We start from the raw sequence: 144179 nt of genomic DNA, 5'->3' as shown, positions 1-144179 counted from the left end.
AGATGATATATAATTCTATTCTATTTTATTCTATTGCAGTCACTCAACCTGGTTAGAATGCCCTTCCACAGGAGTTCACATTATTAATATGATGTCTCACGTCTGTTTTTGAAAGACGTTGCGTTGGTCCACTGCACTGATACCTGATGTTGCTGGGACGGCTGTATGTAGTTGTACAGGAGAATGGAAAAAAGAGCAGGATGCAGAGAGACAGCTGAAAGAGTATCTGCATCTTGATAATTCCCCAAGGTGCTGCATTATTCAGCACGTGTGGAATTACCCGTGAAACAAAGGCTACTTACGTCCCGTTTTAAAAGTTGTAAAATGGACCTTGCAAGAATATTTAATGGCTTTTTGTGTTCTATTGATTTTCTTTTGTGTCTTAACGTACCACAAAGTGCCTCTGTGTTGGTAATGTTTAGTATGGAGAGTCACATGGTGCAGCTTAATCCATAATCCGCTCCCTGTGAGTAGAGTTCATCGTACAATCATTCTTAATGAATAGTATACTTCTTTCAGTGAAGGACTGCTTTGAAGAATGGCTGCAATTTACAGTTCCCTCCTTTGATTGGACCACATGCATTTCACTGAGAAGATTTGCTCTAGGAGAGCACATTCCATGCAGTTGTAGCGGTAGGTCCAGGGAAACAAAAGTTCATTGGGTTATTCCGTGTAATCGCTGAATGCTCCTGTGTGTTTCCCTCATTCTTCTGAGATAACATGTGCTGATTCTCTCAGCTGTTTAGAGCATCACATGCCATGTGAATGGTGAAATGGCAAAGCAGCGTAAAATTCTTTGCATGCCCTCTGGGCACAGGATTATGGAATCTTTCCTAAGGCATTTTTTTGGATTGTCTTATTGTTCATGAGCAGTCATTAGTTTAAGATGGACAATGCATAATGCTCTTGGTGTTATGAAATGAGAAATAAGCTTTGCATTGAGTAAAAATAGGACTGACCAATTAATCAGAATTTATTTGCTATTATGATTTTTAGCTTTCAAACGATCTAGAAAACAAGACATTGGGGATATAATTATTAATATTAATTTTGTGCCACATTCCTTTTTTATTGTATATTTCCTTTCCTTTAAAGCAGTGTGATTTGGGTCTGACCTTAATGCTTAGTAGTTGGTGTATTACAACATAGTTGGACTTATTTTAGGCTGGTTATATCTATCCCGCTTTATGTGTAATTATTATTAATATATACATGCATGTGTTTGTATTTATATATACATAATAAACATACACAGTGTACACACAAATTATGTAAACAAAAACATTAATTTTAGATGCGATTAATCATATGATAACAACAATAATAATAACTGCACTAATAAGTACATTATAAGTTATATTTAAAAGATAGAACACTGTATAAAATATAATTGAGCTTCCTTAGTTTGCAGTTGGTTTTTCATAGCTTTTGATCTGTAATCCAAAAGCAAGCTTCTTGTATAACACTGCTGTCAGATAACCATTACATTTTAAAACCTTGAAAACAGAACATTCATATGATTCTCATGACTTGTAAACTACCAGCCATGACGAATGAAGCTCAGCTCACTGTCACAGAGCATTTATCGGTGGCATTGTCATCTTGCTGGACTGTGAGCATAACAGAATTTGCACAGAATCCGTAAACTGATCGAATTGGTGAAGTTAAAAATGCTGACGTGCTGTTTAAAGGGCGGCCTTCCTTCCTTTCGGTTGAACAATCAACGTGGCTACTGTACTTGGCGTCAAACAGAAATATTGCTGTTTATTTGAATCCTTTTGTATTTATATTGTTATCATTTGTGTTTTCTTCCCCTTCCACAGACATTCTCCCCTTAGTGCATTGGGTAGAGAGCAGTGCATTATGGGGGAGCTGTTTCGCAGTGAGGAGATGACCCTGGCCCAGCTCTTTCTCCAGTCTGAGTCTGCCTACTGCTGTGTCAGCGAACTGGGGGAGATTGGCATGGTGCAGTTCAGAGATGTAAGTGTAGGCCACGTCATAATTTACTGGATCTTTATTCCTGGAACGTTCACTGTTCATTGTAAAACTTATTCCAAACAACAGAGGGTGGGGCTTCATTCATAGTGACTCATGACAGTGACACTGATGTAACTGTCAACAAATGTCAGCGTAACTGAAGGAAAAAGCATCAAACCATATACACATTCAGACTTTCTTGTGTAGGCACGTTCAGTGTCTATAATAAAATGGTTAGTAAAAAGATACTTTAGGTAAGCATTTGATGCCTTATTTAAAGATCCAGTATTAGTGCTACATTTATGTTCATTTTCATATCATGTTTGTTCTGTTTTAGCTGCACTCTAAGAGCTTGCACTACTCAGTTTTTTGGTTATGAAAATGCCACTACCTCAAATGCTTCAAGACCAGACATGTACAGTGGTGTTGTAATTCCTTCCTTTAATGCAGTCCCTGCAGCACTGACGATTATGTGGTAGTACAGATGTGTTGCACATAGGATTTTGAGCATTGCTTTACCGTGCAAACTTGATTTTTACTGCTGCTGGCACTGGAAAAATAGAGAGTAAGGAATATTCCAGTGTGAGACTAAGTTCAGATGGATTGAATCAGGGAAGATTGAAATGGCTATCAGGTACACAACAGTGCAGCTTCTCGACTGGCAGAGAGCACTCGGAGCAAAAATTAGATTTTAATTATGATTCTACTCATTCCTGCAGGTTCTGTGCTAATAATGCGAGTCTTGCTTATTAAAATGAAAGAGAACTCACTCGTGCGCTCTCTGTGTCCACAGCTCACTAAGGACGGTGAGGGTTTTTAGAGGGGGCCTTTTAAAAATGATTAAGCTAGTTTGCAAATGTGATATTGACATTGTTTAATAACAGTTTAATAAACATGAAGTCAATAGCCTATTAAGTGGCTTACGTTGCCTCACTATAACACTTCTGCCTGACTTTGCTCTATTTCATCAACGAAAAGTAACTGTAACAGCTCAGACACTGCACATCTCTAAAGGCAAACACAGCAGTCATAAAAATAGTTTAAACAAATCTAAGTCATGATAGACATAAAGACAGCCACTTAATTAATTCACAAAGGAATTTAGCTGTTCGAATGAATCATTTAAATGAATGATTTAAGGATAAAATCAGTGTCTTGCCTCCACCTGCTGGTGGATAAAGTTTCATTTTTATAATTTTTATAATTTTAGTTAAGCCATTTAATATTTCTAATATTTCTAAATGTTATATTTAAAACATTAATATTAAGATTAATTTATGAGTTTAATTGCACTCATTTCCCCTCTGAGCCTCATTGAATGTCAGAATATGTACCTATAAGCCACTTTTGTGTTCTTCTAAATGCCATTACAATGGTAAAAAGTATATTGATTTTCATTGTGCTATTGATTGTCATTAATGTATTTGTTCTTATTTTATTATTTATTTGTCTTTTTTAGTCAAATTTAATTCTGAGAGCATGTGATTCTTGGGTGGGGAGGGGCGTGGTCATAGTTTTGTCTCTACAGCTAAAAAAAAATCTTAAAGGAAACACTGCACAAACACTGTGACCTCGTATGGGAAGTGAATGTGAAACATTGCTCAAAGTGATCTAAGAGCACTTTCTCAATCTTGAACCCTCATCTAGCTATTCACAGTGTTGTTTTTATTTCATTGTTCTGTTGTTAATGACGTCTTTGCAGTTTCTCCTTACGCCCGGGGGGGTGAATGTGTCTTTTATGTCTTTAAAAGAATGGTAATTGTATATTTATAGGTCAGTGACCTTTTCTCTTTCTATGAATTGCAGTTGAATCCCGATGTCAACGTTTTCCAAAGGAAGTTTGTAAATGAAGTCCGTCGGTGTGAGGAGATGGACCGCAAACTAAGTGAGTTATTGAGTGAGCATTGCTGACGTAGTCAGCTGAAAATCATTGCTGACACAGCATCATGGGTTCTGGTTCAATTCAGTGGAAAGATGTTCTAAGAACACTCTGTTTCTCTCCCTTTCTGTTTTCTCTGCTTGATCATGTTTTTTCTTTTTCTTTTCAAGGATTTGTTGAGAAGGAAATCAAAAAGGCCAATATACCTGTTGTAGATACAGGGGAGAATCCAGAGGTCCCTTTTCCACGAGACATGATTGATTTGGAGGTATAAAAACTTTCATGGAGAACTCAAAATAAGGCTGAAAATGAGAATGAGAGGAAAAAGAGCACATAATTAAAACATTAAAATCGCTTAGTTTAGAAGCATTATGAGCTGCCTACAGAGGCACTGTATCAAGGGATGATGAAAGGTTTGTTCCTACATTTTAAAGCAGAATTGTATGCTTTATTGAGAAGGCAATTCATAATACACTCATAATAGCACAGTGCTAAAACAGAGATGGTGCATGAGGAAAGAGGTTGTTGATTATTAGTCTGTTGATTGAAGTCTTTTGTTGCTTTACATAAATGCGTCTGCTGAATGATTAAATGTTAATGTGAACTATTCCTATGTCATTTAATGCTGAACATTTTGAATAATTAGAATAGTTTAGTAAATTAGAATAGTTTATTATGTTTAAACATAAATATACAATTCATGTTCTGTTAAACTTTCTATGCATCAAAGCATCTTGAAAAAAATATGTAATTGCTTCCATCTAAAATATTAAGCACAACATTGATAATAACAGAAAATGTTTCTTAAGGACCAAATCAGCATATTAGAATGATTTTTGAAGGTTCATGTGATTCTGAAGAGAGGAGTAATGACTTCTAAACAATTCATCTTTGCCATTACAGAATAAACAAACAAACATTTAAATTAAATAATTTCTGGTTTGATTATCTTGCCTTTATTTGTGGTTATTAGAGACAAGTTCGAGAGTACTTAAGCTCCTCTTTTCTCTTTTTGTAGGCCACCTTTGAAAAGCTGGAGAATGAGCTGAAGGAGATCAACACCAACCAGGAAGCCCTGAAGAAAAACTTCCTGGAGCTGACTGAGCTTAAGCACATCCTCAGACGAACACAGCAGTTCTTTGATGAGGTCTGTAATACCTCAGCTCTTACAAAACCCAAAGCCTTTAGAGTTTCCTGTGGTATTTGCTGAGGCATTTTACACGGTACATGATAGGCTGCAAGCTTTGCTTGCAGTCTTGCAGTCTTAGTTGTCTTCTTCCATGTCACACACTCTTACGCTCTGAAGAGGCGGTGTGAAACGTGCTTGTGCAGCCACAGTAATATCTGCAGCTACTTCAGCTTGAACAAAAACAAGAATAGGGTGATTTACTCTTATGTTGTTCATTATTAAAGTGATGCCTAATGAAGCCATAAAATACTACAATAAGTCTTAGCTAGTCCGCTTCAGACATTCTGCTAACTATAAGTAACTTTTTAACTACATATCAACTACATGTCAATTAATCTTTGTTAATTTGTGACTGCATGTCTACTAACTCTCAGAGTAGACTGTTAGGGTAGGTTTAGTGTTAGTAGAATAAGTTGACATATAGTTGCAAATTTTCTGATAGTCGACTTATTGCATGTTGTCAACCCATCCAAAGCTTTATAATCCAAAGCAAGATATTAAACAGACAGTCTTCTAAGACTGTAATGAATGCTAGCTGATATGTAGTTGCAAAATTTCTTACTGTTAGTAGAATATCTAAAGTGTTACGTAAACCTCTCCTCAGCATTGTTCTTTGACCAAGTTAAAAGTTAAATACTATTTCAGTGGTTGTGAGTTAAATCACCTTGGATTGGTCGATGGCATGTAACATTTAAGAAATCTACTGAAAACTGCTTACTGTGGTGCCGCTTTCTGTGTTGTTTTTCATGATGCCAAGTTCTGCTTCTTTTCCATTTAGCCTGAACTGGGAACTCGCTGTTCCCCTTTTACCGTGTAAAATGGCCTTTCTTAGATGTCATCCAGTGGTTGTATTTGAATACAACCATCAGATCAAAATAAATGAGACCATCGAGTAGTCAAATCAACAGACGCTCTAACACAAACAGAGGAACCATGTTTTTCCCCATGTCTTTGATAATGTTCAAGCTGACAAAGACAGATGCATGTCTAACAGATTGACAGGCCATTCTCTGAATTCCTGGGCACATCTCAGCCGCTGGTGATGATGTCACACTGCCCTTCCCAAGACCAGTTCTGCAAGGTTTTCGACTCCTTATTCACACGTTTCTTGTCCCGTGATAATTAGCTACTACCAGGGTGTTTCCTTTCTATCCTTCAGCCTGTTGGAGATCTTTGACCATACATTTCTGTGCTTCCTGGACACTGATCTGAACTTTAACATTTTATTGTGATGTGTTCCTTTTTACGAGTTATAAAAGATCATTTGAGAGCAAGCAGTTAAGTTGTTAGCTGTCTTGTAATCATTCACTTTACACCTCCCTACTGGTCTCTTTAATAAACTGGTGGTGGTTGGTGTGAGGGGGTGTGGTTCAGTGATCAAAATCCCCAAAAATCTAAACAAATAAAATGTGTTGTTTCAGACTATTCAATGACCAATCCCTGTGCTAAAATACTAGTGCCCTTTAGCGAGGAACATCACCTAGTTTTTCCCATTTAATAACCTGTATTGTAATTTGCTTTGGGTAAAGGATGTCAGCTGATTGCTTATTGGTAAATATCAGCATTTACTCTAATAAATATTGTAAATAAATCCTTATTTTTAACAGTGATTTAATTGAAGACATAATTTAACCATACATTTGTCTTAAGTAGCAAAAATACATAAAGAAAGAAATAGAAATATTCTAGAAAGAAATACTTTACCTTAACATGTAGAGCTTTAAATCTAGTTTTCAAAATGTGAGCTTTGAACATCTATCAAAATTAAGTTAACTACAAAAACCTCGACACCTTAATTTTTTCTTTGTATCCAAAGGGCCCTTTATTTGTTAGAAAACAATTACCTGAAACAATATTATTAACACTACAATGATTTTTTTTTTTTTTTTTTTTTTAATTCAGATTATTTTACAGGAAGAGATGATTAAATCAAATTATTGTTCTCTTTTCCTTTTTTTTTAGATGGAAGACCCTGCACTTTTGGAAGAGTCGTCAACTCTGCTGGATCCGAATGAGGTCGGACGTGCTGCTCCTCTTAGGCTTGGGTGAGTATGACCTGTGGGACAGCTAAAACATGAATGCTTCACATTTACAGTAAATTACAGTAAAGCCTCAACTCATTCTTTTGAAATGCTTTCAGTGTATCATTTACCTCATAAACTGCATCAATTGGCATTCGCTATCACTGAAGCAGGCCTGCTTAAGCACAAGAAATTACATTTCTCTGTATGTGTGCATATGCTTGGATGAAACTTAGATGTTAATGGGGATTGCGCACTTCCTGATCTCCGTTTTTGATCTCCCTGCCTATTTTTTTTTTTCTTTGTCACAGCTCTAAAATGCAGAACAGATCTTTTAAATGTCTCTAAATGTAAGGGTATATGTGGCTTGTAAATGCTTCAAGTGTTTAGTGGGTAGTAATATGGTCACATTGTTCTGTACTGAGTTGTAAAAATCTGTACGTTGGGAAAGGTAGCTTTTGAATAAGCTCATGCTAGTAAAATTGAAGGATTTAACACACATTCTTATGTAACTGCAGCTAATGCCAGCGGGTTTGTCATTGATCTGTGATCAATAACCCTGGTATGCCTTTAATACTTAACACTTTTTCTATTTAGAGCATTGGTTGAAAGTTAAGGGATGAAAGTAAAGAGAATGAGTACATATCTTAAAATAATATAGTTATTGCATATATTAGGCAGATTAGTCATGATGAGAAACCTGACACAGTGGCCAGATGGTAGAGTAACAGATGTGCAGATTTTCACACGTGTTTGAGAGACCTGATGATGCATAAACTGTCTTTGTCTTTCACCACACAATAAATATAGTACTACAGTTTAATTTATTGTTAATTTATACAAACTCTACCTGAGATTTTAAAATGACCTTAGTTTAAAGTAATGGAGAAACAGGATTAACATAAACCCAAAGTTACAGTAACCGTAATATAGACCAGAAAGATCAATAAGATCAAAGTTTGGTGTAGTAGAATTACGAAAAAAATGTAATCTACATTTTTAGATCTTATTGGGTCATTCCACCTAAATTTAAAAATATACTGTGTATATATATATATATATATATATATATATATATATCAAATTTAAGTAGTAAAAATATAATGTTTTAAATCTCTTGAAGTGGCTCAAAGTATTGGTATTCCTGAAAATCAGTTTCATTGTTCAGATGTCTGCTGTTGTAGGATACTGATATAATTCCCTTTGGTGCCGGTTGCAGGTTTGTTGCAGGAGTGATTGGCAGAGAAAGGATTCCCACATTTGAGAGGATGCTGTGGAGAGTTTGTCGTGGAAATGTCTTCCTGCGACAGGCAGACATCGAAGACCCACTCGAGGACCCTGCCACAGTCAGTATTTCCTGTGAAAGAGGAAATTAATTACTTTAAAATAACTATATATATATTTAATTGGCACTTCATCTCATGTTGTTTTTCCCCCAATTTTTTCCAGGGAGACCATGTACACAAGTCTGTGTTCATCATTTTCTTCCAGGGAGACCAGCTGAAAAACAGAGTCAAGAAGATTTGTGAAGGGTAGGGCTGCTCAATATATTCATGAGCGTCTCATCAGTAAAGCCGGTTCTTTGATAAGCAGTATATCTCCATCATCTGTTTTCAAATGGAGGGACAGTTAATAATATTGCATAATATTGCATAATTTGTCACTGATCTGCAGCTCTGTGTATTATCTGCCGCACCATTTGAAAACAGGTGATGGACATTTACTGCTAATCAAATAACCACCTTTACTGACGAGAAAAGCATAATATACTGTGCGATACGCTACCTCAGTACACCTTTTTCTTTTGACCAAAACAATAGAAAATGATGTTTAAATGAGATTTTAAAAAACACAACATTGTTTTTCAGATTTTTGTAGACTTTGGATATTATTCTTTGCTCACCAAGGCTTGCTTGCTTTATTTATTCACTTAATCACTGTGCAAAAATATAGGAATATAGGAGTGTAATCTTGTGAAATGTTATTACAATTTCAAATATGTTAAAAAGCATACGTTTAACATTTCCTATGGTCAGTGTTCGAAATAGTTGTGCTTATATTTATAGAAACGATGGTACTTTTTAAGTATTCGGAAGAAAGGGCATTTATTTGAAATAGAAAGCTTTTGTAACATAATTTTCTTTGCCACTTTTGGTTAATATAATGCATTCTTGTGGAATAATATTGCTAATTTCTTTAGTACAAATCTATTCAGGGTATATTTTGATATACTGATATATTTGTAAGATTAATATATTTCATATTCATATAGGTTTCGTGCATCTCTTTACCCCTGTCCTGAGACCCCTCAAGAAAGGAAGGAAATGGCAGCTGGAGTCAACACTCGAATTGATGATCTCCAGATGGTAAGACACAAGTGCAATATGTGTGCACACACACACACACACACATTCTCTCACAAAGACTTAATTCTGCTTTTGAGCAACTATTATATACCTCTTTTAATTCTTTGGCCAAAATAAGTGGATGTAGACACAGTCTTTAAGTTATTCTTTTCCTTGTATGAGGTGAGTTGAAGCTAATGGATGCGTCCAGACCTGGTCTAGTTCTGTTAGGATCGTTCCGTTTGTTGCTTTGTTTGCTCTGTCCACAAATCTGAATTAGTTTTTAAATCCGGCCACACTGTTTGCACTGTCATTTTACAGATGATGAAATCTGATCTGCTTATTCAAGCGTTATCATCAATATCTGGTCCTTCTGCGTCATCTGCCACAATGTAAGCTCTGACACAATGGCAAGACCACCTGTTCACAGTCTGAACAAAGTCGATATGTCCTAATCTTTATGTGAGGTTGTGTCTCATCTGTTTCTTTCTGAGTGGTATGTGAACAATCGGTCCTAAATCTATATTATATGATATTTATGTCACAAATTATAAAATGATGATCATAAAATAAGTAAAAAAATAGCTTAGGTTTTGAACGGGAAAGCAAACAAACTCATGAACGCATGCTGCTGGTTTTGAAGTGATATGACTGAATAGGATTTGACAGTGTATCTGTAGATGGCATTTGCTTCATGAACTCCAGGTGGAATGGTGTAATGGAGTTGCATGACATAATGGGAGTGTGATCAGAAACTGTGCTGTACCAAAAACACATTACATTAGAGCAGGGTGAGTTTCACTATCAGTGAATTAAATAAATGAACAAATAAGGATTTTTAAATAATAGTATATTTAAAAAAAACAAAAACACTTCACTCTGGCTGTCGTGTAAATTACATTTGCATTTGGCAATGCTTTTAATCATAGCAACTTAAATTATACTGCTGTGTAAAAGGACCCTATATATTTCCTGTTGCCCACATAAGTTTTTTGCTCTTATGTCAATAAGATTGTTTCACATATCACAGTCTGGGCAGATCACGGTCACTGCAATATGTATTTCTTTTTGAACTTGAATAAATGTGAAAAAAATTGTTTTGCTTGTGGCGCCCCCTGCTGGTTGTATATATCCCTTTAAAAACCTCTTTATTAGACTTAAACTCTTATAACTCAGCAAAGCGGTTAGTGTCTGTCCTTTTTCTCATTTCCTTCTCTTGTTCTTTTTTTATTTCATCTCTTAATCTGAGATGAAACTACCAGATCTATAATAAAGTGCATTTGACTGAATTATCCACTAGCTGTGTCCTTGCTCAGTCAGTGTCTTGGTTTGTACTGCTAAGGGAATCTACCTAAGTGACTCATTAGGGGCTACCAGTAGACATAATGGGGGGACTGCTTGGATGGTGTTTCAGCTCTGGGTCTTTGAGAGAATCTCTCACAGTGCCTTATTTGGGAAGGAAAACTTTGGGTGAGTGTGTCCTCACACATTTACATAGTACCCATAGCTTCCCACCCACACAGATGCCCACACAGTTTAGACGTTCAGCACATGGCAGGGCAGTTTATCACTGCTGCTTAGTTTTTTTGTATCTAATTTCTGATACAACAGCTTATGTGAGGGCAGTGTTGCTTTGTCTACAGCGTTTATGAGGAAGCTGCTATTTGTTACCTCTACAAAAGCAGCACCTAGTGGTAAAAAAGGAATTCGCCTTTTCATTCAGACCATCACGAAAATACCAAGTGGTTGGACAATATGTTTATGTTTCATTATGAACATGAAATGGCTTGGGACTCATTTTAAAAACATCTCATTTCAATTATTCAGAGTATCTTTTGTGAAACAATATCTTCATACATGGTGCACTTTCAGATTTAAAACTTTGCAGGAGGTTTTCACTCACTTGGAGCTGTAGCACACTCCATGAAAGGTAGACAAACACCAGAAAACGTTTTTGAATGCTGTAAAAAAAAACACATGATCTGTGACCTTTACAGCATGTTCTATTGTAAAGACTGTAAATCTGTCCCTCACAGCCTCATTTTTATCTGTCTTAAATTCAGAATACCTGATTAAGTTTTGCAGCAAGATTTTGGGCCAGAAACTCATTATAACGTCACAATTGTGAGGTGCTTTTCACAGCAGTGGTCTCATAGTGAGAGTTCCTGTCTGTGCTTATTTACATGCTGACGGAGTTTGTTCTTCGTGTTCACCACACTTATTTGCTGATTCTTTCTTATCCCACTCCCTCTGAAAAGCCACATGCATATCCGTTTGCTCTCTGACTATTCAAAAGAAAGGAAGGAACATATCTAAGCACAAGAGCGCTGACAGGGCCAGGACTGAGTGTGTGCTCGAGTTCCATGTCACTGACTCACTTTGAGCTATTAGCGGGCCTGTTTGTCCCTGAGGTGAGAGAGAATGGTCACTATGCGTGTGTGTGTGTGTGTGTGCGCCTGTCAGGCAGGAATCATTAATGTCCCTGTGATCCTTGCACAGATTTTAAGAGAATTTGGTGCCCTTTAGTATACTACAATTGCCATGTTTGTTTATGTAGCTGTTTGAGCAAGATAGACGCTCACGTTATTCAGGAGTACATAAATCCTAGAGTGGGCGAGTTTGCCTGATTTGTCAGCATGGGTAGGTCTCTGTAAGTTTCCAGCATGGGTAAGCATGCAGGATATTCTAGCGTGGGCGAGTGTGTCTGATTTTAGAGGGGGTGGCTGCGTATGTTCCGCCCGTGTGAGCGAGAATGCACACTTGGACATTAGCGTTGCCACTCTATCTGTCTAACATGCCAACCAGATACTGGCATACTTCCCTGGCCACTCCTGAATGATTGAGAAATCCACCTTACTTAAATAGAAGCCATATTGGCTGTGTTCACACAACCAATGTTTGGGATTCACAAACATATTTACTAAAAGGTGTGGCTCTTGAATTTTCCTGTTTATACAGTAGCTGACAAAGGGTGCTTGAATACTTTTCAGTGAACGAATTGGTGTAGTTGAGAACCTATTTGTCGCTGTTCTTATATAATACTGCGTAATAGCTCTGAAGAACACCTGCAAATATTGTGGCATTGGCTAAATACCTCGGATGTGTTTGTCCTCTTCTAAAGGTTCCTCAAAAAGATTCACAAGCTCATGAGCAAAGGAACGAACTCCCTCACTGAACCCCAAATGTTTTTTGGTCATGATTCGAACTAAACTGAGAACCATTACTTTGTGCGCTTTGCCTGACTTAACATCAGCCATATAAAAGATATATTCACAACCGTTTTTCTCTGAAAAACATTCAGACATTTAAAGGATGTTGAACATTACTAGGTTTCCATGTCAGACTTGACACTTAACTGCAATCTGCTCCGAGTCAGGCCTCTCAGGTCGCTCTTTCAGCTGTAATCGTGACTGTATCATTTGTCCACTTTGGGATCTCATGTTACCTGTTTTGACCACTCCTCTTCCTCTCTGCTGTGTGTTCCAGGTGCTGAATCAGACAGAGGATCACAGGCAGCGTGTTTTGCAGGCGGCTGCCAAGACTGTCCGAGTATGGTTCATCAAGGTCCGGAAGATGAAAGCCATTTATCACACTCTGAACCTCTGCAACATCGATGTCACTCAGAAGTGTCTGATCGCCGAGATCTGGTGCCCTGTGTCTGATCTCGACTCCATTCAGTTTGCCCTGCGTCGGGGCACGGTGAGGACACACACTCTTGCATACACGTAGATTTATTGATGATTCGGTACTAAAATCTTAAGCCAGAGAAGGTTGGTACAATGTCTCATTCTTCAGGCTGGTACCTACTATAATTAAATCAAGCAAATCAAATCACAGCATAACTTTTTCCTCTTTATAATTCTATTTACTATGTAATGAGCGCATCACTGTTCAAATGATTCATCGTCGTAAGTATGATATCTGACCTCAAGTTAGCATCCTAAGTGTTACAATTGACCTTTGTCATTGTGACTTGAACTCTAATCAGGGCTCTACTAAAGATGTATTTAGACTAACTTGAGAAATAATATAGACATATTAGAACTGTTGTAGTTTATAGTTATTTTAAAGATCCCCAGCTTGATGGATGTTGTTGACATGTGACATATGTTCACAGGTTGTGGGACACTGTTGTAGGACATATTTAACAGACAGTAGAGTTTAGTTCATGTAATAGCCATGGATCATAATTTGCTGCTTGATATTGTTAGTTTTATCAGAGAGGAGGTCATTCTTATTCATTAAGCATTTTATTGAGGATAAAAAAAAGGATTAGAGTGCAAGATGAGGACTAAATACTTTTGGGTTTTATTCCCTGAAGTATGTTTTTAGGCCGAAAAAATTGTTCCTTTTACCCATCATCCCCAAGATATTTCATTTTTGTGACTGTTTATTAAACTGACCAGAATATATAACCTAGTTTGGCCACATCTACCCCTCACACTGAGAGAATTTCATGTGAATGTTCATTCAATATTGCCATAATTTTGCATAGTCTTCCTTTTTTATGAGTTGTTGTATGAAGCTTTCTTGGCCACTGTCAATAAGCACTGCTCTTTAATTGTGCTTTAATCATCAAATGCTGTCAAACCACTGTAGTCTCTTCTGTAACCTATATAATCTTTTAACTATGCACATCATAATGTTTTAGGATATCCATATTATGACAAAATATTTTATTAATAATAATAATAATAATAATAATAAATTAACCTGATCACATTTAATAAGACATTTAAGTTTAACTAAAACACGCATGTCGACTTTTATTCAATGAACAAATTCTACAAAGAACATTTTATATTCTTAAAGAATATCACTGAAGCTTAAGTGAAAGCACTCTTAAAAAAAAAAAAAAAAAGAAAAATTCCAAAAAACATAAACGTAAACCAACTGACACAACAAGGTAGAGACTCTGCCCTCTCGTGTTTTAATAGACATTTAATAGGTGAGCAAATATATATTATTTATTGTGCAAGTAATGTACAGGTGATTAGGTGATTGCATAGATAGAAAAGAGTTTTTGTTTCCGTGAGCATGATTTGTGATAATGACATCTTTCAAAGTTCCATGCTTCATCATTGAGTCATCGAGCTTCGCCTCTGTTATTGCTTTGAAAATGTGAAAACTTGCATATTATGCCTTTTAATCTATAAGCGTTTGGGCTGTTTGTCAAAAAAATCCCTTGCAGCGGACCCACCCTGCAACAGGCACCCCCCATATAAAAGATTCCGTCGCTATGATCATATCTGCAGAATCCAGTATTAACTGAACTCTAATTCATATATATTGATATATTAGTACATTTAAACATTTTCAGTGCGCATGTTTCCTTTTGAATAAAACACATCTTGATTACTTGCAGTTGTTTTGCAGTCGAATGTGTGTTTAATTAAGTAACAGACTGATTTATTTTAAGATTGTATGGGTTTGATCTGTATTTGATCTGCAGGTATTTAAAAAAGTCTTGAATTTGATTTCATGAGCTCCTGATGCAAGCTGCATTTCACTGGAGCTTTATTTAGTCCATTTTACAGTGGCATGTTGGACCACATATATTACCACCACACACGTGTTGTCTCTAAGGACTAGCCGATTTGTTCTTGTCATCACATACAATGACTCTCACTTTGTAAACATGGTTTTAGTTTCTATTATCCCAGGACACACAGACACATGCACACAGGGGACTGAGTGTTAGGAAGGAATGCCCAGATGCTTTTACATTGAGTCATGAGACCCTTCAGATCAAAGTTTGAATTTTCCCGTGGTCTAGAGCAGCTGAAACCTGATCGCTTCTCACAGCACCACAAGTGGACTCTGTCCATCATTTCTGCTGATGAGAAAACTGATAACACGATGGATGAGAACAGGAGAAGCCGTGGCAATCCATTCCCTCAGTTTTCAGAATGTTTGTGTTCAGTAAGAATGACTGTTTTGACTAAACACATGAACCAAACCTGTATAAGCATGTTCTCCACTATGTTATGATGGGTATTAGAGATTGTTTTTTTGCATAGTATTTATTTCCTGAACAGTGCTGGAGATCGTGGAATCTAGATAGCCAAAACTTACTCACAGCAGACAGTGTGATGCCTCTGTGAGGTCTGAGATGTCACACCATACTGCAGGATAGTAAGGGCAGAGCTGGTGTAATTCACGTAATCCCTGTGGTGAGAGGTTGTAGTGTAAGGGTCAGAGGTCACTGCAATGTTAACCTTGTAATAGTCACATCGTAAGAGGATTAACTGCTCACACAAATTCACCTTCTGTTCTTCTGTGTCTGCTTCTCAGAGTTAAAACAGGTTATGCATTCTTTATATAATGCTGGACTTACAGCCAGCAACCTACAGCTGAATTCCTACAGCCAATTTGTAAATCCATTTAAGGCATTGTTTGGTAACAAAAAAGCAGCATGCATCTTAATCTAAACTAGAAGTGTAATAGTGTTAAGTCCATGTAGGCAGTGTGTTGAAATGTTAAGGATTGTGCTTGCGTGCTAGTTCAAAGCCTGTCCTTACACATGGCATTCTTCCTCATGCCTTATTTAACTAGCAGCTATTAATATCAGCTGTCTTACACATTGCCTTCATACGCACTTGCACGCTGTGGACTCAATACTATAGTTCGGTTCTGAATATGAAGCATTTGTTTAAAATTTAAGCAAACTAGTGACACTATTTCCAAAGATAAATAAGCATTTCCATAAATGAAGTGTAGAGTTGCAATGCAGAGGAATTCATACAGCGCCACTGCTTACTGGGAAGCAAACTGGAGCATTTCTTTTCATGCATGACTGTTTGTGTTAAATTCCGCTCTATTTCATGTAGGAGAGAAGTGGATCTACTGTTCCCTCCATCCTAAACAGAATGCAGACCAAACAGACCCCGCCCACCTACAACAAAACCAATAAGTTCACCTCTGGCTTTCAGAGCATTGTTGATGCCTACGGCATTAGCAACTACCGGGAAATCAACCCAGGTAACCCTGAACTTTAATAGTTTTGTTCCAAAGTCCTCTGCAGTGACTAAAATGATTTACAGATCAATAGATCCTGTTGTGCTAACTTTTAATTTTATTAAAAACATTTTTTGGGTGTCTCAACATATTGTTTCTATTCATGTTTGCGCTCATATGTTCAGCTCCATACACCATCATCACCTTCCCCTTCCTGTTCGCGGTCATGTTCGGTGATCTGGGTCATGGTATACTCATGACCTGTGCTGCACTTTATTTGGTACTGCGAGAGAGCCGATTAATTGCTCAGAAAAACGACAGTGAGGTATTCATTCTCCCCTCCATTTATCCAATCTCATAATTATTGTTTGGTCATTTTGTTCAAATCAAATATTCATGTCATATAGTTTTATTTATGCATATGCATCCTGAACACAGAAAATCTAGATCCTAATTGTTTTTAAATAGTGTTATTTAGTATGAAATTGGTCATTTGTAATAAAGGCAAAGCTAAATGTGACAATTTATATTATGTATTTGTGTGATAACTGCTTTAAGTTTACTTTAAAAGTGATTGATGGTTTTATGTTAGTAAAACAGCATGGTGTGAAAAATGTTCAGTTTAGGCATAAATTATTGCATTTATTTGGTAATGGTGTTCTCTCTTTCTCTAGATGTTTAACATGATTTTTGCGGGCCGTTACATTATTCTCCTGATGGGAATATTTTCAGTGTATACTGGGATTATCTACAATGACTGTTTCTCCAAATCTCTCAATGTCTTTGGCTCGGGCTGGAGTGTCAGGCCCATGTTTGGAGAGAGAGGAGGCAACTGGACGTAAGTTGTTCATTCAAAACCATTGATGTTACATTGATTGTGTGCTGAAAGTTAATTACTGTTGTTTTTAATTGACTTCAGTGATCACTTTTAAAATAATCATTCAGATCAGATCTTCATGTGTGGTCATCAATTATTATATATTATTTTTAACACCCAATTTTCCATTAACTCATTCAGGCCGGCGACACTTAGGGATAATCACGTATTACAGCTGGACCCTGCTGTTGCAAAAGTGTTTACTGGACCCTATCCAGTCGGCATTGACCCAGTAAGCACCTAGTAAAACATCTAAACAGTTCTGTGGCAAAGATAGTCTAACTGCAGCCCTTTAAGAGCTGTTTCCTTTCTTTTCTTACAGATCTGGAACATTGCCACCAATAAACTGACCTTTCTGAACTCCTTCAAGATGAAGATGTCGATAATTCTAGGAGTCATCCACATGACGTTTGGAGTTACTCTCAGTCTTTTCAATCACCTGTACGTACTTGTCTGTTGAACACGCCACCTTTTTTTGAAAATAGGCTCATTCTCCAACTCCCGCAGAGTTCCATTCAGCCAATCTCCGGGTCTGGTGGTAGCACTTTTAGCTGTAGCTTAGCATTGATCATTGAGTCATTGAGCAGTACCTCGTCTAAAAATGACCAAAGAGACCTTTTTTAAACTTGATTCTTCTGTAGTTGTTTGTTTACTAAGACGGGAAAATGAAAAGTCACGATTTTCTAGGCTGATATGTGGCATAATAGTTAAGGAAGTTTCCTGCTGCTGCAGTGATATCACACAGTGCCTGAAAATAGCCAGAGCCTCTTGCTTGCACAGGGAGCATGTCTTGCAAGCTGGGGACTATTTTCCACAGGCGCTGTGTGATATCACTGAGCCTGCTGCGGCCAATGGTACGATAGCAAACTTCCTTTATTATTACGCCGGAAGAGCAGTGTAGTTCCTAGTCATTTCAGCCTAGTACACAAGGTAACTACAGAAGAGTAAAGTTTTAAATAGATATAGATCGGCTGAATGGATTTAAAAATGGTAAAAAAAATCATCTTTTTAACTCTGAAGGAGTTGGAGAATGAGTCTATATTCAAAAAAATTGCAGTGTTCCTTTTAATAGATCTGTTTAAATATTTAATGCTAATTTAAGTCTGTTTGTCTATGTGTGAAGGTACTTCAAAAAGCCTCTGAACATCTACCTGGGTTTTATTCCTGAGATCATCTTCATGGTCAGTCTGTTTGGCTACCTGGTGTTGCTCATCTTTTATAAGTGGTTGGCCTACGATGCCAAGAGCTCAAAAGAAGCCCCCAGTCTTCTAATAACCTTCATCAACATGTGCCTCTTCAGTTACAACGATCCCACCAACAAGCCATTTTACACGGGACAGGTACACACACCGATACCATGTGAATTCATCAATATATGTGGCAAACGAGACAACTTGACATTCAAAACTAATGATTCACTCTTTTTCTCTGTAGGTTGTAATTCAGTGTCTGCTAGTTATTACAGCTCTCGCCTGTGTACCGTGTATGCTCATAGTAAAGACACTAGTAATGCGCAGGCAGTACCTCTGGAGAAGGCATCTGGTACGGATAAAAAAGGGATTCCTACATTTCCAGTTTTTAAGCTTTTTTATTTTTAGATGGTGTTTTTTGTTTTCATCTTGTAATTTTAGTCATTGCTACAGCAGTAGTAAAATGGTTCAGAATATTTATTAACATCCACATGGATGTCTCTTAAGTATAATTATTAGGCTTGGTATAGTCATGGAAATTTCTATATTAATTATACACTTCTATTTTGCACTGTAATAAAATAGTAGTTGTTTCGACTTGAAATAACTTGTTACCCCGCTGCCTAAAAATTTGTAGTTGAGTCAAGTGAAATATTTTGTAACTTACAGTAACATTAAGTAGCATGTTACCTAATGTTAATGTAAGTGACAACTAAAATATTCAAAAAATAGTCTGTTATTTTATTAAAAATACTATTACAAATACAGCAAAACAAACATTGAAAAAGATTATGTAATTACAATAATAATATCATAGGAATAAATACAGACACGTGTGTGTGTGTGTATATGTATATTTAGATATTTATATTAAAATAAATGATTATATTCTGAACTTTTGCCAGTCTGTTTCAGAAGTCATTCTAATATGCTGTCTTTTATTTGTTAGATAGTGTGGGAACCCTGATAGATTATTTTATTATGGCTCAGATAAATCGTATACGTTACTTGTACGCACAACCATGACCTAGTGGGACTTTTTCTGCAGGGAACGCAGAACTTTGGAGGAATCCGTGTGGGTAACGGCCCCACAGAGGATGAAGCTGAGATCATCCAACATGACCAGCTCTCCCAAAACTTAGAAGAAGAATCGCCTGAGGTCAGAGAATTCTCTTTTTTTGAATCTGCCTGTTTGGTTTCCTCTCAACTAGCCTGCAGAATAATTAATAATGTTATTAATAAAATACTTTACCCATCTTTTGTACAGAATAGTCTTTTCTATATAGCCAGAGAATGACATGTGTTCTGCCAACCCCATTTATCTAGATGTTTGTTTGGGTCGGGTTTTCAGTCCGACAATCCATGTGATCATCTGTCAGTCTTGAGAATAACTTAACGCTTTATCATGAGAATAATTCAAGTGAATTTCTTTATAGTAGTCTATGTGAAACTTGTTTCCACCCACACGGTGACAAGTCACACCCAGGTACCAAAAACGGCTGCAGCTGGCAGTGGGGTCTCTCGCCTGCAGTGGGCATTCCTTTCTGTGACTCACTGGATCTGGGATCTGCATACCAGTGCTGGTCTAAACTGGGGCAGCCCCTTTTAAAAGCACTGTCTCTCCCCCCAACCACTGTATCCCATGACAACCAGCGGCAAAACACTAAACAAACACCCACCTGGCTAATTGGGTTTCTCCACACTGGAAATAAAATGGAGGCAGATAACCAGCATTATTTTGAGGTTTCAGATGCAGTCTTTTCAGTGCATTAGTGCCAAATAATCTTCCTCCTTCCATTCCAAACAGACCTGCCATTAGCAGCCATTACAATCTGTTTACTGGAGACTGAAGTCAAATCCCCGGGATTGTTTATCTCTCTCATTTTGGTGTTTTCAGTGACCCTATGAAGCATTTGGTCACTGAAGCTGCACTTAGAAATGTATCAGTTTACAAAAACCAAGTGGCATCTGCAAACAAATGATGCTAGATTTTGTAAATAGCATAAACTTTCTCAGCTACAGACGTGGACAAAATTGTTGGTACCCTTTGGTCAATGAAAGAAAAAGTCACAATGGTCACAGAAATAACTGTTATCTGACAAAAGTAATAATAAATAAAAATTCTATAAATATTAACCAATGAAAGTCAGACATTGTTTTTCAACCATGCTTCAACAGAATTATTAAAAAAAAATAAACTCATGAAACAGACCTGGACAAAAATGATGGTACCCCTAGAAAACACTGAAAATAATGTGACCAAAGGGACATGTTAATTCAAGGTGTGTCCACTAATTAGCATCACAGGTGTCTACAACCTTGTAATCAGCCATTGGGCCTATATATATGGCTCCAGGTAATCACTGTGTTGTTTGGTGATATGGTGTGTACCACACTCGACATGGACCAGAGGAAGCAAAGGAAAGAGTTGTCTCAAGAGATCAGAAAGAAAATTATAGACAAGCATGTTAAAGGTAAAGGCTATAAGACCATCTCCAAGCAACTAGATGTTCCTGTGACTACAGTTGCACATATTATTCAGAAGTTTAAGATCCATGGGACTGTAGCCAACCTCCTGGACGTGGCGCAGGGAGGAAAATTGATGACAAATCTAAGAGACGGATAATCCGAATGGTAACAAAAGAGCCTAGAAAGACTTCTAAAGAGATTCAAGGTGAACTTCATGCTCAAGGAACATCAGTGTCAGATCGCACCATCCGTCGTTGTTTGAGCCAAAGTGGACTACATGGGAGACGACCAAGGAGGACACCATTGTTGAAAACGAATCATAAAAAGCAAGACTGGAATATGCCAAACTACATGTTGACAAGCCACAAAGCTTCTGGGAGAATGTCCTGTGGACAGATGAGACAAAAATCGAAGTTTTTGCCAAGGCACATCAGCTGTATGTTCACAGACGAAAAAATGAAGCATATCAAGAAAAGAACACTGTCCCTACTGTGAAACAAACAGGAGGCTCTGTTATGTTCTGGGGCTGCTTTGCTGCGTCTGGCACAGGGTGTCTTGAATCTGTGCAGGGTACAATGAAATCTCAAGACTATCAAGGAATTCTAGAGAGAAATGTACTAGCCAGTGTCAGAAAGCTTGGTCTCAGTCGCAGGTCATGGGTCTTGCAACAGGACAATGACCCAAAACACACCGCTAAAAACACCCAAGAATGGCTAAGAGGAAAAAATTGGACTATTGTAAAGTGGCCTTCTATGAGCCCTGACCTCAATCCTATTGAGCATCTTTGGAAGGAGCTGAAACATGCAGTCTGGAAAAGGCACCCTTCAAACCGGACACAACTGGAGCAGTTTGCTCATGAGGAGTGGGCCAAAATACCTGCTGAGAGGTGCAGAAGTCTCATTGACAGTTACAGGAAGCGTTTGATTGCAGTGATTGCCTCAAAGGTTGCGCAACAAAATATTAAGTTAGGGGTACCATCATTTTTGTCCAGGTCTGTTTCATGAGTTTATTTTTTTAATAATTCTGTTGAAGCATGGTTGAAAAACAATGTCTGACTTTCATTGGTTAACATTTATAGAATTTTATTTATTATTACTTTTGTCAGATTAAAGTTATTTCTGTGACCATTGTGACTTTTTTTCTTTCATTGACCAAAGGGTACCAACAATTTTGTCCACGTCTGTATTTCTGCATTACTTTAAAATATGTTTACTAAAAATCACTGAGACCAGTTAGGCTGCATTCACACTGGAAGCTCTAGTGCTCAATTCTGATTTCTGCTCTGATTTTTTAAATTTTTGCTATATTTATGCACAAAGTTTTGTTTTTAATGTGACCGAAACAAAATCCGTAACAAATTCTCGTAACAAAATCCGCCCAATTAGACCCAACCTACTCTAATATCATTCTGGGGATAAATATTGCTTTAGTGGGGTCGCCTTAACCCACATAGGTGTGTAAAAGGAGTAAAAATGCATACAAATATTCTGTGGGGAAAACTGCGGGATTTGGTAAACACAGAGGACATAAAGTAAGTTATTATGTGTTTTAGTGGACGTGTGTTCTGATGCAGAAGCCAGCAAATTACACATCAATAATAGTAAAAATTAAAGACAAAAACATAAAAAAATTAAAGACACAGTTTGAAAACTGTGATTGGAGCCCTTTATGTTTTGCTCGTATATAGAGTTGTCGACTGTAATACTTAACGAGTACTGTACACTTCACTGTACTTTCACTTTATACAAATTGATAACTTTGGGTATGTACATTTTTTGAAGTGCCTCTAATAACCGCAGAATCAAGTTCCAATGTAACTTGCAAAACATACAGAAGATCAGATTACACATGGTTTCAATTTCTTGAGGATTTGGGCCACATTTGCCTTCAGTGTGAACGTAGTCTTAGACACATCATGTTACTCTTTTGACAAACAGAAAATGGCCAGACTGTTGTCCAAATCATGTTTTGTTTAGTGTGCTGTGCTTGTTTAAAATAAATGCCACTTGCTTTGTTATATTTTATTTAATGTGCTGTCATTCATGCATTTGTAGGTGTGGCTTAAACCTCTGAATACTTTTTAGGGCCACTGCATTTTGTTATGACTGACAATTAATGTGTTGGTCATTAGATCTTTACATTTCCTTTTAAAAGTGTATTTTTCCTCTCACTATCTTTTCGTCAGATTCTAACTCTGTCATTAACCCTGTTTTAACCCTGTGTGTCTGTCTGTGCATGTGTCTGATTACCTTTCAAGCAGACAGAGGAGGAAGTGGTAAGAGCAGACAGCCTTCTCAGATCTCTGAATAGATGTTTTTCAATTTGTTTTGTGTGTGTGTGTGTGTATGTGCGCCATCACCCCGTACAGTCCTCTTGCTCTACGGCTTGTGTGTGTGTGTGTGTGTTTGTGTGCTCCTGCGGGCTTCAGTATTGGGTAGTCTCCTGTAGTTGGTGTTCGATCCTTTTCCAGTACATCTAGATAAATGATTTTCTAGACACTCCTTTTCCTTTGTTTTAGCCACCATCATTACATGGGAATGATCCAGCGAGCCGTGCTGTGATTAGGATATATGTCCTGATGATCTGAAAAGCCCCACACTGTGATTCAGGGCGCCTAATCATGCTGTGATTGAGCTGGGAGTGGGATTAGATTTTTGTGTTTTCATTAGTCTGAACAGCTCTTATTGCTCTCTTTCTCTTTCTCTCCATTTAGTTTAATTTTGCAGACGTTGCAGTGCATCAAGCCATTCACACTATAGAGTACTGCTTAGGCTGCATCTCAAATACTGCCTCTTATCTACGGCTTTGGGCGTTGAGTCTGGCCCATGCGCGTAAGTAATGCACACACACGCATACTCATATTTATTGCATTGAAAATGCATGGACATTTGGTTAAGCTCAGTTCTACTTCGTAGAGTAGTTATTAAAGTCATTGTAATCTCTATTAAATAAATAAACACATGAATAAAATCCATCCTCTAATTATGAATGATTGCGAAAAGTAATGAAAATTCATGAACTGCGGCACTGTACTAATGTCAGTAGCTTTATACTTTAATTATACGGTTTGTAATTGAGTAATTGTTTATGAGATATTTCCCAAAGTGTTTGTTTTCTTCCAGAACTCTCTGAGGTCTTGTGGACAATGGTGATGCACATGGGTCTGGCTTCTAGGAATTTTGGTGGATTCTTTGCGCTGTCAATCATCTTTGCCTTCTTTGCTACACTGACAGTGTTTATTCTGTTGATCATGGAAGGGCTGTCTGCCTTCCTTCACGCTCTCAGATTGCATTGGTAATGGCACACATACAATGCTTGCCTTTATAAATTAAAACAGTTTTAAGAGCAATGGCTACCGTTGTATTGATTACTCTAAATAATTAATGGTATCCTTTACACACAAGATCTATGTATAGATCTGAACAAAAAAATGATAAGTGGTGCTAGACAATAAACTTATTTTATTTTATTTTAAACTCACAACTTCACTCACGTTGTTTCCCCGCTTATTGTCTGTAGGGTGGAGTTCCAGAATAAATTCTACACTGGACAGGGCTTCAAGTTCATGCCTTTTACGTTTGACAGCATCTTGGAGGGCAAGTTTGAAGACTAAACCACACCCACGTTCTCTCTGCCACACCTCCAAACCACAGGAGCCCATCAGATTGCTTGTGAGATTTCATGATTCTTGTGAACACTGTGACTTTAAGGCTCTAAATTTCTCAGGTGTTCTACATCAGGACATAAATGGAATAATTTGCAAGCAGGTAGATGTAATGTTAGATGTAGATGTTAGTTGAAGCTGAAAATAATCGGAGCTAGAACCGCGTAACATATTTGCAATGATTGCGTAACTTTGTAAAATTCTTGCAGCAGTATGTGTTGATGTGTAATAATACAAACTCAAGTGGTGTTTCCATACAACACGTATGAGTTCAAACAGCATGTTTTGTTCTCATAAGAGCCTCATAAATTTGTACTCTTCAATCAAGGCAAAATATCAATACAGTGTCCCTCCCATTATAGCATAGGTGGAGATTTTGTCTATATTTTTTTTTCCAGTCTCTTAAATTATTAGTTTGTTTTTTATGTATCTTTTATCCTTTATGTTGACACATTTATATAATAGTTCTTATGCAAAGGGACCTCATTTCAAATGCAGCAAAGAAAGCTTCACTTTAAGGTATTTCACAAGCTTCTGCCGAGAGAATCTCATCAAGCATATCTGAACAACAGATGCAGATAATCCCCCAGAATTATTACAGATCTATGCATTCCTAAGCAGGTAGAAAGTAATTGTTTTAGTTGACCTTGAATTGTGTCGCTGTCTTTTTTTTTGTTTGTGTGTTTTGCTATTGCAATTTAAATGCAAATGCACATCTAAACTGTTAATCTCTTGAATCTGCTGCAGTTCTCAGTTCTGGGTTTTTGATTGTTGTTTATGAATGAGTTTACGACATGAACATGCATTGGTTCCTGAAAAAAATGTGTTGGTTTGATAGATGTCAGAGGGAGTCTTGGAGAAATTAACTATACCAAGTAAAAGCAGTAAGTGAAGCTGAATGATTATGTCTGTTTTGTTTGTCAATAAAGAGTAAAGAGTGGATCTATAAAGCGTGTTTTTTTTTTTTTTCTCTGTCTCCCTCCTTTTTTTTTAAATACATATAAGAAAATACCAGTTTCCTGTTAATAATAAATAATGTCCATATGTGTATAATACAATTGATTTAATCATTATTAATAGCATTATTAATAATATATATAATATATAACACAATTATTAATTTTAATAAATGTTAAATGATTAAATGCTTTACAGTTTCCCCTTTCGATAAGCTAACATTTCACTTTTTCACACACAAAGAAGACGGTCCTCTCTGCTTCCACTTCACAACAGCCACACGAACAGAAACGTCTTAATCCCGTTGACCTAATTATCAATACATTTTATGAACATCTTATTGTGCTGTATAGGAATGCCTATGGTGTTTCCAGTAACATGTCTTTGATAGTAATTTTTAGGATCGGGTTTACTCTTTAATGAGTCATAAATCGTTTTGAGCTGCTTGTCTCATATCCTTGCGTAAATGAGTGGGTGGGTATGGGTTCTCGTGTCCCTTGCCAGGCTCCAGGGAGGGTGGAGACTCCCCTTAAAGGGTCAGTGTGGGTGTGACCTTACAGTAAATGATCACAGCAGAGGGCTGGACTCGGGAGGGAAAGGGAAGACCTGACGGACGGGCTTCACGGAGAGCTGTGGTCACACACACTCTTCCTTACACACTCCCACACACCTTGGAGAGGGAGAGTCTGCTTCCACTTACTGGCTGAGGTCCCAGAGTAGACTTGAGGGAAAGAGGAAGGGAGGGAAAATTTGAGGCATTACAGCAAACCTAGAGAGTAGTCCCTAGTGGTAGTAGGTAGTGCAGGTGATTTGAAGATTGGTTAGAAGTAGCCAAGACAAGTTGTCGCCTGCAAGTTGCGCTGTACTAGAGTCGTTGGGTGTCTACTGTCATTCAAGTCTTTTTTTAGTGCTTTATTTTTACCCTAGGACTGCGTTCTTGCACACCGGGCCACGGGTGTGCATGCTTCTGCCTGCCTCTGTCTGCAAGTAAGCTTGTGTGTGTTTCATCGGACTCTAGTTGAAACCGAGCCATGGCCGACACAGACTTCAAACTGGAGCGTGCCGTCTTTGCCGAAGTCTCTGATGACGACGAGGAGGTCGCCTTGATGCCTGCTGCCACCAAACCTGCCACCGTCTCCAAGGGGTTCAAATCAAAGCGAGGCGACGAGGATGATGACGACGACCCGGCGGAAGAGGTGGACCTGGTGTTAGGGCCGGGACTCGACGGAGGCGGCAGCGGTGATGCCCAGAGATCTGAAGCCCAGGCTACAGGCATGAAGGTCCTGGCTCTCCTGGACAAGATCATAGGTGTGGTGGACCAGATCCAGCAGGCCCAGACGGGTCTGGAGGCCAAGCAGGAGACCATGGAGAAGAACATGAGCAGCATCCAGACGGACCTGGCCAAGCTGGCCAAGAGTCACGTTGGGACGGCTGGGACGGTCAACAAGCTTTTGGACAAGGTGCGGAAGGTGAATGTCAACGTGAAGAGTGTGCGCACGGACCTGGAGAAGCAAGCAGGACAGATCAAAAAACTGGAGAACAATGAGCACGAGCTCCTCAAGAGGAAGAACTTCAAAGTGCTTATCTTCCAGGTAAGTCAGAGTGCGAAGTCTTATGCAAGCCTGGCATTCCATCTCATGACTAATGATGCTAATTAGTCTTTTAGCTCATCCTTCAATCGAAAGCAGCTTAAGAAGCCTTACTCAACTGCATGGCTCGAATCTTGCAGGGTTTGAACCTAAGGTGGCTTGGTTACCATTCGCAGCTCTAACCACCCTCCAATTGAACAACCAGAGCTAATTGAGGTTGGTTATAAATGCTTGCATGTGGTCTTTTTTTCTTGCTGTTGTAGTCTAGTTTTTTTTTACAAATCCAATTGTTGAAATGGATTTTTTTGTGGCCAGATATTATTCATTAAGACTGTAGCTACTTTTGCTAACATTTCCACACTGGCTGTCATAGTAATGATGCACACTTGTAGAAATTTGGGGAAAAATTTTAATTTGATCATATAATTCATGTTGAGATGTGGTAACAATTTTTGCTTTCAAATCACCTATAAATGTATAAATCCAGTATTTTTTTCCCATGTTTTTGTCCATGTTACTATAGCAAGTGTTTTAACAGATTTAAAAGAAAAAAACAGTAGGCAAAGTCTTAGACCAGTTTCTGTTTCATCAGTAACATGTTCCTTGTGATCTCAATCATGGCCTTATATTGTTACCATTTGCTATAACACACTTCCTAATCTACATATACGATTCATATATCATATGAATATAATGTGCTATACTAATAAAACCGTAAGAATGATCGTGTTGTTTTGCTGAGTTCTGCTGCATGAGTGAGTCTTCCTTCCCAGGTCTCCTTTGGAGTACACATGGATTCCTCTGCAGGGCTTGGCCTTGAATTCCCCACTTAGTATCATAAAGTATCAATCCACTCCTAAGTGAACCTTCAGAGTTTCCTGTCTAACCGCACAGCAACCTCTGATCAATGATGGATCAGCACATACCATGAGTGAACTGCAAATACTGCATGTAAATCTAAAAGGAGCCTTTTAAAAAAAGGTTTTTTAGCTATGCATATGGCTAAGATTTGATCAGTTATCTCTGTCTGTCTGTCTAGTAGTATATATTTGGCAGCTTATCAGTGTTGCTATCGCCACTTTCTTATGCTCACCAAGACTGCCTTTTTTTAATGAAAAAAATTATTTATTATTGATGCAAAGTTAATTTTCAGCCTCATTATTCCAGTCTTCAGTGTCACATCATCCTTCAGAAATCATCAATTTTATTACAGATTTAGTTTTAAATACTATGTTAAAGTCGTTACTCTCACTTTTGATCAGTTGAATGCATTCTTACCAAACAGAAGTATTCATTTCTTTGAACTTGCTGACCCTAAACTATTGAGTGACAGTCGTTTTGAACGAAAATGCTGCATCTTGTTTGCAAATGCGATGCTTAAAATGGTTCACAATGCTTTGCAGATGACACTCTCTTTCACAGATGTCTTAGCAACGTACATGTGCTTTCTGGGAAATAAGGTAATTGTACACTGCCTGCACAAAGAGAAGGCCTATACGTTTTCCTTAATGTGTTTCTCGCGCGCTGAGGTGTTGAGATAGCTGGATGTGACAGATAGTTGGCTGGCATTTGAGGTATAGGATGAAGACATTAGGATTTATGCCTGTATCTTTTGCATAACTATAAAAAAAAGGAGAAGAAAAGTACAAAACTGGGTCATGCAATTTGTACTAAGTGTACTCATATACACAAACGTATAATTGAAAGATAAATAAACCTCGTACTTCATATGTAGAAAATGTATTCTTTCTTTCGTGTTTTGCTAGATGAGTGTGTATGGTGTAAGATTTCACTGCTGCGTGGAGCGCAGTTGTAGAGAGAGTCTTGTGCAAGCGAGCTGGACTGTGTTGGAGCCCGATTAAATGTGTTTAGAGCGTGCTGGATCGCTGGATGGATGGATGAAGACTCACTCTGAGACCCCCATCCCCCTTCAAACTCTCTGTTACAGTCTAATTATAGAGCAGAATGCGGTAATGTCTGCAAGGCTACCATAATGACACTACCGTCAGTCCAGAGGGAAAGAGAATCCTTCAGTTTTAGAAGCACCGCCTGACTTTTGCATTGAGCTTTGTCATTTCTCACAGTTCCCTACACACACACGCACATATAGATAGATAGATAGATAGATAGATAGATAGATAGATAGATAGATAGATAGATAGATAGATAGATAGATAGACAGACAGATAGACAGATAGATAGATAGATAGATAGATAGATAGATAGATAGACAGATAGACAGACAGATAGACAGATAGACAGATAGACAGACAGATAGATAGATAGATAGATAGATAGATAGATAGATAGATAGATATTCTCCTGTGCAGAAATACGTTAAATACTATTAATTAACTTTAACTCAACTCAACTTATTTCTTATCTGCTAGGCATATCGGCGTATTCTTTTCATATTGGGCCGATATTTACAATTAAAGACAATATTGTCCGATTTTGATATCAGTCCATTAATAGCATGCATGCTTATTAAATACAGTAAATTACCTTGCATAATAACAGCCATTGTCATGTGTAGTAATATCGTTATAGCTGTGTAATTGACAGAGACAATTAAAAGTTAACTGTTTTTACAAATAAACTATTTAAATTTCATTTTTATAAATCAACTTTTTATATGACCATTTTATAGTATTAAATACAGCAAATCACCTTTACCAGCCTCGGTCACCTATATAGTAATGTGTGATTAATGGTGCAGTGGATGGTACATTAATATGTTTTCCGTTATATAATTGTTTAATGACTCTTTAAAACCCACAGATGTCATTTTGTGCCAGTAATTATGTTATTATTCCTTTCTGTCTGTGATCTGACATTACTGCGTGTCTGATGTTCCTGTGACGTGAGCAGGCCGAGGTTCAGTGTGTTCCAGCACTTTGCTGTTGTTTACCCTGCACCAGCGTTGCTGCATTTAGCCCCACTAACGAGTCATTTCCTTCCAGCGCTGCTCTGAGGGGCTGCAGGGGGGAAACAGCACTGATGTAATTGGCCTCTAATGCTTTTAATGCAGATGGAAGATGACAGGAGTGAGTCAGGTCATGTATTGGTATATTTGTGAAATTATGTTCTCTTAGCTATTTCCCTTCATTTCTCTGGGCGTATGTTGCCTAATGAGGTTCATTACAGTCTGTTAGGGATAATCAGAGAAGATGCATGTGTATCTCTCCTGAGAATGAACAAAGTCCAAAACACACATTAGCTGTGTTAAAAAAAAATATGAATGCTGTAGATATGCGCAATGCGTTTTTATGTACTGGCGACATAAATATGCAAATATTGCCATTGCGTCTATGCATAATTAGATCTGAAGCCAACATAAATAATTACAAATTATATAATTAGTATGTTGATAAACACTGAATTTGGAAATCAAATGTGTCTTTTCTGCATGCACGTGAACTGCATTAATGCCACAAATCTGTGTAAAATCTGTTATTGCTGCATGACTTGAGATGATCCAAAGAGCATCTAGTTTCAATGCTAAAGTTCATTCATTTATATACCAATCATTGCTGTATCTAATAGTTTTTCTTTATAATCTTAATCTCAATGTCGTGAACTCACCACCAGATGTCACTCTCCCGTTTTTCTGACACCACACAGACTGCTGCATTGCACTGATTGCACACACACAGCTGTCACCGATCACACGCTCACCTGAGGAACATTACACACACACTGAAAATAGCTCGACGCAGAGTAGTGTTTAGTGTTTATCACTTTCCTGGTGGTAGGAATAATAAATATACACAGTACACACATTATATAAACAAAAGACGCATTTGACGGCACTTTTATAACTTATTGATTTTTCTAAAATAACATTATTTCTAGGGGAACAAAAATAGAATTGCACTGCAATCGCAGACTTGAATGAGTTGGACATTGTATACACCACCATTGAAAAGTTTTTTTTTTGTTTAAGAAATGTTTTGCACGTAGTTATTGAATTGATAAAACATGACAGTAAACAAATACATAATCTTGCAAGACTCATATTTCAAATGAGTCTTTTCAAAGAATCCTGAAATGAAAATTTATCACTGTTTCTACAAAGTATAGGAAGAAACACGTGACACTGAAGACTGAAGTATTGATGCAGAAAAGGCAGATTTACGTCATAGGAATAACAGTTATTCAACTGTAATAATATTTCACAGTGAGTGTGTGTCCATGTGCATATGTGTGTGTGGATTTTGAATTGCTCATGAAGTCTCAGTTTCAGTTTTCTCTGGTGGAATGTCCACTGAGGCAGCAGGTTACACTACTGGCATTTATCAGATATCTAATCACAGACCTCTGAGACCTACATAAATTACCCCTGTAAAATTGGACTCCTGTAGGTGACAAGTGTGTGTGTGTGTGTGTGTGAAAGAGAGAGAGTACACATTAATATTTGCTATGCTATTAATAGATGGGTGTTTAAATTGATTTATTTAGAACTGACATTAACATCATTATTCTCAGAAACTCTCTGGAAGTTAGTGTCAGAGCAGCTGAATTTATAAACACAGGTCCTTGTAGTTTATTGGGTGACCTCTGACCTCTTGGCAGTTCGGTACTGGTACGGAATTTGGCATTTGATGTTGAAATTGAAATTTCCATTGCATCGATTGAAATGATGTGCTTCAATGCCCAATGATAACAATGGGGTTCCTCTTTGGCTTCTGTGTAGCACCTTTCAAGATACATACTATATAGTTTCCCTGTGAACCACTTTTAGTGCTATTTATAACCATTTTTGTTTGGAGTGCACAGAATGTTGTCTACTTCAATTCAACAGCTCTACTCCCTCAGATACAGTGCTGTTTGAGCTCTTGTTCTTGTGTGGTTTCAGAAAATGCAATGATTACAATATAAATACAACTGTGTGTGTGTGTTTGTGTGTGTGTTGTTTAAACTGCAGTTCAATAATTTAAAGCCTGTAATAAAAAAAAACTGTAAAAAGAGTAATATTGTGAAATGCTAAAACAATTCCATTTTATTTTTATAATTTTACATGTAATTGATGCAACGCTGAATTTCCAGCATCATTACTTCAATCTTCAGTGTCACGTGATCCTTCAGAAATCATTCTAATATGCTGATGTGTGCACGTGAAACATTTCTGATTATTATCAATGTTGAAAGCAGTTGAGCTGCTTAATATTGGTACTAGCACATAGAAGTCAGATGTATATGCAGGTTAACGCGCCAAATTAAAAAATTATTTTCTGCTGTGTTTGTTGTTAGGGAGATTTAACAGAATGATTTAGATGGCCAATAAATTCAAAGAAGGGGTGCGCCACACACATTTATTAAATCAGGTAGGCATTTTTTTACTTCTCGTGTAGCACAAGCAATCAAACCATCATTAGGCATTCTAGGTTTTTGCTTTGAAGAAAAACACACGCAGCGCAACATTATAATTAACAGAAAAAAGTGAAAACTTTTGCCTGCATCTTGTGATCACTCTGCTAGGCTTTCGAGCAAATGTGCATTTTTCATAAATGGAAAAAAACATTCAAATATGAGCCTTTTATTACTGTTAAATGCGATTGGCTTTATCATTCGTCCCAGTTATGATTTATGCGTTGTTCACGAAAAAGCGATCAAGACAGCACAGTTACAATATCATGATTATGTCATCTAACCATCATAACATGATTTAATGTTAAATATTTAAATGCATCAGATATAATCACAACATGTGTAGCTTTTAGTGACTGCTTCATTTTGGCTTAGGCCTATGTTTGTATACTTTACTGATTTCCATTTCTATACTGCTAAGTCTGCTAAATTGCGTTAATTGAAACTGAAATATCAAAAGTTGGCAGCCCTGCATTTCTGATATTGACATCTGATATTGATATTCTGATATACTTCACTAGTTTAACATGTTCTCGTGTCATTAGCTCGAGAAAAATAAATCTAATTCCACGTCCATCTCTAAATTGCAAGACATTCATAATGTATGTAACGCCATCATACACGTAACACAAACATAAAGTTTGCAATATCAACAAAACTAAACATGAATCCGACATGATTAACTTATTGATTCTCACTGTTTTGTTTAAAAGTTCATAATATTTAGTAATATCATCGTCCTCTCCTTACTTTTTGTAGAGGAAGTCAATCACATATTTAAAAAGACAGCACAAAGACGAATGCTGATTTGAATGCAGGTAATATATTTTGATCATTTTTTGGGGTCCCTCCGCCCCTGTGCGCTCCACTGCTGTCAGATACACAGCAGATGGCTGCAGTAGTTTAATAAAGCTTTCAGCCGATCAGAGACAGCACCGATAGTGTTGTTGTGCCTGTTTGATTCATTTGTTATTGGCATCTTACCCTTGAAAAACTAGTGCATGTGCACTTGTGGCTCTGGTGTCTTGACTAGCACGAAACAGATCTTGTCTCTATCGCAAGAGAGAGAGAGAGATCATATTTACCTGTCACAAAACCCATACTAAAGTCATGGTTAAAGTTATTCACGGTTGTTTCAGGTAGGAGTTCTGCTGTACAGCTGCTGCTCTGAACCCAACAGAAATCAACAGCTGCTCAGTGCCTCAACCTTAACATGCCTTTCAACATCATGCCTCACACACACACACACACACAGCTGTTATCTACTCATCACCGGCTGATTTTGTTTGGCTGTATATGCCATGCGAACTTCTGCAAATGTTTTTGCTGCTGTCTTGGCAACGGTTGTCATGGTGCCGTGGTCCACAGATAGCTGTTAATCTGGGTAATTGTTCGCCTCTTTTAGGGGGTTAGATGGGGTTTCTTCTCTCTCTCTCTATATATATACATATATGCAGTGTGGACTGAGATTCTTCTTAGCCTACAGCTTCTGAGCAGGGGTTTGAGGGTATTACATGGCACCAGACACTCTGGCAGCAGTATTAATGTGGTGTTTATGGTTACTGTATTCACACTATTGTTTTTGCCAGGACTACATAAACGCACGCAGGATCCACAAATGAACTCTTTAGTGATTTGAGAATGTACTGGTTATAAATACTTACAACCTATCAGCCATGGGAACTGTAATTTGTTATTTATCCTAAAAATAAAAATACAGTTAAAATAATAATAATAACAAAAAATTACAAAATTTGTAAAAAAAATTAAAAAATAAAAATTCGGATGGATGAATGAATTGATGGATGGATGGATAGATAGATTCCTGGGATTTTGAGCATTGTAAGTGTTCATTTTGAATATAGTTTTGGCTTTGTACCCATTTGGTTTGCTTAAATTGTTACAATAATTTAATATTTACAAAAGTTTCAGTTGTCTATTTATGAGAGACCATTTAAATATGGACTTAGTATCAGGTAATTCACGAATGGCCACAACATACAGTATATTAATTTTATTTCTCTTAGGTAAAAAAAAAAAAAAAGAAATTAAATGATTTACTGTGTTAAATGTTGTCTGTTGCTTTATAAGAAGGCCATAAGTCATGGCAACGGCACATAGTTATTTACACTGCTACCATCCATTCACTCTCCGACAACAATTTTCTGTATTGTAACTATTTTAAAATTCACAGTGTAATACAAGATCAGTTCATGGATTATTATGACTATTAAAAATATACAGTAAATGTATTTGCTGCTCTATAAAATGTACTGATTTGGTAATTATATTACTTTAAATTTTACTTGAAAAAAATGATTTGAATAAGAAAATTCTTAACTTTCCAGGTTATGTTTCTTGACTCTTTTAATACTGAGGACATGGAGACATGTGAGAATAATTTAGAGCAGCTGCTAATTGTGCCATAAAATCTGCGATTCAGCTGTTAAATATGATGCGATCCATGCGGCATTCCCTGAATCCATATTACTCACCAGCACGTTACTGGAATTTGTTGTGGCCCGGCAAATTATGGAAAAAGACCTTTCCAGTTATGTGATTTAATTCTCGGTAGTTCTTTGTGTGTTCACAGAGTTCTCTCTACTGGCTTTGGCTGTTTGGAGTGTTTGGATCAGTGTACGTTTCCAACATTGTGTGAGTTTTAGGGTGTTTATTTAACCCAAGTTCACATAAGGACAAACCTCTTTGGATCAAAAATGGAAATGGTTTGTTTTGACATTACAAATGACCGTGAGACAAACAGTAGCCCTAAACTCATTTGGAGAAATTGTAACCAAAGTCATCCAAGACTTCAAGTAAAGCACACATTTAACACTATGCCATTCATCTGGGATGTTTATTAGCTGTCTGTTTTGTCTCTCTCTTTCACACACACACACACACACAGCACGTCAGTCATCTAAGCAGCCCATGAGTCAGTCAGTAGATGCTGTTACTATAGCGACAGCATCAGTGTTTACTAGTTAGGGTGCAGGATGGGAGAGTGATTCAGTAATAGGTTCAGGAGTGAATGAATGAGCACTGTTCAGGGAAAAAAACATGGAAGGCGAAGAGAGGAAAGGGGCTTTATTCATTCATTCATTCATTCATTCATTCATTCATTCAAGCTTAAAAGGACTTCCATTGGCGTAGGCCAGAGAAAAACTGCTTCAGGAATAACTAAGATGACTAATTGTAATTTGTGTGCAAGTGTCAGTTCTTCCTTTAACCAGCAGAGGGCGTGTTATACTTTTGAATACAGCCATTATGATCAAGAGAACAGTAAACAAAGGTATATACCTAAATAGCATTACATGTCAAATTACAACCTGTGCAGAGAGACCATCGCTATGATTCTCCTTCTAAAAATATTATCATTTCATGCCTAGAGCACTGGGTTTTTTTCTGAGTGACTTTCTGATGCTTTCATTTAGGCTATCTACAGATCCTGTTTAAATATCTGCTGACATTCTGTTCTAACTGATGTGGCTAAGATATGTTGCCATCTCGCTCAAATGTGGGTGCCTTTGCAATTTATGTGTGTGAGTGTGCGTTTCCGTGAATTGTGGGGACTTTCCATAGACCTCTATTGCTTGACCATGCAATATTTTCTATTCCCCCAACCCAGTACTAACACTAAAACATACAGAAAAGCTTTTTGCATTGCTTTCACATAAACATCATTTACAACTGTTTTTATATTTTTTCCCTTCATGGGGGCCGCAGGTCCCGACAATGTCATAAAATGTCAGATTTGACTATCCTTATGGGGACATCTGGTCCAGAAAATGTAGCATAAACAAGTATTAAACATGTGTTGTTGTTGTTGAAGGAGTGTGTCTCTCTAAGAATTCTGGGAGGTTTTTTATTAATAAATCTGGATTGCTCATCCTAGGTGAATGTAGAGACACTGAATCTGTATGCATGCATGCATCTTAATTTATCCGTTTTATAATTTTCAACCAAACTAATGTTTTGCTTTAGAAGTGTTTTTCCTCATTTACCTGTGACCTTGTCTTTAACAGTGCCCCCTAGAGGGAGTGCTGCACTGTTTGTGGATTTTAGCAACGGCCTGTATTTAAAATGAATCACATTGACATTTTCTCATTCTGGTTGCATAGTAATCAGTTCATTATCTTACTACAAAGCTCCTCCACCCATGTGATGATTGTGATTATCTTTTCAGGGCCAGACGAGTTATAGCATGTCCTGAATTCAAAATATCTGTCCACCCTCATGATCTACAAATGATGGCTGAATGAATCAAAGGGGTATAGAACTCTTATTAGATATTAGCTTCTCACAATGAAGTCAGTATTAAAGTCAAGTCAGCAGCCGCTTTATTGCAGAATATACCTCAGAAGGATGATCGGGAACATTATATAAAATATTATGACATTATTTCAAACCCAGGCCAGTATTTGTTTTTAGTAATATTTGTTGCTACGGTAATGTTAATTACAAATATTGCTCAAATATTGGACTCATTACCCGTACACCCCTGTCCTTAAAAGCCCTTAAAAGAAGCAATTTAAACTAGTTTACAAGTTTAAAGGTCATGAAACTAGTTTAAAGGGTCATGAACCCCCTGAGTATTATGGAAAGGGAAAAAGTCTGCAGGATATGCTCTTATGAAACATGTATTTACACATACTTGCTGACAATAATACTGAAAGTGAAAGTTTCTCTGATTAACTGTAGCAGGAAATGGTGCTTTTCATAGCTAATTTGACACCAACTGCTTGCGTTCGAATCTCGAAAAATATTCTGATCTGTCTGACCTAATCTAAGTTCCTTAATTTTTCTCACCTTTTCTCTCAGGACAAGGAGAAACCTGTGAAGGTCTCTAAGAAGCCAGTAGCTGCAGTAGAGGAAGGAGAGCAGGTGCTGAGTGAAGGAGGAGAGGAAGAACGTGGCTCTGAGGAGGAAGTTGAGGTCGAGGAGATCATAGAAGAATCTCGTGCTGAGCGCATCAAACGCAGCGGCCTCCAGAAGGTGGACAAGCTGAAGATGGCCTTCAGCAAGGAGCAGATGGAGAAGACCAGACAGAAAACCAAGGAGAACCTGGAGAAAACCCGACTCAGAACTAAAGAGAACCTGGAGAAGACACGCCAGAGAACCCGAGAGAACCTAGAGAAGACCAAGAAGACCCTGGGCAAGAAGATGGGTAAGCTAGGAACAAAGATGACGCCGAACACCGAACGCCGTGAGAAGATCCGCAGCTCCAGAGAGAAGATGAAGAAGTCACTGAATCCTGACCACACCGTCTACGCCCGCTCCAAGTCAACCACCTACCGCGTAGCGCCCTTCACCTTCCACGTCAAGAAGGTCCGTGATGGTGAGATCGAACCCACACCAGAGCCGGAGGAGGAGGAGGAGGAGGAGGAGGAGGAGCAGACCGAGGAGGTGCAGGAGGCTCTTGCAGTGCAGGGAGGAGGCCTAGTGTCAAGGGTGGAGGAAGGTGAACTGGTTAGTCTTGACAGCCCGGAGATGGAGGCCTTACTAGAGGCAGCTGATCAATCACGGCTGGTGTTCCAGGAGACGGTGAGGCCGAGGGAGAAGGCCGGCCAGTAAGTCCAACGTGCTGAGTCCTGGAAAAAGCTCAACACAGAAAAATAATACGGAGATAGTCTGGAGATGAATAAGGCTAAAAGGATGTAGGGAACTGAGATGTGCTTAAGGACGGATTAAATGAGTCGACTGGACCTTTGGCTGAACATTTAGTTTGTTTGTTTGATTTTTTTTCTTATTATCTTCTCAACCCCAAGGTTGCTGTTTTTGTTTAGTTTTGTTCAGTTGTCAATTGAGAACTTAACAATATGCAAAAAAAAGCAAATAATTTTAAATGTACCAAGACTTAATCTACTTTCAATATATATATATATATATATATATATATATATATATATATATATATATATATATATATATATATATATATATATATATATATATATAAAAGAATGTTATAGTATTTTCAGAAAATGTGGATGTGAGGAGGTTTGCACTCCACAAGAATATTTTCATAAACACTTTCAAGGCATTTAATATTAACTCTTTAATTTGTAATCAAGGCTACCCGGTTGCAGCCAGATATTGTCAATATATATTTATTAAAGTGCTTGTATTTAATGAACACCTATTGTTCTTTATAACATCATGCGATGCGATGGCTGCAGTTTCAGCGGTATAAATTAATAGCAGGCCTTATGCGTCTTGTAGAAGATCTGGGCTTTGTTTTAATGCCGTGAATGAACTGTTGGAAGCTGCTGAAAGTGAAAACTTAAGGTGCTAGAGAGTATGTTGTCTGACTGACAGAAATATTGTTGTGAGGGAAAGTGAATTGTGAAATATTCTAATTGTTAAAAAAAAAAAAAAAAGGAAAGAAAGAACTGCAAATAACTACTGCTGACTGAATTTTGTTTCTTTTGAAAGTGAAGGTTTTAATAATGACGTGATTAGTTGTTTTGTGTTCTAATCACAGGTTTGAATGTAATCCAAGCTTCATTCTCTGAAATAATTGCTTCAATTGATGTCTACAGATGGCGTAACTGATCTTTGATCTGAATATGTAAACAAGAAGCTCTTAAAAAGATCGAGCCGATGATCAGTCTCCGAAAAGGTTATTTTTCAGAATACAATTTTAATAACTCTGAGGTAAATTAATTTGACCTTTTTGTTTACCTTGTTTGTACATATATGCTTTAACACGCTTAAAACTTAAAACGTATTTTCATATGCACTCACAGGCATAATATTAGGTGAACAGGGACCTGCTCAATAGAAAATGAGTGCTGACACACTAGTCATTGTGTGGTCCAGCTCACTGAACATAGTTCTATCCTGTTTGATTGTACTCAACTCAATTACTGATTTTTCGTTGTACTTTAAGTGCGTTCATGTTAAACAGTTGGCCCATATTTTTGCATTTAGCTTGGATAGGCTCATTTTTACAAATAGCACACTCACTGAAAACACATTTTGTATTTTTGATCTCCTATTATCACACATGGGTAATAGTTTTGTAGATGTGAAGGTCTGAATGAAGCTGCTTATGGCTCTGCTTGTTGTGCTTGTGAGATCTGTGTCTGTATAAATGGATTTTAGCTGTAGGCTGCTTTTAATAAACAAATAAAAGTGTCCACCTTTGTGATGTGAGACCTGGCTCGATTGTTTTGTGAATAAATCTAAATGCTATAGGCAAACTCATTCTCTGTATCTACTGACATATTTTCAGCTGTCAGACAGAGCAGCAGATCTTGTGCTTGTGTTATTCTCTGCTGAGCAGAATTGAACTGTGTTACTGTGGTGAAGCTGACATGAGCCTCTGACTTATAGTTCAATACAGATAGTAGTCAGGACACACACAGCAATATCAATCTGTACCAGCAAGGAATCTGTAGTCTAATGTGAACATTTTATTTTAAATTCAGCGTATGCATCTACGTCTAAGTAGCATGCAAATATATACATGGCATTCCTAAAAATGAGTCATTCTACGAAACCAGGGTGATTGGACTTTTAAAAAAAGTTTGATACTAAAAGGCATTACTTTTTTTGAACATCCCACAACATTAATGACATACTTAAGTTCAAGAAACCCGTGTTTTCCCACCTTAGGCATTGAATCCCTATTATTGTTGGTCATTATTTGAAGACATTTACGGGCACTGTTGGTCTTTAACCCTGTTATGGACATCATGGGAGCTCTCTGAATACGATTATAAAATTCTATTTTCCTATTAATTAAATGTGACCTCACACAGATTCAGCATTTGCAAAATATAAAAGTTACATAAACTCTCACACTTTTGCTATACTAAAGCCTGAAATTGAACTTTTTCAAGCTGATTTTTGATCAAAGAAGTGACTTAACTTCAGAAATCGAACTAAACAAAATATTCTTATGATTGCTCTGAACATTTCAGACTTCAACAAGCATTAAATTACTTTTTCATACACCTAATTAATGAAAATATAGGTGTGACGGGGTTGAGACTAGGGTAACGGGGTTGAAGATGATAATGGGTTGAAGAGACAAATACAGCATAATATATGAATAACAGATCAAAATTCAAGATTTTCTCAGATGTTCTATAAACACTGTATTTCATCACGTAACCAAGAAAGACAACAGATTTGCAACTGGACTGAGTTTTATTAACCTGACTGCAAGAAAAACAATAATAGCATAGTAAACATTATATTAGAACATTGTAAACTGACTGAATAGGTCATCAAAATAATACACTACTTTACTTGTAAACACAATATAACTAGTTTGACTGCTTTGTGGCATTCAATATCTGTCCACGGGAACACAGGGAAAACGATAAAAGATATCAGGGCTCTGCAGATGGGTAAAAGATCTTGAAAAAAGGTAAGCTAAAATGGTAAGCAACCATCAGTCAGATGGTTTTTCAGTCAGTAAACGACACACAACCTAAACAAGACTAGTCATTTGAACACTGTTGTAGGGCCTCGCTTCTTTGTAAGCTGCTCCCCACTTTGTACACTTTATCCCCTGTTTGTCTTTACTTTATTTTTTTCTCGATCTCCGGGTTCAGGGGTTACTGAGGTACGGAGCTAAATAATAAGATTGTAATGAGTAATCATATTATTTACTAAGAGGAAAATCATTACCAGCACAAAATAGATAGATAATATAATAATAGAATAATAATAGAATAGATAAGAGGGTAAGAGGGACTCAAATCGTACCCGTTTTGTGGAAAGCCAAATAAAAAGAGAGTGTAACTGGACTGTAGGATATATTAGTACATGACACATATGTAAATATGAAATCATGACGAATGTATTTCTTGTGACTTCTGGAGATATATCAAACCTGTAAAGCATATGAAATAATAGACAAATATTTTTTATTATTTTTAAATGAAACAGTTTACTAAACATTTAATAAATAAAGGTTTGCATATGTGTTCTTTGTTGAGTATTTGATACATTAAGCATTTATAGCTCATATAGTATGACATAGGAGAATTAGGTGGAATAAGACACGTCAAGGAGGAATAAAACACTGCATATCCAATTTGGTATTCATAAAGTCAATAGATTGTCATTTTAATCAGTGAGGTCCTTATATTCTGTTTAGCAGACTACCTAAACAAAATGCATATAATACGTATTATACTTGTCTCTCTACATTTCCAAATAACATGCTTTTACAATTTTTATTGTGTTTTTTTAAGCTCATCATATTTGATACTTAAATTTAAACATGAAAATGTATACACATTATAATTTTAAATTTTTAATTAAATGGTTGCAAACCGTTTATTTTAGCTATATTTAAATGTAAATGTTGAAAGTTTTCAACTAAATGTATTTAAATATATCTAAAATAAACTGATGGCAGCCATTTACCTTAAAAAATAGTACATTTAATGAATCATTTTTTCATGTGCATAATCACGTAAACCTAACATGCTTCGGTGTGGCAAGTGTGACAATGTAAAGGTTGTTTAAAAATATGCAGAAAATATTTTTTTTACTCATACTAAAACAAATTTGCTAAAAAGTATGACCTATCAATCAATTAGCAGAAGGAATGCAGACTATGTACAACAAGATTTACAGGCCTCAAAATTTGCATATACTGTATGTTTTTTGGGGTTAAATAGTATAATCAAAGTATAACTTTCAAAAATATGAAACTTCCCCAGTCCAAAAACTGCATTTATTCCTGCATTTATTTTCTGTGAGACATGAGCAAAAATGACTTCATGTAAATGCTCAGCAAACAGACGGGTGACTACAAGTAAGAGTACAGACAGGGATCCACCCTGAATACAGCTGGACACTCACTGCAGGCAAACTGATTCAACGGATGTCATTATGAAGGCCTGTTCGTGGCAGGAACAAACCTTACTAATTTTGCACCAATCGATCAATAAATCACTCAATCAATCACTCAATCTACCAATCAATCAGTCAACACAACAAGTGCCTTTGGTACAAATAAATATAAAACCTCATTAAACGTATATAACAAGAGGTCGGTTATATAATGCAGCAACTTCATGTCTCCAGACCAGAGATTAATACATTTAGAAGGCCATCCATAATTTAACTGTGATGTTTTAAAATCACCCAAAATACATTCCTATTCATGTAATGAAGTACTACTCTAAAAGTAAAAGCTTTTTTTCTAAAGTCAGATACCATGTTTGGACAGTAATAAGGCATAATGCATTATACAGGCTGCTGGTTTTAGACTGCTGTCTGTCTGTGATGCTCTCTCTCTCTCTCTCTCTCTCTCTCTCTCTCTCTCTCTCTCTCTCTCTCTCTCTCTGTCTGCTTCTGCCCTCGTCTTCTCTCTGTCTGTTCTCTGTCCTTGGTGGTGTCGTGTTGGTTGTACAGGGAATACATTAAATAATCAATGCGAGGAATCTGATTAAGGGGAGTGCTTTTCCAAAGACAAAGAAAAAGACAGCAGAACAAAAATAAAGAGGCTGCACTATAGCACTATACACACACACACACACACACACACAAAATATTACACATTAGTAATTTACGATGCAGCATTCTACATTATATAAAGAGTATCTGAGCCTTATTTTACATTCACATTTATTCACACCATAAGAATCACTATATATCTTAATGATGAATCACATATTCTGGGATCATTCGAACAGTTAACAGTGTCTTTGTATCAGATGTGTCAACATTGTTGACTGCAAGAAAACTGTTTGCAATATGTAATAGGAATATGTGTGAGATGCAGTATGGACCTGCCTCTGCACCACACAAACATGCACCGCTGCACATCTGTGTTTTCCGTCAGCGTCTCGGGAGAACAGATGGTCGTGTGTTTGCAGAAAGCTGTAGGAAGAACAAACTAGAGCCCAATGAGCTGATGTTTATCTGCATTTTCTCTGTAAGCTATATGTGAACTTCCTACCAGGACAAATGTGGAAACAAAAATAGGCGAGGCTCGCAGTGACCGGGAAGACTGTGTGCACGACTTCTGTTTTGTGTGAATAAAAAACAGCCCAGCAGATATGTGTGAGTAAATACATTAAGTGACTTTCCCGAAATACTTCACCTAAACTACATCAGATGAAGTCAAACGGTTTGTAGGTGTGAATGCAAATTTAAATCGTTCATATTTTGTCCCTGAATATCATTCTTCGACTCTGCGGATAAGCGCGTAAATAAACAGATGACGGGCTTATGACGTGACATAAATGAGTATGTTTAAAATGTCATTGTAGAATAGCCAGATCAAATTCTCTGAATGTTTGGGGGTTTTATTTGCGGCGCTGTGACATGGCATCTGACTAGCGAGAAATTACAGTAAATACATACTCATTATTTCCTTGTTCTTTATTTGGCTTCCACCATCATTGTCATCTTTTGCGATGGTTAATGTAGCACAGGTTTGTATTTCTTCGTAACTCGCTGTACTTAGTGAGCGACAGGCCTATTTGCAGCAGGTCTCTTCACAGATCTTAACAGAACAGAAAGACCGAAAGGATCCCGTTATTCGATGCATATGTTTTCATAGTCTCAACCAAAGAGAGATTTTCACTAAAGAAAAAACAGACACATCATTCACAGACACACAAAAGCATGTGTGCATGAGCCCTTAATTTCAATATTAATACAACACGTGTGATGTGTAATTTCCAGAGCCATTTCTTGACAAGGCATCAGATATGAATGTGTTTTGCATGAGTTTCTGTTTGCTATTAAAGACAGCCCTGAGAGACCAGATTCAAAGGGGGAAAAAGCGAGAGCCTAAAGAACTTGGACCGGATCATCTGGACCGTTGAAAACATCCTTTGATGTTTTTTTAGAAGCACATGTGTTATGCAAACAGATGTAAATACGGCCTGTTTTTATACTTCAGTGAAATATGATTGGAAGTGTCTGTTTAAGAAAATCCTGTCTGATAATGTTACAAATACAATGGAGTATTGTGTTAAAGATTAGTTTGCGTCAAAGACAAAGTTCAATCAAAATGCCTGAGCGAGTAAAACAGATTAACCTGAATTTGACACAAACACATTAGAGCTGCTCAGTCATGACCTCAGTTTGTAAGCCAACCAGAGGCTTCATTTGGGAATTTCAGAGGGTTTTTAAAAAATACTTTTCAATTTCTGAGAAAAATAAAAAGGACTGAGGTTAACTCTGCTTGAATAAACTTTTGTTTTGTGCTAGAAATTACAGGCAAGTCACACCCGAAACACATTTTTTGATTTGCTATATTAAAACCCTATTGTAATAATAAATTTTCATTCTTAAATGAACTAATGAGCAAATAAATACGTAAATGTAACTACATTTAATATTTAAGCATGTAATATTTAAACATTTGTCATGCTTTGCTATTGTTTAATGTTTGTGACTTGCATTTATGTACAACACGTTTGTCCATTTTTACGGTTTTGAAAAAAGCTTTATAAGCATTTGAGTTAAAAGTCTCTGTTTTTCTTAAATAACGTAAACTTTGCTTTAATCGTAAAAATGTTCACTTGGTTTCGTTGTGAGATCTGTGGCCCAGCAAGATCACACGGTATTGTAAAAAGGGGAGAAATGATCACCGCAAACGTCACGACAGTACTCTTTTCACATCCACTGAATTAAAAGTTGAGATGACGTAGGCACTGCCAGTAATTCAGATGACTTCCAGGCGCGCTGTTCCGGAAGCTGGGCCTCCCCCCGCCGCGCCCGTCTTCAGAACAGCGCGCTCCGGGGGGAGGACAGGGCCGTCGGAAGAGCCTGCCGAGCCAGGGCAATAAACACGAGCTCGCTCGCCCTATGACCCGCCCCCTTTGCGTCCGTCGAGCTCAGCGATTGGTCAAAATCCCGATCTCGTCCGCGAGAGCGTCAGAGTTCTGTCAATCAACGAGAAACTGGAAATGTGCAGCCCATTTTTTTTGGCGTAGACCACTGTAAGCCTGCGTGTTTGTAGTAACGGAAAAGTTGGAAAAGGTCCTTTAGAAAAGCGTGCCGTCGCTTCAACAATAGTTATTAACGTCAGCGACACGTTGAGTGTGCTTCTATCGGCGGGGGACGTTTTCTCGGAAACCCTGAACGACACACAGAGGGGTAAGTTGTCCGGCCACGTCTCTTTGTAAGGCAGTTAGACGCTACTCTATGGTTGTTTCTCCGTGAAGACTGTGTGTGTGTTTGTGTGAGCCGTGCTGCTCGGATGTGCTCGTGACGGAAGTAATGTACACATCGTTTCGTCGGAGCCGTTACACGGAGCTAGAAGAATGTCGCTACAGTGACACGACAAGACGACGCTCGTTACTTGGATAACTTCGTTTCACCGACACCTAGTGCGTTGCCAAGTCCTTAAGCATTACAAACTAAGAGTCTGGAGAATCATAAAGTTTCCCGCTCGCTCGTGTACTTGCTTTGTAACTCGACGTGGAAGGAATTTTATTGGTTATTGGTCGGTTATTGGTAAACACCGAGTCTTTATTACGCCACGGTGGGGTTATAGATGCTGTGTTGTCGTTTGTCGTCTTCTCCAGTCAGTCATTAAAGCTTCAGGCTGTTTCTCAGCGTATACAGCGGTGCCAAAGTGTGCTTGTCGTACCAAATAAACAATACTGATATTAAGGTAAGGTGGATAAAACGTATGAAGTGATAAAGTGACAAGCTGAAATTAAATAAAAAGAAATTAAATAATAAAAAAAAAGTCAGAAGCAATAATACTTTTCCTGCATGGTTGGTATGTATTTATTTATTTATTATAATATTGCAAAGTCACCTAAAGTGCTTCTATTTCCTAAATAGACGCTACAGAAAATAAATAAGGTGACCCAATTAAACATATAAAACTAAAGGCAGTAGTAGAATAGCCTATTCAATGTCTTTCGTTTTCACTTCTCCTTATGGTAGCATTTCGTGGATTACGCCCACCGACCCGGCATGAAAACAGATTTGCATCGCGCTCTGGCAGCTTTTATGCTTTAGGATTGTGTTGTATCAGTTGAGCTGGTTGTGAGGATGTCGCTGGTTTTCTCACGCGCCGGGACCAGGGGGATTCCCCACCTCTGCGTCATGACGTCACCTCTTCCAGTAGATGGCCGAGGGAATCCTCGCGCGCGACGGTGCGCGGCGCCGCCACATTTTCAATTCTGTCTTTCGTCTCATGGAGATTTGCTTTACACGCCAAATGAGACCGCTTTCAGTTTTGCACGATGGCCCCGACTCCCCGAGCGACAGACACGTCCGAAATAATAGAAAAATCTCGTAACCTCTCGTAATCTATTTTATACTAGGCTGCTTATTTTAAAGTGTTTTTCAAATATTATTTGAGCGCCAAATGCACACCATGATTATTTGATGTGGTGTATATACTGCCGTTAAAGAGTTCGGATACAGCTTCTAAGTCTTTATCATTATCATGTTCCACATTTGGAAAGAAATGCAGTAGTGACCAAGAATGTAAATCAAATTAAAAGTTCTTTAGGTGCATGAGGTGATTTCTGGGATGATTGAATATTGTTGAATGCTTTTACTTTACTCTTTGGTGGTCCAAAAATAAATAAATAAATAAATAACGAGTAGTGATAATGTTTATGGCATGATTGGAATAATTAGTGCTCCATATCTTCATCCTTTGTTGTTTCTTCTTTTGTTTTCCTATTTAAAGTGTTCAGTTCCAGGAAGCACTTACCACTATAAAAAAGATCATAATTTTAACTTTAAAAGACTTCTGTGCCACAGTAAAAACCTGTTAATTGGTTAACAGTATTTTCTCTTACTGGAAACTGTAATAGATAATTGTACATTAAAATGCATTTAAATATTATTTTTTACTCTCAAAAACTGCATTAGATCCCTTTTGTATATTAGAAATTTAGTCTGTAGTAATTTGGTATATTATTTCAGTTTTTTTGTATACTGTAATACATTTTTTGTAATAATAACCCCTAAATGATTTTTCATATAAATGTTCAAGTCTGCATCATTGAAGATCTTGTACAGTTCAGATGAGTCAGGTCAAGTATAGATAATATCGCCCTTGCTGCTTCAGATGATTGGTTCCTCTGTCTCTTCTCACTTAAAATGCACTTCAGAGAAGGGTGTAGAGTTTGTTTTTCCAGGGACCCAGACCGCAACATTAGACATCTCACATATGTTTTTTTTCTGGGTCCCTAATGACTCACACCATTATCATTGAGTGAACTGATCTAGTGAAGGCCAGTTGTGTGCTTAACAGATAGTGGAACATAGTGCGTGCTACACAAGACAAGGATTTGGAGGGAGTAATTATATATTATTTAGTGATATTACTTGAAAATAGCTTTAACCTAAATAATCATGAATATTTTCTATTGATTCAGGGCTCTAGACTCATTATTCCCACTGGTCACTCTTTTGCGACAAACTTTCTCAGCTGGTCTCATGAGCACATAAAAAAAAATATATATATTAGTTAGGCCTATATTCTGTTTTGCAAAATCTTTTATGTTTTAAAAGTTAAGCCATCTGTTTTTTTTTCACAAACTGTATATATTGTGGTGGCATGACATCTTCCATGCATTATGATAGTCCTAGTTCGTAGTATTCTAGTTGGTTAAAATGAAAAGGGGAGTTAATTTCATTGGCATCACATCTGTTGGTACATGTGACATGTATCAGGGTGACAGAAACTCTCAAAACTCTGGGGAAACTGTGGTTGAAGCCAAACCTTTTCAGTTGAAAATATGCGGGTGTGGGGAGCTTGTTGATTTAGAGCAGTTGATCTGTCAGGCACAGGAGCTGTTCGATGAACCTGTCGAACATTGTCGAAACAGGAAATTTGTTGTCAAATTGTCATTTATTTTACAAGCACAAGTGTTCAGTAATAAGGGTTTGACAGAATACTGTAAATATATTTTTGCATTAAGGGGTATAGTTATAACTGTGAATGTTGTAAAATTGATGCAATGGATATTCTCCCAGTCTGTTGATTATTGTGATTCTCTGAGCTTTGCTGATGAGAGTAAATGTCAGTGGTGTCAGAAAGCCCCATTTATAGCTTCGGTTGGTGTTCATTTTTGGATGCTATGTAAAGAGCCACTGCAAGATCATTTGTTGTCTTTTTTTTTATACAGCATACTGATATATACAATACTATTTTTGACTTCAAGGCCGGTGGTAAATCACCTTGCTGCATAAGAAACCAGTGTAATTTTGGCTTGTAAGATGAAACTAAAAATAGGACACGAGTTGCCACTTCTTAATCTATTTGATACATGTGACATACTTTCCAATTTGCTATGATCACCATATTGAAGATTGATTGCACCGGGTTAGGGTCTTGCTTGTATGAAACCCAGTTTCACTGAAATGCAGGCAGCAGCTGTCAGCTGTTCTTGATATTACTTATTTATGTCCTGAGCGTGCTTTGCACCAGACTGTCTGGAGACCTTGTTCCCTCGCTCCTGCTTTAAAGAGAATCAAAGGTTGTGTACATGCTGCGCATAAACCGTTCACTTCTTAATCAGATATGTACACATGGGGAAGTCACACACAGGTCACATGATGAAATCAGACTGATCAAATAGATGTCAGGTTCTGTCTGCCGTTCTGCAAGATACTTAAAATGATTGCAGTTTATTACTATTTGGTTTATACATGCATGCAAACTTTAAGGTTTTGCTCTTTTTATACAGCATTTAATTTTCTGCTCAGTTATTATTGTCCTGCACATTGTTTTTGTGTTTTCTGAGATTTCTTATGACATCTGTTTATTATTTGCTTCTACTTTGACAAATTTATATGCCTTGTGTTTGTGATATTGGGATTAGAGTGAGTACCTGTAGCTAATTACAGAAGTGACTTGATTACAGTTAGTAATGATGTGTGTTTTAGACTGGTCGATCTGGTGAATCCATTTTTGTATGCCTTTCGAATTTAATCACTTGGCTTTATGTGACGTTTTCTACATTGCTTTCGCGAATTCTGCTGATTTGTCTCTAAGATAGTGTTATCTCTAAGTGGCAAAATAGCAAAAACAACTTGATATTGATAGTTTTGAAAGCATCAGTGAGAAAGCTTTAAACTCCAAACCAGTGAGTAATGATTTAAACCGCACGTTTTTTTTAAAGTTTATGTCGTAGGATTGTAGCTCTATAGTTTCCAACTTTGTATTTGTGAGGAAAAACAAAAGCATTTTGTAATGTAAAATGTATTATAATGAAAATGTAAATGTAATGAATAACAGAAAATCAGTGTAGTCAGGTAGCGGACACCGAATTAAATGCCACTTAACTAAACTGTGCCTCTCTTTCTACGTGTATCTTGTGAATGATTGTGCCGTAGGAGGTGAGAGACATTGTTATAGACTGAGAACAACAGATCAGAACAGCTCCTGCAGTCTTCACGGAAATGAAAAGGAGGCTAAGGTCACAGCCAAGCCTGGGCCTTTTATCTCAGAGTGAACATTGGCCTCATCTGTCAGGGTCACATCCTTTGAACTGCACCAACATTGAGCTTTCAACAGCACACTTAGATCAGTCCTGTTAGAAACACAACAAGGCATTGAAAGCAGAGTCCTGATGAGTTTACTTCTCTGGTGTGATGGGAGTTTCTTGTCTCAGACCCTCTGCTTAGATGGTTTCATTGGGCTCACGTACCTGGCACCAAGGTAACGTCCGGTTATGTGCAGTAGCGTTTATGTTGTTGTTGTTGAAATGGTCTGTAGTCCCATTTAGTCACTTGCAAGTGCCTTTTTCAAGACCTGAAAAAGCTTTAAAAAATTAAGGGGTATCGCTGATGCATTTTACGGCATAGAAAAACTAGGTTTGAACCCATTCAAAACCCCACATATTTTGTGATGGTGGAAGTGCAAGAGCTAACATGCAACTTATTTTTTTTCAGGTTTAGGTCTACAATAATCTCTGCAGCACTCTAACATTTTTAAAAAAGGTGGCAATGCCATAGAAAAAAAACACAGGTCATTCAAGATGTGTATATGTTACATCATTTTGTGATTATGTAAACAAACTAGTGAATTGAATTGAACCATTTCCTTGAAATGAGTTCTTCAAAAGAATCAGAAAATTTCCCTGTTTGAGGCTATATGCTATAGATTACAGGTAATGTTGTAAATAATATTCAGTTTCTTCAGCAAAGACTTATCATTTTGTTTCTTTAGACCTCGGTATATATCATCAGGATATTTATGAATTTAGGAAATGTTACCTGGAAACTAGGTAAGACACAGGGCCTGAGACTGATCTAATTTATCCAGATAGAAATTTGTTACCCATTGTCAGTTTAAAAAGTGCCCAAGCAACATTTCTCCAAAAATTGCTCAAAAAGTTGCCCAATGTATCATCAGCCTTAGTCTTTACCTCTATTAGACCACAGCTTGTTGACCTCCATGTGTGACCAATGTACGTTTTGTGGTTTTAGGGTAGTTTGCATACTTTCTCGTTTATAGTAACTCATTTGATAGCTGAAATATAAACTTCCTCTAAGCTTTCCCCGAATCCTTCCCGTCTCTTAGCCCATTGTTCTCCTTCAGCTTTCCGCCGAGGCTGCTGGATATTTGTGACAGAGCTTCTTCCAGCCTGAAGTGCTTGCTGGTTTTCAGCTTATTATGACTCATCCTCTGTGTCTATGGCATTGTTCTGTCTGCACTTTGAGCCACAAACTCAGCCAATATCATTTAAGTTACAGCCGCTCTGAAAAGTGCTTCTAGGTAATCAACGTCTAAAGGAAGGAAAGCTAACCGACACTGTGTGCCAGGGTATTGTTTTGAGCCTCTCTTGAGTTGTGTAAGTGATCAGGCGACATTTAGGTTGCAGTGTGAGAACCGATACAGGAACTAAGTTTGTTGTGAATGAGCACTAACATTTATAGGAGACAATGTAATAAAACATTTGGATCATCATTCATATTCCTGGGAATTGTTTTGTTATTTTGTTATTTTGGGGAGCATTGACATGCTGTAAATTGAGAACGGTTGCCAGGTGGTGGGAGACAACCAAATCTTCCCTCAGGGAGCAAATAGATCATAAGCTGTGTGGTTTCCTCCTCTACACATGAAGTTCTTGGCAATATGATACAAGATAATGTGTGTCATCAATTATGCAGTGTTCCCAATATGCAGTGTTCCTTGAAAAAACAGGGATGCCTTCAAAACAGTTCTTGTTGCATTTATGTAACGTGTGATGTTTGAGTTGTGCAATACAGACTTCCTTTCCCCTTAGATTTGAGTAAAATGCCTTGTTTGTCTGCCTTGTTTCAGTGTTTGGATTTGGTTATATAGCTCTACTGTACGTCTTTGAGTTCATAAACACACTTTTGTTGGAAAGTCATGCCATGTAATACAAAACATTATTATAATTATTATTAATAAATATTAGTAAAATGATCATGTTTATCAAATGCTTTTTAAGGTATTTAAAGACGCTTTCATAACTATCGCCTGTGAAAACCCGGCAAATACAGCATTGTTTTAAAAAACTTTATTAGAAACTTTTACTAAAACTTACTTTTAATAAGAAACAAATATTATATTAGTATTTTCAGAAAATTAAAATGATAAATTTTATTTTGATGCTCTAATAAATGCGAGTGAGCGTGATCCGGAAGCAATTTGTGAAAAAAGCAGAGTAAGATTAATTATAGCTGAACCTAATGTCAGTGTGATCTGTTAACAATGCACATGATAAATCTGTCTTGTAAATGTCATGAAATGTTTTTAATCTGATAGAAACGGAGTCCTTTAAACCATTGCATCCCAAAATGAATTGTGAATCATTTGATTCAGTTCAGGATTTCACTAGGTTTAGGACTAGGTTTAAGACTTATTCTGTCATGGTATTCTTCATTTATTCCATATGTTTTGTTAAATATGAAAGAATTGCTAGCAATAAACAGCAGTTTTTTGTTTTGTACTTTGAAGTTTTGGCTGTACTTTCAATTGTAATTAATGCAGAAGGTAACCTAGAGAAGCTAAAACATTAAGGTCTATCCAGCCAAAATGAACTGTATCTTGTGAACTGTACTGTATTTACTGTGTACACTGTATACTAGTATTACTAATACTATTTGATGTATTAGAATTATTATTTGGTGAATTATTAGCACAAACTTTTATATACACCAATAACCAGAAATGACGACACTGCTGACGTGTCAGGCATTTGTCTTTGTGTCCAACCCTTATAGCTCTACCTGTGCACAAATAAAGTAGTTCACTTCCCCGTTGCTCACACGGCAGGTAGATATGGCGAGTAAAGTAGCAGTTCGTTTTGTGGACAACAATGTAGGTTTGCTTTTATTTCCTTTTATGATTTTTGGTTGAAAGGTTATCTGGCGAAAATGTGTAAATTATTTATTCATCAATTTCTTCATTAGTGAATATTGAAGTAATTAATTAATTATATTTGCTTGTGATATACTTGTTTTTTTTTAATCAGTGTTTTACATTTTTAGGAGGAAAAAAAAGATTTACTGTTCTTGTTTGGCTAATTTACAGATCTGGATGAGTTTAGAGAAGTGAAAAAAAGAAAAGCTGTTTTGTGCACGAGGTCTTTTGTTCACTCAGACTTGAGGACACATTTCCCTTTTCTTGTGTCTCTTTTCTCTCTATCCTTCAGTGTGCAAACCTAAGCGAGTAACGAGAAAGTGTTGTGTGCCAGCACTGGTCTTTTTTAGTCAGTTTGTCAGCACAAACCTGTGTGTGTGTGGGTGTGGATGTGGTGAACTGCGACTGTGTGTTCCACAGCATTTTGAGGTAATGTAGAGCGAAACGGCGTCCATGGGCTTTTGAGGTTTTCCTCTTTGAACGGATGCTCTCGCTGCTTTACGATCAACAGCCACTGATTTCTATGGCCCCAACACGCTCGGCGCTGACGACATGCACCTTACACTTCCTTGACATTGCTGATGTTTGTCTGTTTTGTTGATAAGACCGGGTTGCTGGTGAAGATTTTCTCGAATCAAGAAGTTAACTTCATGTAGAGGCGATATTTTACGCTGCAGATTTTGATTTGTGTCATTTACGTACGTTTTGAAGGTACTTTCACTTTTGACGTTTTTGTCTTTTGGGTTGTTTATGAGGAAGGAACCAGGGAAAAAAATATCTTGACAAGCTGTACGGACCAGTTCTGTTTGTCTTCTTCGTGTCAAAGGAGTTCCTAGCTCTCTCTCTGTGTCCTGCAGGTCAACATGGCCCAGTGGAATCAGTTACAGCAGTTGGAGACACGGTATCTGGAGCAGCTGTATCACCTGTACAGTGACAGCTTCCCTATGGAGCTGAGGCAATTCTTGGCCCCTTGGATCGAGAGCCAGGACTGGTAAGTTGCCAAAAACAGGATATGACACAAGAGATAAAGACCTCACACTCGGGGAGGTCAGTATCTTGTCTGAGCAGCAAGATATAATGCTTGATTTCTTTTGCATATAACCAAGAGGTGTATAAACGGATGTAGAGACGGATATTTTTTATTGTGATGTGTGTATCGAGAAAAGTGAGAAATTGGTAATATTGCCAGGACACATAAAAACAAACAGTTTCTTGATTTTAATGAATTCTTGTTTGTATGAAACAATATTGGATTCTTTAAATTCCAAGAATTGGTTAGTCTAGCTAGGCTACTCCCAACTTCCATCCAATAAACATCCAAAAGGTATATATATAAATAAAAGGTATATAAATATAACAGCTTGTAAACAAATATGCCATGTAGACACGTCCACGAACAGTTGGCTGAATATGCATAATGCACAGGAGTTTCGAAAATCATTGTTGGATTTTTTTAAATTATACAAGATTTCCGGGTGACGTGTGTCATGTTCTTTAACATTTTGCCTGGAAACAAAGGTTCCTTGATGCCGAATTCCTCATGAAAGTAAAGTCTTCTTGTTTATAACTGTGACAATGAGCACTTATCAGGATCAACTAAATGCTGGATTTCCAAAAGTATGTGAAATATTTGAATTTCACAGCATAGAATATGCTTTTGCCAGTAGTTTTACTCAACAATCTGTTTTTGTGACTGGTTGTGTGACATGTCAGTTGAAGGTCTCATTTCAGACCTTCAGCCATCAGTCTCAAGGTCTGGCTATGCAAGACTATATGTATATATGTATATATGTGTATATGTATGTGTGTGTCAGGGCTGTCAAACTCGATCCTGAAGGGCCGGTTCTAACTTGCTATAGTCATGTAACATCACATTTACCTGAGAGAAAAAAAACATATTTGGTGACCATAAATTTGTTAGTCAGCTTGAAAAATTAACAGGAGCATTTTCCAAATGTGTGCAACATATATCTATCTATATATTGTGGCGGGAGGAGCCAACAACAGACACAGTATATATATATATAGGCCTTAAAGGCTTTTATGTGTAGATATATATATATATAAAGTGTCCGGGTAAAAGTGACCAAAATAAACGGGGATTCTGGTGATTCTAACTTGCTATAGTCATGTAACATCACATTTACCAGAGAAAAAAACCATTTGGTGAGGTAATTTGCTCAGCTTGGGAAGGGTCCAGGTGGGGCAACAGTCTATCTATGGTCCGGAGGCGCAAGAGGCGGTGGCTTCTTCCCGCGGCATCTCGTCAGGAGGCCTCTTCCTTTTTATCGGCAGATTTGAAGGGTTAAAACAGCCCGGCATCCTGGCAAAATAAACAGCGAACTGGTGTGCAGTCGTGCGCCTGGACTATCAGGAGTCCGACAGGGGCGCTTCTCTGGCAGCGTGGCAGAGTCTCTCTGCGCCCTTCCTGGAGGGGCGAGGACATCAGCGTGCATGCGGGAAGAGACCGGCATCTTGGCCCTTCAGCGATACGGTATTTAATGGCGGCAGTGACGAGGCCTACACTTCAGGAGTGCCCGTCACGCGCGCTCTGGCAGCTAACCAGTCCCTACCGCGCCCCTCCTGGACCACGAGGACACGACATCAGCGTGCATGTCGGGAAGAGCCCGGTCTCTCGAGAGGAGAGGCGTGGTGATGATGACAATAAAGGGAGGGGCAGCCTCATCACATGCGCCAGACCTTTTTAATATATATATATATATATATATATATATATATATATATATATATATATATGATGACAATACACAGATCTGTCAACTAATTTTTTTAAATGGCAGCCATTTAAATGTTTATTTTCAAAAAACTAGTTGGAGTACAAATATAATTATGAAATTGTAACCTGTTAATATTATGTTTTTATATGAATCAGTTAATTTTAACCTTCTGCATTTAGATGTAATACCAACTGACTCTTTACTTATATTATCCAGCATTGAGAATTTTTTTTCATTGAGAAATTTTGCATGTACTAAACCTAATATATATATTCCAAAATAATAATAAATTTATTGAATTAGAAATTACATTGAAAGCTTTTAAATCAGAACTGAACTGTTAAAACCCAGCTCTATTTTTTTAAACATATATGTGTGTAGGTATATAGGTATATGTGTTTGTTTAAATGTATAAATCATGCCAGACTTGTCACGTCTCTGCCCGTAAAACGCTCCTGGAAAGTCTGTTGTGAACAATAACACGAACCAGTGCTTTTTTTCCCTCAAAATTTTCTCATAGCATAAGTGTGAATGACTGCTTTGTGATTCTGTTGTGACTCATGTCCGGTTTCATCTCCTTGTGTCCGGTTTCTGCCTTACATTTTGCATTTTTAAACTGGAAGAGCGGAGCAAAAGAAAAGAAAAGAAAAGAAAAGAGAATTTGTGTAATCTTAATTGTCAACCAGTGAAATCTCCCATATGTTCCCACAGGGGGCAGCACCACACTTAGAGAGCCGTTGTGTTGCAGCATATTAAGTGTTTGTGATGTAGGGGAGATCTATACAGTGTATATCTTTATACTATGATATGAGATATATTTTAATAGAACTTAAATACTTTTGGAGTAGGGAGCACTTCACATGCTTTGCAGCTTATTAATTAGTAAGGTAGTTGTTAAGTTTAGGTATTGGGTAGGATTAGAGATGGAGAATAAGGCAATAATAAATTCAAAACTAATATTCTAGTAATACACATGCTGATAAGTAACTAGTTAAGAGATCTTAAAATAAAGTGTTATCTTACAGTTTCATCTTAATTTTAGTGGATTAATAATGTTCTACACTTCTAGACTTTTAGACTTCCGATACTAATACTAATTTCAGAGCTGCATTTCACTTTGAATGCCGAAAGTCACCGTCCTTCACATCGTCCTCACATGCACTCAGTTTTCTCATTAGTGTGGATAAAGTAAATATGAGACGATACAAATAACCCGTGGGATGTTTGCTTTGTTTCATGCTGACAGTGTCATAGAACATTCTGAATGGATTGTTTGCCTGAGTGCTCAGAGGAACATAATCAGTGGTGGTATAATAAATCCTGTAATTTACTCATACAAAAAAACACATTGCTTTAGGTCAAAGACTAGTGTTGATAGTTAAACCATTGTTTATGCAGATGCACAAAGTCTTCACTCATTATTTGGTCTCATTAAATTTGCAGTTATCAAAGAGGTTATTTAGAAAAGCTTGGCACATGCAAGATGGCGGAACTGTCACCAGCACATTTAATTTTTAATTTATTTATTTATTGTTCCATAGCAAGCCTGTTATATATTATTTACACTTGAGAGGAGTGAAGTGTGAAGCTGTTTGCACCTGATTCCAACTAGGGGTTCTCCGGCCAGATATTTTGAGGACCGAAAGTAGCTGCCAATACCAGTCACAGATACCAATCTTTGTAAAGCTTTCTTTTTATCATACAGAGTTGTTTATAGAGATACTCCAGTCAGGTTTATTAGACGTTTGTTCAGGACCTGAATTTCAATTTGGAAAATTAATTTCCCTCTTAGGTGACTTGACTAGTTTTAAACAAAATAAATAAATGCAAAGCAACGCACCGTTCAATGTTTATTTGCCATCGCTTTTACTTCTAGGTTTATATATTAAGTTGCTCAAGTGGCAAAGCATTTATACCAGGCTACTTTATCATTGACAGAAACAGCTCTACTGACTTTCTTTTTGCGTTTAAATCTTTATTACAAGCAATCATGTGGTTAATAAAGAACTTGTTTTTCTTCCTCCTCAAGTACTATCTATTATTATCTTGTTTATCTAAAAGTGCTCTTTCCCTTTAAACCTTGCCAAAAAGCCACACGTTGACTGTGAAACACAGTAGAAAGTAGATAACATGCATTCATGATTTATTACTACATTTTTGTGTCAATCCATGTTCATATTTACGGCAAACAATGCAATGTCATTTTAATTCACTGCGTGCAGTGGAAACATTACTGCTACTGCTGCAGACGCACAGCTCCTGAAACTCTTGGGCTGTAACCGCGTGCACGTTTTTCTGTTAATGATGAGCACGGAAAAATAAACGCACTGAATGCATATGGATGCAAACGGATGCGTGCGCCGCGTGTCGTGTCTGCCTCTCGCAGCATGCGCATCAGCTTGAGGTCGTTTTTTTTGAGATCGGCCTTTTTAGAGACCGCCGATCAAATGTCAAGAAGCGAATATCGTCCGTTAGTGATTAGTAACCGATCAATCGAAGCACCCCTAATTCCAGCCCTGTTTATTTGTTACATGTATTTCCACATGCTCATTTAATACAATTATTTGCTAGACATGTTTATTTTATCACAACATAAGCCCAGTAACTTAATATCAAATTCCTAATACTGTAATCTAACATTTTGGTCATACTGCCTCTCTATATGTGGTGATGTTTTCACAGTGCTTTTATTGACATTAGAAAGATGACAAAGTTAAAGGGATTGAACCAGCTCTTAGATACTTGAAGTTGTTGTTATTACCATAACTATAATAATGATGACAACTCTGCAAAAGTATTGATGGTTTGGTTGTAGGATATTTTGCAGAACGTGTAATGGATACAGATGACGTGTGTTTCTTCGCTGATGGCTGCCTGCAGAATGAGCTCAGCGGTTTATCATTTGTGCTGAGTAACGGCAGGGAAAGTCAGATCATGTGACTGCAGACAGCAAACTGCAGTGATACATACCTGCACGTACCAACGCTTTCAAAATACACTCTAATTTGTCCGTTTTGTTTAGCATATAGTTGAAGGTAGACGTCTTTGACAAAAGCTTTGGTTTTGTTGCATGCAAAGATGCGTCTGATTCTCAAATGCATGTATGTAGTGGAGGAAGCTGCTGGTTACCCATCACATGAGCCTGTTTGCTTGTGTCTGTCACAGGGCGTACGCGGCCAACAAGGAGTCTCACGCCACACTTGTGTTTCATAACCTGCTGGGGGAGATTGATCAGCAGTACAGCCGCTTCCTGCAGGAGAACAACGTCCTGTACCAACACAACCTGCGGCGCATCAAACAACACCTGCAGAGCAAGTATCTGGAGAAGCCCATGGAGATCGCCCGCATCGTGGCCCGCTGCCTGTGGGAAGAGCAGCGTCTGCTGCAGACGGCCACCACTGCACAGCAGGTACACACGCATACACAATTTAAAACGTACAGATGAATTATGTACTTGCTCGTAGGTGATGTACTCATTGGGGTTCTGTGGTAAATGTTTTTTTTCCATCTGGGTTTCATTTATAAAAAAAAAAAAATATTCTAATTAAATTACACATAGTGTACATATTTTAAGACGCGTTTGTTTTCAGGTCCTTTCCAGTCAAACACACAGTAATTGTAAAGTGCTTGGAAATGGATTGCACCTTTTGTAAGGGCATATACAGATTTCTGTTTCTCCAATTTCTTTCACATCTCTAGGATGGCCAGGTTGCCCATTCCACTGGCACCGTGGTAACGGAAAAACAGCAGATACTGGAACACAACCTGCAGGATATTCGGAAGAGAGTACAGGTTGGTGCATAAAATCACACTTTAGTTAACCAGATTTGTCATCTCCCCAAAGGCTGCTATTTCCTTTAATTGTGTTTATATTGCAAGATGTTTTTTTTTATGTTGTTGTAATAAAAATACATATATATTTCTTATTATTATGCTGACAACATATTTATTTCCATTCACTGTATTGATAGAACTTAAAACATGAAGAGGTGCAACTAGGGCTGTCAATAGAATAAAAGAATTGTGATTAATCTCCTGATTTCTGATTTTTAAATATGCTGTGATTTAGAAGACCCTTTAAAGCATTTTTTTCTCCCTGAAATACACAAACCCCTTAGCACCCCATTTTAACATACTGCCCTTGAGCACACAAAGAGGGTCTCATATATTACCCCTTATGGGGTACAGCCTCTCACTCATCCAGCTGCCTTACCTCTTCTACAGGATATGGAGCAGAAGATGAAGATGTTGGAAAATCTGCAAGATGACTTTGACTTCAACTACAAAACTCTTAAAAGTGCTGGAGGTATGATGAGTACATGTTGCTGCCATTTCTCTCTGTCTCTAAAATAGCCTCAATCAAATCTCAACTAATCTGTTACGATTCAGAGTTGTCCCAGGACCTGAATGGAAACAGCCAGGCAGCAGCCACCAGGCAGAAGATGTCTCAGCTGGAGCAGATGCTGAGCGCTCTGGATCAGCTGAGGAGGGTGAGATACAGAATCAAGTCACAAAATACAGTCTTGATTTTCTAGGGTTTTGAAAATGCCAGCCAGCAAGTTCTTCAATACATTCACACTAATCACCCAAGGGTCAAAAGTTTAAAAGGTTTTTTTCTGTTTTGCAGCAAATAGTCACTGAGATGGCAGGGCTGCTGTCTGCCATGGACTTTGTGCAGAAGAACCTGACAGATGAAGAACTGGCCGACTGGAAGAGGAGACAGCAGATCGCCTGCATTGGTGGACCACCGAACATCTGCCTAGACCGCTTAGAGACATGGTACACAGTCCGTTCACAACCAAAACTGCTTTTCAATTGCGCCTTTTTGTGGATTGGTTCATTTTTTTCGAATCCCTGTCTTTTCAGGATTACTTCTTTGGCTGAGTCGCAGCTTCAGATAAGACAGCAGATCAAGAAGCTGGAGGAGCTTCAGCAGAAGGTATCCTACAAGGGAGATCCGATTATTCAGCACCGCCCAGCTCTGGAGGAGAAGATTGTAGACCTGTTCCGCAGCCTTATGAAGAGGTTTGAAATCACTCGCTTCTGCGTAAACTTGGTATGCGATATAATGCGATAAAACAGGATCTGATGGTTGATGTTTGCTTGTGTCACTGCAGTGCGTTTGTTGTTGAGAGGCAGCCTTGTATGCCCATGCACCCTGACCGACCACTTGTCATCAAAACAGGAGTTCAGTTTACCACCAAAGTCAGGTGGGTACATTCAGAGGTGAGTCAGAGGGGAAAGACGCATAAATGCAAATTTGTAAATTTTTCCACCTCCTCTCTTTCAGGTTACTTGTGAAATTCCCAGAGTTGAATTACCAGCTGAAGATAAAAGTGTGTATTGACAAGTAAGTCTGACGTCCTACCTGTTACATCAGAATGAAATGATTTTGACGGGGGCAAATTTGAATCTTTTCCTCCTGTCTTCTGCAGGGAGTCGGGTGACGTGGCAGCCATTCGAGGGTGAGTTTTGAGTTTAAAATGATGATTTGTATGGTGTGGTTTGTATGGTTATTTGTCGTTTTATAGACTGATTTATATTAGCCAGTATTTGGGCATTGAAATAAACATTTCATTAAAATATAAATTTTTTTAGAAGTATTGTGGGATATTTTTTTGTTTTTGTTTTTTTTAGCATTAAATTATATTGGATGGTTGCAATAAAAAGAAGTCCCTCCTCTCTGCTTGTACTTGTAAAGGTTATGGATTCCTCTTTTTCTTTTCTTTCAGTTCACGAAAGTTCAACATCCTTGGCACCAACACAAAAGTGATGAACATGGAAGAATCCAACAATGGCAGCCTGTCAGCAGAGTTCAAACATCTGGTAAGCTCAGCCATTACGCAAGTCTTTTTTTTCTTTTTCTGGCTCACAGAACCAGACACACTGTTGGCTCTCAAAAGCAAAATTAAACTCCCTTAATATCTGTATTTATTTCTGTACCAAGTATGTTCAGCATTGAATTTATTTAATCTCAAGCATGTTCTTTAGTTTTGTATTTGTCTTCGTAAAGAAGTACATTAACATTTGAACTTTTTATTAGGCGCAGAAATGATGGTTGTGTGAAAACAAAACATGCATTTTAAAGTGTCCTTCTATAAAGTGTACAGTATAATTATAATATGAAGTAATATTAATTAACTACATGTACTTACTAAATGTTAGGGATAGGATTATGTTTTTTTACCTTAGTTACTTGCATGTAATTAATTGTTATTCTAATATTATGTGTAATATTTGTAACAAGGACACCTTGAAGTGTTAATTATTTCACAGTGGTAAGCTCATAATTTTTAAGTGTAAAAGGTGTTTAAATAATTAAATAAATAAAAATATATACATCTAAAATATTATTTTTAAAACCATATACATTTTCCATTTACATTGTTACATTTGTTTTATTTAACATTTTTACTATAAATTATGATTGCTTACTATTATTTATTTTTATTATTATTATTATTATTATTATTTTTTAAAAAAACTATTTATTGGATCTGCCCTACAAGCTTCAAGAAGACAAGATCAGCTGTTGGCTGAATGTTGCCTGAATTAGTCCTGATTTTTTTGTCTGTCTTTCAGACTCTTCGAGAGCAGAGATGTGGCAATGGAGGACGAACCAACAGTGACGTAAGTCTTTGTATAATTAGCATTATGCCACAGTTTTTAATTCAATTCAGGGTTTCTAGTGAAGAAGTCAGTGTAAACATTGACCCTTTTGCCCTCTGAACTACAGGCGTCTCTGATAGTGACCGAAGAACTTCATCTGATCACGTTTGAGACCGAGGTCTACCACCAAGGACTAAAGATCGACCTTGAGGTGAAAACCACATGCATAAACGACACGCGCTTGCCGCTTAAACACCTTATTTTTATCAGTATTTTAGAATAAAAATAAAATGTCAGACATGTCTTATCATGACAGGGTTCCTGTCACAAAGGCGCTGTCCTGTTGGGCTGTTTATCAAATTGAAGATGATAATAATATTACACTATTAAAGTAGCGATTAAGTCCATCACACTGTTTCTGTTGATTGATTCAGCGCACTGAAAGCCAATAAGGTCATTGTGATAGGCCGTCGTCATGGTGCCAGCAGTGGGAGGATATGAATATATAATCAGGCAGCGTGTCCTTGGGTGATCTCCTACTTATTAAACCCCTAAATGCACACAGTGCTGCCTATATGCCCATTATGTGCTGATAAGACTACATGGAAAATCATTCCTTTTCTGTGGATATACACAACGTGCTCTCAGAAAATACCAACACACACAGCAGGTTAATTAAACCAGATAATTAAGCCTTGCTTGAGAATTATTCTGCCTCAGGTCTCTATTTGCACTTATCAGATTTCCAACTGAGCGAGCTGTACAAAAATAGCAGGATTTGTTATTCTAGATTATATATAAATGTCTTTTATCTCTGCAGACGCATTCTCTCCCGGTGGTGGTCATCTCTAATATCTGTCAAATGCCAAACGCATGGGCGTCCATCCTGTGGTACAACATGCTGACTAACCATCCCAAGGTTTGAAATGAATCCGGAGCGAGCCATGCTTACTGTTATCTCGGGATCTTGTGTAGGTTACTAAGAATTCTTCCTCTCTGTCTTGACAGAATGTGAATTTCTTCACCAAGCCTCCCGTAGGAACGTGGGATCAGGTGGCTGAGGTGCTCAGCTGGCAGTTTTCATCCACAACCAAGAGAGGACTCACCATCGAGCAGCTCACCACACTGGCAGAGAAACTTCTGGGTATGTGTGTTTGAGTGGAGTTGAAAAATATTGCATGTCTGTGTCTGTGTCTGTGTGTGTCTGTGTGTGTCTGTGTGTGTCTGTGTGTGTCTGTGTGTGTCTGTGTGTGTCTGTGTGTGTGTGTCTGTGTGTGTCTGTGTGTCTGAGTGTCTGAGTGTCTGTCTGTGTGTCTGTCTGTGTGTCTGTGTGTGTGTCTGTGTGTGTGTCTGTGTGTGTGTCTGTGTGTGTGTGTGTGTGTGTGTGTCTGTGTGTGTGTGTGTGTGTGTGTGTGTGTGTGTCTGTGTGTGTCTGTGTGTGTCTGTGTGTGTCTGTGTGTGTCTGTGTGTGTGTGTGTGTGTGTGTGTGTGTGTGTGTCTGTGTGTGTGTGTGTGTGTGTGTGTGTGTGTGTGTGTGTGTGTCTGTGTGTGTGTCTGTGTGTGTCTGTGTGTGTCTGTCTGTCTGTCTGTCTGTCTGTCTGTGTGTGTGAACAAAACTAAGAGATAGAAACTGTTCTTTTACACTTTTATGTCCCGCCTACAAGCACTTGAGTCTTTAAAAATGTAAAATACTACAATTATTAGCATTATGGCATTATAATTATTAGCATTCTAGAAGAAAGACTCTTTCTAGACTCTCTAGACTCTTTAAAGAAATAAGACTAAAAATTAATGAAACTGTTCTGTTGAAAATAACAGAATATGCCAGTATTTGATGTAAAACCTACATTGAACCTGTACATTAATAATAAATGGCAAATGGAATGAATGCATAAAAAAACAAAAAATATGAGGTGGATTACTGTTTTGAAAATATAGATATGACCAATATACAAGATGTCAAATTGAACATTCAAGACACGTTCATATTTATTGAAAGAAGAGAAACCAGCTTGTGACTGTGTAAAACATATTTTCACTGAATGTGCAATTTTAAAGGATACTGGACAACATTTTTTTCATAAAATATAGGCTCTAGACATTTTTAAAAGGTCTCTTCTAGAAAGATTCTTACAATCTTTGTCATTGATTAAATTGAAAGATTCTTAATGTTTTTTTTTTTTTTTGTTTTTTTATCCTTACTACTGTTGTTACTTGAAAGTTATTGTATATTGCTAATTGATTGCTACATCATTTACTGTATTATTGTAAATGATTTATTGAAATGATATTGTTAGCGTTAAATCTGTTTAATTGTGCATTTCTGTCTTTGTATAGGTCCTTGTGTAAACTACTCTGGTTGCCAGATCACATGGGCCAAGTTTTGCAAAGTACGTTGCTATAACAAAGTTTTGTTCCCTGTTCTGTGTTAAATTTAGAGCAGATCAGACCAGCTCATCCAGTTTCTACCCTGAACTTGTTGTGCTTGTGTTTGTGTGTTGCAGGAAAACATGGCAGGAAAAGGTTTCTCGTTCTGGGTGTGGCTAGACAATATCATTGACCTAGTGAAGAAATATATTTTGGCTCTATGGAATGAAGGGTGAGAACTTCTGCTGTGTGCATTCATAGTTAATTACATCAATCACCGCTTCAGTGGATATATCAAGCTTTTGTGTATGTGTGTCAGGTATATTATGGGCTTCATCAGTAAAGAAAGAGAGAGAGCAATCCTGAGCCCAAAGCCTCCTGGGACATTCCTGCTGCGCTTCAGTGAAAGCAGCAAAGAGGGAGGCATTACCTTCACCTGGGTCGAGAAGGACATCAATGGTGAATGCATTTCTATGCGCTTTATGCTGCGTGTGCTGGCATAAGACTTACTTAATATTTAATACTTTGATTTAGTAAATGATTATTTTTTTCTTGTGCTGTCAAAACTGATTTTGGCAATCATAAAATTTGCCTGGACTGCTCAAATCGTCCGTAGTTAGAATATGTGAAGCATCTGCGTCTCTGTATGTGTGTGTGTGCAGGGAAGACCCAGATCCAGTCGGTTGAACCGTACACTAAGCAGCAGCTCAACAGCATGTCTTTCGCTGAGATCATCATGGGCTACAAGATCATGGATGCCACCAACATCCTCGTCTCGCCGCTGGTCTACCTCTACCCCGATATCCCCAAAGAGGAGGCATTTGGCAAGTACTGCCGCCCCGAGGCCCAGCCGGACACAGAATTCCCTGATCCTGGATGTGGTGAGTGTGTTTAGTGGGAATATTATTCATTCTGGCATGAAAAAGCAGCACGCGTGTCTGTTACTTGGCCGTGTATGTCTCAGGCTCATTTATTTTGGAATTGACTATTTTAGCGTTTGCACTGAATGGGTGTGGTTTACCAGAAACTCTCAGCTTCTGAGGAAATTGTCTAAGAATAAGATTAGAGAGAATGCAAAAGCATGGCTTTTTGGTTAGACATGTTACAGTTAAAAAAAAAAAAAAATGTGGTTGGTATTTTATTTTTTTATTGTTTAGATATTAATGCTCTTAATCAGCAAGGAGACATTGCATTGATCAGAAATAACAGAGTAAACTTTTTTTTTTTGTTACAAAAAAGGGTTTCAAAGACATTTTTAATCAAAAATGTTCAAATTCCAAGAAAACAATTGCAATCAACATCGATAACATGGATGAATTTATCACTTTAAAATTAAATGACTGTTCACATGTTGATAGTAAAGACTTTCAGTGTTCCAAAAAATTCAAGTAAAAGCATTTTTGTTTTCTGTTCATCAATGGTTTACAGAAAAATGTTAAGCACGCAACTGTTTTAAACATTGATAATGCTATGAAATGTTTCTCGAGCACCAAATCACCTTATTAGAATATTTTCTGAAGGATCGTGTGACACTTCAGAAGACTTAAGATTTTATGTAATTTATTTATTAAAAAAGGTGAAAATCGCACAGGTTCTTGAGGTTCAGCATTTCATTTTTGAGCAAACTGTTGTTCCAAGAAAGAAGCTGATTTCTTACTGACAGAAGCTCACTGAAGACCTGACAAATATTAATTCTACTTGTTTATTAACGCAACCATTTGTTGTTCTTTCAGTAATTCAGCCTTACCTGAAGACCAAGTTCATCTGTGTGACACCGTGAGTAGCTTTTTTTTTCGTTTTTATCTAGTATGTGTGTGAATGCTGGACCTTGCTGGAGTCTCTGTTTTCTCTCTCTGTTCTCTTGTAAACTTTGACATTTCTGGTGACTCTTTAGGCAGGAGCACATGCAAAGTACTCCTCTCAGTTCTCTTTACAACATGGATCAGGGATGTAGCCACCAAGGACTCTTCACAACATCCTTTAAACCATAATCTTGCACAAGAAGAGAGATAATTTTTGATTTTTTTTTAAATAAGCCTTGCACACGATCAACAAAAGGAAGCTCAGGGTTAATTTACATGTATATACACACATGCCTTGTGGGTAACCATTGTGTAAACACTTTGACACTGTGATTTTCAGCTCTTAGTTTAGTTTTAAAAAATGAAGTGAAATATGTAAATGTAATTTTAAAAATCTTAAATTTTTGCTAATTTATTTTTAAAAGTTCCACATAAAAGTGAAAATGTACAGTTTTCCGTAATATGTTTTCTAAATGATGATTTGCACAATTAATGGACAGTCGTTCCACGTTATTCCACATATTGTTTGTCTTGTTAATTTCTGTTTGTCGTGGTCGATCTAAATACTGCTTGATCTTGAATGTTTATGTTGATTTAATGAGTCAGTTTTACATTGTGGTACTATATCGTGTTACTCAACGTAGTATATAATAAACTGTACATGACAATTACTGTACGTTCGGTAACAAGCCTGGCTACAAAAAAACATTTGGATGGAATAAAAGCTGCTTCAAACTCAGTCCTGCTTGAATCACGAATGCTTTCTGTGTTTGTAGAGGACTTGGACGTACTAAAGGTCATGTATGTGAGCTTTAGCGTGCGTGCGTGTCTGTGTTAGGCAGGCTATAAACTGACCTCTCTTCATAGGTGTCCTTCCGTCTTCATGGACTTCCCGGACAGTGAGCTGCTTGGGAACGGCTTCCCTGGGTAGGCATTAGGGAGCTGCTTTATGTGCGTGAATGAGACATGAACGCTTGTGGTCAAACGTACTCCTGTAGGCGTCTGCTAACATAGATTATTCCTTTTAACATCTCTGGAGCTTGACCAAGGGTGTCTGTTTACTCACTTCATCTCTTTATAGCTAGGTCTGGATGTCACTGAAACTTCATTTCACTGAAACTATAAAAGTTACAACTGCTGTCTAAATACTATCTACTTTGTGTCGGTGAACTAGTTCCTCTGTAGACAAGGGGATATTTTTGCGGTTTCTACTTCATTTCTAAGCTCACAAGCTATCTTTTCTGTATCGGTGTGCAATATATTTTCACACTTTGGAAAGGAAGGGGTTGCCTTCTCTCTCCTATTCGTTTCTTTCTCTCTTTTTGCCCCCATATAGAAGTTTTGTTTTATGTGGTATATAAATGGTTTGCTTCCTCTGTGTTTTAAACAATGTGGAGGAAATAGTTTCTGATGAAAACTGAATCTCGTGTGTTACCCTTATTATGATTGGGGTAAGTAAACCGTTTCTATAGGAACTTGAATCACAAATATGATAAACGCTATTTCAACCAAATTTCAGCATATCTCTCATTTACAACAAATACGAAAGCATAAAACAGCATTAAGTAGTATAAATGGTATCACCTGTTAGAAATGATAATTACATAATGCAGTTTCCGTTATATAAATGTACAATCAGTGATTTTGATTTTATCAACAAAACAACAGCATTAACCGTAGCACTAATGACAACAATACAATGGTTTTAGTTGCATTATTTATAGATGTTTAGACGTTGTCTTCAGGGCATTCTGGGTGTTTCATAACCTAGATGAGGTAAGATAAGGGAGACGAGAAAACTGACCAACGACCAAACTAACGACTTCATCCACTCTTTAACTGTTTTCACTGTTTATACACAGCACACTGTATTTTTTCAATTAGAAGTCTATATTACCCATGGATCTTTTGGCATAAGACCAAAAATACAGAAAATGTATGAGAATACACTGCTTCTTCTGAATGGCTGTCTGTAAATGGAAAGAGATGCTTTCTGCTAACGGTGTAGTTTGTGGATTAACTAACTGGACCATGCTAACCAACACCATCAAGAATATTTTCTGCACACTTTAGTGCTCAGTATTCAGAATTCATTCACATCTTAAGACAAATGACACCTTTACTTGATCTGTACTTGTAGTAACTTTCCGCAGCTGTTTAATCAGCTAGAACCAGCTAAAATCTGAACAAATGTAGTGTAAAAATTGGAGATATACTTTCCCAATGATTGAGTACCCATCTCATCCAGCTTTTGCTTGAGATTTTGGAAGGTAGTCGGGACTTTTGGTGATCCAGGATGGAAAATAAGTTCTTGGCTTCAACTTTTTTTGGAAGTCTTATCAAAGGGCTTAGTGAGTTCTCCAGATTGGTCCTGGTAATGTTGGCATAAGAAAGTGTTTCAGGAAAACTGCTTACACCAGCTTCCTAACAGCTTGTACCATTCCTCATACTGCAAAGATAAACAGAATATGACTCTTTTCAATACGATATGTGCCAAATGTGGCTTTTAAGATTGATGATGTTGTTCTTGGGCAGCCTGCGTCTTAACATGCAGTTCATCCCTCTATTGTTCTGATTTACGCTAAACAAACTAAAATTACAGGGAAAAAAAATGTTTTAGTATTGTCTTTGTTGGAAATCTTGTCTAGACCGCAAATAAATACGCATTGAGCTATTAATTCTATTAAAAAGAAAAAATAAACAAAGCTTGATTTAATTTACCAGCAACCTGACGCATTAGACATGATCGACAAAGCAGTCTAGGCTTGATCTAGACTTCAGCTCCTCTAAACAAACAAGAAAAACTGCCCATGAGTGGTTTGGAGTGTTAACAAACAGGCACAGGCAAAGTTTGACCCCTAGTAAATCATTCCCCAGGGTTAAACTAATGGGCAGCCAAGCAGAAAGCAATTGACTGGGTCAGATATAAGTGCATGTCAGCATGTTTCTACATTAATGCCATTCAAAAGTAGCTGTGTGTTCTCACAAAGTATTTACATATGAATGTAATTTTATTACAATAGTGGTGTTTTCCACACTGTAATATAAATTGATCGATCATAGCATTTACAGCTCAGGTCATTGAAAAGGGAAAAAGTTAGATTTCAGCTACATTTCAAAGTTACATTTACATTCATGCATGTCAGCTACGTAGTAATATACATGTTCAGTGCACTGTGTTGAATCTGCTGTTTCAACATCCTCTAACACCTGACCAGAACGGTTCTCTGGGAGAGTTCACCCCAGAATCAAACTTCTGTCATAATTTACTCCCCTCATGATCTACATATGGCTCAGTTGCGCTTCGGACGTCCCAAGTTTATAATAATAATAATAATAATATACTCCCCTCATGTGGCTCCAAACCTCTGATGATATTGGAGATCTTTGACTTGCCTATAAAGGGGACAAGATCTTTTATGTCACACGGTAGAAAGAAAGTCATACAGGTTTTGAATGCCATAAGGACAGAAGTTTCATTTTGGGGTGTGCTATCTTTTTAATTTCCCAAGTGATGCCCCTTATGTGTATGATGAGTGCGGGAATGTGCAAATATTACAGTAAAGGTTTACTCGTTACTTGGCGAATGAACCGTCATCTTACTAAATCCTAACGATCGTGTGTGAAGCTGGTCTGACGTGGGCCTTCTTTCTTTCCCAGGACTAACTCTGGCAACACCAGCGATTTGTTCCCAATGTCTCCTCGTACGCTCGACTCTCTCATGCACAATGAAGCCGCCGAGGCCAACCCGGGACCGCTGGGTAAGTCACAAAACAACTTTCTCAATATCCATTGCAGACGTTTTAGGGTCTCCTAATACTGTGAGTGCCTTTTCCCTGCAGAATCTCTCACTCTGGACATGGAGTTGAGCTCCGATCATCCCTCACCAATGAGAGAAGGCTTTGCAGCCTCCACGGTCTCAGATATGGACACCTGCCGAAATGCTTAGTTTTCTAACTTTTTAGTTCTTTTTTTTTTTTTTTTTGTCTCCACTTGGATTATGGAATTGTGTACATAACGCTTAGGTGCTACAGCTGCTTTTTTTATTTTTTTTTTCTCTCCGAGCCATTTGTTTCGCCTTTTGTTTAAACGGTCATAGCCAAAAGTGTGCAAACATAACAACAGTTTTAACCTTTCGTCCTTAATGCATATGTATCGGTATGCAAACGAGCTCATTCGACGATTAAGATGTAACTCTTTGCTTATTTTATAGGAATGGGAGGCCTTCAGTTAAGCTCTTTTGTTTGCAAATGAAAGTGTGAATATTACGGCTCTTTAAAATGTTTCATTGAGAACATTTGGCCATGACTCAATGGTAGTCATAATCTTTTTTTTTTTTTTTGATAACAGAAATAGCCTTTGACTTGTATTTGTTCACTGGTGTTAGCCAGTACAAAACATATTTTGCGCTGTTAGCATAGCATAGGGCCGGTGAATACTTTGTTCTTTATATTGATCTTTGACTCATGAGCGCGAAAGGGCTGTAAACGTCACTGTAGTATTGATGGAAAGGATTGGTACAGAAGTATCATTTATAGCAGGATGATGATGTGAAGTAAGTGCATGCAGGTCTATAACATCCCTTTTAGCTTCTGGTTTACGTGAATATAGTGTATTTTAATGTCGATGAAAAATATTTTACTCTTTTATTAAATGGTTTTCGGGAAGTGAATGGAAGAAGATAAATATGTATGATTATACATTACACGGACGAACAAATGTGATATTGTGTAACCATGTTATTGTGTAATCCAGTATGATGTTTAGTGTGCTAACGTGGATGGCAACAAAGATCTTGGACAGAGCCAGCAGGACTATATTGACACAGACTCACATACATGCACATATATAGAAATACGCACACATATTTATAATTTCATTCTTTAATTCACTGATCATTGGTGTTGTAAGGTAGCACCTCGATAGAAAATATGATTGAAAATGATGTTTCTTCATTGTGTAACCGCTTTTTAAACGTCTGTCAGTCTAGGTTTGTTTCCCACTTTGTGTATCTGTACCTTTAACTCTCACTTAATGGTGTGTATACTGTGTGTGTGTATATATATATATATATATATATATATATATACATATATATATATATATATATATATATATATACACTGCACTATGTATATTCACTTTATTGTACAATGAATTCTTTGAGAAACCGTTATCAGCTATTTGTGTCCTTGATGCATTTCTTCAGTTATCCGGGAAATAAAAAAAATTATGGATCTGTAATTTTTTTTTTTTTTTTTTTAATGAAATTAAAACGTCTGATCAGCAAAGATGCATTAAATTGATTAAAGCATCAGTAAACACATTTGTTGCAACAACAACCAAAAAATCGATTTCAAATAAATATTTAGCATTCAACAAAATGCTGAAAACAACGAGCACAACTTTCATATATATTCATTCAAAAAAACCCATAATACTTTAAACATGACGCAAATGAAAATGGCATAAAAAAAAAGATTAAAAAAAAGGCTGAACGGCTGTATTAAACTACGTAGGCTACAGTTAGCAAATTCAGCACTGGCATTTACATGGTCTTCCTGTAATAAATGGTCTTGAATAGTTGCTCTGTGGGGGCATTTTATCACTCAGAGGAACAGAATTATGTGATTATGTTTCGGTGGATGTTTAAAGGTCATTCTTCCTAAATGAATCTCATCTGCCTTCTCGCAAATGGTAATTACTGAGTGTTTATCTCTCTCCGTCTACCTGTCATTACCTCAGCCATTCTGCTCTAAAGGTTAAAGAGAGATAGATAGAGACCCCGAATTGGACACTGCGCATTGACCTTTTGTCAAGGTTCTTTGATCAGACGTCCGGCTGTTTGCTAGGTTTGCAGTAATGACGTTTATGCTTTCAAATGTTTGCACTTGTGCAGTCCGGTGACTCAGGGGGACTGAGAAGAAATCAGTTTCAACTCTATTATGCTTATGTAAATAGGAAAGGAATCAGAAGTTACTTGTGTTTGGTTACCTTTTCCACTTCCAGATCCATAATGCAGCATTACAGTTTATTCCCGGCAAGCCCTCTGTTAAGATGCATATATTCTTAGATTTAATACGTTGGCTTTGCATGAGTCCATTCGTATGGCTGCATTGTGATATTAACGAATATATAGTTATTGCATCAATACATTTTTTAAAGGGAATGTAAATCCAAAAGCAAGAGTTTGAAGTTAAAAATGTCTTAATGATAGATGTTAAAGATGCCGCTTTTCGCTGCGCAAGACATTGACTGATGGACTGGAGTCATCATTACAGTGATGTTTTTATCAGCTGTTTGGACTCGTTCTGACGGCACCCATTCGCCTATTAAAGCTACATATGTTCTGATGAAGAAACAAACTCAACTACATCTTAGATGACCTGAGAGATCTGCTGCGGTCAAGAAAACAGATACAAGTATAAATATCCTTTGCTTTAATATACATGTCTAGACAAACGTGGGACGCAAACATCCTCTTATCATCCAGAAAAATCTAAATGCGTGCCCTCTGACTCTACAAACTCCCCGCGGTGTCTCTCTAGGAGAGTGAACATGCTGAATCAAAGTTTTCATCTTGCCAAGATGGAGTCCATCCAATGCAGGCTGTTTATCAGCTGCACCCGAAGAGCTGTGCAGGGCAACTGTGTGTTTCCTCTCGTCTCAGTAATTAAAAAAAAAAAAAAAAAAATATATATATATATATATATATATATATATATATATATATATATATATATATATATATATATATATATATATATATATATATATATATATATACACAGTATTATCCACACATAAACGCTTTAGTTTGAATAGCATTTTTTTTTCATAATTCAGCTACACCCTGAGCTTATTACAGCATCCAGTGAGACGAGCCCTATCCTCGAGCCTGTGAATGTAATAGTGTTGTTTGACCAACAGGGGGCAATATCAACCTATTCAATATAGCCGCACAGAGCACTCATTTAATTACCACGTTTAGGAGATAATGCAATAACTGCACCAGTTTTAATTAAAACCCATAAAGAATGAGTCTGGAGAGAGAATGCGCTGAAAAGACACTTAAAGGGAAAAAATGTTACGCTCCTTTACTTTATTTGCAAGCTGCTTGTAAGCTATAAATATTACTACCCACTACTAATAAGACTTTCGTGCGATTTTACTCATGTATCAAAGGCATGTCACTACATGTACGCTCTCTAACCCGTAAAACACGCCGTGACCCCGCTTGTGCCCGCAGTCCTTTGATCACAGCATGTCGCGTGCGCGTCCAGCCCGGATCCGGTTTTCACGCGTCCGAATAGAACGTGGTTTTTTTTTTCGTCTCCGAAGAACGGAGATGGAGGACAGGAGAAATAAGGGTCGCAATGAGGGATCTCCTTCAAGATCTGGCCGTTTCCCAGAGCCGCGCTCCTGAGCCGGGAAAAGTGCTGAGCTCGCAGCTGAAGATGAAGTCTGTTCAGAGCGAACGCCTACGTTACCCATCTACATTAACAACACCACTGGCTTTACCTATGGCTATCATCGTAGTATTATATTTGCATAATAAGTAGGCTATATTACAGCACATTTTAACCCACGCTTGCTAAATTAATTTGCTATGGCTCAAAGAAAAAATATTATATTATCCCATTTTAGCATATATATATATATATATATATATATATATATATATATATATATATATATATATATATATATATATATATATATATGCACATACACACTATTTCACTAAAAGGTTTATTTTCTGACCCATAATCTTCCATAACCTTTCCATAGGTTTGTAATTACTGCATAATAATTGTGTACTATTATGATTCGTTTCAAGGCCCGTTTGTTAAGTTATTGAAAATGCAACGTTTTAAAAAAAACCGCATACATTGTGATGTTTACATTACTAATAATAAATAACCTGCAGGATTTTCTGCATGCTCGGGAACCTTGTCAGCTCTAGAACAGCTGTAGGCCATTCAAAATGTTATCTTTTATGTCGTTGTGTTTTCAGCTCAAAGTAAACAGTTTTTCCGCGTTATGTGTCGCCTCAAGTCACGCGTAAAGGCTCATGCCCAATCAGCAGTCCTCGCGCTCCGCTAACCGTCTTTATATTTCACAAGCCCCACCCCGCCCCGAGCGCAGAAATTAAAACCCCGAAATTATAATTTGCCTTTTTAACTTTTTAACTATGTAAACAACTACAGCGAACTACCCTACGTTTTCCTTACCTCACAGCTCCTTGCATAAACTACGCTACTCTCTCACTAGTGAAACAACACCGGAAGCGGGCGGTTAGAAGTGCGAAATATGATTAGAATTCCGAGTCATTTCCGCGAGTCGGCTCTTTTGAACAGCTCGTTTAAGAGAATAGCTTCAAAGCACAGCGAGTCCTTACGTCATGACGTAATTGCGCTGTCACGTGGTCTCAACTTGTGACATATTACGTGTTAAATCTTACCGGCACAGCTATTTGTATGCTATACTTATATATTACTTACATTGATTAAGTTTTATTAATGAAGGGGTTCAGGTGAGTATTTTTTTTTAATTGTGCTTCAGTTCACTTTGTTGGAGGCATTATCGAGCCCATAAAAACAAGTAGAACCTAATTAAAATGCATAATTTACAGTTACATGCTAATGTTTATGGCTAAATAAATAAATAAATAAATAACGTTTTCCACATTTTGTAAAACACATTTTATTGAAGTTTTTTTTAATTTAAGTGTTTTTATATATATATATTATTTAGTGTTCATTAAAATGTCATGCGTAGCCTATTTGTAACATTTCAACTGTTCTCTTTTAAAAGTAATCTACTTTCGATCCTCTTGTTATCGTTAGGCTATTTCTCGGTTCATAACGAATCGGACAGGTCCGAAAGCTTCTCAGTTCAGTGTTTTGTTGACTCGAGAACCTCTCGGACCTGTTAATGGATTTTGCGAAACGATTCAGATGATTCAATAATGCGAGTCGACTCAAACGAACGATTAATTCACGAATCGGACATCGCCAAGAGCGAACGAGCTAGCGAGAGAGAGAGAGAGAGAGAGAGAGAGAGAGAGAGAGAGAGAGAGAGAGAGAGAGAGAGAGAGAGGAGGGGTGGAAGCACATGAAAAACTGCGTAACCCACTGCTGGTTGAGATAGACGGGGCAGAAAGGTTGCCTTTCTGGGTCGTAGGCGCTATCTGGAGCTTTGCTGCACTTTTATGCGAAACGACAGCGGATTGAGAAGACCTGCCGAGGTTTGTTTAATGCGCCTGTGCGCTTTCAGTGTGTCTTAAATGTTGTTTGTCGATGCCAAATGTTGTTGTTTTAACTGCACGGTTGTTTATAAACAAATGTCCACGGTTGATCTTATTGAGGCTCCACCGGGCTGGACTTTTCACGCTGAAATGAAGCTGTTTACTTCAACTCTCAGTGCTTCCAAAATACACGGCATGTCCAATAGAATAGTATTTAAAAGGTTCCCGTTCGGTTCAAGATAGTGCGCGTTGGCCACCGGTGTTTCGCAAGCCCCGAGCTCTTGCACCCTGTTTTTTTTTTATCGGATCAACAGGCAGAGAGTCCAGCCCCCCTCCAGCACGCCTGTCAAGTCTCACGGACAGTCCAGCTCACATTTCCAACTCCATTCCAGTCCGGCGAGCGCAGCTCCGCGCTCCGGCGCCTTCGACCGGTTCGCGTTTGAAGTGAATTCTGACCCGTTAAGCGCTCGGCGGAAAACGAGCGCGCTCTCCGAGCGAAAGTTTTCGCCAGGCTGTTGAATCTACCGTTATCAGGGGCCGACCTGAGCCGTGGCGCGGAGCTGTCAGCGAGCAGCGCTTCTCTTGGGCTCGTGCTTAAAGAGACAAATGGGCTTCGGTGGGGGAAAGTTTATTATGTTAAGAGTTAATGATTGAAACGTTGTGACGGTTCGCTCGCCACGATACAGCACGGTTGTGGCTGGAGGTTCAAATAAGGCAGGAGCGTGTTATTAAAGCCGTACCTCTCGCCGAATTGAGAAGTGTCCTTCCGTTTTAAGGTGTCACATTCATTCTGGCCACGCGACTTCCACTGCAAAGAAACAAGAAGATTACGAGAAAGGCGCGCGCGCACGCTCACTTAGACTTGGGTTATAACCGTTATGTTAAGGGCAACGGGTACTTTATAATTTGTGGATCCCTCTAGTCTCCGACACTCACGACAGTTGCCCTAGTGCGAAAGTTGAAGGCATGTTCTTTATTTTACTCTTTGATATTATCTTCCACAGCAGATTCTTTTATCTCCCGTCATGCAATTTGTTAGTTTCCGTTCAGCAGTGTGTTCAAGTGTGTGCATGCGTGCGAATTTTGTGCAATCATATAAGCTGTGTAACCTATACATGTGCGTCGTACCTATGCGATTCTATTAATGGATAAGACATGGCTTTCTTGCTTGCGCTAAAATGCACTTAAAAAAAACAAAACAAAAAAAAACCAAACACGTTATAGCCTATAACGGATTAAAGTCGTGTGCTCTGTGGTAATTTTGTGATATATTTGAGATATGATTGCTACCTTTCCAGTCGTATTTCCAGTAGTAGCCTATTGTAATGTATCAGATTGCTTTATGACTCACATGTAACCAAAATGCAGAGTATGAATTAAATTGATCAACAAGCAGAAAAATCGCACGCATGCGCAGAGCAGAGGAGGCCGCCGTGGATATTATTTGATCAAATTGAACTCTATGTAAAAAGTGTTCTTGATCGTGTGTTGCACTTATTGGCATGGCTTTTATTTGATATATGGCAAACATGTTGCTTTGAATTGGTCAATCGTAGCCTTCTCGGTTTATTGAGCGATTGAAGACATTAGTTGTCAAATAGCATCAGTAACAACGTGTGAGCCAGGAATCACTAATACTTTCATATCAATGTTTTCCTATTTAAACCCACATTGTCAAATGACTGAATGCAAGTACACTCTCATTAGTAATTAGCAACCATTAACCGTATGAATATGAACCGTTAGATATGAATCATCATGTGAAGTTCGGGAAGGGATTTGATGCAAGACTTCCAATTCCTGTGTATACATTAATAAATAACAAGTAAAAAGTGAGAATAAGCACTGTCTACTGGAAATACATAATACATTAGAAGCTGTTTTGCCTTTGGTAAAAATGTTACCAGCATTACGATGCATCAGACGGTGAAGTCATAAACTGATTAAGTCAGATTCTTAGCCCAATTTGTAACATATTACACAAGTCTTTCATTTCAAATTGTGTTTTGCATTAGCTCAACCGGAGGAGGCTTATGAGGTTTGTGTTTGCATTTCAGGCGGGAGAAATGTGGTTCTCGATGAGCACTTAAGAGCCGCTTAAGTAGAGTGTTTATGTACTTGACCAGTGTCAGTCACTTATTGATCCAGCGCTGTACTAGCTTTCCTTTAAGATGTGTTTTCAGTTGGCAGTAATTTAGCATCGGAGGGGATTACTTAAGACCACACAAGCTTGGAAACAGCTGGCCTGTCATGACGACAAAGAGTAAACAAACAAATTGGGGGGCAAACATACAAATTGCTGGGTGTTTGCACTAAAAAATCTGTATCTGGTTTAAGCCGTCCCATTTGGTTTCTTTCCGTAGGGTACATGACAGGTAAAAATGTTTTATTTAAAAGTTTCATTTATTATTTAAATGTATTAACTTGAGTGTTTTAAATTGCTTATTTCCCTACTTACATTTACACGCTGGATAATTTAATGTGCTATAAATGTTTTTTTGTTTGCTATTTCTACACCTGTAGAAAAAGGTGCAGATCGTTTTCGTTCTCTCTTAATTAAAGGTGTCTTTACACAACCAAGTTAAGGCACAAAATGGTGTGTAAAGAATCAAAGTAGTATAAAGTGCAATGCAGTGGCTGTGTAAATGCATATATTCCACCTCTGAGCAGCCTTATGTGTGTATAGTCTGAGTAATGACAATAAATGCCACTTCAGAAATGTTTTTGCGCCACATGTGCATCGGAAAATTGACGTAATTTTGTATGGCTCAAGCAGCACTGCAAAGGAGGCACAGAAGATGATGCTCAGAGACGGTTTAAAGGCATTTGTATTTTCTGTATACTTTGATATTAGGGGCTGAGGTGAGTCTGAGCAGGTATAGTTTAGTCTGGCATGATGAGGCACTGCGTTTAGATGAAGCATTGCGTTTTTGAATTTTGAGCAGTCACAGAGAAGCTGAGTAAAGACGCCTTTAGTTAGTGTCTCTTCCCACGACTGGAAGTCAAACACATGTTTGACATAATTGTTCGGCCAACCCTGCCTGTGAGAAATCAGGAATGTAGAGGATTTGGTGTGGGATTAGAAGGGAAACTCTGGTAAACCTCAGGTCTGTTGAAATATCACATTTCATAAATAAGTGAACTGGAGGTGCATTTGAACATTTAGCCCTGTTGGCACACCGTGTATTTGTTTAGCTGGACTGTACAACCTAGGTTGACCTGTGCTGCCAAAGTTTGCGCGGTTGATGCCCTCTTGTTGGAGTCGACACGCAGCGTTTAAGAGGGGCTGCCAGGGATGTGAGTGCCGTGCAGGGAATACGTTCAACATGTTGACCTGCATACTGTGTACAGAAGGAGAGGAAAAGATAGAGAGGCAAAAGGAGCTGAAAGAAGGGCCGTAAACCCAAGTAGAGGGCAGAGTTGTGCTGTTTTATTTGGTTACACATATATTTGTGTATTTTCTTGGAAAGCTCTTCTTTAACGAGCACCTGGAAATGCGAGAGCGAATCAAAGGTCTGTGCAGCACACTTGGCTTGTTTTTCTGGATTATACGCCTAATGATTCACATTTTCTTAACCAACATCTGTGGTTGTGTGCTTATGCCGTGATGAATATAGAAAGTCAAGCTTATTGTATCGATCATGCTCTAGGTCACAAAGTCAGCAGCTTTTCACTTTTTCACTTTTTTCTTCATTTGGTCTGCTTTAAGCAAGCAAACAGTTAGCATCATCCCTATAAACGACCTATAAGTGAGCAGAAGTCTCAATTTGTACACTGACTCGGTATATCACTGTCTGTCTCGTGGGACTTGTTTTCAAATGTGGAATCAAATAAAAGGCTCTTACGAGCTGGGGTTCAATTTAGTGAAACATGGATAGCTTACATCAGTGTGATTAATGATTGTCTGTTGTCTGTGCATCGACATTATGTTTTGTCAGTATTTGATATAATATTACTATTCAAAAGTTTGATATTGAGTAAAAGTTTGGTATTTGAAAACATTTTAACCCTCCACCAACGTTTCGCTGGTTCGCCACTGGTCTGTTTACGTGTCTTCATGTGTTTTGGAGGAGGCGTGGCTTTCAAAGCTAGCTTGCTATTGCTAGCCTCTTCAAAATTACCCTCCCTTTAATATGCTGTAGAGGGGATTAGCTCCCTTTCAGATTTGACCATCAGTAGACAATGGGATCTGGCTTGTAGTCAGAGTCCCAGTTCATCCCAAAGGTGTAGTGCATTAAGGATGCCAGTCAAGTTCTTCACTTCAAACTCACTAAATCATTTCTTTATAGACCTCTCTTGTTGTGCAGAACAGAAAAAGGTCACCTGCAAACTGTTGCTGCAAAGTTGCAAGCGAGGCATTGTATCCCGCAGCATTCACCGGGCCTCGCCAAACCCATTATATAGATGTTTGCATCCAATACGGTATGCATGTTCATGGAGCGTTCAAACGTTCAATGAATCAAAAGTAAGAGAGATTGAAGAAATGAAAGTAAGGGAATTTTAGCGAGTGCTAGTGCAGTTTCCTCAATTCTTGTTCATTCAGAAACTAGTACGCTCACTGTTTTGTTCAGTTTTACAGGAGCTTTATTTGAATATGCTCAGGTTTGTATGTGAAATTTATGTTAAGGACATCAACTAGACTGTAATCACTTAAAATCTTTGAGCTCTAAAACAGCTTAACTGAATATATATCTTTGACCACTGCAAGAGTGTGTTCTACTTTTTAGTTTCCTCTAAATCTATATTTATCAAACTCTTTCATGCGCTTTCACTTTCTGTTTGCGCCCTCACTGTGCATCTTTGCTGGTGTCTTCCTCTTCCAGTGTTTTTGTCTGTTACTGAGGTTTACACATTATCTGTTTTTTGGAGGTTTTTTTTTTTTTTTTTTTTTTTTTACGATCTGCTAACTGACCTTGACTGCCATCCGCCCATCCAGCGCTCATCTCGCTCTGTGCTGCTCGGTTAGACAGAAAGATAACACAGTGTTAGAGACACAGAGAAGCTGCTGTGGTTAATGTATGCCTGTTAGCAGTCACTCCCAATGAAATGGTGTTTATTGTAAAAGAGGAAAGACTTTGATCTTTGCTTCTAATTCTCATGCCATTTGCTCTGAAGTTGCTCACACCCACTGCAACTCTCAAAGTGTTGCATTTTTCTCATGTTTTTGGAGATGCAAATGTACATCCATGCTTTATAAATGATTTTTCTGACCTGCTATATCAATAATGACCATACGCTCCTAAAAATAAATATTCATTGTTAGCCTTTAAGGCATGATGAAGACCCTTTAGCATCCATGGAACCTTCACGTTTATCAAAATAGTGGAACAGTTTTCTTTCATTTTTAAAAAATCCTCTTATTTCTTGCATTTAATTGACAGATGCACTGCTGGACAATGACCAATAATAATTACTGTGATACTACAATTTTTTTATTTTCATGTTCATCACATATTAAGGCAGACAATTTTCTATACTTTATTAAATGGTATGTCAGTCAGCACCAGCACATATACTTTGTTTACTACCTGGAGATGATAAAAAACACAAATAAACCATATATTGTTGGAATTGTGTGTTTAATGTCTTTACGTTTCCAAACGTTTCTGGCTTTTATTCAGTCCATACAGTGATAGCTTTTCTCCAGATTAGGGATTTCCTGGTTAGGCTAATATTCTACATCCAAAGTAGTACACTGTTCACTTACTCCACAAACTAACTTCTCGAACATAGGATGCTGTAATGGATGGACCCATGCAGAAATCCTGTGCCACTTAAAAGTTCTGACAGTGTGAATGCAATCAAGAAAATTACCTTAGGGAAAAATTTTTTTTACTACCCGATGCAAAAGCCATTGTAAAGAGTGGGATTGATTTCAGTCAACAGATCATATTTGGGCCATTCCTCTCTGCTTTCATATGTGTAGAACAATTTGAGCGTCACCTAGCTGTCAGTCCGCAGGGGGTTTGAGGAATGACTGCTGTGTTTTTATTATTGATTGTCCACTGTGTAATTATCTCTCCACTTATGCACACTGGAAAGTCATACCTATTATATAATATCCACAGGGCACACACCAACAGAAGTGATAAAATGAATAATACTTTTCTTATGCATGTATGTGATTCATCTAAAAATTGTATTGTGAGCTGTTGTTGTTGTTTGAAATTTCGATTTCTCTGTAGGCAAAGCGTTAATTCATTTCATAGCTACCACCAACATGTCAATGAATAAGTTTTCTTTTAACAAGCAACAGTTACTGAGAGAATTAAGGGGTAAGGAACAGAGAAATGTGCTAAAATATAGGAAGTAGATGCACTACCTTTCAAAACTTTGGGGTCAGTTTCTTATTTACAGTTCTTTTTTATGTTTTTGAAAAAGTGCCTTTTGTGTTTACCCATTCTATATTTATTTGATATATATATATATACCCATTATATATATTATATATATATATATATATATATATATATATATATATATATATATACAGTAAAAAGTAAAAACAAAGCAAAACAGTGTTTCCATTTATTTATATTAGAAAATGTAATTTATTCCTTCGTTGACAATGCTAATTTTTCAAAATGATCCTTCAGAACTGTGATACTTTTTTTTTTTTATTTTTTGTTTTTAGAATTCTTTATAGAATAGAAAGTTGCAACAGAACCCCACTTATTTGAATTACAAATTATTTGGAACATTATGAACAATATATATATATATATATATATATATATATATATATATATATATATATATATATGATTACGCTGTCCCTAAACTAATATTTTGATAAACACAATTTTGTCCAAATATTTTCCAGTTATATATTATGCATTCATTTTCCACTCATTATTTGCACACCCAAATTCAAGCTTTAATACTAAATACATCGGCTTGCCATGTTCGTTGTATATTGTTTAATCTATTGTTTAGTCTTTTTACTCATTCAGCCTAAAAGAGTAAGTGCTGCAGAGGATGAGTGACATTACTGCGGTAGAATGTAGTGTTGAGATAATAAAATCAAAGCGGTAAAAAGCAGAAGACATTCTGAGAGCTTCCCATAGGAGCAAACTGATTGACTGAATGCAGACCAGCATGAATCAGTGAAGTGAACTAAATTTCAACTGACAAGACTGTGGGAATGTGGAGCGTATTTAGAGATCTAGCTGAATTTTTCTGGATTTTAATGCATACATATAGATGTGGCCTGGGTCTTTGTGTAAATGTGAACTCTGTACGTATAGACATACAGATGGTTTGCACAACTTGTTAAATATTTGTGTAATGTTTCCTAATAATTGACTGTTCTGAACTTGAATCTATATTTCATGCTTCATTATAAAGTAATGGTTGTGAAATGAGCATTTCTAAGAAATGTTTGTGAGAAGGTGGTGGCTGGAGGAGGGACAGCAGATGTCAAAGTTCAGGACAGAGCTTATCTGACTATCAGGTTCATACAGCGGTCAGTTTCTATCTATCTATCTATCTATCTATCTATCTATCTATCTATCTATCTATCTATCTATCTATCTATCTATCTATCTATCTATCTATCTATCTATCTATCTATCTATCTATCTATCTATCTATCTGTCTATCTGTCTGTCTATCTATCTATCTATCTGTCTATCTGTCTGTCTGTCTGTCTGTCTCTCTATCTGTCTATCACTTTTATCTACTGTTGTTTCGTTTCTGAATGCATCAGTGTGCATGTAGCCAATGTTTTAGATCCGTTCCAGTTGACTTGAATGAGTAAATCTCTCCTGACTGCTCACTGTCCACCATGCTGTGTCTGTTTGTTTCTACCTCTCTCACTCTTTCTGTTTTCTCCCTGAGAATAAATCACTGATAGAGAGGCTGGCCATAAAGCTAGTGCGAGAGCAGAGAGAAGAGTGTTTCTGTCCTGCTTAAGCCTATTACAGGCTTACCGAACCAAGCAGTGCCTCTTTATCATATAAAAAAAGAGAATGAAAGACGGTGAGAGACAGATGTTTAGTTATTCATCTGAGAGTATTAAAAAGGTAAAACACTCCTTTAAGCTGACAGCTTAGAGCTCACTATAATTATGTTTAAACAACACTGTATATAGTATGCTGTACTCCAGTATGAAAGATTTGTGTGATAGACAGATTCAAAGGTGTTATTCGTGATCATTTTCCACTCCGTAAATACAAAATCATTTAAGCATGAAAAAAATTATTTGGACTTTAAACAGTTCAAAACAATTAATTGGAAAAAAATCCAACTCAACCCATATGGCAAATTAATGATTTTTTTTTAATTGTTAAAATATTTCAAAACATTTTTATGTAAACATATTTCTTTTGTTTTTAATACATTTAAAAACATTTAAACTCAGCATTGTGTGTAAGTACACAACTTGTTAAGCTTTTTTTCCTTTTATGTATTTAAATAATAAAAAAAAGACACATTTAAAGAGAAAACATGAACACATGACATATCTGAATAAAAATCAGCAAGGAACAATCTAAAATTGCTAGAATATAAACATTAAATCATTATAAATCTAGTTTATCTAAATTTAAGCTACTGTATGTTTGTATGTATTTAATTCCCCATTTGGTATTTGACAGGTTGAAATAAAATATATTTATGATTGATTTCAGTTTTAGTTTTTAGTTCCAGTTTTGTTTTGCTTTTATATAATCAACTTTAATATACATTGCAAAGGTCAGACCTTGATGTTGGCCTTGAACGTTTCAATTCAAGCCTTAAGGTGTTTAATGGAGCAATTACCTTTAAGTAATAATCCAAAACCATTTCATTAGAAGGGCCGACCTTGCTACTGAATGTTTACTGTATTCATGTACCATGGTATTGAGATTAATGTTGAAGAACAAATGAGGTTTTGAGAGAGGTGTTCACAATTAATTGGATAAACTGAATTATTAGTGAATGAGACTCGTGTTCTGCTTTGTGTTTTTTGGATCCCGCGGCACAAAAGACTAGTAAAGGTCGCATGCTTTTCCTTCGGGAGATCTATTTACCATGAAAAAATCTTACAACAGCTCTGGGGATGATAATGAAAGCAGTGCATGATCCATAAGCTTTTGTGATTAGCGCTAGCTGCCCAGACGTGTTGCTGGTCTTTTAATCTGTCACCAGAGATCAGCAGATTGATCGTAATGCTCATATGACGAGATCTTCTTCACTTCTAATGAGCTCTTCACTCTTTTGTCTCCCGTTTGATGTTAAAGTACAAAACGAAATGGTCTAGGCCTCGGTGGGTATTAAAGTTGAATGCTTGTGAATGTTTCGTACAGCGACTCTAATATGATGCAGTGTAAAACATGTATGATGTAACCAGACACAGTCTTGACTGAATACCTCATGGTAAATTTAACATCCCACTCGCAGAGAAAAAAAAAAGTTTCTAAAGAGAGCGCGTGCTCAGGGACCGGAACAAATTTGGATAAAAACACAGTTTTGAACTGTGTTTTGAAATGCACTTAATATGTGAACTAAATGCATAAATGACTTTTCAAACCGTCTGTTTATAATTTGTAGTCATATTTCTAGTGCAGCTTGTTTGTGCTATGAACTTTGCTCATTGTATAGGAAATGGTTATATCTGCAAACTCCAAAAAACAGTAAAGAAACAGAAATACTCTAAAGTTTAAAAATCAAATTGGATTGGATGCTGTTATTGCATAACTAAAACATCACCAAAAGCAGATAATGCTTTGAAATGCATCAAATTTCTTTTGATTATGTGTATGTACATGGTCTGCTTAAGGACTCCTTTTAGTCCTCTTAACCCAAGCTCATAAAATGCATTTTGTTTAATCCCCCTCTACATATTTCCCCCCTCCCTTTCTGTCCCTCTTTCGTTATCTCTCTCTCTTTTGGCTTGCTGTAAACGGGTCAACGCTAGAGTGCTGTCCTGTGCAGCAAGAGCCAATCAGATCTTAGTTGGTACTGGTGACTGTGCAGCTCAGCCAATCAGCTCTCTCGCACTGACATCCTCCTTCCTGGCCTGCTATTGGCTGGAAGATGGACTGAACACTGGGTTGAGAAGTGGTCTCGGTGCTCTGTCTTATTTAGATTAAAAGTGCAAATTAAAAATTAATGTTACGGCATGAGAAGGAGAACGAGTGCCTGCAGCATCAAACATCAATGATTTATCACAGTAAAGTATCTCATGTTTCACGGCGAGAGCAGAATTGAAGTTGTTTTCTAGCGGTGAAGACTAGAGAATGATATGGATCCACAAAACATATATTTAGTTGTGGAAGAAGAGCAGGTGTGTGTGCGTGCGTGTGTGTAGGTGTGTACATTTGCACCTGTTCCTATAGCTCTTTCAAATAGGCTACACCCACACTGTGTTGCTTTGCATAATACATAGAGAGTATCACCCACCAATTAAAAATGTAATGCTCTCTAGGTCTTGGTACAGTCGGGGGAGGGTGGTGTGCTGAAGAGACACTTTTAATTTTTGTCGCTGCATATGGAGTGCATATGGTAAACTGTTGGTCTCTAAATGTCTCAAACGCTTATGCTTTTCAAATTCAATTCAGTGTGTTAAATTACAAAACCTAAGTGAAAAAGTTGAAAACACGAACTGAAAAATGAATTTAGTTTCAGAATCGTTTTGTTTTGGACAGAATTTGAAATATTTCCTCTTGTAGACACAATTATTTGAAAATTGTATTAAAAGTATTTAAATGTCCTTAAAGAGTACAGAACATTGAAATCTTGAATTCCTTGCAAATTTTTTTTCTTTAAGATTTTAATTTAATTTAACTTAATTTCCATTATTGGTTTAGCAAGGCTGCATTATTTGTTACATTTATTAAATAAACAGCAATCATGTGCAATACTATTACAATTTAAATTGTAATTTATTTCTCTGTTACAAACCTGAATTTTCAGCGGCCATTACTCCAGCCGTCAGAAATCGACATGGAGGCTCAAGAAACTTTTCTTATTATTGTCAGTATTGAGAACACCTGAGCTGACCAGACGTCTGTGCTGTTAAATGAGGACAGTTCGTTTGCTCTGATAATTTTCACTCTCTAGTGTCTCCGTTTTCAGTTTTGATTACAATTTTTAAAAATTACAGTTAACCTTAGAACTGCTTTCAGGAGCAGTCCATGTTTACATGCGTTTTTCTCAGGTAATCGAGTAAACAATTTGCTTATGTGTGTGTGTGTATGTGTGGGTTGTGTATATATATTGGTACTCTAAATTGTATACTGTACACACAAATACACAAAAAGGGGTGTGGCTAGTCATCATTGGCCCTTATTGTATGTGTGTATGTTTCAGTGGACCATGCAGGCCGTGTTGTTGATTAATTCCTTGGACGTCATAGCAACTAGCCTTGCTGTTTACACTATAACAGTGGAGAGTGTTAGCGAAGTGAAGATGTGCCACTGTGTACACTTTCTTAGCACTTACTCTAACCACAGCACACAAAGAACTAATGCTGAACAGACTGTTAATTCTCACTAAGGCTAATGCTAGCGCTGCCCGAATGTTAGCATTTGGGAGCATTAGCTGAGATTACCTTGGCTACATGCAATGTAGGCTAAGCTAATGCTTTAGTAGCTAATCAGTGTAAAGGAAATCATTTGACTTGCGTGAACGTGCATTCACCTGCCAATCTTACATCATTTACATGATCGAATTAACCTTTGCTCTTTGGCATCATAGCAGTTAAAAATAATGACATTGCTAAAGCACTACATCCCATATATTTTTGAAAACAAAAAGAATTTAAATACTTACATTTTACATGTATGTGTTTAGCAGATGCTTTTCTCCAAATTGTTTTACAAAAGAAGAACAAAACAATGAATCAAAAAAACTCAACAATCATTACAGTACAAAATGCCAGGATTTATTATACAACTGTATGAAAGATTTAAAAAAAAGTAGAAAAAAAATGTATTTTATTTTTGAATGTATGTAGGCATATATATGTATGTACATATAATTGTAATTGCATAGAATTAAGGTTTTTGTTTATATAATATATGTGTATACTGTATATTTATTATGTAAATGCAAAGACACACAGAAAAGCATAAATGTTACAAATATTTACATGTATTAATATGTTTGTATATGTGTGTGTGTGTGTGTGTGTATATATATATATATATATATATATATATATATATATAAATATATATTCATATAATTTGTTATATATAAATATATATATAAACATAACATATTTATAAGCATAACGTATGTATATAAATACATGCATGTGTGTATATTTATATACAAAAAATATATATATATATATATAGTGCATACACATACATTATGTACACAAAACTTTTATTTTGGATGCGACTAATCACAACTATTTATTGCCTAGCACTCTTTATTTCTCTCTCTCCCTCTCTATAAAATCTATGAAATTGATTTGTTTGTGAATTATTTTAAAGCAAAAGTTTTAAAATACCTAAATATTTAATGTTTTTATGTTTTAATATTGAGATATATTTGTTAATATTTATAAAACATACAAAATTAAATTATTATAATATACAACCCTTTTCACTTTAAAATACTGACTGAAAATTTCCATACATGTTACATGTGAGCCCTGATAGTTTGGCCTTATTTAGGTGACCATCACACTGCAGTATTTTGAAGTGCTGTTCAATTGATGGACACATTTCTGCAGGATTAGTCCTAATCTGCTCCGGGTGTGTTGACACGGAGGTAGTTTGAGGTAATGCTGGTGCCGTTTGTTGTGACTGGCTTACTAAAACATTCAAAAGGATAAGCAGATATGAGACAACCTCTGTACTTTAACTAGTAACCGTGAAACCTCCCGGGACCCAATAATCTGCAGTGTGTGTGTGTGTGTGTGTGTGTGTGTGTGTGTAAGAAGAAGATATGTGATCCAGTGACGAAGCAAGACAGTATGGGTAACTGAGAATCAGCAGCTATTTGACCCCTGGCACATCACAAACTGCTAAAGGTTAAAGTTCATCGTTGAAAATGCCTGTATGTTTATCTGAAGGAGAATGAAGGAAACACAGATCTTGTATCCAAATCAAATCATGAATACAGTCACATGCTTGTCCATAATGAAGTAGACGGTTCACAGCAGGCTAGGGAATCATTTTCAGCTTGACCTGCACAGACACAGCGCTGCAGATAGCAGATCATTATTCCTACCTGTTCATGCAGTCAGAAAGTGTACTAAATGTATACAAAAAGTATACAAGTATGTCATATTTCTCTGAGATGGTCCAGTTTATGAGGCATTCGTCTGTGTGAAGAAAAGACACACAAAACTTCTCAGGGACAGTAGCGACTTTTTATAAGAACAGAGCTATGGCTCTTTTGCTCCTTGCTAGCCTTATTGTGGCTATAAATCAGCCTCAGGTGCTTCTGTTTGATTGTAATCAGTGTTATCTCACTTCCTGTCTTCACCAGTTGTGTGTGTGCAGAGAAGATACAGGCTGAGCTCCATTTAGAGCAATGCTTTCGCTCTGAAGACTACAGTGAGAGCTTTGGAGGGTTGAAAGATTCAGCGCTCATTTTTATGTCATCTGTTACATCAGGGCAAAGGGGTCGCTGTTGTTATTTGAGCAAATGCTGATGCTAATGAACTACTTGCAACTTGCTGCTTGTTACCTTAAAGGGGCCGTATGATGATTTTCAAGTTTTCCTTTCTCTTTGGGGTGCAACAAGCTGATAATATAGATAGATAATATCCATGAAGTTGCAAAGACTAAAGTGTCAAACTCAAAGAAATATTCTTTATGAAAGTTAAGACACCCCTAAAATGGCTCATTTGTCTACGTTAGGAAGTGGTAATACTTGCATAAGGAAGCCCAAATGGTCATGCAAAGAAAGAAGGTGTGGTTTGGGTAACTGCAGGAGTGCTGATGTAGTCCTAATCAGAGAGATGCTGTGTGTTTCTGTGCCAAAGCGAAAGCACTTTATTTGACCTTGCAGAAGCAGATGCAGTTAGGAATCATTAGGATTACTTACAATAGAACAGCACAACCCAAATTTAAATTGCCTTAAAACATGTTTTGTGTGTGTGTGTGTGTGTGTGTGTGTGTGTGTGTGAGAGAGAGGGAGAGAGGGAAAGAGACAGGCTTACATCACAGTGCAGTCACTCGTGGCTTGTGTATTGCATATACAAACGAGTGCTGTGTCTTTCACAAGACTTTGTTCTTCTTTCAGGCTTGAACTGATGGTGAAACTGCTAATGACATTATTAACTATATTTACATTTCTTTTGAGAGCTGAACTTGCGATTATGGTTAGGGCCGTTACATTTCTGACGCATTATTGTGGGGTTCATCCAGTCACAGTGGATTGTGTCAGCTAGCCAATCAGAGCAGGGTCTTTGTGGAAACAAAGCCTTTGAGAGAGATAAATAATGTACTTTTTGAACATTAAAGCATGTCAACATATTCCGTTACACCAAATACACCTAATAATGATCTTTAAAATAGTATCATATGACCCCTGTAAAATCATGCATGATATGGATTTTTTTTTTTTAATACCAAAAGAAGAGTAGTTAACCCTCAAAATAAAAATTGAGCATGTTTACATGCACATGCACTCTGCTTAATGCAGAGCAATTATAGATCTAAGTGCTAAGCAATATTAATGAAATGCATGTGTTTATTACTATATGGTTAGGATTAGATTTGGTTTAGGGTTACCTGCATGTAATTGTGCATAATTTATTGTTTTTGTAATAGTAACTATGTGTAACATTTAACAAGAACACCTTAAAATAAAACGTTATCAAATCAGCTCATAGGCATAACACATTGTTTTAGTTTGCATGCAGACCAATGACAAAACATTATCTTTTGTGTATCTGACTCTGAGTATCCCGTTTCTTATGTGAGTTATGATTTCAAAGCATTAAAAACCTAAGCGTATTACATAATGCCATTGGTAAGCTGAACAAATGCAGTTGCAGTAGAATGTAGTATATTGACTGCAGCACTTTAGTTGCACAAGATTTTCATTTAACACATTTTAATTATTTGCTGGGTCAAAGAGTCAGAGCATGCAATATATTTTCTTCTGTCATACCGCAAAGCAGTCACTTTGACCGGATGGACTTAAAGCCGCACTTTACCGTCACATTGCCAGACATTTATGACCTTACCTTAAAAAGGCGCAAGGCATTTATATGACCGCATGCGCTGACTTTTTCATTCTGCAGAACATTAAAAATGTTTGAAGAATGTTAAACATTAAATTAGATCTTCCAAGAAACATTTTAGTGGGTTTTATTGGTCAGAACTTTGGTAAGTGGTCACCAAAAATGGTTTAGTTTCCAAATTGATTTAAACAGTTTGCAGTAAGGTTAACACATTACCTAACATTAACAAATGTACTGCTTATTGTTAGTAAAAAAATGCAGCTGATGTTTGTTAATAATATAAACAAATACAACTTTTCATTTAATAATGCATCAATGAATGCTTTGTGGGTTTTTTTTATATTAACTAATGATGATAAATTGAGTTAATAATGAATTATATTTTATTTCTATTTGAACTATCCTTTTTTTTAATCAGTAGTGGATCAGGGGTTTGTTTCCTAAAAACATCGTTAGCATCATTATTCTTTGAACTTTATTGGTAACGACAGAACTAGTCGCCATAATTGCTTTGGGAAACCCACCCCAGATCACCTGTTATGGAAGAGTAACCATTTTAAATAATTGTCTACATTGAAGTTCCCAAATATATAATGTATGCCCTTTGGATCCCGCTGACAGATGGAGATCAGCAAGCATGGTATAATTACAAGTGTGTTTTTAATGGCCACGTGTTGTGTGTTTGAAAACAGCCAGCGTTCAGATGGATTCTAAGTGACCACAGATTAGACTATCTGTGAAAATGCCAGAGTCACTAGGGCTCCATCAAACCTGAATAACCTGTGTTGCTTGTGTGTAGGTTTATAATAATAGGGGTGTGTTTATTATTTTATACTGTAGGTGTGCTTGAAATTCTGTGTGATATATCACTTTTTGCTGATTTCACACCAGATTAAATTCTGAAGGGGCACTCAAATGATGTTCTTTCACTGAAACCCATGTAGAGCTGTCAGAAAAAAACCTGAATAACCGGTGCGGGGTGTTTTTTATCTTTGTATCTGTGCTTACTGTGTGTGTGTACATGCATGCATTTGTGCTTTTGAAAACAAGGAAAAGTGTCTGGTGTAATCGTTTTGTGTAAGTGCTGAGTTTTATTGATTCTTTGTCAGAATGTTGTTGAGTTTTCGCTCTTAATATTGTAATCAGAATGACCCGTGCTGCTATACTGCACCAGTGTATGCTATATGGAAGTAATTGATCAGACCTAATTAAAGCTTAACATGTGGTGTTACGTTTGTATGATTTCAATAGTTTAATTTGCCATAATAATAATGCGTACAATTGATAAGGAAAATTCTTGGGAATTTTCACACTGGTTGCAACAAACCTACTTCAGTTAATGTTCAAAGAGAACTACTAATGAGAGGAATGTAAACACTGTGGCTCTGTGCTTCTGGACAACCTGTTTTTCAAAGCAATGAACGATGGGATGACCTGTCCGTCCCCCCAGAAAGTGTTGGTGCCGTTAGTGAAGCATTAATTACGTTGCTTTAAAAGAGTATTGTACACTGTAAAACAAATACGGTACAACGTTTTAGTTTTTTTGCGCTTTTCAGTTAAATTTACAGTTAAACACTGTTAAACACTTTTAATTAACTGATATACTGTTAATCTACCAACCTATTAAAGTATTGAAATCTGTTTTGTAACTTAGAAATACTCTGATATCCACCGGAAGCAGGTGGTGATGAGAGAGTTATGGGATGAAGCAAAGCCCATCACAAACAGCTTTTAAATATGAACGCTTTTAGAAGGTGCTCAGAGTCACCATCATGAGACTATACAAGAAATATCATGAAACATCATGAAATATACAAGAAACTTTAATAACATTAGATGTAACATACAACCCTAATAAACATATATGATAAGAAGAAACGTAGTGATTTTAAAGAAAAACATCAAATTGAAACGCAAATTTGAAATGCAATGCAGGGAGTTCTAGGAATGTCAGTATATAAGTTTTACAGGAATATACTGTTAACCATTTAACAGGTTTTTACTGTTCATTTTCAGTTTTTTTTTCTGTTAAAATCAGTCTTGTTTGTTACAGTATATACCAGTAGTTCAAGTTACAACAAGGCATTATCAACAGCTGAAAGAGAGACCGAAACCATTAGCATTGTCAGAACTGAGTCTGTTGCAAATCAGATGTTTAAGATCTGACCTTCAGTCTCAAAGAAACATTGTTATGCATTTAAACGTTTTTAATTTAATATTTGAACAAAACGTGTGTGTGTGTGTGTGGATGTATGTGTACAATGTATAAACAGTAAACACCATTATGTCTATGGATTGTCCCTTTAATAATAGGAATACGAATGTGTATGTGTTGTGTGTGTGTGTGTGTGTGTGTGTGAGAGATAGAGAGAACTCACCTGACTATGTTCCTCTGTACAGTGTTGCACTGGGAATTTACTAGGTCTATGGGTCGAAAAAGTGACATTGTAAGTTTGGTGCATAAAGATTTTTTTTTTTTTAAATCAGGCGTTATAGTAAATATATATAAACTATAGTGATTTATCAGAAATGTGCATTTATAGCGAGCCAGCAAAAGTATGTATGTAATGAGGTGTAGAGAGTGTAAAATATTGTTCATTTACTGGTAATGGATTGAAGGCCTGGTGACCTCTGCATAAGATTGTTCTCAAGTTGCTGTCTGTTCAGGGCTCCCAGGCAAGGGAGCAGACAACATTGTTCATTAGTCTTAATTAGGTCTTTCTCTGGTTGCTCTGCCTTCTTTCTGGCACTTTACCCTCACGGGTCCTTGTTACCACGCATGTGTGTGTGTGAGAGAGAGCAAAGACGTAAATGATCATCATCCTGGTGGGCCTATTTGTGTAAGCATGTGAAGTTTGACAGGATTTGCATGCATGCTATCATGTCCTATGGGCCCTTGTTACTCTCACATCCTGTGGGCCCTTTTCAGTGTACCTGAAAGTCACCTAAAGGTCAGTGTATTCTCTTGTGTGTGCGTGCGTTTCCAGGTAATGCCTCCAGTCCACTGTTGATACAGTACATAAACGGATCCACTGGTCACAGTTGGATGAAAATTTGCAATATTTACATTATTTTGGGCTGCTTTAGTGTTTAATCATATTAATGTTTTAATGCAGACATTGAATAACCATTTCATTATGTCCCAGAATTTCAGCTTGTTTCTGTGAAACAGTGTCACATCTATCAGAGTTTGAGGCATCCTTTTTATCACTAACAGCTCTGACCTTGGCCTGAATGACTCTGGCAGTGAGACAGAAAGATATGTTCTTATGCTTAACAGGCCAAGTTTATTTGAAATCTAGTTAAAACAGTAATATTTTGATTAGTATTGCAATTTAAAACAACCGTTTTCTGTTTTGAGTTGTTTAAAAATGTAATGTTTTCTTGTGATGCAAAGCTCTCATGATCCATTAGAAAATCTTCTAACATACAGATTTGGTTCTTATCAGTGTTGAACAGTTTGCTGATTAATGTTTTTGTGAAAGCCATGGTATAGTTTTTTAGGATTATTCTTTGATGAATAGAAACTGTGCTAGCATTATGGTTGATATTAAAGATATAAATGTATTCAAATAAAAAAAAAAGAAGAAATAAAGAAAAGAATGACAAGAAAAAATGATACCTTTTTAAATGATCTTCTCTTCCTTATTTTGTAAATCGGAGTGTAACAAATGATTGAAAAATGTAGGATGTTCACTTTGTGTGCGCCCATTGTTGACTGGATTTTGAGATGGGGCCGTTGCATTAAAAAATGCAGGCAGATGAATATGAGCTTGGTTTAAGCAGACATCAACAAGTTTGGTGAAATATTATGAGGCCAAAAACAATAAAAAAATTACATATATGCATGAATGAATCGTTCACAATGATATGCAGTACATGTAGAAAATAGGTGGAGTATGTTTTAGTGGACTTAAATTATTAAAAATGTAGCATATTTCCATAGAAAAAGAAATGCTTCCATTTTGGAGTATATGTCAGACTGTGATTTCCCTATCATGCAACCTTCACTTCGCTGAGATAACTGAAGAGAGAAAATGGGGATTATACTCCTTTTTCTTTTTCAGATCCGGCTTTTTGCAGCATGATTGTGTGTTTTCAAGTTGTTTTGCAAACCAGGCCTACCAGAGAGCCTTATTGAAATTCAATAGGCTGTGAAAATGACATCTGTGAGGAGATGGGGCCCTTGTGAACCGGCCCTTTTCAAAGTGATTTGTGTTCACATAGCTGCGTCTGCGTGTGTGTGAGTATTTATATATGTCACTAGCACTAGCATTGTCAAGCACTGAACAGTGTACCCTCTTTATATGTGAGATGGGGAAAATGGAAAATAAATAGATATTTATTTTCATTTGCTTAAAGAAACGTAAGCGCTATCTTTGACCGTTTCTTTGCAGGTGCTGTTGAAAATTATGTAAGTGAAGTGTGTAGAGGCTGATCGATTTAGAAATGACAACCAAATGTTGCTTTTACAACATTACTCCTAAAATATAAAAACTTCTGTAAAAAAATAATGCATAAAAATGTAAAATGTAAGCGCACAAAGTGATTAACTCCAACTATTAGTTGACCTTCACGACTACTCAAATACACAAAAGACAAAAAAAATAGTCACAACCTGTTCCAAGTCAAAAGACCAAACTATTGAAAAAAAAAAAATCTTCAAAATTCGTGTTCAGCCTGAGGATGAAAAACAAGTCGTGCTTATTATCTGCACACGCTAAAAGGGTTGGACAGTCTTTTAGCACCAGAACCTCAGCTGTCTCTCTGTCTGTGTTTCTAGAGGCTGTGTGTGTGTGTGTGTGTGTGTGTGTGTCGCTGGCCCCTCTGCTTTTTGGTTATATAAGAAGATTAACACACTGCTCCCTCCCTCTCCTGTGGCACACGCACGCTCACACACACACACTCACACAAATCACTCATGCACTCGTTGGCACTGTTCCCCCGTCTGTTCTGATGAAGTTCATTTTAGGTGACAAGGGAGAAAGCCTAAAGAATCCGGGACCCCCTGTTTCAACAGGGACGTGCACAGTTCAATAATGAGTTGTAAGTTAAACCCGAATTTAATTCCTGAATTTAAATATAATTTGAACTATGCAGGATTGTAATTTGTAATTTGATTTTGAACTCAAGCTAGTAAAATTAAAATGAAATATGCCTGTACTGCATTTATGTATCACATTTTATGAAAATATTTTTTTAATTTCCTACCGTAAATATATCAAAACTTAATTTTTCATTAATATATAATATCATTAATATGCATTGCTAAGAACTTCATTTGGACAACTTTAAAGGTGATCCCTTAGTTTGAAGATTTTCAAGAAGTTGTATCTCGACCAAAGTCGTATCGTCTTATCCTAACAAACCATGGATTTATGGAAAGCCTATTTATTCGAATCACAATTAAAATGTAACAAAAAAATGTATCTTCTAATTCAGATATTCTAAGAATGAAAAAAATGACACTTAAGATGTCACAGTTTATAGAATTCTTAATGGTTTATAGACATGAGATTCCAGTTTAATATACTCATATTCCAGCTTCCAGCTCCTGATTTTTAATTCTGTCACAGTCACACACTTGCCCTATCATTTTGTTGTACCTAAACTGCCTTAAGATTTGCTAATATTGTATAATCTGCATTTTAACTTCTAAAGAGATTAACTGTTGTTTGTTGTATAAACTCTCTATTGCTCTGTGAGTATTAGCTTCAGGAGGCATTTCCCCAAGTAATGCTCTGGTTTGTACGAGAGAGTTTGTTTTCTAAATGTTCTGTCGATGTTCCAGGACATGGTGAGTTGTTTTCCAATATAAATTCTTGGGAACAGTAGCCTGACCAGATGGTCTTGGAAATCAGTATCCTGACATAAACTCACAACCCACAGCAAGGTGTGTTTGCGTGTGTGTGTGTGTGTGGGGGTGGGGGGTGGATTTAAAGTGGCAATTAGGTCAAATCACAGAAAAGAGTTAAATCCTGTTTATCCATGCAGGTCACAGCAGCGTCCTGTCATGCCTGATTGTGAACATGAACTTGTATCAAATACATGCGTTTATGTCAGTGTTCAAAGTAGAGGTAAACGCAGAAGGCAGGCTATTTGTATATAATAAGGTTGAGTAGTTAATGCATGATTACGTTGAAGTGAATCTGTCCCAGAAATAGTTCATTGCATTAGGGTCAAGGTAATCAATTAAATAAAACCAGGTTGAAACCACTCCTGTAATACATATGGAGGGATAGGATTTGGGTTTACTTCATTACATCAGAAATTACTCTTAATTCTGATATAAATCATCAGTCAAAAATTATTGTTTTTATTTTGTTGCCAACTTGAATACATTTTGTAATGTATTTTGGCATTTAAATGTTTAAACAAAATATAATTTGAATTTAAAGATATAGATAAAATCTTAAAGCTTAAATTGACATTTTTTTTCCCCAACAGTGTACTGTGGTTCAATGTTAAATATACACATTTTTAAAATACTTCTAATGCTTTGTAAAGTATTAAATTTCTCTCATTCACCTCACTTGATGAAAAAAAGAGGCGTGAAACATAACCTTATGTTCCTGTTGTGTGACCTCTGTGTTGTTTTACTGTAAATCATTCAGTGTTTCATCATTATAAGAGTCTATTGCAGTGGAAAAAATGCACACAGACACTTGCACACACACTGTCAAATGGAGTGTAAACTTTGTTTGCTCACGCTGCTGACGGGTTAGCATTTTTGGCTTGTATCTGTAGTCCTCCTGAGCTTAACATCCATTCAGATCAGAGAGCAGTACAGCTCTGTTCCCATTAAAAGGGGCTTTTTGATTTCCAGTGGACAGTGTTATATGAAAATAAGAATCCACACTGTTGTGCAAGTTGTTTTGAGAATTCAGCCTCCTCCCATTGACAAACTCCCTCTAGACAGATCTTTTGTGCCCTTGTCAGGAACACACTTCGTCAAAGATTTTCTCTTTTAGATTGAATATCATTTAAGGAACGCTTTTGTAATTTCTCATTTTCTTGAAAAAGATGCACGTGGCCATTTCTTGCGATAGCGATGCACCTAAAGACCATTTCTAAAAAGAAAATATGAATCGTGTCTGCAAATGCAAAACTAGTGCTTCTCGAAATAAAAAAAGAGAGATTTAAGATCGGAAAAACATCACTTCAAAAATAATCTCCAAAGAAAGAAGATATACATTGAAAACCAATGATTATATTTTGATGTTGGAAAAGTTGTAAAACCTCAACAAATGATTTGTCAGGAAGTTATTGGGAAATCCAGAATCATTTGCATAATGACTATTGCCCAAAGGAAACTGGGCAACTGTTGAACTTGTTTGGCTGAGCTGTACAGTTACTCAGTCCCTCTCTTATACTCTTTTCTGATTACACAGCAACCAGATGTTATAAGAAATGTGTGTTGAGTACTGCCTCACTCCTTATAGATGTGCATTTTTTACAGGCTACACTTTGACCGAGTGAAACTGTGAAACTATGACTGGTGTAAGTTCTAGTGAATACTCTTTTAACGTTTAATATTTTCTCAGTTTTTGTTTGCGGTGAGAGATTCTTGATGGTTGGCTGTGGTGACTGCATAAATGTGGTCATTGTTTTCAAGCTCTGTCTCCTAATGGATTCCTGAAACATCAGCAATCAGTCTGTGGATTACCGAAATCACATCCCACAAACATCAGAAGATGATGCGGTAGATGCCATTGATGTGTGGTTATAAAGCGCTGACATCTCTGTGTCACAGCTTACAGCCCTGACCTTCTCAGTATCGTTTAAGGAATTTCTGAGAACATCCACAGCCTGAAGGAGAAATGGGAAGGGGTTTTCAATGGCTGATTTTTGTGTCAGTTTAGGTTTTCAGAATTCAGTTGATATTTTCATATATTAAAAAAGTCTTTGTTGGAGAGTATTAGATAATACAATGCCAAGGTTAGCAGCAGTAAATGGTATATTTCATCACAGCCTCTGGCACTGAACCGTAGCGTGTAAAAAATATCAGAGTGACAACTGCATTGCCCAATAACTGACCACAATCACAATTTTACACAACCTACCAAACAGTGTAACACCACAAACAGGATTTATTTTGCATTAGAGAGTATTTTATTTTAGCAGAAAATGTACCATAATTCTGATTAATGAAAGAGATTTACTTTCTTTTTACTTTTTACTTTTAATCATTTTTAGCATTGCCTTATTTAGGTGCTATGGTGGATATTAGCTTCAACAGCTTTCTTTTTTAATTAATGATGACATATTCAGCTGGCTAAGGTTGACTTTTCAGTTTTTTTTGAGTGAAGCATCTGATTTGAGAGCCACTAGTGGCACCAGGCGGAATAGAAATCTGTTGCAAAACTAGCTCTACCAACAGATTTCAAACAGCAGGTTTGGCAGGAGTAGGTTTAAGAATGGGTTAAGGTGTAAGAGATGGCTCAACCATAAATGTAACTATATGATTTAATTACAGAAGTAATTACATGAAGATTACTTTTAATATAAGTACAATGCAAAAACAAGTATGTACACAATAAGAGCATTGTATCACATGATAAATTTAAATACACAGTATTTAAGGCCACCTAATGTAAAGTTGGACTATTGCTAGAAGGAAAAGTATTGCATAAAAAATGAATCTTTTCATTTGATCATATTTATAAAAGATTTCTCAATTATGTAAGTCCATATTTTTAGACTCAATGGTACGGATGTGCAGCATGGAGTTTAAGTTATGGCCCGCTGCTCCCGTAGATCCTCTCTTAGATTGTCATCAGTCAGTGCTGTTGCATTCTGGGTGATTTACAGGGTGACAGACCTTCTAATGGATCATGGGTCTCGGTCTGGCTGGATTAAAGTGCGGCTGGAATCTGATGACTTAGCATATGGTGGCAGGCGCTCCCTGCTTCAAGGCAGTAGCTTGATACATGGCCTCATGTTAAACCTGTCGGGATTTTGCTCGGGGGCGTTTCTGTCAGTTTATTTTGCTGCAAGGTGTCTTTCTCTGCTTAAGCCCGTTTAAAGATTGAAGAGAAAAGAAAATGGAAAACGGCATCCTGTAGAGTGCTGCAATTAGATTAGGATATTGACAAAATTAAGTGCCCTTTGTGTGATTTTTTTTTTAAAGTAAATTATTAGATTTTTTTTTTGAGGTGGTGTTTATTTTTTTGTGTGTCACTAAATGGAATTGCATAAATAATGACTGTTTTCAAACTGGTTTCTTGATCACTCCCCATCAGCCACTGCTCAAAAAACAAACAGTCCCGCCCCCGACCTCACACCATTGGTTTAGCCGATACTGCTGTTTCTGAATGTCTTAATGGAAACCACCCAATAGCTTACTTAGTTGTCTCTGCATATTTAACTGGCATAGGAGAAAGTATTTAAACTTTAGCTTTGACACAGTGCAGGTTGACTGCGTGAATAAGGTTTAGCGAAAGCATGTAGTCCTAACTCTTCACCTTCTATCTGGACTCAAGCAGTGACTTACAGCATTACAGCTGAGTAGTAAAAGGCACCTTGTGCCAGATAAGCCTTTCAGTCAGTTTTTCCACTTCTGTTTTAGTTGAAAATAGAAGTTACAATAAAATCTCATAATTCATTTCACTGCTGGGTCATGGTGACCAAGAAAATTACATATTGAGTCATGAAAATGCGGGCTGCTTAAACACCTAATTACTACACTTTTGAGAATGCATCTAATTAAATGAATGTGTGATTTGACAACAGTATGGTTTTTTGTAATGGAATTTTTCAATTATGTTTATTATGTTTAGCAGATGCCATTCAAAACACAAAAACAGTTTAATAATAGCATTGTTGAATGACAAATCTAGAAAAGACCACCTAAAAGTTCACTCACTGCACAATTCAATTAACTTAATCTTCATTAAGTTAATTGACATCATTAGTCAAATAATTATATATTAACATATAGCAAAAAATGTCCAGTAGTGTATCAGTGGTACTGTACTACTACTGGCTGATCTTTCAGCTGATAATCAGGCCAAGTAATGTCTCCCAGCATGCTATATTGATCCTCTTATAGCATTAGCCCGTGTACATCTAGGAACTTGTTTCTCTCTTTTAGACTGACCTCTTTTTGACGACTCTTGTTTCAGTGGCAGCGGTCACAGGTGCTAGCAGTCATCAGAAGATGACATGCGGTTCACAGCACAAGCGCTGACCTGCTCCGAGCCTTGAACCTGTGATTTGTTGCATGCATACACCTTTGCTCTACAAGCACTGCACCCCCACCGCAAGTGTCAAGTTGCAAGCTGTTAGCCTTTTATTGGGAATTTAGGTGCACTGATGAATTAGGCTACCTAAACCCGAGCTCTCCCTCGTTATTCTGAAGCTCATCAAACTCAAATGTCTGTATCCCGCTTTTGAGCGAATGGAACCCGTAATTACTGGTGATTTACAAGCACCTTCCAAGCATTCCACACTGATGTAATGGTGTTGTGCCTGCTCTAAAGATGTATAGTTACAGGTGCTGGGTTACTAGGTTAAAATAAGCTTGTGTGGTTGGCAGAGGGATACTCTCTGTAGATCTGTGTGTGTGTGTGTGTGTGTGTGAGAGAGAGAGGAGAGAGAGAGAGAGAGAGAGAGAGAGAGAGAGAGGTAAGCTATTATTGTCGATTCTAATTTGTGGAATTATGGCATTTGCTGTTTTTGAAGAAAAAACTTTAAAAAAAGAGTCCTTTTTGATCAGTTAAATGTGGCTTTATTGGATAAAATTGGTTTAATTCAGCATTTTTTGAATGGTAGTGCATCTAATCCTGCAGCATTTGAGCCGCGAACATGAATGAAAACTCAAATCACGTGGCTTGTCGAGGAGAGTCGTACTATTACATATTGCTAAGCACACAGACTTTTGATTTTCACACAGGCAAATTACAAACAAATTTCAAACAGGCAGGATTCTTTTAACTTCCCTTTGAAAAGGCTCAAGCCATGTCTTGAGAGACTAGAATATCATACTTGTGTGCTATTTTTGACTTATTTTTGATCAACAACTGATCAGCAACAACCCTACAACCCTAAAAGTTGTCACTTCTTACCTTTTAAGAACCACACTGAGCACAATAACAATAACATAATGATAAAGATATTTCATTCTGAATCCTAAAGAAAAGCAGGGTTCACATCACAACTATAACGATAAAAGCTCAGAGAAACGATAGAATAAGTTTCAGAACTATTTTTTTTCCAGCTGAACAGTACAAACATTGACAGCCAATCAGAATCCATCCTGCTACAACAAGCTTGAGAATTTAAAGTGACGGATGTGTGTATGTTTAGAATAAACAGACAATATTGTTCACTGGTATGGGCACCAGTATTATTGTCTTTATAGTTCTGATTCAAGGTGTGAACGAGGCGTTGAGGTACCATTGTAGACCCTTTAAATAGGTAGCTCCAGTAACAATTTCTGTACCTTTTATTTCTGAGAGTGAAAGTGAATTTACACACACACCACTCACCGCTCTTTCTCAGAAATGTGAATTTAATTATTTCTCTTAAGTATCTTTTTTTTTTTTTTATCATGTTTGCGTTTTTTTAGCATGTTTCTCTGTGTTGAGTGTAGACATGTGAAGAGTTGATTTACTTTTTTAATTATTTTCCAAAATCATGTTTTTTTAATTGCTGTCGCGGTTTTATTGTGTTTTATAGTGTTAGTTCGGAATACACAGTGAACAAACATGATTTTTTCGGAAATTGTTAAAAATGGAGTTTTATCTGTTCATCTGCTTTTGCAAATGAACTCTCGGTGTGTATCCTACTGCATGTGAGAGAACAGAAGTGGTGTGCTGGCACTGCTGACTAAAACGGTTGTCTTGTGGCGTGGAACCCTCAAATCTAGATTTTCTTTCTTCCTGCTCTTCATGACATCAGTGTATAGACAGAAGCTGTGAGAAATACATAAAGTCATAGTAATACTGAATGACACACAGCTTTTGATGATCTAGCGATTATGCATATCGGCTGTTTTTGCATTTTTATTATTTACTTCCCCATTACTAGTTACTTTGTGACAATATTTGGAGAAAAAGTTTGCTTTAAAGGCAGCAGCACTCAAGCAGCATCAACCTCACAAGATTGTGTCAAACTTTCTCCAGCATGATTTGAGATAATGCATTTTGAGCTTTAGTGGAAGCAAGAACATCTGACCAAAAGGGAATTAACATGCTCAAGTTGCTTTTTCTTTGAATCATATTTTGAATTTTTCATTGTGGTCTCAAATGATTGGATCCCATGTGTCTTTTTTTAGTCTTAACTGGAAGTTGAAATCTTATGAATTGCAAGTGTTCTTTTTCTTTCATCACACTCTGAATATCTCGTTTTTCACACCAGAGTTGAAGCGGAGGATGTGGAAGTTACTAAGAAACTGTACAGATTTTATTCAGTCATTCTGGAGGGATTATGAAAAATTTAGAAGGAGAGATTGGATGAGTTTAGCCACTGAGGTTGGTATGTTTTTTTTTTCAACTATAAGCACTTTTGGAAAACTCTCTCACATTATTTAGTATTTGTTTGCTAATCATGTTCAGTAGTGTAAATAAATGCATCAGTGCCGTTGCCAACACATTTTTAATTACAGTATTTATTGTATCTGATATGATTTTGTAAGGGGAAAAAATCTATAAAAATGCTGACTCTTAATTTATAACTTATTAATTTATAACTAATTTATAACTAATCTTTAACTAACATATTATTATTATTATTATATTATTTTGCATAATTCCACCACAAAACAGTGTAAATAAATTGTGCACAATAGAATATATATATTTTTTTATTTACCACTTTTTTGTTTGTCATTTTAATCAAACATTCTCTTGTAATTATTTCTGAAGAAATGTAATTATTCCCAAATCTTGTATCTTGTAATTATTTCTGAATATTCAGCCGTGTGTGTCAGTATGTCAGTTTTTTTTTCTGTTTCTGTCTCCGACACACTTTATAGGCTTTTCTATGGCAACCAGTAGTTATGAAGTTACTTATTGATTATTTCATCTTAATAACATGTCCAGACAGTGCAATTTCAATTTCACTTTCTTCCCTCGTTCTCTGCTTTATTTTTAACATCCATTCACTGCATGCATTTAAGTTTGTATCGGAAGGTTCTTGAAGTTCTTGAAAGGGCACAGAACTTGTGTTTTCTCAGGGGAAATTGGGCTTTTAGGCAGATTTGTTTGCTGTCCTAAGTTGCTCTGAAGTAAAGTGCTGTTCATGGCAAAACTATCAAATACTCAGTTTGTCTTGCTTTCATTTAAAATCTAACAGGTATGATTAAATAGGTTTCTATAGACTGATCTGATGAGGGGTCAGTGATGGGTTAAAATAGCCGAGACACTGAAACTGTAACACACACACACACACACACACACACACACACACACACACACACACATTAGACCCTAACATGTGGGAACATGATCTTGTGCAGTCAAAAAAGTGTGTGATGCGAGGTTCAAAATAAGCTTCACAAAGGACCTGTTAATAGATAAGCAGACACAAATGCACAGACACACACACCACATACCAGTTTTGCTAAACATCTGACGCTCTTCTCCTAGAACAATATCAAGGTTTAAATTTAGAGCTAATGAATATAATTTGGTTTTTAAAGCACAGTTTTTGGCACAGTCCGCCCCAGCATCCCAGTAAACCGTGTGATGGGTCTCATAAATACCACTGATATGCTTCTCATTTGGCTGAGGCCCTTCTTGTCAGACAGACAACAGTTTACTTTCAAAGTCCAAGTTGCTCAGCCACATTCATTGACATTTTCTTTGTTTACAGAACTAAATTATAGTCCTGTCCTGATGGCTAAAACATTTAAGCAATTTTAAATCAATACTGCTTGTTTAACCGAAAGAAGAAAAAAAACTAGTGCAGTCAAATGATTAATCATGAATAATTGCTTTGAAAATACAAGTTTTTGTTGGCATAATACATATATGTGTGCTGTGAGTGTTTATGTATATATAAATAAACACACATACAATATATATATATATATATATATATATATATATATATATATATATATATATATATATATAAAATATTTACATGTATTACATGTCTATATTTACAGTCATATAATTTATATTAGATTTATATATTTAATATATAAAGCACTATTTTGTTTTTGTATTATATTATACATTATATTTGTATAAGTATGGATGTATGAATTATTTAGTGACTTATTTTCTTTCTTTTTCTTTTTCTAAATAAATTTTTAAATACTATGCCATTAATGCAATTTCATCTCAGACAACCCCATTTCTCATATTATATTAATCTTTGTTTACAGAACTAAATTCTCGTCCCAATATCTAAAACATTTCAGCATTTTAAAACCGAGACTGCTTGTCTGACCCCTAAAAACCCCTAAACTAGTGAATAGAAGCCTCATATTATGTTTCCTCTAATCTATTAGGCCTATAGATCAGTGTATATTTCTCATATTATGATTTGGTTCCCCTAATTAAGCATCATTATAAAGAAAATGTAAACTAACGACTAAAGCATTTTTAAAAATATGTTTAATATTTAAAAGGTAGAAAACGACTGCAAATAATAACATTATGTGCAGTTTGTTGATTCACTGGCCTGTATTGATCTTAAAGAAAGTGCTAGAGTAGCCTACCGTTGCTATGGTTACCACCTTGCAGTTGTTTAGTGCACTCTGACTCGTAGTCTGACTTTAGAAGTTAGTGAAAAATTAGGCTGAATTGCGTATATATATGATTTATTACAATTATTTATAATCTATGTTTTGTTAAGTAATATGCAAAACATATATTTAAAAAATATATGCAGCAACTGCTATTTTCTGTAGTTACTTTGTTGTTCATAGATGAATGTACAAAGTGTGTGGTGATCATCTGCAACCAGTTTGTGTTTATTACTGGTGATATAATATGAACCAGAAAAGGAATGGATATATCACAGATATTTGTGTCCATCCAGCTTCAAGCTCTGTGATGTTGCTGTCCACCTAATCCCAAGAAAACAATCCATTTGCTGGACAAATTAAATGAATGAATGAACATCCCCATTACAGCCACTTTAGCCTTGGTCTTAATGGGGCCCAAGAGAGCCCTGCACATGTTGCGTTATTGTGTACGCAGTCTCTAAAGTGTTTCAGATGAACTGGGAACAGCGCAGCGAAAACAATAAGTCAACAGATAATGCTATGACTAACTTTGCTGAGCTAGATAGTCGTTAATCATTGATGATTTAAAATAATATGCTAATAATTTCCCCAATTTGGCATTATTTCACGTGTTTGTGTTTTGATTACAGAGAATACATTACCGTGAGGCTCTTGGAACTCAGTAAAAGAGTGAATGACACATCTGTCCTCTTGTTCCTCCTGTGCTTTAATGTAATCACTTCACAGAGCACTTCAAGCTGTTCATACTGTGTACAATATGTCTGTGTGAGTGCGTCTGTCTGTCTGGTCTGGGTTCAGTGAGTTTAAACACTTAACCTTCGTACTGCCATGTTCTCTGTAATGTGTGTGTGTGTGTGTGTGTGTGTGTGTGTAGTGCACTTTAGAGATGTTCCGGCCTATTTGATGTGTGTTATATATAAACCTTGTATGAATGGGCTCGTATGCCATCCTGGACAAAATACATGCACACAATACAATGTGTGTGTGACTCGCCAGTTGACCAGTTTTTTTGGTAATGTATTGGTAATGTTCCTGAGAATGGAACAGCGGGATTATCATATCACAAAGGCTCTGCCGTGTAATTAATATAAAGTACAATCTTATAATTATAAACTTACAAATAGACAATATGTTATTAATAAGCATGCTGACAAGAAGTAGATAGATAAGTAAATAAATACATGGCTTGTACATTTTTATGTGTGTATCTATATATACTGTGTATATATATATATACACACATATATATATACACATATATACAAGCCACACATATATTTATATAATAATTTTTTTTTTTATATTTAATTTATACATGAATTTATTATATTATTATTATTAATTTAAATATATGAATAATCTGGGGATTATGTAATAATTTCTCTGTGATTTTGCGTAAAAAGATGCAGCTCATCAGAACAAATTAAATTAAAACATGTTAATATGTCATGTATTTTCATGTGCATCCTGACTGCCTGTATGTGTTCATGTTTTCTTGAGTGTGTTGTTTTCTTTGTGAGTTAGTGTTACAAGCTCATAGCCTCTAGGCCTAATGCACCTTTTACAAGCGCCTCGTCGCCATGGCAACCAGAGGTTAGTGGTAGGCGTGGCAGCAGTTGAGTCTGTTGCTATTGTTACCTGCACAGGAAGTTTGATGCTCACATTATCTTCTCACAGATTAATCTGCACCAAATACATCCTATATTCCTTTCTGTGTGTTGATTGTTATTCTTTTCTGACGTTTTCTTTTCAATCTAAGAAATAATCTTGGTTGTATATTAGTTTAGGGTATTTTAGTGACCAAGGTATTTATAGATGTCATGAGGGCGACTCTGGAGGGCTTGTCTAACTTGATCAGATATGCAATGGCAGATGGTATGCAAACACACACACACACACAGATCAGCTCACACACAGGCATTTACACAGGCCTGAGTCACTGTCTGTGTTAGCTCACATAGACTGACCTTTTAATCAGGATTTAGACTAATGATACTGAACACACACAAACAGACACAGATTCTGTTCTGACCAGTTTTGTGAATTTTATCCTTTGTAAGCAAATTGTCTTTATATTTTCCATATGCACTTTAAAGGAAATTTTGTGGATAGTCACATTTTATCGAAATTCAAATATTTTATTTCATTTTTTTCTTGAAATAAGGTGTTTATGATGCCAACATTTTTAAAACTAATGAAAATTCTTGTCACCCGTGACAATATCATAAAAAAATCAAATATATATAGTTTTTACGTTTTTTTAACAAAAGCTATTTAGTTGAGTAGTGAGAGACTTTCTCTCTTTTGTTCGTTTGATTAACATGAATGACATACAGCAGGAATATTAGACTGCTGTCACTTTAAGAGCTTGCCGGATTCAAAAAAAATGTTACAGCTTTCTTTATCAGCTGTTTGCTTTAACTTAAGAGCTAAATTACTGTGTTTACAAGGATACTTGCAAAGATTAAATTTTGGCAAATAAAGTTGCAAAAATAACTCTTCATGTGCATGTCTTTGACTGCTGAGAAACTGTCACAGCAAAATGAACTCTCTTTTTTTCTTGATGGTGTTTCAACAGCTTAAAACGGATTGTTTTTAAACAGCAATGCTAACACAGACAGGGACGATAATCCAAATCTCTGCCTCTAATTCATTTTCCATTTATTAACAGGGAATCTGGTGCTGAATTAATTAAACTGTCATTGTGTATATTTCCTGTGCATATTTATTACAGTGCTCTGTTGTGCCTTTAACTGGGATAATTAGTTTTTATATGAGGTTAGTGGATTTTCCTGAACAAACTTTCTCCCTCATTTTTCTCTTGTTCATTCAAAAAAACAACGTTTAAAAGGAATAGTTCAAGTTGTTCCAAACTCTGTTTTTTTTCGTATAATAAAAGTGAATGTAGACAAGAATGGTTTAAGCTTCACAAACAACAAAAAGCACCATAAAAGTACCATAACAGCAGCTCATTTGATTGGACGTGGGTGAACATGGCGACGAACAAAATATCTGCTTTGTACAGAAAAATGTTTACAAGAAAATAAGAAAAATTTGGATTTTGATATAATCCAAGAGGAGACCAGAGGTTTTACTTTGCCTGAAACAAAACCCTGCATCATCTGCTGGAGCATCACTCTCTCTCGAACATGTACGACAGATAGCAGAAGTTTTAAATATGGATGGTATTCTTAGAAAAATGCAGTGATTCTCTTCAGAAACCTTTAATGTACCCCCTCGTAACTGGCTGGAGCACTTTTTATGGTGGATGGATGCCCTTCAAAATCTCCACCCCCATTAACTGCCATTAGAAAGCTTGAAATATATACAACATTCTCAATATAAGTGATTGCATTATAAATCATGTCACTTAGTCACTTATAAATGTTCATTTTTGGGTCAACTATCCCTTTAAGTATCTTCATTATGTTACTTCACATTTTTTATAATCCTCACACAAAGTTGTCAAGTTACTTGGAAGATAGCACAGAAATTGTATAGACTATTTTATTTTTACGGTTCATTTTAGTCTTTTTAGTTGATGCCGGTCACTATTCACTATTCTCTTATCATCTCCGTTGGTGGCCATCTACGGAGGAAAAGAAAATCATAAGATTTCAGAACGACAGCAACTTCAACAATGGTTGAAGTATTCCTTTAAAGCAAAAAGAACACTTTTATTGATTCACTCTTCTTTTTATGTGCACCATTAGTCTAATTTCTGTCAATAGGTCGAGAGTGAAAAATGCTTGTTTTCTCCCAGGATGAGAAGACCTACATCTGAAGTGGACTGAGTCTGGAATGTGTGTGTGTGTGTGTGTGTGTGTGTGTGTGTGTGTGTGTGTGTGTGTGTGTGTGTGTGTGCGTGTGTGCGTGTTTCTGTTGCATAAGGTCAGCTGGCACCAGTCCCCTCCCTGCTGTCGGGACTGCTATATCCTCGCTGGCCATAAATATGCTTTTATTCATCCACTCGTAGAGAAAGCAAGCGATCAGAAGGGAAACGGTGGAGGGAGAGGGGGGGTTGACTTGGCGTAGGCTCATCATATTAGCCTTTATTGCTAGAGGGATGGAAGACTTCGAAAGAGTGAGGAATGCTCTTTTGGATATCTGCTTGAAAGTATTTGCACAGTGTGAGTGACGCGACAGCTTCGGGGCTGTCTGTGTGCGGCTGTGAATAAATGCACACACAGATGGTGTGTGCTTTTGTGGCCGTTTGAACATTGCCCCCTTAAGAAAATTGCCCTCGGCCCTTCTTGCAGCCTCTGAAGTGTCGGATGAGTGTTTTTGTGTTAATATGTGCGCCAGTTCACTCTGTATAAACTTCACGTCACCAGATGACACTGCATACAAATGCCACTTTTCCGTCTAAAACAGTGTTTGTATTCCTCATCACAAGCCTCTGCTCACTCACACACACATGAATGTTTATGTTTTTTAATCTATCACACGAGATCACGCACAGACTTCCCCTCCTCGCCTCATTAACATCTGTCGCGCATGGTTTTCTACATGGATTCCCTCTTATCTTACCATGACCTCTGTCGAACGAGAGTTCGGTCTCTGTGAGATTACGTAATCCTGCCCGTGGGGTCTAATCCTGACTGGCTTTCTGAAGTCAGTTGTGTTGAAAATGTGCACGAATCTGTTCCTTTGGGATTCACGACAAAGCCCCGAACATGGCCAAAGGGAAAGTGTCAAATGAGTTCTCAGTAGCCGATCAAAACACTAGTTTGTTTTCTTGCTGATAGTGTTTCGTTGGAATTAAAGGAGTTAACTATATATATCTGAATTTTCTGGAATGAAAATGAATCGCACTTCGAATGAAGTGACAAACTGTTGTTTGATTTGCACAACACTTGCAGCATCGCGTCGGAAAATGCACTAAAATGTGAAGAAGACGTACTGTGTCTTATTCCTCTTGTTTTCGGATGTTGAATGCGACGGTTTATTCCACATATGCATTGCCACATGGATCTCTGGAGAAAAAAAAAAGACATTAGGCATCCTAGAGGAGAAAGTTGTTAAAAGTCACATGTGTTTTCTTCAGCAGACAGTTTCATTTAAATCACGCTCGTCTCTTACATAACTCTCGCTCTTACAATGTGATTAAAACCAAATCTTTTAAATAAAGTTACCAGCCAACTGGCGAATAATTCAATTTTGCTTTTGGTGCTTGGCAGGTGTTCATTTTGATCTTTGTTCACATATTGCACAGTGCAGACACAATACACAGCTAAAACGGACTGAAGCTGTTGATTTAGAAGAGACAAAGCCACAGTTCACAGAAACCCCAGAATGTACTAAATCCTACCACTGCAAGGTTCTTTTCCTTTTTCATTATGAAAAATGCCCACAGTATACTCAAGTGATTCAGTTTGAGTATTCATTTTACATATGCTCAGTTACCCAGTCAGCTGATTATTCTCTGCCCAGAGTATTCTGAACGGCAGCGTGTGTGTCCTTCAGATTCCTCTTTCAGCATCTGTGGGCTGTGGATGTCCCCAGTAACCGTAGCTCGAGATTGAACACATACTTCAGCTGTCGGTGGAGACATATTCCTCTTTTTCTCTTTCTCTTATTTTCTGTCCCTCTGAGGAGATAATGGCTGACTAAGAGGAAGTAACATTATTGTGTATCTCTGTGAAACTGAAATGGAATACATTTTTACATTTCTTCACACGTAAGTGTAAAGCAATCCCATTGCTCAAAAAAATACTCCTTCTCTCTTTCTGTCTCCCAAATGTTCAGGTTTTCCCGGGTTTCCTCTCCAGAAGTTCCTGTTCTTACATGGTAACAGAGAGCTTGAGATAAGAGGTAAGATAAATTTCTGCATATATGCATGTTATTGACGGTCTTGTTTTGATGGTATTATAATTGTGATGTGATTACTGTTATTTGGTGTTGCTGTTTTTATGCTACATGTACTGTATATGTGACAAAGGGAAATAGTAAAATCTAAAATGATTACCTTTAGTTAGAAGGTGTGATCAGGCCTGTCGCAATAATGCAATATATTGTCCATCAGATTTACATAGAAAAACATTATTAAAAACACAATAACATCAAAATTTTTATCATCAAAAAAATGTTTTGCATTGCACTTGTGTCTATGTTTTTTGCAGCTTCTCGTACATAATGTTGTGTAGTCATGAGGTGCTAGTTCAGGGATTCTGTTTTTCAGCAATAGTGTGCACACTTACTTTTCAGAGGGAAAAAAAGGGAAAATAATATTGATACCTATGTTAGGAAAATGCTCTGTATGGGTAAAAATGCCCAAATTAGTGCAAGATTAAAAAAATGTGTAAAGATTAGTAAAACCATCATCAAGATCCAAATATTTTGTAATATTAATTTAACAGTTTTGCTTGTAAATTGTCCTTTTTAGATGAGCAAACTGAGGAAGATGAGAACCAGAGAGTGTATCCAGTATAAATTTATAAAATATTAAATAGAATACCATTTATTGTACATTAGAACCAAGACAAATACTAGACAAAGCGTAATTTAGTACTTTATTAAAAATATAGCCTCACAAAATATATTTAAAAATATACTATTTGTGTATTTTATTTTCTGCTAAATGACTAAATGCAATCAGGGCTGACAGTATGCACTCAGTAACCCCACAATGAACCAGACTCAGGCATTGTCCTTGTTTAAAGGCTTACAGCTACAGGAATGAAAAATGCCTTTGTAATTTGTTTTTATTGAGAGGTGGAATTATTTACCTCCTCCCTGAAGGTGGAGGTTCAAGGTATTTGAGAAGTATAAAGTTTGTGTATTTTATTTTCTTAGCCTCTTCCACAGCAGTGTGGTCAGAAAGGTCCTGAAGCTGCTAAGAAAGGCCACAGAGGTTAAATCTTTACATTTTAAATTTCATATATATATTTAGTTGTTTTATTTTTTGCTTATTTACAGTTTATTTTTATTTATTTATTTTTTGTTTGTTTTTGCTGTAGACATTGTTCATTTTACAGATTTACAAATATTAAAATCTATATGTTTTCTAAATGATTTTTAAGCAGAATTTCTAGTGATAAGCAGTTTGATCATGGTGAAAATCAAACCGTATCTGAATATACAATCTTGTTATACAGCTATGTGTTGTGGTACTTTCAACCGGAGCTACCCAGAGTTATTCTAGAAACCAAGAGGTCAATGAAATGTCATTTTTGTTATTGCTGCTTATCCAGGACTCTGTATCTTACCACCAGTTCTGTCTTGTGAATGCTCTGTCATGTGAAAATTTTTTTTTTTTTTTAACTGAACCTTTCTGTTGAAGTTAATCAGTTTTTTCGTTCTTAGTTATGCATATTCCTACCATGTTTTGAGCAATCTGACAGGTCTACCAGAGGCGTATCATATGCAATTCAACAGCTCCTATCTGAATTCCTCATATCATGTGTACACTAGCACTGGGAGGATCATAGCTCCTCAAGAAGCCGCAGTAGAAACAAACAAGCGTGAGGCGGTAGTGCTGTTGTTTTTAACACACTGTTCTCAGCAAGAGAGAAAGTCCAGAATTCACAATGTGATGGAATCACAGCTTGATCTGTGGTTTAGCCACAAGAGAGCCAGGCACCGTAGTTAAATGCAGATGAGAAGTCTAGAAGAGTATCCTGGCTTCTTCAGATGTATTGTGTATGACGTTCAGAGCTGCACAGACAAACTTCTTTGACCCTTAGTCACAAAGCTCTAACTGTCAAGAGAGGTCAGCTGACTTGAGGACTTCATGTGTGGTCACATTCTGTGTGAACTCTGCTTAATGTCACACAACGATCAAATACATCTCTGCATGTTCACACAGACCCTCAATTAGAAACACTTCCCAACCTTTCTCAGAAGTGGTGATTTTATACAGTTGTATTTTATGCAATTGCAATTAATGTGATTAATTTGCAAGGATATCATCTAGTTATGTTATTCATGTAATTATAGAGCTGACTAATATTTACATGGCCTGACACACACATCAAATCACAGTTAATTTGATTCAAGATTCATACCTGCAATATTTACATGTCTTGTCTTTATTATTACATTTATTTGCAATTAATTTGTTTAATTTTCAAGAATGTCATGTTGATCAAGTTAAGGATATAATGTTGTTAATTTAATTAAACAATTTAATTTAATAATCAATTGGCATTGAGGAAAAATACCTCAAAGATTCATACAACCTGATTTAATTATTACATTCAGTTGCGCTATCCTTGTATTCTAATTGGTTTGTTCAATTCAATGTTCCCAACCAATCGGATTCACATACTCATTACTATTTTAACCAGACATATTCAAAGAATACTATGTCTGTGCACTATGCATGTCCTCATCTTAGCCCACTGCCTCCTCAGCACCACCTGCCTACGTCTGCTTTGGGAGATCTTCCACTGTCCAAGCATTTAGCAACGTTGCAGCTCCAGTCCATCAAGACCAAACATGTTCTATTTATATTATTAGAAATATGACACTCTATATCGCGAGTTGTCATGACTGAACTCATTTTTCTGCAGTTCCTGCTGGTGTTAAGCACCTTGTTAAATCTATCCCTAATCTTCTTAGCACTAAACGATAATAATCTAAATGCTATGAAATGTGGACACAATTAAACATCTATTATCAGCAGCCAACAAATATCCAGTATGATTGACAGAGTGTTGAAGAGAGAAATGCAGGTCCAGTGTGAAGTTTTGAAAAGTGAGAGGAAGTGTTAATGTGTACAGAGAGCTCTCAAGGTCAAGTTCACACAGACACCTGACCTGATTTCAGCAACCGTCCAAATCACGTCAAACACCAGTCTCCTTAATCCAGCGCATCAACCGGAATCGAGTGTTTGTGTTTGTGGTTAGTTGACTGGCAGTGACTGGCTTTTGTGTCTGCCTTTTTATAAGAGTACTGTTCGTGTGTATGGTGAATTGACTGGAAATCAGTGGTTTTTGTGTCTTTGTGTAGGTGTGCAGCTTTCTGTGCGGTTGTACTGCTTGGAAATACACACATGCATACACGAATGCGAACACACACACACACACACACAAAGAGTGGGACAGGAAGAGGTGGGCTGTAAGCTCTCCTCTTTTACACGTTACTTCCGTTTTGAGAGAAATCTCATAGGCTCATCTCTATCTATCTATCTATCTATCCATCTATCCATCTATCCATCTATCTATCTATCTATCTATCTAAAGACTTCTGGGAAACCACATGGAGGGAAAAAAAGCTAAGTGCGCTTTAGGGGGAAAATAAAGTGCCACTCAAGTGTAAAATATGTCCACTTTAATGCATCAGGCTTCAGTCTAACATCATTGAGGTTCTTTGCTGGTTTATTTCAGCCTGTGCAGTCATCATCATAAAAACTGTCAACGGGCTGATCAGATGACACCGCCGGGAGTGATGATTCAATATGTAGTTTTGACTGTGTTTATGTGCAAGGAATTTTATGTTTTATGCAGGACTTGTAGTTGAGGGACAAGCAAGTCATGCAGCCATGCTGAGGATATGTCAAGGGCTTAAACTTATAATGAGATTAACAAACACAAACACAAAGACAAGCCAACACTGCATGTGCTTAAATGACTAGTGGTGGACCAGTATGGGTTTTTAACACTGATATGGGATGATAATGAATAATATATATAGTTAGGTCCATATATAATTGATCACAGGCACAATTCTTATTATTTCAGCTGTGGAGCAAGTTACATATAATGTTATATAATGTATAATTTTACAATGGAGGAAGGGTAAGGAATTACAGCTCTTTCATATGCATCAACCTCTTTTTTTTAAGGGACCATAAGTAATTGAACAGTTGCCTCAAAAGCTGTTTCATGGACAGATGTGTCCTATTCTTTAATTTTTTTTCTAAACCAGTTAAGCAAATTAAAGTTCTTGGAGTTGATTCTGAGTACGCCATTTGCATTTTGAAGCTGTGAATCCACATCATGCGGTCAAAGGAACTCTCCATACAAATCAAAAAGACAATTGTTAGGCTTCAAAAACAAAACCAATCCATCAAAGAGACAGCAGGGACATTAGGAGTAGCCAAATCAACAGTTTGGTACATTCTGAGAGAAGAAGAACACACTGGTGAGCTCAGCAACATAAAAGGCCATGTTCACGGAGGACAACAGTAGTAGATGATCAGAGAATCCTCTCCATGGTCAAGAAAAACCTTTTCACAACATCCAGCTGAATGAAGAACACTTTCCGGGAGGTAGACATTTCACTGTCAAGGTCTACAATTAAAAGAAGATTTCATGAGAGCAAATACAGAGTGATCACCGCAAGGTGCAAGCAAAGCCAGATTAGAATGCCAAAAATACATCTAAAAAGCCAGACCACTTCTGGAAACGCATTCTTTGGAAGGCTGAGATTAAGATCAACCTGTACCAGAAAGACTGGAAGAACACCACTAAACACCAGCTTATAGAACAGCTTATGATCCAAAGCATGCAACATCATCTGTGAAACACTGATCAGTGTGAGGGCATGAGTGTGCGTGTCTTCCAGTGGCTCTGGGTCACTCGTTTTTATAGATGACGTGACAGAAGACAGAAGCAGCCGGAGGAGTTCTGAAGTATACAGGGATATACTCTCTCATTCATTCAAATGGAGCAAAGTTGATCAGGGTGAAGCGTCATAGTACAATCGGACAATGATCCAAATGATCAAAAGCAACCCAGAAGTTTTTGAAGACAAGTGAAATATTCTGCAATGGCAAGGTCAGTCTTCTGATCTCAGCCCGATTAAGCATGCATTTCACTTGCTGAAGACAAAACTAAAGGCAGAAAAACACCCACACACAAACAACATCTGAAGTCAGCTGCAGTAAAGGCCTGGCATAACAAAGGAGGAAACCCAGTCTCTAGTGATGTCCATGAGTCCCAGACTTAAGATTCCAAACTTAAAATTAATATTTTATTATATTTATTTGTCCAATTACATTTGAGTCCCTGGAAACTGTGGGCTGTGAATAAAAATGGTCGTAATTTCTAAGCATTTCTAAGCAAGTTTTCGCTTCACTATCGTCTTGATTGTTTTGTAATTACTTTCTGAAATGAGGGGTCAAAATCATCAATCTTTTTAAAATCCTTTACTTGAACATTACTTGATTAAATTTATTAAAGCCAAGTATGAATCTAATCAAGTTAGTGTTTTTAAGCATTTTACATTTATGAAAATAATTACTTTAACAATAAAATACTTTTTATTTGTGGACTTCAGCTATTCTCTTTAATAGTTAACTTGTAACTATTTTTCAGGTCATCAGTTATCAAAGCTCTGTAAATATTGCTAACAAACAAGAGATTTACTTTAATTATCACCAAGCAGATTACTCAGTAAAACATCCCACAGATCATGTTTTCGGGCCATTTTAAGTCTTGTTTTGACATAACAAAGTGGTTATATCTAAGTGTGTGAGTTGTTTGAGCTCTTCCCATTAATGTCATTATATTGTTCAGTTAGACTGATGCACAAACACTCACGAACACAGGAAGGACAAGCAATCTTAATGCAAACTTTTTGTTAAAGTTCAATGGACTCAATGAGGAGGAAGGCAGATGTGGACTGCCACTTTAACTTTACTTGGCTGGTGTCGCTATTGGAAAATGTTTCTTTAGAAAACAATTGTGATATTTTATAATATTGGCGTTGATTTATTTTTGCACAGTTTTTTCTTCATCCAATATTTTGAGGGAAGCCCCTAAACTGTATGTATAAATTACGTTTTAATCATAGCCAATTATATGTACACAAAATTTGAAAAGCAGATATGTATAATTGGCACCGTTCTCAGGCGCTGGAAGCGTAGAGATAACTTCAGTAAAACAGACTTTAATAATTAGTGAGTTTGAGCATCTTAGTGTGTCTGCGTCTGGTGAGCGCAAGATTAATTTCGACATCATTTCATCATCATTTCCTTCCTCTTCACATTTTCATCTGTTCTCTGTGAGTCTCTCCTTGGGCTCAAGTGGCTGTGTTGACACAACAAATCCATTAAATGCATGCAGACCCCTTTCCCAGAAAGCCACGAGGAGTGAAAAGATTGGACACAACATTACAGCCCACAATGCTTTGTATTGTGAAGGTTCCCACCATCATCTATATTACGCTGGAGATTTTCCGTCAAATTGTGCAATCTGAACACAAATAAGACACGCTCCTGTAACAGTGACTAGTGTAACTTTAACATGCTGAACAGAGGTTCACGTGGGAGATTAGATTTTCTTGACAATTTATTTATTTGTAATGTATCTGTAGTTCACAGTGTTATTCTAGTATTACATTTACATTTTTACATAAAAAATTGTCCCTTTTAGACTTCCACTTTATTGGTTTACTGGTTGTTAAAACTAACCTGTCTTTTCTTCTTATAGTCTATATATTTGTTTTTTAATACAGTTAAAAAAAAAAAAAAAAAAAAAAAAGCTTTATTCTTGTTCTATTCTATCCTCATTTGTACGTCGCCTTGGATAAAAGTGTCTGCTAAATGACCAGATGTACATTTCTAAAGTAAAGATGAGTTAATCAGCATAATTACCCTCTTTTTAGACCTGTAGCTCTGTCTCTTGTGCTGTACCTGACTTGCCTGTGTTTTTTTGTCTCGTTCAGAGTGAAAATGGCAGTGTGGATTCAGGCCCAGCAGCTGCAGGGAGATGCTCTACACCAGATGCAATCTCTTTACGGGCAACACTTCCCCATAGAGGTGCGACACTACCTGTCCCAGTGGATAGAGGGACAACTCTGGTATGTGAAGACTTTGCCATTTTGGCTTTTTTCTTTCATATATCAGTGTTAAGTGTGTCCTTGTGTCCTCTTTCAGGGATGCGATAGATTTAGAGAACCCTCAGGAGGAGATTAAAGCCAAGCGTTTATTGGACAGCCTGATCCAGGAACTACAGAAGAAAGCAGAGCATCAAGTGGGAGAGGACGGCTTCTTACTCAAGATTAAATTAGGACATTATGCTTCACAGCTAAAGGTTCTGCTTGCTTTTTGCTTATGCATACAACTCTTAAAAGATTTAGTGGAAAGCAAGTAACAAATTAATTTGATTTTAGAAAATGCATCCAAATGCTTCTGCATAAATGCAAACATGGAAACCTGCATAGGTTCTCTTAACATATATTAGGAGAAATAAAATCTGAGAATATAGATGAAGCTTAATGAGGAAGTTGTTGACACACAGCATATCAGTGCGTGATGATAAAGCTTTTACTAAGAACAGGTCGGTCAGGACAGTGCAGCCTCAGTGTTTACTGTCGTTAGTGTTGTGGGGAGTAATTGAGTGTGTTGAAATAAAACATGGCAGAGCAGATGTTTATTCTGACTGTGTGTGTGTGTGTTTTCAGAGCACGTATGACCGCTGTCCCCTGGAGCTGGTGAGATGCATCAAACACATCCTGTACACAGAGCAGAGACTCGTCAGAGAGGCAACTAATGTGAGTGGACACAGAGTTGGCAGATCTATTTCAGACGGTCGCTTCATTAGGAAAGTTAATTTTTGAATGATGTTTTTAATTTCATCTTCCTTTTTTGCATAATTTCACATATGTACTGCTGTTTATCAATGTTTTTGGTAACACTTCATTTTAAGTTGTCCTTGTTACATATTAAATTTACTTACTATTATAATTACAATGAATTACTCATAATCGCATACAGTTTTGACTAAGCCTAACCCTAACCACATAGTAAGTACATGTAGTTAACTAATATTACGACACTGTAAAGACACCTTAAAATAAAGCGTAACCCTGTTTTAAAATGAGGTATATGCAAGGATCTCACAGTCATGGAAATAAATATGAGAGAATTTTTAATTTGTGAATTCTAGCCATGGAAAAGAATAATTTAAATACACATACAGTGTACATAAAACCGTTTTAAAACATAGAGTCAACAAGAATGTTTTTTGAAAGTCTCATCTAGGCTTCAGTTATTTGATCAAAAATACAGTGCAAACAGTAATATTGTGAAATATTATTACAATTAAAAATTACTTCCTCCTATTTCTATCATGCCTGTTGAATAAAAATGAATAAACAAGAAATATGAATTCCAAGATGTAAGCAGTTGATATGATTTGAAATCATTCTATAAATATTTTTTACCTGCTAAATGTTGAATATTTAAACAAACGTCACTGCATTCATAATTTCAGCAAGTTCAGTGAGTTCATTCAAATTTAAATACCATCATGGGTGATAAGGAGGTCTACTGTACATGACTGACTTTTACAATCTTCAGAAATAAAATTTGTGTTTGCTTTGTGCGTGCACAGAGGAAGATACATATTTACTTCTGCACACAAACTCATGATACCAGCTCAGTTTTAAGAGAGAAAAAGAGGAAATTTCTGATTTTATTAACTTAACTGACAACTCATAAAATCATAAAACTAAAGATAACCGTAAATCTAGAAGCATACGTACACTCAGACACGCCTGTACTTAAAGACAAAATATTTATGTTTGCATGCCATGCATGCACTAAACAAACAATAGTTTGTTTAAACAAATATACAGTACACGTGCTATAGACAGATAACTATATCTGGGTCGATTATTAATAAACAGCAGGACAGGGATGATAAGGGCCTACAGTACATATTGAAGCTTTGGTTAGTTGGATTTTAGTAGTTCAGCTGTTTCTCATCAACCCTTCTTCATCTTGCTAGTTTATAAAAACTAGAAAGTCTGAATGAAGCTATATTGTTTCCTTGCATTTTTTTAAAATAGTCTGATCGAAATTTTATTCATGTCTAACCATAATTAGCACGTGTGTCTGTGTTTGGCAGTCGAGCTCACCGGTGGGCGGCCTGATGGACAGCATGTCACAGAAGTACCATCAGATAAACCAGGCATTCGAGGAGCTCAGAATATTGACTCAGGACACAGAGAATGACCTCAGAAAACTACAGCACAACCAGGAGTACTTCATTATACAGTACCAGGAGAGCCTCAGAATACAGGGTATACAGCCACAATCTTATCTGTTTGACAGACAGTTTTATCCAGAGCAACTCCAAGATTCACATTTCATCAGTTCATGTACTCCCTGAGAATCTTACTTTGGCCTCACACACACACACACACCAGCAGACAGTTGTATGCAATCATATACACAGACTATTTTATCATTCAGTACATACTACTGCGAAAATGATCTCATTAAAACAGCCTGTCAGCTCCCATAATTCCCTAGAATACCACTGAATAATAAATCAAACCAGTTTTAGAGGGATGGTTCACCCAAAAAATGAAATACTGTCATCATTTACACATCCTCAGGTTGTTTCAAATCAGTGTAAACCTTTGTTGAACATAGAAAAAGAGATTTTGAACAATGTGGGGCCACAAACAGTTACTAGTCCCCATTAAATTCCACCACTTATATTGTTTCTATAATATGGAAGTCAGTGGGAACCAACAATAGACTGGTTACCTGCATTCAAGAAGAAGAAATCATTTTTACCGGTTTGGATGAACTTGAGGGTGAGTTGTGAGTAAATGATAACAGAACTGTTATTGTTGGGTACACTTCTCCTTTAATCCCGAATGTAGATATCATTTTAAAACAGCATTATTTCTAAAGATAATTGCAATAAAAAAAGAACTGAAAGTACATCATCACAGGAAAGAAAGCTGTGCATCTCACACAGGAATTGCTCACTTTTTCATACCAAGATAGCTATTTTACATGCAAAAAATGTTACATTTTTTTGTCTGCAAAGTTCATTTTTGTGTACTGTGTGCAGCTCAGTTATCAAGTCTGGCCACGCTGCCTCCAGCAGACCGACAGCTACGAGAGCCCAGCCTGCTCAGCAAGAGAGCCACCGTCGAGGCCTGGCTGACCCGAGAGGCCAACACCCTGCAGAAATACAGACTGGTACACACAGGCTCTGACTGAATCGTGTGCATATCATTAACATAATACAACACTCAGACTCTTAACATTAGTAACACGTGCTTTAAAGAGGCGTATCGTAAAACAACACTTCTCAAAAGTTGTGGGATTACTATGCTTTTCTCTGTTTTTATGTGAGTAATTTCTTGAAATATCATTACACATGACCTTTTTTTAACCCTTTTTCTGCCCATTTAAACCGTCTTTGCTACTGTAAATTAAGGCCGTATATATTTCATTTACCTCTGTTGTGAGCGACAGCATGTTGATGCTCTTATTGTGAAACATTCATTCCTGCAAATGTTTAATTTGTCTAAACTTAAAATCAAAAACTTGATCATCCGGTAAAATGATTTCTGCAGTCATTACTCCCACTTAAAACCTGTCCCTCACACTCAGATCTGCCTTCATCTAATCCAATACAGCCATCAATATTCCATTTCACTCGGGTCTATGTCACGATATCAGAATGCACAATACAGAAAAATATATTTCGCTACATCTGTTTCATCAAGACTAATAGGCACCTATATGTAAATTACCTCTGTTTTGATTGGCTAACCTTATTTTAGGTAAAATAAGGAACACTTTCCTTTAAAAAGATTCAGTTATTTTGCATTATATGTCTCCTTTAAAACGAAAGCAACGCTTTCAACTGATGTTGCCCATTTGTTTTGAAGTACGGCACTAAACCTGAGGGCCGTTGTTATTTACATGAGTACTGCACATATGTTCACGTCTGCTCATGTGGTGTTATATGAGCTTATGTATGTGCGCTCAGGGCTTGGCAGAGAAACACCAGAAGACGCTGGCATTGCTTCGTAAACAGCAGACGGTGATTCTTGACGACGAGCTGATTCAGTGGAAGAGACGTCAACAGCTGGCTGGCAATGGTGGGCCGCCCGAGGGAGGACTGGACATACTACAGTCATGGTGCGCACACATGTATATTTAGCAGTCTAATTTAAGACATACCACAGGCCGCCATTGTTTTTGAAGCTAATTATAATTACCACAGATTGAACCTATTTTTTATATTTTATTTTATTTCATTGTATTTTCCATGAATGTTCCCATAGGGAGTTTTTTTTACATTTAGCTACCTTCTGGGGCTGATCTGTCCCAGTGCACGGCCAAATGAACACAATACACACACTAAGACAGTTATGCAAATAATCAGAGGCGTGCTCATGTTGTGCTTTTTAACAAAACATTTGCGTTTACGTTACCCACACACAACACATGCAGCTCTGTAGTTTATTTCTGCGTGCGTGTGTGCACAGGTGTGAGAAGCTAGCGGAAACCATTTGGCAGAATCGTCAGCAGATACGGAGGGCGGAGCATCTGAGACAGCAGCTGCCCATTCCCGGCCCCATCGAAGAGCTGCTGACCGAACTCAACAGCACCATCACGGACATCATCTCAGCTTTAGTCACCAGGTGTGTTTGTGTGAGAGAGAGAGAGAGAGCATAGCCGTGAGGTTAAGTGGTTGCAAAGTGCAGTATCAAAACCAATATCCTCTCTGTAGTCAACACTGTGCATTTTTACTGTATCTATTTCTTGGTGTTGCTACAATTTCAGCTGTGACTTCACAATGCGTTTGAATTGATCTGTTAGTTGCCATGGCAACCCGTAACCATACATTCGAAGACATACATTACCTTTTTTCCTGTGCTCTTTATGTGTGTGTGTAATTTTTCACTCAATATTGAGCCTACAAGTCTAAGTGGTTTTAAGGAGGTTTTACATTTTGAATATAAAGGTAGAGGTACTTAGTGAATTATCTACAAAGAAGTAATGCTCACATTTCTTGCATATAATACAAGAACATCTTGATCATGTTTTCATTTTAATTTCAGTGCATGGACATTCTAGCTTTAGAAATGAGGTAAATACATCATAAACTGTAAAGTAGTCTGCACAGCTTGAGTTTTCTGAAGCCATACTTTGCTTTGTGTGTAACAGTTATTAAGCACACTTACTGAAGTCACAAAAATTTAATTTATTTTAATTAATACACCCTGCAGTGATTTGGATCATTTCATTCATTAAAAAAACGTTCAACTTGTGAAACAAATAATACATACGTGAAATAGAGAGTTGTTTATTTATCGCATGCAATCATATGCAGGCCTATCTAATCATATCGCGATTGGAGGCATTGCCGCCTGTCATGTGACTTTCCCTCGTTCATTCTCATTTAACCCTCCACTAAACCTACCGCACACTTTATGGGGTTCTGTTAAAACCCAATAGGTTCAGAAGCTTGAAGCTTGAAATCCCAAAGTCTTTTCTGCTCTGGAAGAAACAGAAAAGGTCATAATAAGGGTTTGCAGTCGAGTGAGTATGAATTAGAGGGTGAGCAAATGATGACTAAGTTGTCATTTTCGGGTGAACTATCCTTTCAAATCGTTGATTTCACACACTTTATGAAATAAAAAGATGAACCAAATGATTGAGTGTTTATGTATTACTCACCCTGCGTGTGCTGGTGTCTGTGAGAAATCAACATAGGCTGATTGTCAGAGTGATCATTTTGGTGTCCACAAACGTCTGCTCTCCTTCACTTTCTCCCTCATAATATCTCAAGCTGTCAGCATTCACACCTACCACAGGGGATGAATGTGGTGCTTCATTCATGTGTGTGTGTGTTTGGTGCCTCAGGCCATACAGTCACTGGAAAACTGAGCCTAATGGGAACTATGCTTTTAAAAAACCATCAGTGTCTAAGTGGATCCTCATCAACCTGAGAAGTGTAACGCTGGCTGTGCAACCATTTAACTATTTTCAAATGAATCAAGTTCAGATTACTACAAACCTGTTAGAGATGTTAACTACTGCAAATGACTATTGAATAAGATGAATAATCTCTAAATGAATACATATCATTTAATTGTTTATTTAGTTAGTTAACCATTTTTTGTGGTTTCTAAAGGGTTCCATCACGTTCATCTCACACAAGTCTTCAAGTAACATTCTATTGCACTTTGTCAAATGTAAATTTATAAGTTGAATGAGGAAAAGTGGTTTGAATTTATTTGATTTAAAAAACAAACAAACGTATAAACGGTAATACTGTGAAATAGAATTTAAAATAATGCTTTTCTATTGGAATATATTTAAATTTTCAGAATTAAATTTTAAAATTCCAGGATCATTACTACCCAGATAGCACAAGCTAAAGCAACTGCTGTGTACAAACATCTTATAAACATCTTTAAGATGTGAGTTTTACATACATTCTAAATCATAAACATCGTAAAGAAATTTTCTAAATGTGTATTTGACACTTAACAGGAAATGTCCTAGAATCGTTTTGCCAAATATGTCTTCCAGATAAAAACATGCACATCAAATAGATGTCTCTAAGATACAATATACATGTCCTCAAGTGTCACATGATCCTTTAGAAATAATTTTAATACGTGACCCTGAAGCATAGTCATAAGAAGCACAGGTTTATTTATAGCGATAGCATTGTATTAGTAATATGCATTACTGTGTGCTTAATTTGGACAACTTTAAAGGCAATTTTCTCAATATTTAGATTTTTTTGAGAATATTGTACTGTTCTAAAAAACATATGTCAATTGAAAGTTTATTTATTCTGCTTTGGGAAAATGTATAAATCTCAATTTCGAAAAATGTACCACTTATGACTCAGACCCCAAACCTACTACAGGGCACATTTTATTTTGGTTTTTTGGGGTTTTTTACAGTATGTTTTATGGATTTATGGACATACAGTAAATACACGCATGTGTGTGTTTTGTCTGCAGCACCTTCATCATCGAAAAGCAGCCTCCTCAGGTGCTGAAAACACAAACTAAATTTGCTGCGACAGTGCGTTTGCTGGTAGGTGGCAAACTGAATGTGCACATGAACCCACCGCAGGTCAAAGCCACCATCATCAGCGAACAACAAGCCAAGGCCCTGCTCAAGAACGAAAACACCAGAAAGTGAGCAGAAACGCAACACATTGCATTTAGTAACTCCTCTGGGTGTGTTTGATGACTCATTGTGAACTGGCCTTATGCGCCCAGAGCTTCGGTTTTATTAGGCACCTCTGATACATCATCCTAATGCATCATTTGTATTCCCAAACCCAATTTTTTTGGTCCTAGGTCTTGGTTAAAATTCTATACTTTATGTATGACTACATGCAGAATAATACTCTCTGTAAATGTATGTGTCTGTCTCACAGTGACAGCAGTGGTGAGATCTTGAATAACAACTGTGTGATGGAGTACCACCAGACTACAGGCACTCTCAGTGCACACTTTAGAAACATGGTGAGTGCGGTGTGGCAGTCTTAAGACTGACTTGCGAGAAAACTCCTGTAATACGAGTGTGTGAACTTGACTGAAGGGCTTTCTAAGTACACTGACAGCCATGATTTAAGTTCATTCATAATGTACTCTGTACCTGCTCAGAGAACAGAGCTGTAATCTCAGTTATGCATCAACAATGAATTCAGTTGAGCAACATTTAACCCTGTAAAGCCAGACATATGAATCAGTAGTCATAAAGAACGACTTTTAGATAAGTATGATACAGCATAGGGTTAAAATCAAACCAAGCATCATCTTCGCAGCACAAATTTTTAACAATATAATTACTCTACTGTTTATTTGTCAACCAATATGCAAGTGATCATGTCTTAATTTGTACAGTATAATTAAAATAAGGTTAAAATGAAAACAATATTTATGTGAATTTTTTAACTTAAAAAGTTCTTATACTTTTTTAAAACTTAATTTAAAATAAACATTTGTTTGGGATAATTTTTTTATCTAATTTTATAGTATTGTACTGTATGCAATGAATGACTAAATGTAGCTAAATGTATTACTTTTTTGGTGGGGGGACTATTTAATAGTGACTTGTGTTAAATAGAAAGAACAAATTTATATTTGGTGGCCTTAACTATAATGTACTTAAATCATAAAAATAAGTCAAATGTACGTATTATGTTCATATTAATTTAAAGGCCACCTAATATAAAGTGGGATCAATTTAACTGCTTATTAAGTACGTGTATATTTTTCTCTTTTTTTTTCTTATGTGTAGTCTCTGAAGCGGATCAGGCGTTCAGACCGACGAGGGGCAGAGTCTGTTACTGAGGAGAAGTTTACCATTTTGTTTGAATCACAGTTCAGTGTTGGGGGAAATGAGCTGGTATTTCAAGTTAAGGTGAGCTTGAGAGCTTGTGAGCCTATTTGCCTATAGCAAATCATTCTTAGTAAATGATGTCTGTCACGAACCACTTAAAGCAGTGCAGCAAAATTAGAACATTAGCCTCAAAGATTGTCATTAAATTTTGTGTTTGTATTTTTTGTCTTTTAAAAAAAAGTCTCTTATGCTGATCAAATCTCAATTTATAAAATGCAATAGAACAGTAAAACTGAACTATTCTTAAAATGGACAAGAACTAAAATGCCATATATTCTTGTTTAATTTTCAGCAGCCATTTCTCCATTCTTCAGTGTCACATGATCTCTCAGAAATCATTATGTTAATCAAGATTATATTTATATATATGTAATAAAGCCGTTTTAGAGCTGGAATCGTTCATTTTCCTCCAGACTCTCTCTTTGCCTGTGGTAGTAATTGTTCATGGAAGTCAGGACAACAACGCCACGGCCACCGTTCTGTGGGACAACGCATTCGCTGAACCGGTGAGTTCCTGAAACACCAGCATCTTTGCGTGGAAGGTGTGATGAAGAGATTAAAGTTCGGCCCATCGTAATTGTGCCCTTGAGCAAAGTACTTAATACCAGGTCGGCTGCGTCTGTCTCTATGTCTCTACGGCCATATCACATAAACGTCATGAAAAAGAAATCGCAGTTCATGTGGGGATAAAAAAAAGGCCAGATAACTATGTTAAACATCACAAAGATTGGTGCTGACTTGACAACAAGCTAAACTTTTTTTAAAACATATGTAATGTAAATTCTCTCCCACTCCCTACGACAAACAAACAAAACTGTCATAGCGTGGGTGTTGATTGGATGGCTGCTGGCATATGACTCACGTTCCTTTACTGTACATACTCTACCCTTATTTTCTTTAAAGAAACAGTGCAGCCATAAATTTAAATCCTGTCATCACTTACTCATCCTCACATCAGTTTAAACCTGTACGGCTTTTTTCTTCTCTGAAACACATACAGTGAATACATAATAATAAAAGCATTATAAAAGTAGAAGTCCATACAGGTTTTGTGTAATATCAGATCAATATGAGTCACCAGTATGGTTTATGGCAGTAGTGAATGGCACCCGTGCAGAACATGTTTATGCAAATCACGCAGGATGTGATGAGGAAAGCGTATGTCCCTCTACACAACAACAACCAGTGATTATGACCCACTGACAACCCACCTATTGAGACACTCTCCAGCTGTAAAAGGTTAAAAGAGAGTTTTTTGATAATGTACTTTTTTCTTGTGCTCTCTCAGGGACGGGTGCCTTTTATTGTGCCCGACAAGGTGTTGTGGCCACAGCTGTGTGAGGCTCTGAATATGAAGTACAAGGCAGAGGTGCAATCAAATCGAGGTCTGTCTGAGGAGAATCTCGTCTTTCTTGCTCAGAAAGCCTTCAGCAGTTCCAGCGTCAACCCGGAGGACTACCGCAACATGACCATGACCTGGTCACAGTTTAACAGGGTAAATACAGCTCTCACACTGAACTACTGTAAAATCCATAAACCAGAAGTCAAAAGGTTTTTATCTTGCTAAGTTTGTAGGTTGTTTTGTCTGCTTGTTTTTAGTGTTTTCTTTGATTGATTTGCTTGTTTTTTTGACTAGATGTTTCACACTGTTTAGAAGTTAATTATAGTCTAATTTTGTTTAAAAATAAAATGCAACAGTAATATTAAATAGTTGTATGCTTTAAAATAGCTGCATTTTCTGCAGCCATTACTCCAGTCTTCTTCAGTGCTGCTAATTTTCACTATATTTTTTCATTATTTTTGATGAACAAAAAAGATTGAAAGAACAGTGTTTATTCTAACCCTCTACTGCATAACATAGCCCCATAGGCAGTTTTTTGCCTGCCCGGTACTTGTTCATTACTTGTTTTTTTGCAACCAATTAAAATGTTTGAATAGTATCAAAGAACAGTCCAAAAATAAGATGTAGAAGTTACTATAAAGCACCATTTGAAGGCAGGATGTCCTTTTCTGACTTAAGTTCACAGGAGCACATGGTGTGAGAAGAATCTTATGGCGTTAATAGTCTTATTTAAATTGACATGAACTTTACATAAAAGAAAATGTGTGTGTGTGTGTGTGTGTGTGTGTGTGTGTGTGTGTGTGTGTGTGTGTGTGTGTGTGTGTGTGTGTGTGTGTGTGTGTGTGTCAGAGGTGTTCAGTTTTTTTTTTTTGCTCAGAAATTCAGGCAACTTTGCACAGTAAGAGGTAAGGAAGCTGGGGTCTATGGCTCCACCTAACCAGGATTTCCCATTGACAATGTTGACAATATAATATGCACATCTGTTGCACAGCAGAGAAGTGCCATCAAAAAACATGCAGTAGAGGGCTAAATAAAAAGTCCTTGGTAACAATGTAAAAGCCTTTACTGTCACTTTAAATCAATTTAATGAGTCTGTCAAAAACAATTCTATACAAATCATAAATAGGCAAAATAACAGCAATATTTGGAATGAAATGTATAACAATCAGTAAAAAGTCATCCCATGCTTTCGCAAATCAAGACATCAGTTGCACTCTGTGTTGAATAAAAGTAGTTTTGTACTTCACTATTACTCATCAAATCATGTTTTTGACAGCTTTGCTTTAATTAAGCTGAAATTAGTAATTTTGTAACAAATTCTGACCGTGACTATGACTTGCTGCTTGTTTCAAAAGCACCACCATTATCAAGCGATGTTCTAACAGATGGTTTAATCCCAAACTAGTCTGAATACTTTTCTTAATTTTAAGGGGCAATTTGTCGACCTGAGGCAGAATGTTAGCTGATCTGATCAACACTGCATCTCGTCCATTGCAGTAGTTAATGGTTATTCAGGAAGTGAGTTTTGATCTGAGAGCTTTTGATGTGCAGGCAGGCCTAAGGCTGTGGCTGACTTTGAACAGCCCTTTGCTAATCTGCTACATTGAGCAGGCAGTGTTCCACAAAGACCATTGGAATTCAGGCTTCGTTTGTATTTATGGCTTTGTTTATTTAGTCACTGATATAATAATAGCGTATGCTCAAGCGCACACAAATGCAAAGTTGTCTCGAAAGCATGCTAATGATTCAACGCTTTCATACATAGGGGTGCACAAGTCTGTGGAACATGTGGAAATGCGATTTTGCAAAAAGAAATTGAAGTAGAACAGTTTTATAATGAAATTAAAACCAATTAATTTTGTAGCACTAATACTCTTTTTTTCCAGCTTTTCCGAAGCTGCTTTGGAACAATCTATATCGTGTGCATAAAAATGACTTGACAAACTGAATTCTAAATTCCAAATTTGAACCTGATTGTACAAGTTCAAGAGACATCCGTGTGTTTGCGTGTCTCTGTGTGATCTGCCATGCTAACTGTTGAAACGTTCAGGACATAGGACATTGTGTTCTAAGAAATAAGTGATTAAAGCAAAAGAGATGAAGACGAACACTTCCTGTCTTCACTACTAAGTAATGTGACTTTGCTTGTGGATGACTGATTAAAAAGAGAATGAACATGAGGCAGTGGATCATGCTCTCATTCAGCCAGTCATGTCTGTGTTTCTCAAGCCCTAAACCCTCCCACACACACACACACACACACACACACACACACACGTCTAGCTGTTTTCTGTGTGATTCATGTCAACTCCATGTCCATTTCCAATGAATGCAGCACTTGCGCGGAACACATACTGGGAATTCTGCAGAATGTTTTTTCATACTTTCATGCATTATTTTCCATACCTGTTAAGCGTCTGTGAGGAAACAAGCTTCATACATTCTTTGATGAGGTTCTAGCCTACAACGTGCTACTAGGGCTTATTTAACAATCTGTAGATCTTTATAGTCACTTTTTTACAAAATTACGAAAATTCATTTATGCGGGTAGCTATTGTCAGTGAACTTAAGGTGATGAAAAAACTGATGACAGTTGTTCCAAACTTGTTACTTTCTTTCTTCTGTGGAACATTAAGATATGAAAAGAATATTGGTAATCAAACTGTTGTAGTGACCACTAACTTTTTTTATATGGAGAAAACTATAAATGCATTTCTCAAAGTATCATCTTTTTTGTTGCGCCATGAGGAGAGAGTATTTATATTTGAGTGAACTATCCCAAGTTGACATGATTTAAAATCCGTAACTTTCTGTATTAAGTAACTTTAAGAACATTTCTTAAGTTGCATCAGCTCCATACAAAATCTTCCCTTTATTCTAATCTCACATTTTACTTAATGTGCCAACCGAATCAGCAATAGCAAGGTCAATAAAGTTCACAAACAGTAAATCTATGAAGTTGCATTAATTAATCACGCCCCAGTCAGTTCATACTGAGAAAAGGTTGACAATAACTGAACCACAAGTATTAGTATATTGTGATTGTGATTAAAAAAGCTGCACTGAAATGCTCCAGGTTTATTTCTGTTGTATGTTAGTAGAATTTTCAATCATTTACTTAGCCTCATTATGTTTACGGTGCATGTTAGTCTTCTAAACCAGATTTTTTTGTTGTTGTTGTTGTCATTGTAGGAGAGTTTACCAGGCAGAAACTTCACGTTTTGGCAGTGGTTCGATGGTGTGATGGAGCTTACTAAAAAACACCTGAAGCCTCACTGGAATGATGGGTAAGACCTGACCTCTGTGAGAACACGAACAAATAGAAACGTCACAATCCTACAGATTTGATGTTAATGATTGTTCATTCATGTGTAAAAGCTAAAAAAAATCCCTTTGTTGCTGCTCAGTCAACGAATGAACAGAAAGAAACAGAATAAGAGCTGTTGCTCCTCTCTGCCCTCACATAACAATGACATCTCTCACACTCAGCTGAGAACGCTGGCATTTAAGCCAAGTGACCCAGCAGGGTGAATCTCACAATGAAATGACAGTGACGTTTGTTCTTATTTTAGTTATGTGCCTTTCAACGGAAAATACACTTAATTAACTGACCAGAAATTTGTCACATTTATTTATTTCTGAAAGAAATTGGGTAAAACAATCATACACACTTATGATAGTTTTGTTATGTTTCACCTGGAAAATATTAGTCATAATAAATCACATTCTTAAATCTGGCTCTTTTTCCCCCTTTTTTGTGGAGTGACACAATATATAATCTCTATCTTTATTATGAAGTGCTTCTTTGCCATGGCAACTGGCTGATTGAGAGATAGTGCTGGTTAAGACTATACATTAAGGAATTAAACCATGGATTAACATAGGAGTAAGATCTGAGAGACCTCTTGTGGCACCGATAAGATCTAGCTCTTTTGTTTTTGCTTATCTTTTTCTCGCTCAACCCCCAGTCATCCATATCTTGTAATCCTTTATATACAAATCAAGAGGAAACTGAACAGTACACACAAGATAACCGCCTCTCTGTTTTTGTGTGTAAACATCCTTAAATGAATTGATGTTTGTGTTCATGCATTGTGTGCTCGTACGTCTCAGGGCGATTCTTGGCTTTGTGAATAAGCAGCAAGCTCAGGACATGCTGATGTCTAAACCCAACGGTACCTTCCTGTTGCGCTTTAGTGACTCTGAAATTGGCGGCATCACCATAGCCTGGGTGGCAGAGAACCCTAACAAAGCAGGTAGAAATATTGCTTTGCTCCTCCACTGCTGTTCCTCAACACAAACCAAAACCACTTACACTCTTAAAAATAAAGGTGCTTCAAAAGGTTCTTAACAGCTATGTCATATAAGGACTTTTATTTTGTTCAAAGGTTTTTTAAAGAACCATCTCTTTCTTACCTTTTTATAATCTGAAGAACCTCCTTTCACCACAAAGAAACTTTTGTGAAACAGAAAGGTACTTCAGATGCTGAAAATGCTTTGCGAAACCATTAAAGGTGACATATTATGCCTCTTTTTACAAAGTCTGTGTCTGTGAAGTTTTAGCACAAAATACCCTACAGATCATTTATTATATCATTTTGAAAATGCCTATTTTGAGTGGAGCAGAAACTAACTTTGTTGCCTGTTTCTTTAAATGCAAATGAGCTGCTGCTCCATTCAGCTTTTTCTAGAATAGAGTTGCGACATTACAGCTAGTACCTGCTAAAAACATATATTTTGGTTCTGATTGTTATGTTTTTCACCTTGAAACCATATTAGTTTAAACTTCTGATATAGCTTTCAGAGTGGATATATCTGAAGGACATGGACAGTAAGAGACTACCACAGCATGCGAGTACTAAACTAAATTCTCATTCACACACTAGTTTACGTTAAAAACAAGTTCCAGTCAGTTAAGTTTGTGAAGGTTAACAGGAAGGAAATCAGATGTTTTATTTTCAGTGTGGCAGCAGCAATATACAGTAAATAAATCTATAGATCTACTGCCCTCTTGTCTCCTCTGAGGCTCTGAGGTTTTGCTCAGACATTCGGCATGGCATTTGAACTGCTGCACCGCTGCCGCTTGCGAAATCAAAATGGCGTCGTAGCAAGTTGAAATTTGCAGATTAAGGGATGATAATATTATAATGAGATCCCTTTGCAATGTTATAAGGGGAACGAGACGTGCATGTTTTTCAGACGCTTGCAGAAAAAGTTGCTGGATTAATCTTTTTCATGTTTCTTTGGTTGGTAGACCTGATTATAGCACTTAAAACCTGGAAAAGTCAGATTCTCATGTCACCTTTAAGACAAACAGTTTCTTCTTTGGCATTAAGAAGCACCTTTATTTTTAAGGGGTTTACAGTGGCTTTAAATGCTCTTCAAACGAGTTCAAATCATCTGTATGTTCTTCATAGGAGAAAGGATGGTGTGGAACCTCATGCCATACACAACCAAAGACTTCTCTATCCGCTCCTTGGCGGATCGCATCAGTGACCTGAATCATCTCCTGTTCCTCTATCCTGACCGGCCCAAAGACGAGGTCTTCTCCAAATACTACACCCCTCCGCTGTGTAAGCTTGCTTTCTAATTAGTTACATCATTTTTGACATCATCATATTGAAATGATTTCTGAAGGCTCATGTGACACTGAAGACTGGAGTAATGGTGCTGAAAATTTAGCTTTGAATCACAAATAAAGTACGTTTTAAAATATATTAAAACAGAAAAGAGCTATTTTAAATTGTTATAATATCTTACAACATTGCTGTTTCTATTGTATTTTTGATCAAATACATGCAGCCTTGGTGAACTTTGACATTTCAAAACTTTTTTTTTTTACCAAGCTTAAACTTTTAAACGTGAATGTGTAGTGTATGTACTTATTCATTTATTTTTTATATTTATTATTCAAAATTATTTATATGCAGAAATATAGCATTAAACATTAAAGGATTTTTTTTATTTGAGACAATTAGGAGAGTTGAAAGTTTTTTATTTATTTACTTAAACAAATAGTATGAACCAGTTCATAAAAATTACTGAGCATTTTGAACTACATTTCAAATGAGGGACACCGTATACTCACAAGTCAAGACACAAGGAAGGACAGGGACATCATCTTTAGAAATTAATTGTCACATTAAAATCATCACAGTATGCGCAATGTTGCTTAATATTATATAGCCAGTAAAAATAATTATAAATACACCGCTAGCCTGTGTTTGCATGTGTATGTGTTCATGTCTTGGGTTTAAATGAGAGGCTACCACTCTGCCGTGTTTGTGTTTGTCTGTGTGTGTTCTCATTCACACACAGTGTGAGCCAGTGTTATGTTATGCTTTAGGAATAATCTGTTTATCTTTCCCACCTCTCCAGCTAAAGCTGTGGATGGATACGTCAAACCACAGATCAAACAAGTAGTGCCAGAGTGAGTACACACACGTACACACACGCACTTCTGTGTGTTTTTCTGACCTATCAGTACAGGTCTTCAAATCTCTGACATTCAAGAGCTAACTTGTTAACTCCAAGCGGTTAACCTAATTGCAGGCTAGCATATTAGCGTCGGCCTGGCTCTGTGGGCAGTTATTGGTTGCCATGGATACTTGAGACTCTGTGCTCTCGCTCCACTCCTCAGCATATACTTAGCTCTTTTAGCCTCATTAGCAGCACTATTTATCTATAGATGGACGACCCTGTTGGTCTTGTTAGCAAGCCCTCTGCTTCGGTCAAACTCAGCAGGGAGTCATACACCATAAGACTCAGATAATTCGGCATTCGGCATTCTGAGGGAGTAATTATCAGACTAGCTCTTAATTTTTGAGGGTTATCGAGAGCTCTGACCGCTAGCACCCACTAGAGTGTGTAAAGGAGCAACAAGCTGTGAACTAGAGCTGATCAGAGTAAATGAGCTCAACGCACCTTTGTTAGCTATTTTTGTAGCTTTCTGACGGAGAGAGAACATGAGAATGACAGGAATTGTTACGGTCTATCAGATTGGATTTAGACTAATTTCTAGGACAAAAGTATAATATAAAAGGGAAGTATAAAAATAAAAGTGTATTCTAAATTTTTAAATAAGATTAAATACTGTAACAATAGTTAAATAATACTAAAGTAACACTTGGTGTTAAGTAACTTACTATATATGTGTGTGTCTATGTATATGCAGGTTTGCGACACCTAACCCCGACCCCGCAGCAAACCCCACCTACATGGACCATGCAGCGTCTCCAGCTGTCAGTCAGCCACATGCGTATGGACTCTATCCTCCCATGTGAGTGTTTCTGTCTGCCTGTAGGTTTCTGCATCAGGGCTGATATTGGTAAATAAAACCAAAACCATTAAAAATGCTTTTTGTTCACTGAAACAAAAAACAATGAAATGAAAATATTAGATAATTAGAAATGCTGTTTTGGCAAATTACAGAAATAAAATAGGTTTAAGTATTAATATTTAAAATGAATATTGAATGAATATTTTAAATGAAAATTTAATTTAAATAAATGTAAAAAAATCTAAATTTTAATATAGTATAATAAAAAACACAAAATTACAACAAAAAAATACCACAATAAAAAAATTAATATTGAATAAAAATAAAAGCTAATTTGAAGCATTAATAAATACTATAATGCCACTGTAATTAGGCCCACGTTTAATTTTTTATTTTTTTTAGTTTACCCAAAAAATTACTCACCCATTAATTAATCCATTAATGTTTCAAATTAGTTTAATTTGATTATGATTCCAATATGTTTAAATCAGTATAAAAAATATCTGTTGACTTATTCTGGACAGCACATGCTGTAATAATAATAATGGTATATAATAACAGCAATTATAGTAAACAACCATCTTTAATGTGCTGGATAATAAACTGGATAATTATCATGATTGTTTCCAATCTACTCAACGTAACCCGATCTCTCACTCAGTGGAGACCCGATGCTGGACGCTGATGGTGATTTCGATCTGGACGACACCATGGATGTAGCGAGGCATGTAGAGGAACTGCTCCGCCGACCGATGGAGGGCCAGTGGAGCAGCCAGCAGTCATGACCTCTTGAACTTCATCTGTGACTTCTCTCCTTAAACTATGTTTTGTTTTGTTTTTTTAAATACATTTTTCTTAGTGTATTTTCCCCATTTGTTTCTCAGTGTGGGTCTTTACGACTTCTTTTTCTCTATCATCACACCTCTTTTTCTTTCCCCCATCCCTCGTTTCTGTAGAAGAGAAAGGAGCTAATGGAAGAAGAAAAAAATACTATGAGCCTTCCTCTAATTAAATACCACCAAACAGTATTGTAGAAAAAAAAAAGAAAGGAAAGCGAGAGAGATGCATGTTATCTCTTTTCCTTTATGCGTGTGTTGTTTTTGTTTTGTTTACTGTACGGAACATTTTTATGTTTTTCAAAACTGTTTCATGGTTGTAATTTTATTTTGAGGGTGTTCAGATATCTACAGCATCTGAAGTAAATGCATATTATCCTTTGCACTCTTAAACGAATGCTTTCTTGCAAACGATGACATTAATGTTACCATATGGCGATTGCACTGTAACGCTTCTGGACACTAAAGAGTGTTTAGGTTGCAAGGCTGTTAACATTCGGTGCAGCTACATCTATGTCTGTGCTAATCTGAACTGTGAACACAAGTTAAAGGAACACACCACTTTTTTTTCTTTTTTTTTTTTTTTTAATAGGCCCATTTTCCAAACAGTTGAGTTTTACCGTTTTTGAATCCAATCAGCCGATCTCCGGGTCTGGCGGTAGCACTTTTAGCTGTAGTTTAGCATAGATCGTTGCATCTGATTAGATGAAAATGAAATGGCTAGGAGCTATCGTCTCATTCCGGCGTAATAATGAAGGATCTTTGCTGCTGTACCATGGTGATATAATGATCATTACGCCAGAATGAGAATATAGTTCTAGTTATTTCAGCCTACAAAATTGCAACTTTTCTTACTACATGATGTAACTATAGAAGAGTCGCGTTTTAAATAGGAAAAATATCGAAACTCATTTTTGAGCATGATGCTAACGGTCTAATCCGATTCAATGATCTATGCTAAGCTACAGCTAAAAGGGCAGACCCGGAGATCGGTTGAATGGATTCAAAGACGGTAAAGCTCGACTGGAGTTGGAAAAAATGTATAAAAAAAAAAAAAGTGTTCCTTTAAATCCGCATCCAAACCAGCAGCACACGACCTGTCACTCAGCCACGTTACCCGAAGTGAGGCACACATGAGAAGTCCATGCATCCCGAGTACGGCGATAGAAACACATGGGGTAGAGAGAGGTCCGCTGAGCGCCTGGGCTCACGCTACACTACACAGGCCGTCTCTCGCTCTCTGTCTGTCTCTCTGCGGTGCAACAGGTGATAACCTCATCTGTTCTCATGCTTTCCTCTCGGAACAAAACAAGAGAACTCGTCGTCATGGTTACGCATGCTGCTCCTCATATGCTCTTATAATTGGCCATCCTATAGGTTCGCATTTCTGCATGTCACCTTGTTACCGACCTGTATCGTCGTTTCTCTCGTATTCTGCACAGAAGCCTTAGCCACTCAGGACATTGACGTACAGTTGATGTAAAATACAGATGATAATAATAATAATAAAAATAAGAAGTAAATAAATAAGAAATGACACATTTAAAATAAAGCACCTATATCCAGTATATATGAAATGTATTTTTTTGTTAGCATATTTCTATTTTATTACTGTAGGGCGCTAGATGGCTCCGCTGCTTTACTGTGTACGATTGACAGTAGGAGCAGTGACGTACTGATCCAAAACAAGTACTCAAAACTGCACAAAGGGTCGGTCGCTGCCATCTCTGTAGTTTCATTTCAGATCTCAGCTGATCGTTCGCATGGAAGAAAAAGCCAAACAGTGATGTTAGCACGAAGAGACGTTTTCTGTGTGCTTACTGTATGCGTAACCTGCAAACCTGACTAATGACACCCACTTTTAGATGCCTGTATTCATTTTTTAAGGATGGTTTGTTCCTCGCAGTGGATATTTGTTTTCCTCCCTCTCTTTCTCTGTCGTGGCAGAGACACATAGGAAGTCGTGTGATTTTTCTTGATCTTTTTTATTGTCTTTGTTTTCAAAATGATCTGTCATGTTGTGGTGTAGACTGTTTCTCACTGTAGGTGTCAAGGTGTGTGTGTGAGTGAATGCTTGTGTGTGTGTGTGTGTGTGTGTGTGTGTGTGTGTGTGTGTGTGTGTGTGTGTGTGCGTGTGTGTTGGCATGTTCTGCTCTGCTCTGTTATGTGTTCGTCCCACGTTTGTGGTTTGGCTGTAGAAAAGAGCAATTGAATTGACAATAAAGGTTGTTTTTTTTTTTTTTTTAAGAATTTGGACTCCAGCACAAGTGGTCTGAGCACTTTGTCTTTCCTGTGAGAATGGAATGAACTTGGGTTCGTAATTGGTGTGATTTTCTTTAGCAGTTTGTGCACCCTCACATTTTAAAATTATAAAACCATTTATAGTCTTTCTGTCCGGTCCTTTGTAAATGGTTTCTGATTACGTGACTTATTCAACCACTCTTCCTAACTGCATGTTTCTGAGAAAACTCAAGAGTTTGTATTTTTCTTCACAAACTAAAATAAGGCAGCAGTTCCCTTTGCGGTCTTCCGCTGTTAGACTCTTCAAGCTGTTAAGTTTTTTTCAGCAAGAATGGAACAATTATTTAAAATTCAAGGGACCAAATGTTAAGTTAAAACATCATGGAAGACATTAGAACCCAGCTTTTCAAAGCTGTTTTCCTGATTCTGAAGGTGAAATGTTCCCTGCTTCCACAGTGGTGTGAAGTATCAAGATGGCACATCACTGCCACAATGCAAGTGTGGACATGAATCAACATCCGCACTGTCATTTTTGCCAAATCTGAGCCATATTTACAATCACGTGTATGTAGAGAGAATACATTTTTATCACGTTTTTGACATAATACACAAAAAGCTTGTCTCAGCTTGGTGTCGATAAGAGTTGAGGCCTTCGTAAACTGCGACTACGAGTTATTCACTGTTTTAGTAATAGCTGGGGGTTAAATTGGGCCAGGGCCCATGAGCTCCACAGTAATGCCTCATTAACACCAGTAATACAAGTAAAAACATCTATAACCAGAAATTAACTAGGCTATGTAAACAGCAAAACGCAAATATTATTCTGATTTTATGACTAAGTAAGTGGCGAATGCATGTACTGACAGGAAAAGGCTGGGCTGCTGAGCCGAGGCTCAGAGAAAACAAAGCGCGACACTGAAGAAACTCAGCGTACTGCGGTGAAATTACGACTGTTTAATAGCTCTATAAACACTTTAATAAGTAGTTACGATATTATTTGGTCATATACATTTTAGGCTGAACCACAGTAATTTTGACATCGCCAACCAGTCGATTCATTCATGAGTGATTCATGTATAAACCATAGACACAAACAGCTGATGAATCTGCTGTTGAACGACTCATTGACTCACTCATTCAACGCTCACTACTGGTCAATGATCATTTCTTGTTTGTTTAAAAAAAAATATATATATATATATATATATATATATATATATATATATATATATATATATATATATATATATATATATATTTTTTTTTTTTTTTTTTTTTGTGTTTTCAGTGTAAATTATTTTTATGTAGGCCATATAATAGGGTAACTATTACATTGTAGTAGCCTAATTGAATTTATACAAGAATTTGAAATGAAAGAATTAATAGTGGAAAATGCCCTCAATAAGGTAAAAATAATTACATCGGATTAAATATAAAAAAACATGCATATTTATGTCACATCTGAAGAGATGATTGCTTAATGATATGGTAGATTACAATTCCCGGGAACCTGTTGTTCCGTAACTCGCACCCAAAAACATTTTCCCGTCTAACTTAACTTAAAAGGAAGTATCCTGCCCCCTCTTTTGGCCGAAACGGGTGAAGACCAGTCGAATGACTAGCAGCACCAGCAGTGGATCAATTGATTTAAATTGTCTGGACACTGTATAAGATCAAACCATCATTCCTCTCAGGAAAAAATGGTTAGGTCTATCGTTTCAGACTTGATTTATAAAAACAATTTACTGAAATTTACCGCCAGGCAGGAGCACACGTTTTATGTCTCTAATTGCAAAGAGAATATTGCCCGAGGAAAGAGTCATCTGTTGCTTGGAGACAGAAACCTGTGCTTAATAGAGCCATATATAGAAGAACGGTATGCCAGGTACAGCGCTGACAAAAGCCGAATTATAAGATATAGTCAGCTGACTGCTCTTTCACCAGCAGGTAGGCCTATTTATTCAGAATCAAACACATTTTGTCACTCGCAAAATTCATACGGTCTAATCTTTGTAGGACGTTGTTAAAAAACAAATAGCATCTCTAAACCCAAGCGCGTTTTGTGTTTATTAGCTTCATCAAAACTGCACAAGGTATAGGTTATCCTACGATATATTTAAGACCTGAATTAGGACTGGACTAATACGTATGTGTATATCAATATGTATATGTATATCAAGATAAATTGCCTATAAATACAGAATAATAGGCTAACTCTTGCACTTTCAGAATAGAAAATGCACAATTTAGGCTAGGCTACTTAATTTAATGAATCATTAAAGTCATGGTATAGTTTACATTTGGGAGGAGGGTTTTGTTAAACCTCAACTTCTGTTAAAAGCTATTTATTAACAACAACAACAAAAAAATGTTGTCTTAAGAAGCCTATTGTTTTTCTTATGAATTCTACCGTCTACCATGTTTATATTTTTAGAGCCACTTAGTGCCTTTTGTCTTGTCTTTTCTTTTTTTGAGGTAAAACAGCAACAGGCCTAGCTTATATTAGCAATTATTAGAAGTGGATCCTGAAGTCTTCTGGGATGGTCAAAGACACACTCTTCCTGTTAACTTCAGCTCTTTATCACGTTGGGTTCATTTTCTTGTCACTAAGTAAAAAACCTAATTCTAATGAATGAAATGTCGGAGCTTGACAGTCGCTTGATTTAAAAAAAAACAAAAAAAAACATTTACAACACAAGCATGTATTTTATAGAAACGCTATGCTTACAAAAGGATCGTGCATAACAGGAATTATCATAATAGTTTTTTTTCCTAAAAAAAAAATTGTTAAACTAAATAAATAGATAAATCTATACATCCAGTCACCGAGATGGATTTGTTCGTCTTTTCCCAGCAGATGTCGCTGAAACCCAACTTGTGAGTGAACCGAAAAGCAGGCGGTGTTTCGGTGTAGCTGTTCAGCGTCCCTCCTCTGCCAGCGGACGACAAGCTCACCTGTTCAAATTAATTTATATGTAAATGCTAAATATTGCATAGTGTTGAAGAGGGCTTCGGGTGATTGAATTGTGCTTCTTTGTGCTGCCGTTTCCCTAATGGGTTTTGCAATGTCAGATCTGTGAGGATCTCAGTGTCGCTTTCGATTCCTCATTCTGTGACCAGACACTGACAGGAAATAATACTCTTTTCACTCACATGCACATGACTTTCTTTCCCATTTTTGCTTTCCAGTAGTGTAGTCCTTAAATTTGATCTAAAATACTGCAATTAAATACTTTTAAAGTAATAAGCCTACTTGCAATTTCGTTTACCCTGCATGTCGAAAGAACTTGATATTATATTGGACGTTTTTTATTCAAATTATAATTATGTAGCACATTTACACTGGTTTTCTGAGTTGTAGCCTGTGAAATGGGTTTTTGGGTGATTTCAGGGTGGAGTCTGTGTTGAGATGTTTTGCTGTGAATCAGTGGAGGGTGGATGATTGAAACATGGCACACTTCCTGTCTCAGGATGTTTTCTTACCATTGCGGTAAGAAATTAATCGACTATATGATTTGCCTGAAGAGAGATCAAAGCGATATTTTTTTATCACCTTTGTTTTCTATGTGTCTCACTTAAATGAGCTGAGTGTACGGGTAGCACACAAAGAAGTAATGCTGGTGTTGATTTGCAATGGAAAGTGTTGCCATTTCAGCTGTGCATAGCTTTTACCTCCTCCTCGTCCTCCAAAAAAAAAAAAAAAGATTTCTTTTAAATAAGTTGTTTTAAGCAAGAACGTCTTGGAAGATCCAGTTATGGCATTTTGATTAAACGTTGTGAGGTCATAAATGTAAAAGAAATTGTTCACAGTACGATTGATAACGCGCATAAAAAAACAGATAGGGTGAGTTTTCATTTCACGCTGAGTTTAATTTCACGCTGTCCTCAATTGATGTGTGTTCATAAATGGTGGGACTATTAAAGCATATGCTTTTTACCTGATAACATATACATAGGGTTTTGCTTTGTACTAACATGTGCCAATTGCTAACCTATCATCTGTTACACAGCTTAGGCTTTTTATAAATACAACCATGGCCTTCTTGTACATCTTATGCATTTTAACTGTATCCAAACCAGCTGTGCAGCAAATGTAATTAAAAAGGAAATCACTGCTAATGTGTCAAAGATGTGTGAGACTTCGAAGGTTTTGACTAAATGACTAAAATCTAAATAAACTGGTAAAACCTGTATTGTTACAATTACCCTGCTCTCTATCGATGAGTTTTAATGGATCTCTCGACATGTCCTCTACTCTTTCTTCGCCCGCTGATAGATCAGGGTCTCCACGGCAGATGTCATTTAGTATCCAGCCCCTAAATATTATGCCAGATCCCGTCAGAAAATATCAGCCAGTCCAGGAACAGAACAACTAGTCAGTCAAGACAATGACAGAGAAAAACCAGAGAAGAGCAGAAGGAGTAGACGAAATGGTGATGGTAAAAGGAAAAATGAATAAGAAGTATAATAAATCAAGCGAATAAACAATAAAATACTTAATAAAATATAATGGTAAATAATCACTGATCAATCAATGATTATAAAATGATCGTTGTTTAAAAAAAAACACAACACATTTTGCACATGAGGATTTAAGGATCCTTTAATCATAAAGTCCTTCCAAAGAAAACTGTGGCCTGCTGGATTAATCTGTACTAAGTTTTCGCCCCATCAGAAATTGGTGGACGTCTGTCACAAACATACTGTTTTTCTCCCTTCATCGGCCTCTCTTCGGTAGAGTCCCACCAAGACAACCACGCCATTCAATAAACGGCTGCATTTCCAAGAGAACGCCTAATGAATCAGCGCGCTGCTCCTGATCCTGGGGGTGGAGCAAAGACGCTCTGGGGTCACGACAAGGCCGCTGTCCTCATTCAGAACTAGAGAAAAGAAAAAGCGGATGAAGGCAAAGCATTTTTCAGCCTTATTAGAACAGAAGGGCTTCATTGTGAAAGGAAACACAACGTCAAACTCCGGCCAGAAAACAGTTTTTCAGATATGGATTCCAGGCAGTGTTTTGATGGCATCAGCTGATTGCGCTGAGGGTATTATGAGCTTTTCCTCATCCATCACCCCGAAGTCTTAGTCTGACAATAAATAAATGATACCCTTGCATCATCTTCTAAAGCGCAAGAACTTCCGATCTCCTGGACGTCACGTGCCGTACAGTTTTGTAGGAGTATGTGCCAATGGCGCTCCGGTCAGCTGTTAATGACCTTGTTCTGAGTTATATTGCTCTTGTCTGGCCTTAATGCCCCGGCTCGGCGTTTGATTGCTGCAGTCTGGAAGTGATGAATCATGCTGTAATGGCTGCTCGGGCAGAGGAGCATACGATTTCTATCATGCCATCACCAGCTAATGTGATTTGGCTTTTCTGGAGGATATAATTTGACAGTATAATATTTCCCCTCTTTTTTTTTTTTGTCTGAGAGCTCTCAGTCGCCTATATGTGAGGTAGTGTGTTGGGTCTGGGATTTTCATTAAATCATTTTTAATGAATGCAGAAAGGTTTTTGTGAAGGTCAGATTCAGGGTCAGGGGACAGAGAAAATCCTTACCTCTGTGTAAACACAGCAGAGGTCAAATGAAAGTGTTTCAGAGTCCTCAGGATGAATCAAAACGTAATGCACATATCAGCATATATACAAGAATAAACACAAAAATAAATAAAATGCCACAAAATCTCAGATGTCTGGGGTAAAAAAATACAGTTTGCCATATATGGTAAAAAATTAAACATCATTTTATTGTAAAAGGCTGTCAAATGTACGACTTTCGCAAGTAAAAAAATTTTGTGTATAATACTGTATACATCCACATAAATCCCTTACATATGATGTTTTACATTACATATGATTTCATTTGAAGTATATATATATACACAGTTTGTTTTTTTCTTTTGGCATCAGTTATGGTGTATTGTGCTATTTTCATATTTCTTATTTTATGTTTATTGCATTGTTCTTTAGTGTCATGTTTTGACCTTGTGTATAACCCTGTGCACCCTCTATAGGCCACTCCAT

At 37.0% G+C, this 144179-nt stretch overlaps 4 protein-coding genes across 17 annotated transcripts in view; all 4 read left to right on the top strand.

Moving 5' to 3' along the window:
- The window catches only part of atp6v0a1a (ATPase H+ transporting V0 subunit a1a), a 26575-nt gene extending 1057 nt beyond the window's left edge, over nucleotides 1-25518 (top strand). The window contains exons 1-23 of one of the 7 annotated variants that reach the window (XM_043234482.1): nucleotides 618-633; nucleotides 1824-1980; nucleotides 3784-3862; nucleotides 4027-4124; nucleotides 4875-5003; nucleotides 6040-6126; nucleotides 7008-7090; nucleotides 8286-8412; nucleotides 8516-8598; nucleotides 9339-9432; nucleotides 12898-13110; nucleotides 16242-16392; nucleotides 16554-16693; nucleotides 17043-17206; nucleotides 17387-17477; nucleotides 17568-17686; nucleotides 18369-18585; nucleotides 18680-18787; nucleotides 19484-19594; nucleotides 23162-23179; nucleotides 23618-23735; nucleotides 24027-24198; nucleotides 24424-25518. In XM_043234482.1, the coding sequence (XP_043090417.1) occupies nucleotides 1864-1980; nucleotides 3784-3862; nucleotides 4027-4124; nucleotides 4875-5003; nucleotides 6040-6126; nucleotides 7008-7090; nucleotides 8286-8412; nucleotides 8516-8598; nucleotides 9339-9432; nucleotides 12898-13110; nucleotides 16242-16392; nucleotides 16554-16693; nucleotides 17043-17206; nucleotides 17387-17477; nucleotides 17568-17686; nucleotides 18369-18585; nucleotides 18680-18787; nucleotides 19484-19594; nucleotides 23162-23179; nucleotides 23618-23735; nucleotides 24027-24198; nucleotides 24424-24517 (2613 nt within the window). In that variant the 5' untranslated portion in view covers nucleotides 618-633; nucleotides 1824-1863 and the 3' untranslated portion in view covers nucleotides 24518-25518. Of the gene's footprint in view, nucleotides 1-617; nucleotides 634-1823; nucleotides 1981-3783; nucleotides 3863-4026; nucleotides 4125-4874; nucleotides 5004-6039; nucleotides 6127-7007; nucleotides 7091-8285; nucleotides 8413-8515; nucleotides 8599-9338; nucleotides 9433-12897; nucleotides 13111-16241; nucleotides 16393-16553; nucleotides 16694-17042; nucleotides 17207-17386; nucleotides 17478-17567; nucleotides 17687-18368; nucleotides 18586-18679; nucleotides 18788-19483; nucleotides 19595-23161; nucleotides 23180-23617; nucleotides 23736-24026; nucleotides 24199-24423 lie in introns of those variants that run through there. The other 6 variants (XM_043234491.1, XM_043234473.1, XM_043234509.1 and 3 more) reach the window with 6 other exon arrangements.
- Nucleotides 25519-26133: 615 nt separating this feature from the next.
- Nucleotides 26134-39642, top strand: cavin1a (caveolae associated protein 1a). The gene is made up of 2 exons (XM_043235542.1): nucleotides 26134-27117; nucleotides 37306-39642. Exons 1-2 carry the CDS (start codon nucleotides 26557-26559, stop codon nucleotides 38056-38058), a joined length of 1314 nt encoding a protein of 437 aa, XP_043091477.1. The 5' UTR covers nucleotides 26134-26556; the 3' UTR covers nucleotides 38059-39642.
- Nucleotides 39643-45377: 5735 nt separating this feature from the next.
- Nucleotides 45378-71587, top strand: stat3 (signal transducer and activator of transcription 3 (acute-phase response factor)). 6 transcript variants are annotated; one of them, XM_043235331.1, is made up of 24 exons: nucleotides 45379-45567; nucleotides 53638-53771; nucleotides 58684-58927; nucleotides 59218-59310; nucleotides 59743-59824; nucleotides 59908-60008; nucleotides 60146-60297; nucleotides 60385-60543; nucleotides 60636-60728; nucleotides 60809-60868; nucleotides 60954-60983; nucleotides 61251-61344; nucleotides 62101-62148; nucleotides 62255-62338; nucleotides 62948-63046; nucleotides 63136-63271; nucleotides 64465-64517; nucleotides 64632-64726; nucleotides 64814-64953; nucleotides 65157-65375; nucleotides 66228-66270; nucleotides 67164-67223; nucleotides 69957-70057; nucleotides 70139-71587. In XM_043235331.1, exons 2-24 carry the CDS (start codon nucleotides 53644-53646, stop codon nucleotides 70243-70245), a joined length of 2421 nt encoding a protein of 806 aa, XP_043091266.1. In that variant the 5' UTR covers nucleotides 45379-45567; nucleotides 53638-53643; the 3' UTR covers nucleotides 70246-71587. The 6 variants fall into 6 exon arrangements, with proteins under 6 accessions (XP_043091270.1, XP_043091266.1, XP_043091267.1 ...); XM_043235332.1 differs by lacking the exon at nucleotides 45379-45567 and adding an exon at nucleotides 49974-50107; XM_043235330.1 differs by lacking the exon at nucleotides 45379-45567 and adding an exon at nucleotides 52632-52738.
- Nucleotides 71588-75395: 3808 nt separating this feature from the next.
- Nucleotides 75396-138177, top strand: stat5a (signal transducer and activator of transcription 5a). Of its 3 annotated transcripts, XM_043235338.1 has the most exons (21): nucleotides 75415-75546; nucleotides 103040-103152; nucleotides 111129-111194; nucleotides 117993-118127; nucleotides 118204-118360; nucleotides 118731-118820; nucleotides 120179-120353; nucleotides 121139-121269; nucleotides 122069-122220; nucleotides 122571-122726; nucleotides 125067-125246; nucleotides 125492-125579; nucleotides 126358-126480; nucleotides 126873-126965; nucleotides 127748-127954; nucleotides 130994-131088; nucleotides 131915-132057; nucleotides 133219-133374; nucleotides 134180-134231; nucleotides 134976-135080; nucleotides 135742-138177. In XM_043235338.1, the coding sequence occupies exons 4-21, from the start codon at nucleotides 118000-118002 to the stop codon at nucleotides 135863-135865; spliced, it is 2355 nt and encodes a 784-aa protein (XP_043091273.1). In that variant the 5' UTR covers nucleotides 75415-75546; nucleotides 103040-103152; nucleotides 111129-111194; nucleotides 117993-117999; the 3' UTR covers nucleotides 135866-138177. The 3 variants fall into 3 exon arrangements, with proteins under 3 accessions (XP_043091272.1, XP_043091274.1, XP_043091273.1); XM_043235337.1 differs by lacking the exon at nucleotides 103040-103152 and having other exon boundaries at nucleotides 75396-75546; XM_043235339.1 differs by lacking the exons at nucleotides 103040-103152; nucleotides 135742-138177 and having other exon boundaries at nucleotides 75396-75546; nucleotides 134976-135084.
- The last annotated feature ends 6002 nt before the right edge of the window (nucleotides 138178-144179 follow it).

This window comes from Puntigrus tetrazona, chromosome 3, assembly GCF_018831695.1.
Source record: "Puntigrus tetrazona isolate hp1 chromosome 3, ASM1883169v1, whole genome shotgun sequence".
In the NCBI taxonomy this organism is placed as follows: domain Eukaryota; kingdom Metazoa; phylum Chordata; class Actinopteri; order Cypriniformes; family Cyprinidae; genus Puntigrus; species Puntigrus tetrazona.
The sequence above is the reverse complement of the archived record's forward strand: the minus strand, read 5'-3'. Positions and strand labels throughout refer to the sequence as shown.

Coding starts and splice junctions, on each gene's coding strand:
- cavin1a (XM_043235542.1), top strand. CDS start 26,557: ATGGCCGACACAGACTTCAAACTGGAGCGTGCCGTCTTTGCCGAAGTC. Junction 27,118..37,305: donor TCAAAGTGCTTATCTTCCAG/GTAAGTCAGAGT, acceptor CTTTTCTCTCAG/GACAAGGAGAAACCTGTGAA.
- stat3 (XM_043235330.1), top strand. CDS start 52,700: ATGGCGAGTAAAGTAGCAGTTCGTTTTGTGGACAACAAT. Junction 58,928..59,217: donor CGGCCACCACTGCACAGCAG/GTACACACGCAT, acceptor TCACATCTCTAG/GATGGCCAGGTTGCCCATTC. Junction 65,376..66,227: donor ATTCCCTGATCCTGGATGTG/GTGAGTGTGTTT, acceptor TTGTTCTTTCAG/TAATTCAGCCTTACCTGAAG.
- stat5a (XM_043235337.1), top strand. CDS start 118,000: ATGGCAGTGTGGATTCAGGCCCAGCAGCTGCAGGGAGATGCTCTACAC. Junction 118,128..118,203: donor TGGATAGAGGGACAACTCTG/GTATGTGAAGAC, acceptor GTCCTCTTTCAG/GGATGCGATAGATTTAGAGA. Junction 121,270..122,068: donor CCCTGCAGAAATACAGACTG/GTACACACAGGC, acceptor ATGTGCGCTCAG/GGCTTGGCAGAGAAACACCA.